At 33.0% G+C, this 144,179-nt stretch overlaps 1 protein-coding gene across 1 annotated transcript; it reads left to right on the top strand.

Moving 5' to 3' along the window:
* Positions 1–39,488: 39,488 nt before the first annotated feature.
* On the top strand, positions 39,489–126,478 carry LOC129227957 (glutamate receptor ionotropic, NMDA 2B-like). The gene is made up of 15 exons (XM_054862582.1): positions 39,489–39,959; positions 51,904–52,091; positions 58,990–59,240; positions 71,718–71,901; positions 75,123–75,246; positions 77,385–77,605; positions 79,938–80,085; positions 81,564–81,750; positions 86,143–86,268; positions 90,061–90,281; positions 91,526–91,686; positions 97,831–98,012; positions 120,580–120,815; positions 122,747–122,946; positions 126,301–126,478. The coding sequence occupies exons 1-15, from the start codon at positions 39,489–39,491 to the stop codon at positions 126,476–126,478; spliced, it is 3,078 nt and encodes a 1,025-aa protein (XP_054718557.1).
* The last annotated feature ends 17,701 nt before the right edge of the window (positions 126,479–144,179 follow it).

The raw sequence follows: 144,179 nt of genomic DNA, 5'->3' as shown, positions 1-144,179 counted from the left end.
CTCAACACAGCTCACAATGTACTAAGAACTTTCACTAAGACGACAAATTTCCATTGTGAATTATTTCCCTTCTGGTTCTTGTCGTCTCCTCACTAAAAACTTGATCCGAAGACAGATTCAGTATTTTCTTTGGGTCACGGAGTGTCAGTTATTATGGTCCAAGCTTCCCGGAACTGATGCTGAAGCAAAGTGATCATAATCAGTGGTAAATTGCGAGTTTTAGGTTTTGATGTGGAAAATGAACGTAGGCATAAATGTGTAGTTCTGCAACAAAATACAATTATTTTCACATCTACTTTCTACGTTTTAATACATTTAAAATGTTATTTTACTTTAATTTAACTGATTGTTTCTCAATTTAATATACACGTTATTTAGGCAATTTTTAATGATTTTTTGAGCTATCACAAATTGCTTATTTTTTTTCACTTGACCATTGAATAACGTCCGTATCCTTAGATTGTTAGACCTGGGTCCTCTGCGAGCACCATCGTCTCCAGGTACTTCTCCTCTGATCCTCGGCCTCCACCAGCAACACCATTCACTGGAATCTCCTCCTCTTGGGTGGTTGCGTCCATATTTTACACACATACACCCCTACACACACACCTCACATGTCTAACCGCACACGCACAATCAAGATTACAAAAAGCATAATTTGAATTCAAAATGTCAAAAATTCAAATTTCGTTTTTTGTATTCCTGTTTGGTTTAAAGTAACTTAAAACATTGGGGTGTATTAATTCCATTTCGGATAATAGAATATTATTTCGTTGAAAAGTATTTACTACATTGAGCTAATCGGACTACGTTAATGCAGAATCCCATACACATTAAATCTTCGCATTTGTATTTAAACGTTATTGTCGAGAATTCACATGAGATAATAGGATGCATTTTGCGATGGTCACAACATACACTTGTTTTTGATGTTAACAGTTTAGTATGGTTACCTATAAAACTTTGTGAAGTGTACTCCCGCAACTATTCTCGTTTGAAATTTAAGAGCCTTATAATATTTTTTTAATAAACATTTTTAAATTCAGAATAATACTGCGTTTTTTAAAACATCGTCTTTTTCATCATATTGCTACCAATTCAAAAGGGAAATTGGTGAAACAAACTATAATTTTTATCTTTCTCTTCCCATGTTTCTGTCAGAAATGATTAAAATACTTATATACACGACAGGCGTAAAGCATCAGCTTACACCGGGACACGAAATGAAATGAACCGTTACTTCGCAAAGAACGGAGCCATGCTTTAGTTAGGATAAATAAATACCTTTGTGCTGAACATTAAAGTAAGACAAAACAACGTAAGCAGAAGCACAAATTTGTAAATTACAGCAGACACGTGTTTCGGCGTTACAGGGAAAAAATAATGAGCTTATGGATGAAAAGACATCCGACAAAAGCTTTTGTCGGATGTCTTTTCATCCATAAGCTCATTATTTTTTGCATTGAAAAAGGCGTTCTTTTGTCGGACGTCTTTTCATCCATAAGCTCATTATTTTTTGCATTGAAAAAGGCGTTCCCTGTAACGCCGAAACACGTGTCTGCTGTAATTTACAAATTTGTGCTTCTGCTTACGTTGTTTTGTCTTACTTTAATGCTTTAGTTATTTAAGCAAAAGTTACCGAACAAAAAAACTGGTAGGAATGAATCAATGATTTAAAGGCGTAAACGGGATATCAGATAACGAAACATTTAAACTTTTGGGTCGGATATGCTAAATGATTTTACGAAATGATCGGTACATTGAAGTGATTCAACACTAAGGAAACAGGGATTACAAATTCATCTTCTTTTCTTTCTTCCTATTCATTAAATTAACTTCCAGTGCTAGTTCGTTTAACAAAGTCGGTTCTTTTTTAGAGAAAATACATAACTAACATTTGAAGTAAACTAATTTCAATTGAGCTAGTTTGTCAATAGTTGGCAATGTATGAAAATTGGAATGTATTTTTTGTTTTTAGCATTACGAGCAACAAATTTATTGTCAGAAAAAATACATAAAACATAGCCTAAAGGATAAATAGGATCAAGAGTTGCAGCATGACGAGCAGCTGTGGCCGCTTCCTAGGCGTTCTCAGTATGAATGGTTTTTCTACAATAATAGGAGTCGATTTGGAAGAGGGTAGAGGACACAGAAATGCAGTTGAAGTGATGGTTTGGATCTAGCTGCATCCCCGGGTAGTTCCAGTATTTTGCGCAGGGGCACCATGTACTTAAATTTTCGTAAGGTCAAAAATTCACTGTTTGCCGAAGGGGACTCAAATTTTTTTGGAACGATTGTGGTTTTACCGAATCGTCAGACAAAATTTGTCGAATAAGGATGTTTTTGGAGGCCTCCCGGCCTACGGAAACATTTATGTAGTTCTAAGAGAAATTCCTCTACCAATTTTACGTTTAAAGAATCAAAGAATCAAACTGTATAGTGGTCATCTACTGCACTGTAAAAAGGATTCAGCAACGTTCCTGGGAAATAATGGGCAGCTGATGTGCCCAATTTCTGCCAGTGACATATCTTGCAAAATACAGGAACCTTTTTCGCTGAAATTCAGTAACCTTCCTGACATTATCCTGGAAGCCTTCGGAAAAATTCAGAAATATTCCCGTTAAAAGCCAGTCCCGTCTCTGTAAAATTCAAGTTAACATAAGAAGGTACACTATAATAGCTCAGCATCTTCCTGATTAATCTAGGAAGTTCCAAGAGCATTATTGAAAACATGGCCAAAGCTAAGCCAAAATTGCTGGTAAGTAAAGAGAATCTTCCTCGCCTGCAATTCTTGCAAAGCAACGTAGTTCTTACTTATTCGCTCCCTTTGGAAGCTTAATTAGCTTGAACGGGTCGTAACTGATCTAAAGCCGATACACTTTATAAACACGCTCAGTAAATCTTTAAATGGGAGCTAAAAATATTTTTCGCAACAGTGAAAATCTGCAATCGTGCGACTTGTAGCAATTCAGGAATCTTTTTGACAATAATACTTGATTTTTCCAGGAAGTGGATAAAAAGCATTAAAATCCCGAAACGTAGCACAGAAATACCCAGTAACGTTTCGGAATTTTTTTACAGTGTAGCCAACTGCTAAATTTATTTCCATTCCATGTGTCACAATTAAGGATATTTTATCATTTGTATAAACTCAATAATTGTGAAAGTTTACATTCTTAAAATTTCCACGTCACTCAGGCTGTTGAATGGATTGGAACTACTCGGTAGATATACAGAAAATGTATTCGAAAATATAGCAAGAGATGGATTTATATATATCAATATATAAAAAAAACCCCTTTAAACTCATCAAAGCCAAAACTAAGAAATCTTTCAAACCTTACAACTCAAAAGTAAAAACTTGTTTAAAATTAAATTATACTTATGAATAATTATATTGTTGTAAATATGTAACTGTTATATATGTAAATGTGTAACATATGTTGTAAATATGTAACTATTTCAAATAAATGTGTATTACCTGGGGTTGGAGGATCGGAAGGGCAAGATGAAACATTAAGTAAAGCCAACTTCTCCTTTGGGGTTCACGGTCTATAAAAAACAATAAAACGTATTATTAGCAAAATGCTGCACAATGAACGCTTATTGCGGAAAATGTAAAACCGGACTATAAAAAATGTGCAAAAAAGCTAGAAAATTCAAATTCTGGTAAACTTCGCGAACCGTTACTGCTAATGGGCGATCTAACAGCCGTAAACGAATAAAAACCATGAAAACACTCTAGTATAAGTTTCCTTAAAATAGGACTGAGCAAAAATAAAAAAAAAAATAAATTAAATTTAAAAAAAACGAGTAAATTTATAAATTATAATAAATCAGAAGGAGCTGTCTATAAAGTACGATTTTGCAACGTATTTTGCTCAAGCTTTGTTATCATAAAGTGTCACATTTAACCTCACCCTATATATTCCTTTTAGGTACCTGTTTTCGTATGTTTGAGTAAGTTAATTTTATTTTCTGGAATGAAAATGGTAATCTGCATAATAAAGGGCAGTTATAGACTCTCTCTTTCCAAGATTACACTTTTAAAAACCCATTTCCTTTTTCTTAACTTTTAAACCCTTTATTATATTTAAAACTAATATTACATATTAACTGGATATTACAGATAATGAGTTTTATCTAGCCATTATGGAATAAATATCCCTTCACAAGATAAAAAGATTTTCCCTTTGCATCAGTTTCATAGCATTTATCTAGCAAATACATCATGGATAATGTAAAAATGCTAAAGAACACAAGTGATTGATGCGGTAAACATTCATCTTTGATAGTTTGTAACGTAGTATGTATAATAAAGATATAATCAATCTTTAATGCTTCTGTTTCAATGTTTTCTCAGATTAAGGATTAACGTAGGGAACTTTTCCCAGAAAATACTGAAAAGCAGAAGAATTTTAAGAAGATGACGTATTTGTTGGTGGTTTTTTATTATTTATATGTTATAAGATAAAAGATGGTGATTTATTATTATTGATGTATTATAAGTCTTAATTATATCATTTTGTAATGCATTATTTGCCTAAGAAAGATTTAAAAATCAACACTAATCTTTAGAATAGTTTACCTATAAAGTAGTTAACTTACGTTAGAAACAGAGATGAATTTTTGTCGTGAAAGATATTGTTAAAGTTTAAAGTTACTACAACTATCAAAGGGAGAGATGTGTATTTGCTTTAAGTTAAAATATTTAGTTAAGAGAATGTTCAAAGATAATATTGATATTATAATTGGTTTACGTCATTAATCCGAAATTAAAAAAAAAACAGTTCGCTTTATCAGTAGGTTCCTCTTTTTCTAATTTTACATTTTAGAGGAAATTTTTAACTTTATTAATAACTGAATATATATATTTCCTGATTATTTTACATTTTACTGACTCATTTAAAGTTAATTTATTCATTATAAGATTTTCAATAGCATCTTTCTGTTTTTATTTACCTGTTTTTTTTTCTTTGGTGTTCTTTTTTTAACTTTTATTACCATAATATAATTTATTGTTGAGATAATCGTTCACTTTAATGGAAATTTTAGTATTTTTAAGGCATGATTTGATTGAGTATAAATATATAAAAGACCCATTAAGGTATTGTGAGGTCAAAGTAGTTTCTAAACACCTTTAACTAAACATGGTGATGTAAAAGAAATAATGATAATCGCTAAGATTAAAAATGCAACGGCACACACCCACAGCACAAAGGGTAGAGATACGTCTTGATGTGTGCCCTTGAGTAGGTAAGTCAGCTATAGACAGCTCCAATTCTAATGAAAAATTGAATGACTATGTTTTAAGAAAGCAGAGAAATAAAACACGATTTTTAGAGCAAGGAAATTAATTTATGACTGAAAAATGAACCACATTTATCCCTAGTTTTCCAAAAGATGTATATGATTAAAAAAAAGTACAGTTCAAGGAAATTGAGTTCGAATAAACAAGGTTTCTTTTAAAAGAGCTTTGGATAATCGAGGTTTAACTGCAATTATTTTAGAAGAGGGCAGTTTCATGAGTTCAGAACATAACAATAATAATTTTTTAGAAAAAGGAAGAATGAAAAATGAAGAAACTGCTTACAAGTATAAAAAATATACAGGAAATTGAAGATGAAAGCCTTTATTTCTGAGCAAGAAGTACAAGAACATATTTCAGGAGGAAAATTCAAAAGGGGAAGAGAAACTCTTGTAAATCAAAACGAATTCTAAAGATTTCTTTCCCAGCACCTTTATTGCCTTTTCATTATAGAAGTAATTTTCTGTCTGACACGTCGCAACTATAAATTAGTCTACCTCCTTTTAAACCAGAGCATGCCTCACGTAAATTTATTAAGTGTAAAAAGGAAAGTTTTTTTTTTTTTTTTTTTTTTTTTTTTTTTTTGTCGCAAATAGTTACGGCTTCAGATTTTTCATTCGAGATGACCATAAAAGGATTTTCAAGAAATAATTTCTGAATCACTTCTTTTGAAAGAAGGGAATTTATAGGAAATGGAAGTTAAGGTTTTTTGAATTATACACTGTAAAAAATTGAAACGTCACTGGTAATTTCTGCGGAACGTTTCGCTATTTCAGAGGTTTTTATCGACTCCCCGTGAAATCCAGTATTTTTGTCTAAAGGCTCCCTGAGTTGCTACAAGGTTCACGAATGCAGATTATTCAAAGATTAGGGTATCGACACCAGTAACAGACAAGGGTCCAATAATAGACATTTGTAAGTAAATTTGAATTTAAATAATAATAATTTTAGGCATGTAAAACTGATGTTGCTGCTACCCATAAATACGGTGCAACTATCTAGTGTTATCGGAGTACTTTTTTGAGCCAGTTGGTGTTTAGAAAGCAGTGGTGGAAGCTGGAAGGTTAGGAACAGCCACCGCGAGGTCTGCGGTGTTTCGTGTTCATTTGAGTTTAATAAAGTTTTAGATCTAAAAATAAAGAACTTTTACACATTTTGAAGAGAAAAGTGGAATTCTGTCCATTACTTATCCTTCTATCTTCCTATATGTTACTGTTTCCCATCAGACGTGTCTGTGTCTGTTACTGGGGTCGGACCTTTTATCGAAATTGGTCAAATAAAAACGCAATTAACTATTTCAGAGGATCCAGAAGCAGCCAAACGTTAGATGTTATGTAGTTGCATGAGAGAAAAAGTTTTAAAAGTCAGAATACATTAAACTGCTCAGAAAATTGGGTTAACCTAAGAGCGATGTCGTGTTAAGCATGTCTGTTAATGTTGCGTTTCCCTATATTATTAAATGTACTTGCTTTCCAGATAGTCTACGCACCCGTTGGGAGCGAATCAGTTTCTGAATTCTGTGGGTTTGGCAGGAAGGCGATGTTCTTGATCATTCCTTGCAATTCCGCCCTGAAACTGACCAGGTTTACAATGCTGCTTTTAAAGCTTTCTTGTTAAATTAGAAAGGAGATAATCTATTGTATTAATACTTTCAAAACTCTTCTGACGGTTTTAGAGACATCCCTGGGGGCGAGGGTTGGAGATTTCGAAATTAAGCAGAAACTTTCCAAGATAGTATCAGGAAAGTTACTAAATTTTAACGGAAAATGTTGCTGTATTTTTTTTTTTTTTTTTTTTTTTGCTTTCCAAGATATGTTGCTGGCAGAAATCGAGCCCAATAGCTGCCCATTATTTTCCAGGAACGTTTCGGATGTTTTTTTTAGTGTATGCTTCTCTGATGTATTTTTTGAAATAGGACAAAAACAGCAAAAAATATGGAGTTTATGTTAAAAGAAGCTTATCTTATAATATTTTTTTTTAATTCTTTCGACTGTTTGAAGATTAAATTCTTTTACAAATGTTTCATAAGTGGACGACAGGTTGACACTACTTACATTATTATTTTTAATTTCAAATTTGTTATTTAGTAAGCGTTAATACAACTTGTATAGCCATTAAGTTATAAATGCGGGGAAGGTTTTATTGGTACAAGTAGAAAGTAGTAAAAATTAGTGCTAGTAGAAAGTTCAAAAGGTTGATTTGGAAGAGGAGGGGGGAGAACTGAAGTCAAATAAATGGGGCTGTAATTGGGGAAAGATTAATATTTTTAGTTATAGGTAGAATTGAGAGAATGGTTCATTAGGCCTTTATAAAGCTATCAATTAGTAACCAAAGAATTTCGCAGTAGTATTGCTTCCTAGAGCAAATGATGTTAATGCTCACGCACTAACCGATTTTCATTTGGTTCAGCATAACTATGCTTCACAGTATTGGCTACGTGTTCGGAATTTGACGTTTTTCCCCAACATGTTGTAAAAATGTTTAGCATAAATTCATGTCAACAAAAGATAAAAATTATCTATTTTATTCATTTTTTTAAATTTATTACAACGATGTAGATATGTAGACGATGTACATTCGTGAAACTTGTAGCAATTTAGGAATTTTTTTGGCAATTATACTTGATTTTTCCATTAAGTGGATAAAAGCCACTGATATCCCAAAACATTACTCGGAAATACTCAGTAACGTTTCGAATTTTTTTTACAGTGAAATCTAAAAATCAAATGAAAACAATGATAGATTATTTCTTGTGTGTTGTATTCGCGACTGGTTCAATGCAAATATTTCATTTACTCACACATTTAGCAACATTGCATGGTTTATATTTATCATTAGTAACGAAAACTAGAGCTAGCACGAAAATAACACACATAAATGTATGCAGAAGAGCCAGTTTCTCAAACCATTTCACGTATTTATTACTGATTACTGGTACACAGTACACGTAAATAACATGTCAGGTTTTTTAAGCAATCACGAATTGCTTATTGTTTTCACTTGACCTTTGAATGACGTCATTTCTCATTTGGACCGGTTTCTGCAGCTCCTCTGGTACTGGTTCTTCACCAGAAGCACTGTCCACCGGAATTTGATCCTCCTGGTTGGATGGGTCCACATCCCATATCTTTATGGATGAAAGCACATCCGACTTTTGTTGGATGTCTTTTCATTCATAAGCTCATTTCTTTCGCATTGAAAAATGCGTCCCTTGTAATGTCGAAACTCGTGTCTGCAGTAATCTAAAATTGGTGCTTTTTGACGTTGTTATTTCTTATTTTACTTTTTAGCTCAAAGGTATTTATTTATCTTAAGTCATCTTAGTTTGAACCCATCGCGTCAAATATCGCCATTTTTGTTGCGCTGTTTCTAAACTGTTCGATTAACTTTACAGACTATTGTTATTAATCTTACATAAGCCTATATTAGTTATTTATTATTTTCCTTTTTATAACAAAAATATTTATTTAACTTAATCTTAGCCGTTTGTTGAGATCAGTTTTTGTAAATGATTTACAGTCGCGTTTTATAAAATTCTACTCTATCTGATGCAAATGAGAATTATAATAGAAATGTAGTTTAAAAACATTGTCTTTAGTTGTGGAAATTTATTTTAGCGATAAGTAAGTTTGACACTTTGTGACACGGAAAGGGCGGGGATGAAAAGAAGTGTGAAGGACGCATTTTTTCAATAAAAATATACATATAAAATTTGTATGACGTGTGACAAAGGGAGGGCGGTGTTTAAAAATTGTGCGACGTCTCTACATAGTATGAAATGAAGTCTCCAAAAAGCGTCTGTGTGTTTAAACTCGCAGAACTCAAGAACTACCCGGCCGATTTTGCTGAAACTTTCAGTTTGTTCGTTTAAGTGCAGAAAAGGTTTGCAGACCAGTTCGAAAAAAATCGATGAATAGTTTTTTTTTTTTTTTATTCCAACTTAGGCCCAATTTTCACATAAATTCCTGAATATTAGGGGGGAAATTACTTGCATATATTAATATTAGGTATAGTTGGAAAAAGAAGAATTTTCTACGTTCTACTCAATTTGTTTCAATATCTACTTAGCTGAAGTTTAGACACTACTTTCTTCATAAAATCTATCAATAAAAAGTGAAGGAATTGTCCTACAGTTTTCTTTTGGACACCATTGGAAAAAGCGACATTTTTTAAACTTCAGATCTATGTCGACCTATGATCGAAAAACTAAGCTTCTATCTCCAAAGGACAAAAAATTTACAAGCGTTTTTAAATCTGAATAGAAAAATATCATCTTCATTCAATTTGTTAAACATTTTATTTTCGTGTTTCCATGGTTACGATTTTGAAATATATCTTTCTCATTTTAATCTCTAAACACTAGGACGCCGGAACGTTTTCTTCCCCTAGAACGCCTACTGGTATCATTTTGACACCGGTCAAAACTAAGTGAGATATTTGAACAAAATAAATGCAATTTTCGTTATAACATCTTTTTATGAATGAAAAAAAATAATGAAATGACATCAAGTTCCTTGATAGAGAATTATTACATCTATAGGGGGAAAAAATAAGTATCCAGAATATTTTCAGGAAAACTGACCTACATCATGTACACTAAGCACAGAGATAATTTATATGTTTTGTGCACTTTCTACATACTACTCTTTTACCTCTTTTACAGGAAAAACATATTTTGCTCGCTACATTTCCATTACATTTTTTTACCTGACATTTTTTGCGCTTTGGGGGGCTGTTTTCTTTTTTCCTGCGAATATATTGATATATTTCTGGGTTAAAAAGAAGTGTGACATCATGCATATTTTCATAAAAGTATACTTATAAAAAGGAGTGTTATGTGACAAGGGGAGGAGGGAAAGGTGAAGTTTGACACTTTGTGGAGAAGGGGATAGAAGTGGGGTATATTTATCGGAAAAAAAGTGCGACATCATTTAAGAGAAGCCTCGTTATAAATTAACTAACATAATCGAAATAATCTAAAAATGTTTAGTTCTCGAAATATCTGAAATATTATTGATAACGAGGATAAGAAAAAAAAAAAAAAAAACCAACACATAATAATGAGCTTTTTCTTTCGTCATTACGACACAACCTTTTCTTAAACTTGATTTGTCTTTTCCGTTGGGAATTGATTTTTAAAATTTTATTCTCACGCAAGTTTTCAGTTTTTACTTATTGTGATATTTATTTTGCATAAGTGTTTAATATAGCTTAAATTTATAAATGAGCAATAGAAAACTTAAAGTATTAGTAAAAGCTTCGTGTTATAAAAAGCCATATATTTTCTGTTTACAAAAACAACGTAATCGGATTATCAAAACTAATTTCCAATCCTAGTAAAGATAATAGACAGGTTTAATTATTAAAATAAATGCGAAAAAAGGCATCATCTGCGTAAAAATTATTTTTCTTAATATGTATCAGAAAATCTGTTTCACTATAGAAAATCGCGTATAGTTAATTTCATAATAAGTTCAAGAAAAAAAAAAGGTTCCAACTACCTAATATCGCCAGTGTAAAAAAAAAATATATAAATCATCTGCAATATTTTATAGTGGATATTCTCAATTGGCATACTAAATAACCAAGGCCTATGTATTTTTTTCTAGTGTATCGGGAATTGTTTAAGGTATCCGACTGTGTTAAAATCGGCAATTTCGATTAAATTTTCAAAATTTTGTTTTGATTTCGTTTTGTAGTCGGATTCATTCACTATCCAAAACTGTCTTAATTTTTACTTTACGTCTGTTACAACTGCACTGTAAAATAATTCCGAAACGTTACTGGTTATTTCCGTGTAACGTTTCGTTATTTCGGTGGTTTTTATCCACTTCCTGGAAAAATCAAGCATCTTCGTCAAAAAGTTTCCTGAATTGCTACAAGTTCGACTTCTCACTGTAGTGAAAAATATTTTTAGCTCCCAGTTTTAAGATTAACTGAGCATATTTATAATGTATATCGACTTCAGTGCAATTGCGGCCCGTCTAGGCTGATTAATCTCTCAAAGGATGAGAATCAGCCTATGGACTGCTTAGGAATTACAGGAGAGTAAAATTCTTGTTACTTTCCTGCAATTCTGCTTTGGCCATGTTTCCTATACTGATTATGGAAGCAATTCTGCTTTGGCCATGTTTCCTATACTGATAATGGAACTTTCTTGATAAATCAGGAAAGTTTCAATATATTATATTATACTTTCTTAAGTTTACTCTAAAGCTCCAGTGGCACGACTGGCTTTAAACGGGAAGATTTCTGATTTTTCAGGAACCTTCCAGGATAATTTCAGGGAAGTTACTGAATTTTAGCGGTAAATATTCCTGTCATTTCCAAGATATGTTACTGGTAGAAATTGGGCACATTAGCAGCCCATTATTTTCCAGGAACGTTTCTGAATCGTTTTTACAGTGTGGAGTTTCAAATGTATTATTACAGAGTCGGACACCCAACTCCAGATAGGATGTTGTATTTAAATGCGTTTTCTGAATAATGATATTTTTGAAGAAAGCTGTCAACTTCAACAATGATATCTGAAAATGTTATTCAAGTATTTTTCAAATAAAATTTTCCAAGCTAGTTTTTTGTTACATGATTACTGTTTTCCTCTAAAAACTAAGCTGAATTTTAGAACTTAAGAGCATTAAGTTTTAAGAAAAGAATTTGAAAAAATAAAACAACAGGAAATTTGTTTTATCTGTATTTCAAAACTGTTTTTAGAAACAAGAAATCTTGTAAAGTAAACACAAGTATATTGTATTCGAGGAAAACATGCATATGCTATCAGCGGGATATATATTTGTGCAAATAATAACCAAAAGTAAACTATTTTAATGTAAATAGCTAACATATCAGTAGTTTATTTTTTAAAAAATCAAGTTCCTAGGGCTCTCTCTTTAAAAGAAAAATAGCTGCCAATATTGTCAAAATTGCGTTTTTTTTTTTTTGCCTTATGGGTTGTCTTACAGCTTAAATCTTTCCAAGAAGGAGTGTGAAATCCAAATAATTTATTGTGTAATTATTTATAGGAAACATCAGTACACTACCAGAAAGTGTGCAAACCATTGGTTTTGTTTCCCCTTTTTTGGAATCAATGTCTCAATTTCAGCGTAGTCGGCAAAATAAAATTTTTATGGTGGTAAATTCTAAGAGTACTGTACCTTAACCGTTTTCATTTTAAACATTGTAATATTTTCTTCTCAATGCCTGGAGTGACTAGTTTTCATATATACCAAACATTTCTATATTGCATGAGTAGAATTTTAAGAAAAAAAAACCTAAATAACATCAATTTCTTGGCATTTTGAGCGGGTGGACAAACTTCAAGGACCCGTATCTCAAAAATCAGAGGAGCAGGAACCTGAAAATTTGGACTTTTTCATGCCTCTATATCATCAATCTGTGTACCAAATTTAAAGAAAATCCGAGTCGGTCATGCAACTCCCATTGGTTGAGTTGGTACGAAATCACTCTACTGCCAAATACAAAAGTCATATTATTATAGTTATCACAAGGCTGCCTTCTAAAGGGCACCCCCTACAATGAAATTTTTAGGGGGGAGGTTTAAGGATAACTTTTCTCTCTTTTGTGTCAGCCAAGATTTTTTGGTGGGAGGTGTTGTAGCATTAGGGGGGGGGGCGCCCTTGCTCTTGGTGGGATAGGCACCCCAGGTTTTCAAGCATGTTTCAAGCGCTATCTCTCAATACCAGCAGTACCAATACGACTTGCTTAAAGTTTTCTAAAATTAAATTATAATAAGGTATAAAAAAAAACAAATCGATCAGTCAATGAGGAAAGAAAATTGATGGATAAAGAGCTCAATTTTGTAACTTTTAAACAACTCATAATTTTCTCGTCAGTATACTTTTTCCTCTAACTCCTAGTCGTATGTATGAACTGAAATAAATAAAGCTTAAAAAGACTGATAGATTCACATCGGAATTCTATAGTCCTTAGTTCTGTGTGCACGATAGTCCTTGTACAGGGACGGAGACTGAAGAGCACTGTTTTTGATTGGTCACATGGAGCTTTTGACGATTCACGTACGTGCAAGTGAACGGTAAAACTTGACCATGGAAAGATGGTGGATAAACTTGAACTGGAATATCATTTGCATCATTCGTAATAGATAGAATCATGCAAAAGGTAATTAGTAGTAAGAGGTGCGACCTTGCTGATCCTAACTATTAGAATAAAAACAACCAACCTATCACAAATGATACAAATGTCATTTCCGCTTAAAGGTCATCCGCCATCTTTCCATGGTCAAGCTTTATCTATGAACATGAAGGTTGTTTATTTTCAGGGAGTTGCAATCCTCAATATGTTTACCTCTTAATTTCCGAAGCAGTGACGGGAGCGAGAAACATTAGTATGGCCGCAAAGCCCCGCTAATTTCTGTTGTTTTCTTGAATGGCAAAGTAAAGATGTTTAATTTAAACTAAAGAAGCTAATCATATAAGTAAATTGAAATGGCATTGAAGTAAATACATTGGTAGACACAATTAAGAGATGGAAGGCATTTTCACACATTTCTTGGGACATATTGCATAAAACCTGGACAGTTGGTTTTCCATATAATTACAATATGGCACTGCTGTCGCTAAGATGAGTTTATGTATTTTTGTGGGCAGCAGGAGGCATGAAATTCTGCAGTAAGTTGCTCAGCTCATTTCAGTCTACAGCACAGTAGCAATTTCTAGTGTGTTTCTTGAATAATATTTTTGTTTTTTGTTGATTTTTATATGAAACTAGCGAAAATACCCGGCGTTGCCTGGGTTAGCAATAATTATGAGAAACAATCGTTACTTGCATTTGTTTTCTGTTTTAAGTGAAAGAACTTAAAACACACCTTTTTGACGTGATTTAAAATCTAACTTCTTCCTTACTCATAAAACTAAAGTAGCAGTAAGTAAAAAGAGCAAAACAGTATTCATTTAGAAACGAAAACACGAAATTTAAGTGTATACAAATTTGAAGAATTTCCGAAATATGAAATTAAACTTCACATGCAAAAGTATTAACTAATAAAAAGATTTATTAGTTAATACTTTTTTTTTGCATGGAGTCTTACCTTCTCTGTATGTCTATTGAAGAACGAACTGTTTAAAAAAAATGTAGCCGCGCGCCCGTGATCCCCTTAAACTTAATTTCAATTATTGTGGGTTCTTGGTGCGATTTAAAATGTTACCGAATTTGCGGGAATCGTTTTGGGATACCTTGGATAATGCTCCCCCTCCTTACTTTGTAAAACGGTATGTTACTAATTTTTGTTAAAGAGATTTTGTCGCCATATGATAAGATACTTTTGGTCACCATAAAATGGCGCTTAACAATTTCATCGGAAATGTTTCCAAAATAAGTAGTAAAATTTCGCGATGGTTTAAATTTGTGCACAAAGTCACATTAATGAAAGTTTTTGCGCTGTTTATGGATTTGTCTAATTTAGTTGCTGAATTATTTTACAGTAAAAAAAGTTTTTAAAGAATCTTTGATTGACGATATTTTGTTTACATGGTGAAAGCTGACAAACATTATTACGTAGTCTTTGACTTCAAAAACCGCGACAGTTGAAAAAACTGTCAAATACATCCCCTACTGAAATTTTTCTGCATAAATTTTGGCGAGGTTTCTGCTGTTAGATTGGATAGTGATTAAAAAATCCATTCAGCACAAATAATAAAAAAACCGATTAATTACACTAAAGTTCCGTTTAAATGGAAAATAATCAACTAAATCTAGTTATTATTAGCCAATCTTGGGGAAAAAACATTACTTTGAGATTTGACTTGAGAAAAGCCTCAAACAGTCAAACGAAACACAAAAACATTCAACGATTCTAACTATGAACTGAGAGTTGAGATGATACACTAAATAATGAATTGGGTTGAAGAAAGCCTTCGAACATGGAACAAAAAAAGCTCATAACTCGTTTTTCATACAACTTAGAACTTTCTAACAGATGCCATATTCAGCAGAAAAATAAGCGCTTTCGATGGACACATAATTTTAATATGTACACGCATTTTTTACCGCCATATTGGGGCATTTATGCGAAATTTTGGACAAATTTTCGCATAAAAAAAGAACTATCAATCGGATTTTTTTCGAACTGGTCTACAAACCTTCCCAGTACCAAAAAGAACAAACCGTGAAAGTTTCAGCTAAATCTGCCGGGTAGTTTCTGAGATCTTAGGGAACAAATTTACTAAACTCCATTTTTATACATTAAGATGAGTGAACATCATCGTTTAGACTACGGGGTCTTCATCCAGTGGCCCGCCGAAGATATTCTAATGGCACGGGAAGCTTTTTTGACAAAATAGAAATAAAACTTCCAAAAAAGGGGAGGGGGACGAAGAAAAAAAAAAAAAGAAAACGGCTGAAATCAGCACAAAAAATCGTTTTAAGCAGATTAAAAAAAAAAAAAAAACCTTCATCGCTTGCATTAGGAGAAAGCAGAATGAGGGCGAAAATTTGCATCTTTTTTACAAAACGTAGAAAGAAAGGGAAATAAATGAGTCACACTGTAGTTTCCCACTCGGCAGTAGATTTCGGAAGCGCTTTTTCAGACTTCCGTGAAAATGAAATTCTCATGGAAATATTTCCATTCCTTTTCTCAGTGGATATGAATGGTTTTCCACTTGAACTTCAATTAATTTGTAGATATGCAGCGTGACTCAGTGCCAAAATGTAAGTTTTTTGAAATGCCTTCATTACTAGACTTTTATCGAACTACGTATCCGAAGACAAATATCGGAGAGAACAACATTCGTTGTTCACGTGTTCTAATATGGTTTGTAGTACTTACATATCTAAACAGTTGCTTAGTCAAACGAAGAATACGCAATCAAAAACAAGAACACGTTTAACTGATCAACGTTTGGAGGCTATATTAAAGGTCGCAACTACTCAGATTCGTCCGAATATTGCAAGTTTAACAAAGCAAAAGCAGTGTCAAGTTTCTCCTCACGAACGAAGAGGTTTAGGTCCCTCCAGTAATGGGAGTTTTTTTCTTTTTCAAGAAATAATTTTTATTATTGATGAGTTTAAAAGCATGGTTATGTATATCACCGTTATTCTGTTTCAATATTTTCAAATAATGTATAAAAGTATATTGGTTCCTACTCTACATGCTACTCGAAGTTATTTTTCTCTGAGCATAAAATAAAGGAAAATTTAAAAACTGTTAACCCTACGTTTCCCCTTGAAAGTACCTAAAAGTGTTGTAACATCTTTCCATTTTCAATTTTCTACCTACGTTACTAATTTGCCTGTTGTGTGGCTCGCGATCTTTATGTTTTTTTGAAAGTGGCCTTCAATGGTCAAAGGTTTTGGACCCCTTCACTCTAAAAACGATTCATAAACGTTCCTGGAAAATAATTGGCAGTTGATGAGACCAATTTTTACCAGTAAGATACCTTACCAAAAAGCCGCTAAAAGTTTTACAAGTTTTCCGCTACAATTCAGTAACTTTCCTCTAAGTTTCCTGGAAACTTCCTGAAAAAAAAAATCAGAAATAATTTCGTTTAAAGCCAGTCGTGTCTCTGGAAAATTAGCATTTACTTAAGAAGGGATAATATAGTAGCTTGACACCTTCCTGTTTTATTAAGGAAGTTCTAAAAGCGCTATTGCAGACAAGTCAAAGCCACGACATAATTTCGAATAAGAGTCAAGAATATTTCTCACCTGCAATTTCCGCTTGCAAAGTTACGTAAGTTCCAGGACTTGATTGCTCCTTTTGGGAGCTTAATCAACCTTGACAAGCCGTAAACACGACAAGTCCGATACAGTTTATAAACACGCTTCGTAAATTCTTTAAAATTGGCGCAAAAAATATTTTTCAAAAAGGTGAAAAGTCTGCATTTGTGCAACTTGTAGCAATTCAAGAAACATTTTGACAATTATACTTGATTTTTCAAAGCAGTGGATAAAAACCAGGCAAATCCTGAAACGTAACACGGAAACACTCAGTAACGTTTTGGAACTTTTGTACAGTATAGTTTAAAGGAAGGTATGGGGTGGAGAATTGTGAGTAAACTTGAGTCAGGACAGTTCGAAGCTCAGGTTGCCAGGAAATTGGGTGTAATGGGGACAGTGTCCAGAAGAGCAGGATAAGGTCGATTGAGAGCAACAACGCCTAATAAAGATCAGTATTTGTTACTTACAGCCAAGCTTCTGAGGACGTCTAAACTGTAAAAAATCTTCAGAAACGTTCCTGGAAAATATTGGGCAGTTGATGTGCTCCATTTCTGCCAGTAACACGTCTTGCAAAAACCGGGAACATTTCCTTATAAAAATCAGTAACCTTCCTGAAATTATGCTGGAAGACTTCTTAAAAAGTCAGAAATCTTACCGTTTAGAGTCAATCGTGCCTCTGGAAAATGAAAGTAAAAGGAGTAAATTTTGGGAGGTATTATATTATAGCTAAGCAGCTTCCTAAATTATCAAGGAAGTTTCAAAAGCAATATTGCAAACATGGTCAAAGCTAAGACAAAACTGCAATCAAGTATCAAGAATGTTTCTGGCCTGTAACTCTTCCAAAGCTAAGTTGTCCATAAACTTAATCGTACCCTTTGGAAGGTCTGGACAGAGCGTACTCGAATGGAGGCTGATACACTTTATAAATACGCTCAGTTAATCATTAAACAGGGAGTTAAAAATACTTTTCACTACATTGAAAAGTCTGCATTCCTGCATTTTGTAGCAGTTCAGGAAACGTTTTGACTCTGATACTTGATTTTTCCAGTAAGTGCATAAGAACCATTGGAATCCTGAAACGTAACACGGAAATACTCAGTAACGTCTCAGAGTTTTTTACAGCGTACAGCGACACAACTGTCTAGGAACCTCGCTGTTGCCTCATGAACATGGATTTCAAGAAACATAGTTGCCAGAAGGCTCGGTGAAAATGGGCTTGTATGCCAGGAAGCCCATCATTTGCATCCCACTCCCTCCCTCTCAAAAAAGAGAGCGTGTACAATGATGCAGACAACACCTACACTGGATATACGAAAGAAAAATTAAATGGATTGATGTTTTTATCTCTAATACAGACCTTTTGAAAAAAATGGAATTGGAACTACCTGCTTTTTGCAGCAAGCTCTGTTACCGTGCACGATTGTGTGTAGCATTCAGTTCTTTCTCAATGACACGCCGCTTCTATCGATCTATCACCAAAGCAGGGCAACAACAGCTGCTTGGTTTACACTGCATCTCCCCTATTCCTGCGTTCCTATAAGATAATATTAGCACTACAACACAAATTGGGGCCTCCTTCTGGTGCAGCACGGGCCACGCAAACTCGAAATGTACCTATTTCTGCGAAATATTGTCTAAATCTGTGTACGTAATTTAAAAAATTTTGCTGAACTATTTCATGTCCTTATTTGAAATATGTACCTTGTTTAAAGTTGTGGTGACTTGTTGTTATAGCGATAAGTAAGACAATAAAAACTAATCTCACAAACTGTTGCAAAAATATTCGTATCTGTAAACAGTTGGTTTGGTGTTTAAATATTCTTTTCTAACGATGAAGAAAACAATAATTTTGTTTTTAAAAAAAAAATCTATGAATGCATCTGAATTTGTATGATTTTCAAAAAATCTAATTTTGAATTAACTCGAAAAAAAAAAAGAAGAAACAATGCAAATAAAAATACATCATTCTTTCTTTACCAAGAACGCAATCTTTTATTACGCTTTTTTCCTCATTGAAAAGGGATTTTTTTCGAGTTGTCTTTATTATAAAAATTTTGATTCGCAGCCTTAAAAAAAAAGGCTAAAACAAAACTGTACAATTTTCGTTAAATTTTCTACAAGGGTTCTAAATAATAAAAATAATTTTTCTAGTGTATTAATTTAACTTTAGCATTAAGAGAGAAAGTAATTATAGATTAAAAGTCACAAGAAAAAACGCATTAGGCGAAGTGTAGGCAGAATTACGAAAAAATATAAAAACACTGATACGGCATCCGGAGATTAGTTTTATCTTTCACTAGTGGCACCCGTACGGCTCTGCCCGTAGTTGAAAATTAAAAGGTATTTTGGTTCGCCTGTATAGTTACAAATAATTTCTCGTCATGTTACCCTTCCACGTTATGATAACTTGATAATTTACTCGTACATCTTATTATAATTTTGCTCGAGAAAATTTGCTGATGATCCGTAAATTGTTAAAATAAAGTCTGAAAAGTTTTTTAAATTGATTTACCTATTCATGAACAACGAGTTTTAATCTTTTTAATTTGCATGCGTTTTTTTTTTCCCCGACTCTGGGACAAGTTTTGTTCAAACAGTTCTGATAATCTATTATTTTCAAATTTGGGTTGTAGTTGCTGGTGAATTAGATTCTTTAAACTTGCAGTTCTGTTTTAGCTTTTGTTATTCGTAAATCAGGAAGGTGCCTAACTATTAAACGAAACCTACCTACGTTATACTGAAGGTTCCGAACCTAACTTAAGGCCTAACTTAATTTTCTTTAAAAGTTCCAGAGACACAACTAGCTTTAACCGGGGATATTTCTCATTTCTTTACAAAGATTCACTGATAATTATAGGAAGACTACTAAATTTGAGCGGAAAACATTCATGTTTTTTTTTCTTCCAAGATATGTTACTTGTAGATACTGGACATATTAGTTTTCCATTTTTTTTCAGGATCCTTTCTGAGTCGTTTTGCCATTGAATAATAAGAATTAAGCAGCAATCTTTCAATGCGGTATGGAACTATTTTGTATTTGCTCCCCATTTGTTGACAGTATCAGTCTTTTATCCTCGCGCTGAATTCATTTTCATTAATTTTAACATTTAATTTGATAACTTATTTCATTTCAGGATCATTTAACTTTAAACATTTTTATTTAGAGGAAAGAAAAACAAGGGAACCTATAGGTATATTTTGGAGGTTCGCCTGTTCTAGCACTTTGGTTTTCCTGACGGTTTATAGGCTTTTACCAAGGTGCAGATCTAACTTCATCCGCTATAGGTAAAACCAGGCTCCGCCCTCCCCGATAATTTGTAATGTTTACCAAATCAACTTCAGTTCGTTTCTACATAATTAGAACTTCAACTACCAGTCAAATTCATAAAGAGTATGAAATATATTGTTTGAAAAAATCGCATGCTGTATTATTTTCCTAACGAAATTAGTTCATTCGTGAAAGTCCCGGTACAGGGACAAAATTGATGAAATCAATTTGTGAACTCTTTCTGTGGTCTTAGGGGGCTTGGCGCAAATAATGTCACTTTATTTTCACAACATTCATGGGCGCCTTACCATACCTTTGTCACTTGTCACGCTATTTACAATTCTTGACAATTGCTAAGGAACAATTACGTTTTTTAAAAAATAGTTAAGAATAGATAATGATTAAAGAAACAGAACGAAATATATAGTTAGTAGGGAGGATGTGCCTTTATTATAAGTACAAAATAATACAGATATTACTACATCAATGAAGTAAAAACTTGAACATAAAAAAATAATCCTACTTAGATGATTTTCATACAACCACAAAAATTGATCTAGGTCAGAATGATGGATACATGAGTACCCAAATATGATGTATGATTACTAGGTACCAGGGACACTGATGCACAATTTACATCTGTTTTTCATACTCCCCAATAATTACTGAGGAGTGCTTGAGGGATGTTTTCCCACTCCTCTCTCAATGCGGATTTGAGTTCTTGTACTATTCTGGGAGGGACGGTTCTTCGCGCAAAACTTCTGCCAAGAGCCTCCCAGGCAAGTTCAATTGGATTTAAGTCGGGAAAGTACGCAGGCCACTGCTTACGGAGTATGTTTTCACTTTGCAGTGTGTCTGACACTTCAATGCTCCAGTGTGGCCGTGTATCGTCGTCCGTAAAAAGAAAGTCCGCACCTACAGCCCCCCCCACCCCCTAAAAAGACGAACATGGTCCAGCATAACATCTCTGCAATACATTTGCGACGTATCGCTTTTTTATCCAAAAATGTGAAGCGGTTTTCTGCCATTGTGCATGATGCTTGCCCACACCTTGACGCCTGGGCCGTACCGATCACGTTCGCAAATTTTTTTTTGTGCATAACGTGTTTCACGCTCTCTCTACAGTAGTTGGTGACAATAATCACTTGACACACTGAAACGAGATTCGTCATAGAACATTACTCCAGACCAATTTTTGTGATCCCACCAACATGTTCCTTAAACCAGCGTAATCTCTCTCGACGATGGCGTTGTTGAACTTGGATGCAACGTACGGGCTTCTGTGGATACAAACCGGCATTATTTACTCGCTGTGAGATGGTTCTTGCAGAAACATGCTGACCGGTAGCGGTTGTTAGATTTGCAGCTATCTGTCCAAGAGTGAAGTTTCTGTTCCTTTTTGCCGCGAGGGCTACATAGCGATCCTCTAAAGGTGTAATGCTCCTACCACGGCCCCCGGCAAGCTTTTGCAAAACATTTCCACCTTCAGCGGCCGTCTTTAATTGGGAGATGGCACTTTTTGATACACCCATTGCAGCATCCCCAGTGATAGCACTTTGACCTGCTTCCAATCGTCCAACCGCTCGTCCGTGATCGTAGATACTCAAATGATGTCTTGCTGACATTTTACTCTTAAGTATTTCAAGAACCAAAAAGAATTTCAGAGAAAAACCTTTTTTTAACATCCAGCACTATTTTGGTTAAAAACGAAACAGCGTGAATTTTCGTGCGAATCTTGAGCGTGTATGCACTGTCTTTTATACAGATAACGAGCCTTGGTCTACCACGCCATCTGAACTTGAATTTATTTCCATTGGGCAGGTGGTCGAGGTACAAATTTGCATAAATCACTTGTTCCTTAGCAATTGTCAAGCAATGTAAATACACATTCTTTTAAAAATGCGTGTGTGTCAAACTTATTACTCCTAATCCTCCCATTGCCGCAACTGTTTCAATTTCAGGAACCAACTCTCCCACTCAAACAAGAAATCATTTGTAAATAGCCCTGTATACTAAAATACGTTTTTTTTTGTGCGGTATATGAAAATGTCAACCAAATTTGCACTCAATTGACTCACTAATCTATAAAACGAGCGCTCAATAGGGTAATTTTGAGCACATTTTTTATGCGTATTTTTTTATGCTTGAAAAGGACAGGCCGACGTATCTTACATTTTGGATCCGGAACTGCTTCGGATCCAAACTTATTTCTAGTATTTATAAATACGTCTTAATATTCGCTGGTTGCTATTGGTTGCTATGTTGCAAAAACAAATGTTAATTAGTGGAGTAAAATGTCCCTTAAGGTAAATCAAGAAAGTTAACTTAGTTTACAAATTCAACAAAAATATATCGTGAAATGTTTGCAGTAATGGGCCTCATTTTTACACCTTGTTTATTTTGAGTTATGTATTAATTAAATCTTCTTCATTTACAGAATAAAATAATCAAACATCAATCAGGCAACACATCTATAGCTTGGTCACCAGTTTTCTGCAATGAGGTTTATGTACACATACTATTTTTTTCGCCCAAGAATTCCGAAACCAAAATGTTGAACAAGTCTGTTCCCGGTTGTAACGTAGCTTGTTTAGCAGAGAGGAAGAACGTTGTTTTGGTTATGCTAGAGATTGGACGTTTGCTCTTTTAACACCAGAAATTTATTAGAAGGATTTTATTTGGAGTTCAATGCAGAGTAGGATTCTACACAAAATTTACTAATTTACGGAAATTTACAATTTTTAGACATACATCACTCTGGCTGTAAGGTGAAGATATTAACTATTGACCTTTTTTAAGGTGATGGAGAGTTTCAAAGTTAAAACGCATGAAGATTTGGAACACATTGGGAGACTCATGGAGGTATTCCCCCGTCCCGTCCAAAACAGTTAAAAATGCATTAAAAACTATTTTTTACTCTAGCCTTTGTTTTACAATTTTTCAGCTATATATTACACTGTAAAAATATTCCGAAACGTTACTGGTTATTTCCGTTTAACGTTTCGGGATTTCATGAGTTTTCTTCTATTTCCAGGTAAAATAAAGTATCTTTGTCAAAAAGTTTCCTGAATCGCTCCAAGTTACGCGAATGCAGACTTTTCACTTTTGCGAAAAATAATTTAGCTAGCTCAGTTTAAAGATTGAATAAGCATGTTTAGAGGTGCATCAGCTGGAATTATATTATGGCCTATCCAGATTGACAAAGCTCCCAGGGCGAGCGAACCAATCACTTGATAGCTGTAGCTAGAGCCACTTGAAAAGGACAGGATAACTTGTCTGACATTTTGGTTCCAAGATAAAATTGGATCCAACCTTGTTTATAGTATTTATAAATACGGTATAATATTTGTTGGTTGCTATGTCGTATAAAATTGATGTTAAGTTGAGTAAAATGTCACTTAAGGTGAACCTAGAAAGGTAACAAATTCAACAAAAATGTATCGGGAAATGTTTACTGCAATAAACCTCATTTTTACACCTTATTTGTTTTCTATTGTATTAATTAAATCTTCTACATCTACTGAATAAAATAATCAACCATCAATCAGGCAACACATCTATAGCTCTTACTTAACAAAGCTTTGACCATGGTTGATCTAATGCTTCAGGAGCTTTCTTGGTAAATATATGAAACTCCAAATACTTTTTCTTGAGCTGTCCCAAGACATGACTGGTTTTAACAGGAAAGTTTTCCCAATTCTTCTGAAATTTTCAAGGATAATTTCAGAAAGGTTACTGACTTTTAACGGAAAACGTTCCTGATTTTTGCAAAATAGAAAAGAAATAGGGCACATCAGCTGCCTATTATTTTCCAGGAACCAGTCTGAATTATGCTAACAGTTTAGCAAACTAACAGATCATGATAGGGTAATAGATAACAAAGTTTTACATTTGTACGTTTTAATACATCTGATGAGCGTCATTTTTCTGTAACAGATATTCACATGCAATTTCACATGCAGCAATTTGACCCTTCCATACAATGGTTTATCCATTTGTAATTATTAAAAAGTCGACTTTAAATTATCTTTTAGAGATTACTACCATTTTACCTTTTATCTCTAATAAATACAACCTCGATATCTTGAATCTCTTGAGGAGAAAAAACAATTCGAGCTATTAAACTTCTGAGGTATCAAGGTTTTGAAAAAAAAAACACGTAAGTATCTCTCACAAATGCACACACATAGGCTATGTATATTTATTTATGTACTATGTGTGCACATTGCAAAACGACAAGTTATGCAGTGAGAAGCAAAGGGATGCAAGTGGCAAAATTAAAAATTTGGAGATAACCTGTACAAATAGTACGGGATCCTCTCCTCTGTCTTGGAGCAATAAATATAATTAGTATCCCTGGTAGGTGCTGCTGTACAGCAAGATTTGTAAAAAAAAAATCAATGAAAACCTACCTAGGACGTTATCTTTAAACGCATTTTACTCAAAACTTGAAAATGTCTACTTACATCCCTTTGCTTCACACTGCCTCAAATGTAAGTTTGTCTTCAACATATTGCTCAATTTAAAATTCATTAAAATTCCTGGTCCGATGTAACAATATCTAGCATTAAATGTTATGACTGGGTACTACGTAGTTATTGATAAGCTAGTTTGTTAACTGCTTCTAAAAAGGCAGTTTTCCTAATTGTTGTTTTTAACAATTTCTTTTCTGATAGTTTTTCTCAATATCTTGATGGTTTTTTATTAGTGCGCAAAGTGTACTGGGAAATATATTTAAATATGTAGCGTCATTTTAACTTTCTTTTTTTTAATCTACAAACTTAAAAATTCCAATTTTATTAACCACCACTAGCATTATCAAAAGCTACTCGACAGCCATTTTGTAGGAGTTGTAAAAGCATACTGATGCGGAACGTGTCTTTCATTTGACAAAAATTCTGCCCCCCTCCTAAAAGTAGGAATTGAGCGCCGAAGAAAAACACAGAGGTTCAAAACTAAAGCTAAAGAACCTTCTGCTTGAGAAAGAATTTTGCGATTTAATCATGGGAAAATGATAGAAATCGAAATAGATAAAAAAAATTTTTATCAGTTGCCATCTTCTATTTGCTAATAAATACATTTTTACAAATTTAATAAACAAGATATTTGAAATAACCTTCGTTTTTTGCACTTTTTTTGCGTTTTGAGTAGACAAAAGAATGAATGAATAGATGATGAAAAAATAAACGAATTATTCAATAACTGAATAATTTAAAGAAATAGAAAATTAATGGGTGAGTAAAATAGTGAATGAATGAATAATCACTAAAAATGATTCAGAAACGTTCTTGGAAAATAATAGGCAGCTAATGTGCCCAATTTACACCAGTAACATATCTTACAAAAACCAGGAACGTTTTCCGATAAAAGTCAGTAACCTTCCTGAAATACTGGGAAATCTCCCCTGTTAAAACCAGTCGTGAACCTTCTAGAAAAATTGAATAGGTTTAATGTATTTCGTTGGAGCCTTCCTAGTGTACCAAGAAAGCTCCAGAAGCATTTGCGCAACCATGACCAAAGCTGCACGAATAATTGCAAGCAAGAACCAACTATATTCCTTGCCTGTAATTCCTGCTTAGCAAAGCTGCAGCTATCCAGTGACCTATTTGCTCCCATTGGGAGCTTAGTCAATTCAGACGGGCCGTGATTAAACTAAAGCTGATACACTTAATAAACACCCTCAGTCAACCTTTAAACTGGTAGCAAAAAACATTTTTCACACCACTGAAAAGTCTGCATTCGTGCATCTTTTAGCAATTCAGGAAACTTTTTTTCGAAGATACTTGGCTTTGCGGGGAAATAGGTGAAAACCTCTGAAATCCCGGAACGTTCCACTGAAATAACCAGTAACTTTTCGGAATTATTTACAGTGAATAAGTGAATTATTAAACAAAGGAAGGCAAATGAATTACTTAGTAATTAAATACGTAAGAGGTTTGATATAGTATTCAGTAAACGAAAAGAGCTGTTTCACCTTGTTCCAACTGATCTTGCGTAGAGTGTATACGACTAACTGTACAAAATATTTAAATTTAAAATGAGCTTAACATTAAATGAAAAAATACTGCATACCGAGCATTAGTTGGTCTCAAAAAATAATGTTAATAGTAATAGGTTTATCATCCTTACATATAACTTTATCATCCTTACTAGAAAGTCACCCACCAAGATACACTGCAAAAAAAATTCTGAAACGTTACTGATTATTTCCGTGAAACGTTTCGGGATTTTAATGGTTTTTATTTACTTTCTGGAAAAATCAATTATCATCGTATTGCTACAAGTTGCACGAATGCAGACTTCTCACTGTTGTGAAAAATATTTTTAGCTCCCAGTTTAAAGATTCACTTAGCATATTTATAACGAGCATCTTCAATTCGCATACGGCCCATCTAGGCTGTTTAATCTCTCAAAGGAAGTGATAAGTACCTGTACAACGTGGCTTTGCAAGATTTGCAGGAGAGTAAAATGTACCAACTTGAAATTATTTCCTAGCTTTGGTCATGCGTGCAATATTGCATTTGGAACTTTCTTGATAAAGAACGAAAGTGCCAAGCAATTATGCTAAATCTACATAAGTTTATTCTAAGATTCTAGAGACACGACTGGCTGTAAACGGGAAGATTTCTAAATATATCTATAAGTTTCAAGAATAATTTCAGAAAGGTTACAGACTTTTAGCGGAAAACTTTCCTGGTTTTTTCAATATGTTACTGGCAGAAGTTAAGCACTTCAGCTGCCTATTTTTTTTCAGGAACGTTTCTGAATTGTTTTTAGCGTGTATGACGGGTGAAAATTACTTCTCTTCTACATTTTAACGAAGCAATTGCCTGTTTGGTGATATTTTGAGAGTTGAAGTTTTAACCCTTACTCTATTGGATTAACCGTAAACTCCTGTATATAGCCTTCATTGCTAACCATTTTTTTCGTTCCATCATGCTCCTGAAATAACACAGTCTTACCAGTAAAACAGTTAAGTCACCGGATTGAGTTCAGCCATGGCACAATAAAGCCTTTCCTTGCATGTTAAACATTACCAAAACATACTATCAAATTATCATGGCGTGACGCGAGTTTCATTGTTGAAACAAGGGCGTTACTTGATCATCGGCTAATTTTATGAGGACAGTGAATGATCGCATAACGCTAACGTCATAAACAACGAAACTCGCGCCACGGCATGATAATTTCATAACATTTTTTGGTAATATTTGACATGCAGGGTAATGCTTAATTTTGACAAGGCTGAACTGGATCCGGTAACTTAATTTGTTTTACTTGTAAGACTTATTTTAGGAGAAGAAAGAAATGTAAAAATGGTCAACACTGAACACTATCTACTGGAGTTTAGGGTTAATCAACAGGAGTTTGGGTGAATATTACAACTATCAGAATGTCACCAAACAGGCAATTGCTTCGTTCAAATATCGAATCAATTTGCACCCGTCATACCTCGATGGGCGACTTTCTAGTTTTATATTAAAAAGATACTTTTTGACTTTGAAGAGAACATTAAAATTTGAGCATCACTTTTTAAAAATTGCTATGGACATTCAAATACTTTGATTTTTAGAGGTAAATTTCTCCTGACTTTATGAGACTGCATAAGTTACTACTATTTTCTCATAGGCGGCGTTAAAAAATAGTAAATCTATCACCGTTTCATTTTGCCCGCTGTTTCCTTTTGCCTCTAATTCCCTTTCGTACATTTTGTTTGAGTTAATTAATAAACAAAATGAAATAGCAAAATCTATATTTATACTAGCTGACCCAGCCACGCGTTGCTGTGGCGAAGTAGTTGGATTAAAATATTATTTTACTCAATATTTCGATAGAATCTAATTATTATTTTTGGTGAAGCTTAAAATAGTCTATCTAATTTTAAAACATATGTGATTGATAATGGGCGTGTTAGGCTTAACTAAGTACTTATTGAATTTAGTAAGTACTAACTAAATTTCAATTAAAAAAAAAACTATACTTACGCTTAGCAAATTTTGCAAGTATGACTTCGGCCATAAATCAAAGCAAAATTACTTGAAAGTGATATTAAATATCGAAACTGATGGCAAAATATCGGAACGTAGAAATTAAGCATAAACCAACACACACTTTTAGAATTTACACTACATTTCATTCATATCAGATCACTATAGTTTGTAATCAATAACGTCTTTACAAAATACATTAACTAAATTATAAACATATAAAAATTAAATTTATAAATGAGGTAGATGAAATTTACTTCGATCTATTGTGTTTCTATTATTTGAAAACTAAAAATTATCTAAGCACTAAGTGTGCACAGTATTCCTGTTTAACCTGTGTTTTGCTAATACGAATAGGTGTGATATCTTTCAAACTTGTGAGTAGGCGACAGATAATAGCCCATGAGAGAAACATGTATGTTTCAAGTCCAAACCGAAAGTAGACATTATTTGGTCTTGAGATCTATATATGGTCTTCTCAAAAGCTAAACAAATCGGAAATTGAAGCCTTCCAAATGTGTTTGAAAATTATGATGCTATAAATGGATTACGTGAACACAAAAAGTTCTCATTTAAACTTTTCCGTCGAAATTGTTGAAATTTTGATGAAGACACGGGTACCGTTTCATAATCTAGGTGGGGTTGTGAAAAAGAATAATTGGTGAACCAATTTTATACCGGAAGCCGTCTAGTGGCATTCCTGGTATATCCAGAGAATTTAAAAATTCAGTTGGAATGTTTACGGCTTTGTTTTTATCGACAACTGTATAGCCTTGTTCAGCATCAACGGTCAGCACAATCTGATTATGGTTTTTTTTTCAGTTGTCAGTAATGGCTCATTATTCAAAATAATTGTAGATAAGACAGTGTCATTGCACCGTTTTTTCTTGTTGTAAATGAGTGTTAACTAAGTCGGTGAAAAATTGATCAGGTGATATCACACCATAATGACTAAACAACAAATTTGAAATGGAAATGCATAAATCTTCAATCAACACTAAAGCTTCATTATACATCTTTGGTATAAAATCTTAAATTTGAACGTCGGTGTGTTTGTTTAATTCTATGGAGCACATTTTCAAACATAAAATTTTTATAGTTTCCCCACAGAAATGATGATTGTGTTGGATATTACGTCGTCAAAATTATCTTAAACAGTTGACGAATACTGTTTCTCGTCATGCAAAACCTGCATTAGAAAATGCAACTCTCAATGATTGTGTGCTACCAATAATTACAATTCGCGAAATGCATCGTGATATGTATTAAACACTCGACAATTAACGGCCCGCAAATATTACCGTCTTTTAGGGAATGTTTAACGAAAACAAATGCAAAAACAACGTTTACATTGTTTTGGATGCACAGTTTTGTTTTGGATGGAGTTTTGGTCCCAATGTATTGGCTTAAATTTTTATTTATGGCCGAGATTGGTGGATGTTGTGTTCTTTGTTTGCGTCGCTTCCATGATTTTTTGATTTTATTCAACACTGTAAAATAAATTAAGAATTGTCCTGAAAAATAATGGGCAGGGAATATGCTCAATTTCTGCCAGTAACGTATCTTGCAAAAAAATAGGAACGTATCTCACTAAAAGTGAGAAACCTTCCTAAAATTATCCCAAGTCTTTCTGAAGAATTCCGAAACCTCTAAGATTCGAGACAATCATTTCACTGAAATCTTTAGAGAGAATCGAAGTAATATTAAAAGTAATAGCTTGTCACATTTTTCGACTCACCAAGAAGGTACCAAATACGTTGTCGCTACCATAGCCACTGCTAAGTTGAACTTGCAAGCATGCGCAAAGTATTCCTTTTGCTTGTTACTCTTGGAAAGTTACGGAGTCCAGAGACTCACTTTCTCCCATTGTGAGTTACGTCAATCTGAATGGATCACGACGACGGTAGTGAAGTCAGTTCACTAAAATTCATTAACTTTCCTGAAATTATCCTGGAATCTTTTTCAAGGATTCAGTATTATCCTAGGCTTAAAGCCAGTTGTGTCGCTGGGCAGTCAGGAAAAACTTAGGTGGGTTGAGCACAAAGTTTGACACTACGCTACTTTCCCAAGAAAGCTCCAACAATAATGCTGCAAGCATGGCGAAAGGTAAGACCGACTTGCTAGCAAATGTCGTAAGTCTAAATCGCCTAGATTCCAGCAAAGCTACTTTATCCAAAGGGTCTCTCGCTCTCTCTGGGAGCTTTTAGGCAGTACAAACGGAACGTAATTGAGCTGAAGCCGATATACTTGATAAATACGCTCAGTTAATCTTTAAACTGGGAGCTAAAATATTTTTCGCAACAGTGAGAAGTGTGCATTCATGACGTTTGTAGCAATTCAGGAATCTTTTGGAAGCAGATAGTTGATTTCTAAATAAAATTGTTAATGACCTGTGAAATCCCAACATGTTTCACGGAAATTATCAGTGACATTTTGGATTTGTTTACAATGCATGTAAAACAGCGTGGAACATTAGTAAATAATTTTATCTCTGAGAATCGGGCCAAACACATTAGGTTTTGGACAATGTAAAAAAAAAAAAAAATCAGGGTTGTTTTTGGTGGTTCAAGTGCTCTTCGTAGAAAATATCTTCGGTAAAATATACTCGTTGACCGTTTTCAAGCTGTACTGCAAGATGCTGTACAGAAGGGTCTCTTTCACATACCGGGAAATTAAATTAAGCCAGATTGCTATCGTTGCTGCTCATGTATCCATCCAACGCATTATTTCGTCCATATCTCGTACCTCCAAGGCGTCCTAATAAGGATAGAGAATAACGTATTTGACAACGTATTTAGCGTATTGTACGGAACTGGAAAACTGGACATTTATATGAGCCTTATACGTTTTTAAAAGCAGTGGTGAGTATGGAACTACCCGCTGCTTACCAATTTCAACTTGATTTGTGGAATTTGACATGTAAATTGAAACGTGTGGCCTCAGTACTCCTCCTCTCTACGGCGATATTGTTGATAACCATCAATATCCGTAACATAGTATCATTTATAAATTTTAATAAACTTAAGAATAAAATTTTTGAGGATGAATCAACTTACAGCGCCATCTAGTAAGAATTTACAGAACCAAACAATCAATACACATTATTAATGTGTAATAAACATTTTATTCGCAATGAAAAATTATAAAAACCATCCTATCTTTTAAGTTGGACCAAATTACAGATACGTATGAAATTTGATAAAAATCGGTTCAGTACTTTCAGAGATTACCCCGAACAAACATCGTGACACGAGATTTTTATATATATAGACTAGCTGACCCAGCCACGCGTTGCTGTGGCAAAGAAGTTGGATTAAAATAAAATTTTACTCATTATTTTGATAGAATCAAATAAATATTTTTAATAGAGTTTAAAATAGTATAGCCGATTTTAAAACATATGAGATTGATAATGGGCGTGATTCAATGTATAGACGATTCATAAATGTTTCTGGAAAATTATGGGCAGCTGATGTGGCCAATTTTTGCCAGTAACATGTCATGCCAAAACCGAAAAGTTTTCCGATAAAAGTTAATGACCTTCCTGAAATTATCTCGGAAGCCTCTTGAAAAATTCGAAGATCTTCCCGTTTGAAGCTAGTCGTGTTTCTGGAACTTTAGTGTACACTTAGGAAGGGATAAAACAAAACTTAGCACTTTTCTGATTTATTATGGAACTTCTATAAGCAGTAATGCAAACATATCCAAAGCTTAGCCAGAACTGCAAGCAAGTACTAACTAAATTTTCTATGGAAAAAGCACTATACTTACGCTTAGTAAATTTTGTAAGTATGACTTCGGCCAAAAAAAAAAAGCAAAAATAACTTGAAAGTGATAGTAAATATCGAAACTGGTAATGGCTCATTATTCGCAATAATTGTACTAAGACAGCGTCATTGCACTGTTTTTTCTCGTTTCAAATCAGTGTTAACTAAGTCGGTGACCCAACGATCAAGTGACGGAACTAATGACACTAATGACTAAGTGGCAAATTTGAAATTGAAACGCAAAAACCTTCAGTTAAAACTAAAGCTTCAAATTCATCTCTGGTGTAAAATCTGGATTTGGACATTTGTGTGTTTGTTAAACTTTATGAAATAGGTCTTCAAACGTGAAAAATATATAGTTTCACCTTAAAAAATGATGATTGTGTTGGATAGTATGTCGTCAAAATTGTTTTAAACAGTTGACGAATACTGTTTCTCCTTATGTCAAACCTGCATTAGAAAGTGTCAACTCCCAATGACTTTGTGCGACCAATAAATACGATTTGCGACATGCATCGGGATATGTATTTGACAGTTGACAATTGACGGTCCACAAATATTCCTGTCTGTTCGGGAATGTTTACCGAAACAAAACTGCTACAAAACCAGCGCGATTATAGAGGCAAATATGATTTCAAAAAAATTAAATTTATCTGGGAATAGACTCTCAATTAGTTCACTTTTCGTCTCAACGGCAGTGTAGAAATTGTCCGGCTATTTGTTGTACTGTATATTTTGATACAGTTCAATTTCACCGTTTCCAATACCCAGCAATGGTTTAGAAAATACTTGTGCGATTAGATTATTTTGCGTTTATACTCGCATGTTCAAGGCCAATCGCATTATCTCGACATTACACTATAAAAACGATTGTTTTAAACATGCGTTGATTTCATCGGAATAACTGATAATGTCTGCCGGAAGTCCCCAGACAGTATTCAGTCAATTTCGCCTAAAAGTTTATCGTTGCCGTTCAAATCTTACACAATCCTATGATGTGCTTCGAATGAATGCTTTTACTCATGAGCCATAGTACACTTATCCCAAATTTTAATTTCACTCTCTTGCAGCACTACAACCATTCCAGGTTTTTTTTAAATTAACACGCTTTTATTAGCTTCACCTGTATGTATGTATGTATGTATGTATGTATCTTGTATCGGAATCTTTCAGCTCAAATTTCGCCCACTTCCTGCGATCAGATTCTTTTGAAATTTGGCACGCGACCTCAGACCCGATGACAATGCAATATTCTATAATCAAATTAATTAATTAACTCTTTTAATTGTTAGTTTCCTCCAATTTTAATCAATATTTTGGCATAAATCCAACAATGTAAAAAAGGAAAAATTTAAAAAAATACATTAAAAAATGCTCGCAAAAATTATTTTAAAATATCAACAAAAACCTTTAATTTTTCTGTATCAGACAAAATTTGTTCCAATGTTCCAAGGTAATTAGAACATGAAATATAATTGTTTTTAACTAATTTCATGCCAAAATTTAGGTGAGCCTTCAATTGGAAATTCATTGCTGATCAGACCATTGTTGAACAAAACTTTTATTCAAATGCATCTCAAATTTTCAAAGTAATATAAATATGATTTCCGCAAACATACATCGATGACTCACAGTAGCTTCCCATCGGGATGCCCTTGTCTTAACTAAGACTTTTACGAAAAGAAGTAATTGCAATTCTGCCTGATAATTCTGCAACATAAGAATAAAAAACAAAAATAAAATAATAGTTTAAAAAACTAAAAAAACACGCTTTCGTAGCAAAATGAACTAAAAAGTGAAAAATAATCTTTGGATGATAGTAGTTGATCCCAATCACTTAATTTTAATTTAATACAAAAAAGCGTGGGGGGCTTCTTATCAGTTGTCTTGAATTTCTTCCATTTGTTGTCCAAGCAAAAGTGCAAATAGACAACTCCCAACGCTTTTTTGTATCACATTAAAATTAAGTGATTGGAGTCAACTACTATCATCCAAAGATTATTTTTCACTTTTTAGTTCATTTTGCTACGAAAGCGTTTTTTTTTTAGTTTTTTAAACTATTATTTTATTTTTTTAATGTTACACATTGCGTTTTGTTTGTTATGAATATCTAATAGGCAACTTTAAAGCTGAATGTGCTGTTCGTCTACCATCTAAAAAAAGTAGCTGCAATACCTGACGATGCAACTGTCACTGCAATTTTCTGTTGCGAACGTATCTTTGCAAGAATTAATGATATTAAAAAGTTCTTGGGGAACGAAATAAAGAAAATAATTGTTTTCCGCTTAAATTCATTAACCTTCCTGAAATTAACAAGGAGTATTTTTGAAGAATTCAATAGTCTTCTTGGTTAAAGGCAGTTACGATTCTGGCACCTTCAGAGAAGCCTACCGCAGGTTTAAGATATTAGCCTGGAACCTTCCTGCTTTTCAAAGAAAGCTCTCAAAGCATTAATGCATGCATTGCCAACGCAAAGACAGCCTCCCTAGCAAGTAGATTGAATGTAACTCTTCGTGATCTAGATATCTTTTCGCACTCATTGGGTGTTGAGTCAATCTGGAAGAACCATAATCGCTACAGATACAGAGCGAGCATCGCGCCAGAACAATGGTTCTACTACGCTGGATGAAGGATGTGCATGTTCCGAAACCGATACACAAATTAAATACGTTTAGTTAATCCTGATACTGGTGGAGAAAAATATTTTTCACAACGGTGTGAAATCTGCAATTTGTAGCAATTCAAGGAAACGGTTTGAAAAATATAGTTGACTATCTCAGGAAGTGAATAATAACCTGTAATATCCCAAAACGTTATATGGAAATTCTAAGCAACATTTCTGAGTTTTTTTATCATGGTGTTTTTAGCAGTAAGTCGTACGATGTTAGAGTTATATCGATTAATTAACTTCTACCGCCATCTATTAAGAATTTTTAGAACGAAAAAATTAATTCACACTATTATTGCATAATTAATACGAAATTTGCAATAAAAAATTATAAAAACTATCCTATCTTTTAAGTTGGACCAAATGACACGTAGATATGAAATTTGAGAAAAATCGGTTGAGTAGTTTCGGAGTTTACCCCGAACAAACATCGTGACACGAGATTTTTATATATATAGACCAGCTGACCCAGCCACGCGTTGCTGTGGCGAAGGAGATGGATTAAAATATTCTTTTGCTCTATATTTTGATAGAATCTAATTAATATTTTTAGTAAAGCTTAAAATACTCTAGCAAATTTTAAAATATATGAGATTGATAACGGGCGTGTTAGACTGAATTAAGTACTTAATGATATTAGTAAGTACTAACTAAATTTTCAATGCTAAAAGCACTATACTTACAGTTAGTAAATTTTGCAAGTGCGACTTCGGCCAAAAATAAAAGCAGAATAACTTGAAAGTGAGAGTAAATATCGAAACTGATTGTTAAATATCGGAACGTAGAAATTAAGCATAAACCAACATACACTTTTAGAATGTACACTACACTTTATTCATCTCAGATTTCTCTATAGTTTGTAATCAATAACTTCTTTACAAAATACATTAACTAAATTAAAAACATATAAAAATTTAATTTTATAAATGAAGTAGATAACTTCGATCGATTGTTTCTATTATTTGAAAACTGAGAATTATCTAAGCACTTATTTTTTATTTTTTGTGCACGATATTCTTGCTTAACTTGTCTATTGCTAATACGAATAGGTATGATAACTTTCTCCCTTGTGAGTACGCGATAGATAGTTGCCCATTAGAGAAACATGTATGTTTCAAGTCCAACACTGTAAAAACGATTCAGAAACGTTCCTGGAAAATAATAGGCAGCTGATGTGCCCAATTTCAACCAGTAACATATCTTAAAAAAACCAGGAGCGTTTTAAGATAAAAGTCAGTAACCTTTCTGAATTATTGCGAAATCTCCCCTGATAAAGCCAGTTGTGAACATTCTAGATATATGAAAATGGCTTTATGCATTTGATCAGAGCCTTCCAAATTTCCCAAGAAAGCTCGAGAAGCATTCGAGCAATCCTCGCCGAAACTAAGCGAAAATCGCAAGCGAAAGACCAGGCATTCCTTGCCTGCAATTCCTGCCTCGCAAAACCGCAGCTATCCAGGGACTATTTTTTTTGCTCCCCCTGGGAGTTTTATGAACCTGGGCAGGCCGTGAACAAATTGAAGCCGATAAACTTAATAAACACCGTCAGTCAATCTTTAAACTGGTAGCCAGAAATATTTTTCGCAGCAGTGAAAAGTCTGCATTCGTGCATCTTTTAGCAATTCAGAAAACCTTTTTGCGAAGATACTTGATTTTGAGGGGAAATAGGTGAAAACCTCTGAAATCACGAAACGTTCCACGAAATTAACCAGTAACGTTTCGAAATTTTTTTACGGTGAAACCGAAAGTAGACATTGTTTGCTTTTAAGATCTATTTATGGTCTTTTCAAAATCTAAACAAATCGGAATTGAAGCCATCCAAATGTGTTTAAAAATTATGATGCTATTAATGGACTGCGTGGCAACACAAAAGTTCTCCTTTAAACCTTTCCGTCAAAATCGTTTAAATTTTGATGAAAAAACGTGTACCGTTGCATAATCTGTGTGGGTTTAAACTGTCAAAAAGAATAATTGGTGAAACAATTTTCAACCGGAAATCGTCAAGTGGCATTCCTTGTATATCCAGAGAATTTAAAAATTCAATTGGAATGTTAACGGCTTTGTTTTCATCGACAACTGTATAGCCTTGTTCAGGATCAATGTTCAGCACAATAAAATTTTGATTTTTTTCAGCTGTAAGTAATGGCTCCTTATTTACAATAATTGTAGCTAAGACAACGTCATTGCACTGTTTTTTCTCATTGTAAATCAGTGTTTACTAAGTCGGTGACCAATCGATCAGGAAATATCATACCATAATGACTAAGCAACAAAATTGAAATTGGAATGCATAAATCTTAAATCAACACTAAAGCTTTATTATATATATTTGGTGTAAAATCTAGATTTGTACATCGGTGTGTTTGTTTAACTCTATGGAGTACATCTTCAAGCATAAAGTTTATATAGTTTCCCCACAGAAATGATGATTGTGTTGGATATTATGTCATCAAAATTATCTTAAACAGTTGACGAATACTGCATTATAAAATGCAACTCCCAAAGATTGTCTGCTACCAATAATTACAGTTCGCGAAATGCATCGTGATATGTATTAAATCCTCGATTAGTAACGGTCCGCAAATATTCCCGTCTTTTCGGGAATGTTTAACGAAAACAAATGCAAAAACAACATTCACTTTGTTTTGGATGCACAGTTTTGTTTTGGATGGTCGGTCCAAATGACATGGCTTTAATTTTTAATTATGCCCGAGATTGATGAATGTTGCGTTCTTTGTTTGCGTGGCTTCCATAATACTTTTGATTTTATTCAACACTGTAAAAACAATTAAGAAACGTCCTGAAAAATAAAGGATAGCTAACAGGCCCAATATCTGCCGTAACATATCTTGCAAAAAAGTAGGAACGTATCCCACTTAAACTCAGAAACCTTCCTAAAATTATCCTGAAGTCTTTCTGAAGAATTCCGAAACCTTTCCGATTCGAAACAATCATTTTTCTGAAACCTTTAGAGAGAACCGAAGTAAGATTAAAAGTAATAGCTTGGCACATTTTTCGACTTACCAAGAAAGTACCAAAAGCATTATTGCAACCGCAACCACTGCTAAGAAAGACTTTCAAGCATGCACAAAGAATTCTACTTGCTCGTTAATCTTGGAAAGTTACGATATCCAGAGACTCACTTGCTCCCATTCGGAGTTACGTCAGGTCTAGACGGGCCACGACAAAGGTAGTTAAGTCAATTCATTCTCCTTCCTGAAATTGTCCTGGAATCCACTTGAAGGGTTCAGTAATATCCCTGGCTAAAAGCCAGTTGTTTCGCCTGCCCCCCCCCCCCCTTCAGAGAAAACTTAGGTAATTTAAATACAAAGCTTAACACCTTTCTACTTTCCCAAGAAAGCTCCAAAAGTATTACTGCAAGGATTGCGGAGGGTAAGACACTTGCAAGCAAGTACCGTGAGTCCAGCTCCCCTGCGACTTCTGCAAAGCAACGGAATCCAGAAACTCATTTACTCTCATCGCGAGCTTAGTCAATGTAGACGGAGCGTAATTCTCCTGATATTCACTCACTGCGTTATTTCCACAATTTTTTTTCCTATCATGCACATAAAATGCGACCAAATATGGACTTTTAATAACGGCTTTGACACAGTCGGTAACGGAACTTTAAACTCGACATTTATATGAGCCTCATACGTTTTAAAATGCAGTGGTGAATATGTAACTACCCGCTGCTTATCAATTTCAACTTGATTTGTAGAATTTGACCTTTACATTGAAAAGTGTGGCCTCTATACTCCTCCTTTTTCGGAGATATTGTTGTTAAATATTAATATCCGTAACATATCATCATTTGTAAATTTTAATTAACTTAAGAAAAATTTTTTTAAAGCTGAATTAACTTAAAGCGCCATCTATTAAAAAATTACAGAACCAAAAAATCGATACACACTATTAATGTATAATAAACATTTTATTTGCAATTAAAAATTATAAAAACTATCCTATCTTTTAAGTTGAACCAAATTACAGATACGTATGAAATTTGATAAAAATCGGTTCAGTAGTTTCGAAGTTTACCCCGAACAAACATCGTGACACGAGATTTTTATATATATATAGATTGTAATACTTATTTTGCACTGAGATATAATATCAGTACTTGTTTTTTCTTGCAGGTATTAATTTTCCGAAGGAACCAAAACACATCAAGATGCCTTCATTTGAACTTAGCAAAAGCGTTATTTATTACTATACTTGTCATTATTTTAAAGAAGTCTTTAAAGGTAACGTAAGAAGGAAAATTAAGAATTTTTCAAAGTAAATTTGGCCAAACATGCTTCGAAACATCATTCAAAAGATATTCAATAGTTGAAGATGTATGATATTAAGTTTAGTTAACATTTAGGTTAAGTGTTACTAAAATTGATCACACTGAATAAATTTTTAAAAAAATCATAAACCATCATTTCCATAAATTTTACAAATGCCCTTCCCTGAACTTATGATCAAGAAAACTGTTAAGATTATGGTTGGCTTTATAAATAATAAAAAAGGAGGTTTATCATTATATGTATTAATGCTATTTAGTTTGTCTAAATGAATAGCTATTATTTTATTCGTAGTTTAATCATCTATATCATTCATAAATAATTTATTTCCTTCAGTGCTTATAGCACTTGGACACAATAAATAAAAATTAGTTAATCATCTCTCTTCGTAAAACGTTAGTTAGTAAACTCTCAATTAAGGACACATAAGGTTTAGTTGAACAATATTGAGTCCCAACCAGTGCAATTTAACAAATATGTTTCCCTACTGGCTAGCCATCTCCATGACGCATTTCATATCATTTCTATCATTAACGTGTAGTTCAAGCTTTCGATCTAGGCAAAAAATCATCCAAACTGAATACGAAAACATTTATGGAAAGCCAGAAATTCTTCGCATCGGCGCCATTTTGCCGAGAATGGCTTTCTTCGGACGATCTTCAAGAGCTTATAGTAAGACACTAGATGAAGCGACTAAAAATGTTAATAGAAATAAAGTCATGAGTTTTAGTTTTACTGACACTTATCAGTTAGACACTCAGATGGTAACGATGGAACTATCCGCAAGTCCATTAGACGTGCTCAAGACGTTGTGCGAAAATATATTGCCTTATAACGTCACCGCCATTTTGTACATGACTAATGCTCCAGTGTATGGAATCAACATTGCGACTGCGCAGTACATGCTTCAGCTCACTGGATACCTTGGCATACCTGTAATAGCATGGAATGTGGATAATATTGGACTTGAACAGGTAACCTTTGTTGTGACATATTCCAGAAATGACTTGTAATAATTTTGTTTTATTGTTTAGAGCTAATGGGCCAGTTCGGGGGAGAACCATTTTTCCTGCGCGTAACAGCCAATATATTTCACTAAAATAATAGTTTTAAAGGGCAATGCAAAATACGTTTTGCTTATGAAATCAAGGTATAGGTTTGTGACGGTGGGAGTGCGTTTATTATTGTTGGAAAAAGTGGATTTATTATTGTTTTAAATTATAAGCTTAAATTAAATTTATTTGCTATCATGTGAGGGAGAAGATGGCCATTTTTTTCGTAGAAGGGCTCTTATATACCTTTTGAAACTATTTAAGAACTATTTTAGCATATATATGTCTCAAAATGTTTTCAATAAGGAAATCTATATGCATACATTTGTGATTTCTGAAACAAGATAAAAAAACAAATGTTTTTTTTTTCTTTTTTTAAATTTATGTAAATTTGTCATTTTTGCTAAATATATTATCTGTCATTTGCGGGACAAAATGGCGGTTTTTCCCTTGAAATGGCTGTAATGTACTTTTTTTACACCATTTAAGGATTATTATTGTACATATATGTCTCAAAATGTTTAAATTAAGAAATCAATATATACATTTGGGATTTCTCAAGCAATTTTTTTTTGGTAAATTTTTCGTTTTAGGTAAATATATAAGCCGTCATGTGCGGGACAAGATGGCGGGTTTTGAGTGAAATGGCTTTAATGTACTTAGTTTAGAGTATTATTGGACATATATGTCTCCTAGGTTTATTTTATTAATTGTAGAATGCAAATAATGTATGTTACATTTTATTCCTTGTACTGCGACATCAGGATATTTATAGTAGTTTAAAAGCTATTGTTTACAAACTGTGATGTAAGTTTTTTTAAGCACCGAAAACTTTGAAAAAAAAATTAAGATTTTTTTTTATTAAGATTTTTTTTTTGGATTTTTAAAAGGTTTAAGCACAAAATATATCTTTTTGTACAGTATAAGAGTAATGGAAATAAAAAATTTTGTTTAAGAGTTTTTAATTCTCTCTCTCTCTCCCCAATATCACATTTTCTATCATATTTCAAAATACGTTTTGGGTCATTTTTTAATAAAATTATGTGTCATTGGAAAATAATCTATCCGAATAACTCTACATTTGTTTTATAATATTAATGCTACGCATTACTAAGGTTAAGATTGTTAAACATAATATTGGTATTCAGTTGAGTTCAGTAAATTCTATTTTTTTTTTTTTTTACAAATTTTGATGATGGAATAATTTGAAAGGCAACGGATAAACAATATAGATTTACAATGTTGGATTTTAAAAAAATGTCAGAGTTGAGAACTAGCATTTCGAAATTTTTTAGCATAATTGCGAGAATTTTACTTTTAGGAGCAAGTAATTTTCCCTTTCTCATCTTTTTGAATTTGCTTAAATTTTTCAACGTCTTCTTATAACTGGCTCAATGAAAATATTAGCATAAGATGTCAATAACCACTATTAGCTGGTAGATACCACCCCAATAGCTAAGGTAGATAAAAACATTCATAAGAAAGACTTAACAGAATGATTAAAGCTTGTAAAGTTGCTAAAAAAAAAAAGGATAATTTTAGTGTCAAAACAAAATGAAAAAACTAAAATGCGCCTAATGCAAGCGATTTTTTATATTACTATTAAGTAAAATAGTTCTTGTCTCATTACAACTATGAAAATGAATGTCAAAGATCCCAAAATAAGCATATTTTGAAGTTATTTTACCTCGTTTTTCTCATAATCTCGAATATTTTCACTCATTTAAAACTAGAAGCTTTTCTAGTATTGAACGAAATAGTTGAAAATTGATTTTTTTTTACTCTCTCGTTATGAAACAAGTTTTCCCCCCCTCCTTTTCGACAAACTAAAATAAAGGTTACTCTGATATTTTATTTTGTACAGTATTTAATGAGAAGAGAAAATTCCTGTTTTAAATGCTGCATCAGCTTTATGTTCAATTTAATCGCAAAGTGCAGTTATAAAATACAGATTAAAACCAAAAGAAATTATTGCATTAGTCATACAAATACTTTGAAAAACTGGAATCCAAGCTCACATAGGGATAATGAAAAAAAAAATGCTGATAGTAGCTGGTGGGTTGAGGTTTTCTGGTAAATATATGTTTTGTCACATTTGGCCATGCAACCAGGAAACTATCAACACACATAATCTTTTTCTATAATAATAATTCTTTATATGTCTAATAATTTATACCGTTAAATTACTATATGAAGCAGGTCTTCAGAAAGGTATGGTAACATAAATAGATATTAAATAGGACTGCTAGTTTTTCCTTATTTGTAACATTTAATTATCTCTGTGTAACGTGTAACAGGCAAAGTTTTAGAAAATACGTCTTCAACAAGTCGTATTTTTCACAAACAGTACTTTTACGCTTGGAAATTAGATAAAGAACTCAAAATCAGATGTTCAGCTGTGAAGATTTTTTTTTTTTTTTTTGTGAAATGGGTATCACGTGGTAGCTCTAAATTCTCTAACTTCGGAAATCGATTAGGATTTTAATCACTTATAACCAAGACATTGCGACAAACACAGTTAAATTGCTGTTCACGTGCAAATTTCTGGCAGCAACAGCATAAGTCCTGCCATCGTTTTAGTTGTTGCACAATTGGGTCGCAATAATACATTTTATAAAATGTACATCGATATTTAATAATTTTAAAGTAATCGTTGGTTTGATAATTTTAGGAAAACTATAAAATAGTTTGGCCAATTGTTTGCACTTGAATGAGTAATAACAAGCATAAGGCAATAATATATATCTAATCGACAAACAGTTGTGGCTGAATGGCTGGTTATACGCAAAACGCTGATAGTAACAGTGCACGTCGTGGTATCGTAAAAAATGTTGCCCGATAATGTCTAGGAAATGTTTTGTTGGAAAAATGTGTATCAATATCAAAATTTTCAGCTTAGTTTAATAATTTTGTCATTGAGGTATAACGTGCAAACTGGGTATAATGTTCAAACTATAAATATTTCAATATGGGCAATATTTATAGTATGTTATGCTTATTAATACTGATATATATATTAATCAGTAATAAATAGCATAACAACGATATTATCCCTCCAACTGACAAACAATTGTGACAAACCCATCAGCTAAATTGTTGGTCATATGCAAACCGCTGAAAATAACAGCGCATGCCCTGCTATCATACAATGTTGTTGCACGAATATGTCGTAATTAAAATAAACAAATGCGCATTACTTTTGGTGGTGCTTCTTGTAATATGTATATTTGTGTTGCATTTTGGGGCATAACATTGTGTTGCGTGTAATTATTGTGCAATTTGTGTACGGCATTTCAGCTTCTTCTTTGACACAAGCAGATCAGTGTTCCTGCTTATGAAACGTAATGAACGAGCAGTGGAAAGACTTCAGTCAATGATTCAATAGTTTTATGAAAAACATTAAAGTAAATATAAGTCCATGTTACAAGGAAAATTTTTGTATTGATAATAGTGACGAATAAATTCCAACCTGAAGTAATTTACAAAACTGCTACCTTAAATTACTGCCATTACATACAATTCGTATTTAATCAACATTCTGAAACATAACCTCAAAGTTTTAAATCACTGTTAATGAAAGTTAATTACCCTACATACAAATTTTTAAGTAAAACAATGATCATAAACCTTTTGTAAAAAAATCATTATTCTCATGATATTTACGTAACTTTCATATTAACTTAATACTGCATGTACATGAATTTATTTACAAGGAAAATATTATCCAATAAAAGTTTTAGCTGTTTCTGAGCTGTTAAGCTTAGGCATCTACATTGCTATTTTGCAATTCTTCTGGGGTTAGTTTACCTGGTTTGATTCTTTATTTGCGTAAGAATCTCATTAATTTAGTGTGGAAATTAACAAAAAATCGACGCTTAATTTGCGGTAAAATTATTCTGTACATAATACAAATGTTGCCGTTTCAATAAATGACTGAACTAGCTGTAATAACTGTGTAACTGAATTAAACTACTTTCAACACACGCATACTACATACACAACGTTTTAGTCAATTCTTCGAACTACTACGTACATTAATTTACACCAATATGTAATTTTTTTCTCAATGGAAATGGAATTTAATAATTCATTACAGTCGCTTTTCAAGAAATGTATTGATTTTTGACATTTTTGCCGTGTTTAAATTTAATGATTATTTCCTCTGCCTAATATCCTATTTACTTTTGAGAGGTAATGAACAAACAAAAATTTGAATTTTTTGTAAAGCAGTTTTGCAAAAATAAAAGTTTTTCCACTTCTTAAAAATATTAAACAAGCAGTAAATTTAAAACTAAATAACGTAAACATTATATGGTAAATAAATATTTCAATTATTCAACGCGTAGTTACCAAAATAATTAAAAATATATTCTAATATATTTTTTAGAAAACCAGTTTCTATTACCTATTTTAAAATTAGCGCTTAAAGGCACAAGATAGAATTTTTTTTTAAACATTCGCACTTTTTGATGAATTAAATATTTCTTTGCATTTATCCAATATGGCCAATAACGTTTTAAAGAAATTTGTATTACACTTTTAACACTTAAGAAAGAAACACGTGATAAAAATATGTTTGCATTTATACAAATGTAGATAAAAACGCAAAATCGTATCAAAAGCTCTTTTTAAATTGCGTATTTTTCTAGCATGAAAAAAATATATATATAATATCTAAAAGTAATGAAAAATATGTAATAATTGTTTTTAAGATTGTTAAAGGAGCAAACGAAAAAAATACTCTTGAGCTAAGGAGTTTTTATTTTCTGTAATTATCAATTTTACTTTTAGTGTTTTTTTTTTTTTTCCTTTTTGCTAATTTTGAAATTCGAATCATCATTACTTTTTGTAATACTTTTAATTATCTTTGCATATATACATGCACATAAAAAATATTTTACGGTTTAGATGGAATAAGATTTCGTTAGTTTAAACTCAGTTCCGAGACACAATTTAGAAAAATATATTTAACGATATATATCTGTACCATATTTTCAGTTAAGCTTTTCCTGATATTAAATGTAAACTGCTATCATTTGCACTACCCATACCATTTAACTGTTGCTAGACAACTTAATTCGATTTGCCATTTTATACATTATGCTACTGTTTTAGTCATTTTCAGACTAGCAAAAGCGATAATTTAATTTTTTTTTTTTACATAGTTTGAATCGTCACTGTCGTACTATTTTGAAATAACTGCCTTTGTAAACTTTTATACACATATATTGCACACATACTTTCGACAAAGACAAAATCATTTCTACTAAAAGTAGTTGCTCAGAATCCTCATTTCGTAGGTTTTTGCGTTGCATCATGTAATTCTTACTTATTTTTCAGATTTTCAACAGTCTGGAAGAGTGGTTATCTGCATTTTTCTTTGCCTTGCATTTGTAATTTAGAAGCTTTAGAAAGGACTTATGTAAAAAGGCATTGAAATAGATTAAATTGACTCGCATGGCTTGAAGTAGAAAGATAAATATTTACGAGTTATAGATAAATCATTTCAAAATTTGATCATATGCTTATCGTTATTTTACCATGGGCGTCAGCTTTAATTTGTTTTTTACTACACATATTCCATACCTGAAGATGAACTGATTACTTTTTATTTGACTTAAAATTTGACGAGTTTTAAAATGATAGGTTTTTCCGATCTCAAAATATTTTTAAATGTTTCACGAACTGGTATCCCATATGTAAAACATTTCACTTTTATGACATGAAAAGCTAAAAGTCATAAAAATATAAATGGAGCACAACATAATATTTTTCAAAAAAACATTTATTTAATCACTTTTACTACCAGATACGCATTTTAAATTTAAAATTGCAACATTTTTTCTTTTTCAAAAAAAAAAAGGTATATTTTTTCCCGTAGTTGTTAAGATCGATCGATGCCTTCTTTAACAAATTAGAAGGTGGAAACTACTTTATTAGATTTATTATTGACATCACAGTTATTATTACTGACGGAACAATAAATGAAGATAGTAAATGCTCCGATTTTTAACGATTTACAAGCGAGTGACTAGTAGGATTGGAGATGAATAGTTTTTCTCTGTCCGTTTCCTGTATTTCTACAGGGTTTCGGCAAAGCTCAAGGTAGGTAAAAATCTCCGGCAGTTAAGGGAGAAAAGGACATTTAGCTGCTATAATTTTAATTATGTTTTTATGAGTTATAGTTTTATCAAAGTATACCAAATTTTTACAATTTTATACTATATGAAAGTTTTTTTTTTCTGAAAAAGTAAATGATTAAATCTTCAAATACGAACAAGTTATTCAGTCCGTTCGACCCCCCCCCCTCCAAAGGAAGGAATCAGTGTGACAGCTTTTTCTTCAATTATTATTTTATTTTTTAATTTAAAATTAAATAACTAAAAAGTATTAACATTTATATAGTTGTTCTTTTCCTTTAAAGAAATTGTAAGAGCGAAAAAAAAATAACATAAGTAAGAGCGTAAGTATTTTTTGTACCCTATACATTAGTCCTCCATTCTGTTACTCGATGATAGGTTTTTCTCTCTCTCTGTCTCTCCTTTTTCTTTTCTGTTCAGTTTTCTCTTTTAAAATACACTAGCACTAGAGTCGTGTTTTGTTTATTGTGTGAAACTCTAATAAGATCACGTATTCGCAGATACAGTGGCGCCCTACTCCGCTGATAATCGGAATAATTAGTTCCCCACTCCCTCCCTCGATGAAGCTTTTTTTTGTATTTAGAACAGTACTATGTTCTCTACCATGATCTACTTGCTTTAAAAAAATACGCTGTTTCTATTCGTTTTCCAAACATTGCTACTAAATTTACAGAAATTAAAATAGCAATTTTTTATATAAATAATTTTAAGTATTCAAGCAATCGTTGATTTTCAATGCGAATTTAAAAACCATTTTGAATAAATGCACTGCCCATTTTGAAACTATTTACTCTTCAACCCACAAACTAAAAAAACTAATTGAACACACGGCCGCATTATTTAAATTGTTGCCATATTGCATTTTTCCATAACCTTTTTTTTTTTTTTTTTTGAAGCCGGACGCCCATGATTAAGTTTAAAAAATCAATTAGTTCTGACTTAATTATTTCCTTTTTTGTGCTGCCTTTCTTCTAACACGGATGCAGACTCAGGTAGATAAGCTCAGCTTTGCACTTATGTTGGGATGAAACATTTTATCACATGTTGCTTTTTTATCCCATTTACCCCTTAAAAACCTCACATATAGAACTGATCCCCTTTTACATCACAAGATTTCGTCTAATACATATATGCATGCATGCATGTAAATACAACTGATTTAAAGAGTGGCCTTGACACTGTGCTTAATGGATTTTATATTTTCTTTGGAGAAAATACAATTGAGTTAAACGATTTGATCGCGAGTTGAAAGTTACGAATAAAAATGTTACTGAAAGTATAATTTCCGTTAATATGAATTGATTATTGCTTGGTTAACATATCTCAATACGGAGCATTTTTATTACGAGTTAATTTCCAGATGTCCTACTTCATAATAAGAAATTCTATATAGCATAATGCAATGTGTATATAATATTTAAATTCTGTGGGGAAAAAAAAACTTGATGCAATTTACCGATGCTATTAGTTGTAAATATTTTCGGATGAAAAAAATGTTTAGTCGTGATTCTCTCAAATATAAAAGCATATGAAAATTAATCTTGAAGAAAAGTTAGGAGAAAAGTTTCAAGCAATTTTGAAATGTTAGGTTTGAAAAATTAAACATAAAATCAAAATATCCAATTGGTAATGTTAACAATGAAAAGTTTCAAATTTGAACTGAACTAGAAGTGTGAGCACCTTTATATTTGCTGTTTGGAGCAATAAACCCAAAGCTCTGTGAGTTTTACTTTGCATTTCTAATAGATATTTAAAAATATGATCACACTATCTTTTAACATAGGTTTTTTGTATGCTGTATTAGCAGCATGTATTTAGAATCTCACATACAAATTGCAGCTTATTGAAAACGAAATTCTTCGTGTATTGCGGTGGCACTTTTAGAGTTACAAATAATAAAAAAATGAATATGTTATAAGTATTATTAACCTACCTTAAACTGCATGACAGCATGACGATTTGCATTTTTGAATACGCATGACAGTTATTTATTTATTTATTTATTTTTTTTTTTTTTTTTTTGCATTTTGAACGTAGTATTTGTTGTTTCCGCCCCTGAAGCAAGGAGCATGCATTCTACAACTTTTCTTCGATTCTTACACTCTACATGATACAACAATCGCCCCTTACCAATCCATGATGTAACCTTCCCTATTTTGTAAGTGTCGCCCAAAATGTCTCTCCGCATCTTACCCTCCAGAACAGTTATAACCTTTTTTTCTTCTTATTCGTAATCATAATCTGAAAATTACTTTTTACAGATGTGTTTGCTTTTTTTTCTTTCATATACAGGGTGATTCGGGAAAACGTATCAGAAATGTACATGGATGTCAAGTATATAATAATAAGTAAGAATCATACGCGAACATAGGGTCGCATGCGCAATCCAGACAAGTTACATGTGCTCAAAAACTAACACAGGTAAACGTAAAAACCGTTAGAGAGAATGAAATTTTAATACAAAAAGTGAAGTTCACATAACGTTGTACGTTTACAAGAACACTTAAAGTACCTACACTCAATTGACGCTTTCCGTCTCTTCAGCCTACCAGCAATCTTCCTGACATTCAGCGCCCTCTTGCGTGTCTGGATTGCTATTGCGACCATATGTTCCTGTATGATTCCGTTTTATTACTATATTCTTGACCTCCTCCATGAACATTTCTGACACGTTGTTCCGAATCACCCTGTATATTCTTGTATAAATGCGTTAGAGCTGTAAAGTAGACTCGTTTGTATTGACCGATTCGAACAACTTTGTTGATCTATGATTCTTGGCACACAAATTGCAACGTGTAACTGTCATAAACTTGAAACACAATGTTAAAGTAGATGTGTATTTATGTAACGTTATGGTTTAAAAGATAACGCGTCTACTGTATTTTGTTGGTACTAACGCAGAGAAATACGCTTTTACATTAGAGTTTCTGTTTTGCTGGATGGTCTGTATGTAACGAGTTTGCTGTCTAGAGCTGTAGAATATTGTTTGCTGTATATTGTTAAAATGTATGGTGATTTTACATTTCAATGGAGAATTTGTTAAAAGTAAGAATGTATAATTTTAAACAATTACAACTTTAAAAACCAGATGTCGCGTCCTCAGAATATGAAAAAAAAAAAAAAGAAACATAAGCAGCTAGCAGCACATGTATTCAAATAAAGTTAGATGTTTCTTTTATATTGAGTAGAAAACCGAATTGAAGTCTTTGAAAATTAAAAATTAAAGATACCGTTATGTATTTTTTTACAATGTTTTTGACGATGAAGAATCTGAAGGGACACTTTGCTAACTGAAGCCAAATTTACTACACTCGACCTACGTTTTTACAAGCATTTCACCCGATAATTTCATTAAAAACATTTTTCTAAGTTTTTTGCTTCCGAGATTTCTTTTCTTTAATTAGAAATTTTAGATAAGGAACAAACAGCGTAATAAATACCAATTGCATCAAATTTTTTTTAGTCATTCACGTTACCTAAAAAGGATTAAAATTTAGCCGTGTTAGATTTATTGTTTTCCCTTCTTAATCTCCTAGCTTACAATTATTTTATTTACTTTAAGTTGTATTGAAATAGGGACAAAAAATTAGCTTGTTTAATGAATATGCAAAAATATTTACATGTTGAGAGTATAAACTACATATTCTGTCACTGAAGTAGTAAACCATTGAAAAAATGTTAATATGGAATTGCATTTGAATAAAATAATTTTTATATTAATTTTTTCATGCATCATTATTGCAATAAAGTTTTCAAAAGCATATAGCGTAATGTGAAGCTATATTTTTTACAGTGATTCCTAAATGAAATTCAAAATGGTACAGTTGTTAAGAAAAAAAGTTCACTGAATCATTTATATTAAAAGTTTTGAGCTCTTTGAACCCAATTTTCCGGTAACGAAACACACAACTTTTTCGTGTCATCAATTAAATTATCCCGCTTAACTTACCCCGAAAACTTATACTTACTGAAGCGCACTGCTGATAAACGGATTAACATTTTTTTTTTTTGTGTACGAAGAATAAAGTTTTTTTTTATTCATATTTTTTTTTATAGTGTAGAAAGTGAAGTCTAGAAATTTAACGAAAGAATCGAACATACAAAATGTTTTATGCATGATTAATTTGGCCATTTTTAAATATATTTTATAGGGGGGGGGGCAAGGCCAAGGTAGAACTACACTACCGCTTATTAATTTCAATGAAGCACCTTTTAAAATGATATTGATTAAAAACACATACTGTGTACACACACTGTTGTACAAATGCTAGGTTTTGGCTACTAAGACATTATAGACAATATTTAAGAGCCAAACAAATAAAAGCAGCTAGAGTATAATTTTCGTCAAAGTGTTTACTATTTGTAACTTGTTAGGGGTCACATAAAGTATAAATAGCAGAGCCTTAAGACCAAGCTTGGAAAAAATATTGACAATTCCTGAGTTCTGATTTAATTAGGAGTTTTGTAGCATTTGTTTTGTTCTTGAATGATTGTAAAACAAGTTTTTTTTTCTCGGCCAAGAATCGACATGTTTATTTCCTCCTACGCCGTAAGGGTACTTAAATGTAATAATAGTGTCCCTTGTTTTTAAAGTTAAATCCATGCATTCCAGTATCAAACTTTGGTCTTAAAGATGGGTATAAAGAGATTTTCATCACATACTATTCTATTATTGTTACTGATTCATATTCTTTAAAATGAATAAACATCCAAAATCATTGCTATTCTTTAATACAATGTTTTCTATTAATTGTATGTCGAATATTGGACTTGAATTTCAATTCTTAGGCAAAAATTTTGAATTGGCCTCAACTGGAACATTAAGTAACCACAACTAGCCCATATATGGCCACAACTGGTGAAATCTACCTATTTACAGTTGAATTGACTTAAGTTATTTTTGCTTATTTAGTAGCTTAGGAGTTTAAATATATGTTAAAGAAGCTTAAATTCTGAGAACACTGACACATATTTTATTGTTATATTGCCAATACAAGAGGAACTCAATCCCTTAGAACTTTCTCAGGGCCTTAAAGTGGCCACAATTGGTGCACCTACCCTACTTAAATGTAATAATCGCGTCCCTTGTTTTTAAAGTTAAGTCCATACATTCCAGTGTCAAACTTTGGTCTTAAAGATGGGTATGAATAGATTTTTGTCACATTCCACAAAACAGAAAGTTTTAGGATACAGTGTATTGGCTTCGATCACCTAAACCTAACCTAGCAGCATTGTAAAGGCTACGCAGATCGTAATCGCATCATTACGACTGTCAGGTTAGGTTTGCCTCAATCATAGTTCAGCCTATGAACGATAACATAACATACTTGAAAAATTTCTATTCATTATGAAAACAAAATGCTAACTCGCATGTTTAGTTGCAAATCATTTTGATTTAAAGAAAACATTAATTTTTTTTAGTTTAAAATTTATATAATATACGTACTAACTGAAATGAAAACAATCTTCATCTTTGAACTATATTATTTTTGTATCAAATAGCTATAAAAAAAACAATGTGTACAGACATCAACCACATAACGTGTATCAAAAAATCTACAAAGTATATGTATATGTTCTAACTGCATGATTATTTTACGGTCACAAAGCAAAATCTGAAAGCAAATTTCAAGTTTATAATTTTAACAAATTCTCCATTTTTTTCTGTTACAAACCTAATGTTTGGTACATTTAAACCTTTGAATACCACTCTGTGTTCTTCGCAGCGTGTATCAGACTCAAGAATCCTTCAGTTAGCACCAACAGTTGAGCACCAAGCGCAAGTAATGCTAAGCATATTAAAGAGATATTCCTGGCATACCTTTTCCGTAGTGACGTCACGCATCGGCGGCCATGATGATTTCATTCGAGCAATCAGAGATCTTACGCAGCGGAATATTTTTCCTGACTTCAAGTAAAGTATACTTTTCTTTGATGTATCCGAAATTTCATCTCCTATGTATTCGTAGATATTACTTTTGGTTTTAGTTTATTATTTTTTTTCCTGTTTACATACCACGAAAAATTATTCAAAAAACTAAGGAAATGTTAAAAAACATATGTTTATTCCTTTTCACTATTACTCTGATGAATTCTTTTTTCAAATATTTTTTGAATCAGATATAGGTTGCAGTACAAAACTAAATAATACTTGGTACGGTATATCTTTTCGGATCATAAATTTAGACAACGTTTCTATCTTTTTGATTTTTTACTGAACACACATAAAAATTCAAAATGCACTTCAAGATAAAAAATGGTTTTACTCCATATGTTGGCTACTTTTCTCACTTCATCTGTAAATCTTGCTTTTAGAAAATTTATCTCGCTATTGTTTATTAAAATACTTAACGTATCTTTCATCTCATCAAAAACAACCCTGTTGTAAAAATTTCCCCGCCAAGAAAACCTTTAACTTTTCCGCACAAAAAAGAAAACCTGCATCCTAAACCCAAAAATAGACAGCCATAAAAAGTTATGATATCTAGTTTGCCTGCCAAGTATCTGCCAAACTATCATCCTCCCTCTTTTCTTTTTTTATCACAGCTACTTCCGTTAGAACCTACTCCCACCTTCAACTCCTAAGAAATATGGATAGATCTTTTAAATTGTTTATCTTGTTTGGCAGGAAGCGTTTTGCTCACAAAGCAACCACTTCACTTTGAAAAGCTTCCCGCCAAACAATTTAAAAGATCTCTCCATATTTCTGAGGAGTTGAAGGTGGGAGGAGGTTCTAAGGGAAGTAGTTGTGATGAAAAAGGAGAAGAGGGAGGATGATAGTTTGGCAGATACTTGTCGGGCAAACTAGACACCATAACTTTTTATGGCTGACTGTTTTTGGGTTTAGGATGCAGGTTTTCTTTTTTGTGCGGAAAAGTTAAAGGTTTTCTTGGCGGGGAAATTTTTACAACAGGGTTGTTTTTGATGAGATATCACATCTTTTTGCAATGATATTATTACTTTGTCTGTATTTTTAGAATTGAGAACTTCAAGTCAGAAACTTTTCAATTTAAACAACGCTGTTTTGTGTTTTTAAGGAACAATAATGGCTAGCCTAATTTTACGTCAAGTTATTTTCTGACTATTAAGATTCTATGTTCAATTTGCGAGAATCGGCGGTTTAAATTTTTATTGCAATCCTTGTATCCTCTCTGTTGCAAAGAAAACTTCTTTGATAATAAAATACTATGTTTTAAATTATATTGTTTTCGAGTATTTTACAACTTTGCAATAAATTCTATGACAGTTTTTTTATTTGACGGATTATTCAACATTTTCATGAAGGTTTCTTTAAATGTTTTACAGCTTGAGGGCTATTTTAATCTAGCTTTTCCCTTTTTGTTTAATTACATTTTTTCTTAAATCGTGGATTATTTTACGTTTTATGGGATAATTTCAATTGTTAGCTGATTTATCTTTTTCTTGATAGAAGTCTTTGTCTTGTTTAATACCTAGTTTTGTTTAAAAGTTCATTTAAAAACGAAATAACGCATGTTATCAGCAAGCAAAAAAAAAAAATAAAATAAGCCATTATATATTTTAAATTTGAATGTGTCAGAAGATCTATACAACTTTACTCGATGTCAAATCGCGGATATCCCAAATTTGCCATAGCGAATGCGCATGTGGCGCGCGGACTAAGCTCATTACTGTCTGGCCACGGATTGTATGGAAAGACAACATCCGTTTTACAGTCAGAAATGGACGAATCTATTATTTTTTAGCGATGCCAACTTTTGCAGAAGCAGAGTCTCGTTCAAATGAACGGAATACCGGCATCAAATTCCCCCCCCCCCCCCGGCATTCAGATAAATTCGTCTTATCTGGACGTTTGAAAATTCCATACAATCCGTGGTTGGACAGTAAAAGTCTTGCTTAAATTAATTGCAAAAATTTTTTCAGCTAACAAATTACTGCAAAGCACGGATATCCACACACGTATTTCATATATTTTCAGTTCATTATTTGTTGTTTATGAAAAATCCATTAATTTAGAAAATAAGCAAACCAATAAAAAAAGTGCTTTTTTTCGCTTTCAATTAATAAGTTATATGTGCCGTATTCATATGCGTACAGTTTCATATAATTTGTCACGTAAAATATTGTAATGGTTTAACCCCAGTTTCGCGCCGACATTTAAAATTTCCTCCCTCCATAAATATATCAAAACTGAAAAGCAGGGGGAATTAAATTTCGTATCGGCAAAACTTGGGGGGGGGGGAGGAAAACATTCTAATCTCATTCATTAATTTGTTTCTCTGCTTATAGACCAAGAGCTGACCTTCCAAAACGCGATTTATCTCTTTTATGGCTTGTGGCCGGTTAAAATAATAAAAAATGCAATGAAAAATCTTTCGCTCTAATCCCCCCCACTAATTTTGGGTCACATGGCTGCGTGGTGGATGAAAGGTCAAAAAAAAGAAAAATATTAAAGTGATGAGTTAAATGGCTAAAAATTATATAATAACATTGAATTAATAAGAAAAAACACGTAGCGAATTTCTCTCCCACTATGTTGGGGCGAACGTGGTGCCCCCCAGGGGTAAAGTATCGATTATTAAACTAAAAGAAAAAAGATCGCTTTCGTGGGGGGGGGGGAATTTTACAGGATATTAGTTTCATTATTTTGATTGCCAAAAAAAATTCCCCCCCCAGTAACTATGGGTCAATTTGTCAAAAAAAATTTTTTTTGTTCCTCTTTATTTGGTCCAAGTCGAGTATTATTCGAACTTACGCATGACTGTTTAAGTTGCAAAAAAAACCTAAAGTTTGAACGTTTATTCGTAAAAAAAAAAAAAAAACTCGTAGCAATTCCCCCCCCCCCACACCTATGGAGGGGGTTGCTACGCGGTGCGCGGTTTTACAACGTGGTGCCACCCCCCCAGGGGTGAATTATCGATTGATTAAATTAAAAATAAATGATCAGTTTCGTGGAGGGAATTTTACAGAGCATTTAATTGTTTACATTTAATTACATTTAATTGTTTTAATTGCAAAAAAAAAAAAATCTCCCCCTACCCCAGTAATTATGAGTTTATTTCACAAACAAAAGTGATTTTATGTTAAAATTGCAATAACGATTTTTTTTACTTGTAAATTTTAATGCGTTAATCCGATGCGTTAAATGAATTTTTAAAATAATTATTTGATAATTCATATAGATTTATTTACCTTCAGCATATTGATTGTGATAGTGTCTATCTAGTTTGATAAAAATGTTCCTACAATCTCGATGATCTGCCTCTGTTAAGAACTCGGAAAAATCTAAATCATGGAATCTCAGTTTTCTGTGTTTTCGAATCTTTGAAACTTTTATTCCTTCAAATAAAGTTTCTATCAAAACATTCAATCTTTTATCTAATGGCTGGCTACACTTAAAATTACCCTTTAAAACACTCATAATATAAAAACAACAAAATATATTATTGAAAAAAGGATTTTTTTTACGTTTTCAGTTTAAGGATGCGGTACAGCGTGCTCCGAAAAGAAAAACCAACAGCTATAACGACTTCACTGTGTTGGCTACAGTTGATCACTGACGAAACTGCCCTGCCCTCGAAACAGCAAGAAGAAACCATCACAGGCGTATACTTTCCCCTTCCTTCTTTTCATACTGAGCACACAATGGTAGAAGCAGATGTACGGACGCTGAATTGCTTCTTTTCATTTTGAAAAATATTTCAAAATTTCTAATTTAAATTTAATTTTTTTTTTTTTGGGGGGGGGGGGGGGTTTCTGCTACAATCAAATGTAAACTCTGAGAAAATCCCCCTCTCTACGAAAGTAATCTTTTTTTTTATTTAATCAATCGATAATTCACCCCTGGGGGGGCAACAAGTTCGCCCCAACATAACTGGGGGGGGGGAGGATTTTCCTCGTGGTTTTTTTTTTTTCTTTTTTTTTACCGAATAAATAATTGCAATTTTTTTACAATTTAAGAGGTCATGGGAAAGTTCGAATAGCTCTCGACTCGGACCAAATAAAGAGAAACAAAAAAATTTTTTTTTGACAAATTGACCCATAGTTAGTGGGGGGGAGAGATTTTTTGGCAATCAAAATAATGAAACAAATACCCTGTAAAGTTCCCCATCCCCAACTCCACGAAAGTGATCATTTTTTTTTTATTTTAACAATCGATATTCCCTTCTAAGGGCAGGAGGGCTCCCACATTCGCCCCAACATAGCTGGAGGGGGGGATTTGCTACGTGTTTTTTTATTAATATAATGTTATTATATAATTTTTAGCCATTTCACTTATCATGTTAATATTTTTCTTTTATTTTGACCTTTCATCCACCCACGCAGGTGTGACCCAAAAAGTGTGGGGGGGGGGGGGGATTAGAGCCAAAATTTTTAATTACATTTTTTTAGTTATTTTAACCGGCCACCCGCCATAAAACAGATAAACCGTGTTTTGGGGGACTCAGCTCTTGGTCTACAGGGACGACGGGTTCAAACTGAAAAATTCATATTGTGTTGAATAGTCCATTTATTGAGGAAGGCTATAGGCTATATAACATTGCGCTTTGACTAAAAGGAGTGGATCAGCAATAAGAAATGTAATGAAAATGGGAAAATTTATATAATTGTATAAAATGTTTGGAACGCCGAATACACGTACATTTTTGAGGTAGACCGTGCAACGACGGGCAATGCAGCTAGTAGACTCATAATTGCTGGGGAGGGGAGATTTTTTTTGCAATTAAAACAATTAAATGTATACTCTGTAAAATTCCCTCCACGAAAGTGATCATTTTTTATTTAATCAATCGATAATTCACCCCTGGGGGGCACCACATTGTAAAACCGCGCACCGCGTAGCAACCCCCTCCATAGGTGTGGGGGGGGGGTCGAATTGCTACGCGTTTTTTTTTTAACGAATAAACGTTCAAACTTTGGGGTTTTTTTTGCAACTTAAACAGTCATGCGTAAGTTCGAATAATACTCGACTTGGACCAAATAAAGAGGAACAAAAAAATTTTTTTTTTGACAAATTGACCCATAGTTACTGGGGGGGGGGATTTTTGTTGGCAATCAAAATAATGAAACTAATACCCTGTAAAATTCCCCCCATGAACGTTATCATTTTTTTTTAGTTTAATAATCGATACTTTACCCCTGGGGGGCACCACGTTCGCCCCAACATAGCTGGGGAGAAATTCGCTACGTGTTTTTTCTTATTAATTTAATGTTATTATATAATTTTTAGCCATTTAACTCATTACTTTAATATTTTTCTTTTTTTTTGACCTTTCATCCACCCACGCAGCCGTGTGACCCAAAATTAGTGGGGGGGGATTAGAGCCAAAGTTTTTTCATTGCATTTTTTATTATTTCAACCGGCCACAAGCCATAAAAGAGATAAATCGCGTTTTTGGGGGTCAGCTCTTGGTCTATTAAGTATAAACAAACAACATAGAATCTGAAAACAGAAAGCCCAATGAGCTAAGTCTGCGCGCATGCGCAGTTGCTGTGGCAAATTTGTGATATCCGCGATTTAACGTCTAGTTGCAACTGTTGGATATTTTTTAGTCTTGATTGAATTTCATTTCCTAAGACAACTGTGGAATAACTTAGATCTCTTCTAACCTTGCAATTGCAGTCCGAGATAAACAAACCCTATTAGCTGAGAGTAAGTACATAACAATTTAGGGAAAATTAGTGATTTTCAAACTTTAATTACTCCGGTCCATGATGTCCCTGGGGGTTGAATTTTTGTGTATGTACTCAATGGCCCCCCAAGAATATGTATACAAAAAATCATTACCGTAGCCCCCCGGGGGGCTGTGATAGAACCCCGGGAAGGTACAATTTGGGGAGGGGGGTAAAAACGAGGGGGGAAAGGGAGGGGGTCAAATGGCACAAAAGGCACATCAGTAGGGCACAAGGAATGTGTGTGCGAAATTTCAGCTTGATTCCTTTTTTCGTCTGGGCTGTAGCCCTGTCAAAGAAAGCGAAAACGTTTTTGAATAGCGATTTTATAATTTTAATACCTCCTCCCCCTGATGGTCCAGAGGATTGTATTTTGATTAACGGCGTCAGGGGCCACTAGAGATTGAGTGTTCCAAAAATCAACTCCGGGGGTCTTCATGGGGCTGAGATACAGAGGGATGAAAAACCTAAAAAACCCCAACTTGTTCTGTCATGTAATCTTGTTCTTGGTCGCTTTTATTTTCTTTCGTCTTTGGCGGTGAATTTGCTTCCGTTGGCTGCTGACGTTTGGTTTCCTTGGCGGGCCGGGACGCTCCCGCGTCCGGTGATATTATTAATTAATGAAAAATATATTTTTCTCAACCTTAAATATGCATAATATTTATTTAAAAGTCGCTATTAAACTCATAAACACTCTATAAAATAACAGTTGGTACTTTAATCACTAAAAAAATGTGTTTTAGGTTTGACATTCTCTACAGAATTATATGTAAACAGCTTTAGTTATATGAACTGTAAAAGCAATAGTAAATTCGGCAGTGTCTGAAAGAATACATGGATATTTAAGAGGAGGAACTGTTTTACGATTGATTATATCACGCGATTAGCGATGAACCTGTGAATTATATGCTGCGGTCATTGACTGTTTTTCTCAGAAGATTATTGAATATTTTAATTTTTCATAAAAAATACTTCATCACCTCAGAGCACCAATAAGACATCTAATCCCAGCAATAAAACAAAGTTATCCTAATGTTGCTCTGAGGCGACGACTTGTGCAGAAGTAAAATGAGATTTGTTTGAAAGTCGCTATTAAACTCATAAATTCTCTGAAAAATAACAGTTGGTGCTTTAGTCATTTTTAAAAAAATGTGTTTTAGGTTTGATATTCTTGACATAGTCACTCTAAAATCCTACGACATGCAAGATGTGCGCAATGAGCTGGAAGACATTGCGGACAGTGAGGCCAGGATATTCCTCCTCTTTGCGACACGAATGGAAGCAGCAGAAATCATGGCTGCGGCTACGGATCTTGGCATCACGGGGAAGAATTATGTTTGGATCGCATCCCAGTCAGTTGTAGGCCTTGGCTTAGAGGTTAAACCTGGACAATTTCCTGTTGGCATGCTAGGTAAGGCTTTCGGTAACACTGTGGTGGCAATTGTTTATATATACAGGGTGTCCTAAAAAGGACTGACTGTTTTTAAAAAATTCATAACAGGAAAACGGTAAATGATTAAAAAAAAAAAAATGCAGAAAATTCATGTGGTTGGCAGTAAACTTTTCCCCCCTGAGTTCCAAATTTTACTGGAAATTTTTTCCAATAGACGGCGCTGCAGATAGTAAGTCCATAAATAAAAAAATGTATTGAAAATTACACCATATTTTTTCGAAAATAATGAACAAAAGAATAAAACAATATTTTCAAACAATTGTCGGCTGTAATCCCCTGTTGCAATCGGAATAAAAATCGGTGAATTTCAATTCTTCTTTTTGGACTTACCGGCTTAATATGTGCAACGCGATCTGTTGAAATTTTTTCAAACTGAAATTCGGAGCTCTGAGAAAAAAAAAGTGTTGCCCACCACATGCATTTTCAGCAAGAATTTGTTTTTTATCATTAACCGTTCTCCTGTTATATTTTTTTTGAAAACATTCAGTCTTTTTCAGGACACTCTGTATCTGAGTTTAAAGTTTAAAATGCTGGTGTCAAGGTCGAACAGTTAGCATTTTGCACTTCGGGTAAATCATGTTGAAATGCATAAAAGTAGTTTAATGAAAAAAAAATCTTGATTTTACTTTACTTTTCTATCTAAGAGGATCCATTAAATCATTAAAGAATTATTTAAACGGCTTTAGTAATATAAACTGCAAAAGCAGTAGTAAATTCGGTATTTTTGAGAAGAATACATGGCAATTGAAGAGAAGAAACTGTTTTACAACATGCGATAACACGTGATTAGCAACAAAAGCGTTAATTCATGCTGCGGTCATTGGCTGTTATTCTAACTGAGACGATTTTTATATTTTTTTTATTTCCTAAAATAATACTTGTGTATAACTCAAATTTGCATACATTTTTCTCACAACTAAACAAAAAGGATTGCGTTATAACTTTTTTTTTTACTCATTCACTTGATGTTCCAATCAATGACTTTTTTTGCAAAGATTCCTTATATTCCTTATCCGCCATTTTAGTTCTAAAACTGTAGGGCGAAAAAAAACAATATTTGTACAAAAGCCCCATTGCAGAAAACTGGTGTCCAAACTTTAGATGTGTTGCCTGATTGATGTTTGATTATTTCATTCTGTAGATGAAGAATATTTAATTAATACAAATTACAAACAAATAAGGTGTAAAAATAAGTTTCATTACAGTAAACATTTCTCGATGCATTTTTGTTGAATTTATAAACTAAGTTATCTTTCTAGATTCACCTAAACAGACATTTTACTCAACTTATCATCAAATGTTTTATGACATAGTAACCAAAGAATATTATAACGTATTTATAACTACTAGAAACGAGGTTAGATCCAATTCTGTCTTGGAACCAAAATGTCGGAAAAGTCAGCCTGTCCTTTTCACCTTTTATGAGCTCTGCGAGATTAATACGAAGCTTTATTTCAAATAAATTTGCTTGACGTTTGATACTTATTGAAGATTTTAGTAAGTTCAAAAAGACAGCGAAGTTACAGCTCGTATGTTACTCCAAGTAGTTACATAGCTTGGAGTACATGGTATCCTTAAACTGGCTTCAAGATTCATTTTTATCCTTTCCGTTGTCATTTTTTAACCTTTTGCAATTCTCTGACTGGTACGTCTCAGTATCAGAACAACCTATTATGATTTCTAATTGTTTTCAGTATTTCTCGTTGCCATTATACAGAGTCATTTACAACATTTCGATTTGTATGTAGTAACACATTAATACAGTGTATAGCAGTTTGGAGTCTATAATGATAACCGTGTGTTAATTTCTGTGAACGTTTAAATGCTTATCTTACCACAAACGATTATTCAAATCAATCTTTTTATTAGCATATTACTCTACTTCATCACATAATTCTGCTTAAAATACTCAAAGGGTAAAATTCGGTGTTTAGATGACGTGCACAAGATATTGACCTAACACTGCGTAGCATATGCTAGTTGATGGACTATATCATAATACAAAGACTATGTTCCAACATTTTTTCTTTTAGAAAAAAAAGAAGCTATTGTGGAAATATATCCACACGTAAAAACATGGTTTTAATGTTTGGTGTATTAGTCTAATAAATCATGGAGGTCAATTAGCATGAAAACCCGCATGGACATCTTTGAATATATTTTACAATATATTTTAAATTTGTGCAATGCCTATATTATATGTGTTAATGCATGTCAAATCCGTGGAAGAAGCATCTACAGATAATATGTAATGACATACTGATGGATATGTCTTTGCCCTTAGCATATCCGATAAACCCTTAAAAGTTTAGCTCAAATTATCGATTTCAAATATTTGCCAAGAAGACGTAATATCATCATGCTTTACATATTCTATTAGATCCACTAGTGGCCAATTGCACTGACACCAAATCCGGAGATTTCCTTCCGCATCACGTTTTACGGTCTCATAAAGTGTTATGGCACCTTAGGCTATAGGAATTTGCGAGCTTTAATAAGAGCAGCATTATATTATATCAGAATGTAGAAATTACGTTAAATCCGTTAAATGAAATAGTACGCAGCAATTATAAAATATATTTAAACATATTGTTTTAGTGTTATTTTGACGCACATCAATCTTATATTCTTTTCTATATATGGTTATTTATGAAATGATCATAGGACTAATTGAACTGTTTTCAGGTTTTAAAGATATTTTTGCATATTAGAAGAAAAGCCTGTTTTGATTTATCATGAGCTGTACAAATTTTGTATGTCGCTAAGGCTTCTGGGACACGTTTTACTTGAAAATTTAAACTAATATTAAATTCATAGGGTCATATGTATTATATTTATATAGTTTAGGATTATTTTTTCAGCAATTTATTATTAAATGAAAATATATATGCCGTTAAATATTTTGCCTTGCTTTTATTATGACTCTCAAAAGCGTTATTACATTCAAACATAGCTAGCGGTTAGCGTAAATTAATGATTAAGATAATTTTCATATCTCATTTTTAAGTCTCAATAACGTCAATCAAATGTCCAATTTTGAAAATAAAGCGAGTAATTTACGTATTTAATGTAATTGTCATGATATTTTTGCTTTCATTTCATGAACTTGTTAACTGTTAAGGTTAATCATTTTTAGACGTATTTTAAGATAACCTTTATTAATGTTTGACAAATAAATAAGAAATGTAATAGCTTATGCAAAACTAAATGCAAAGCAAAAAAACATTCAAAACTGTACAAATTAATCATTTTTCCAAAATTATAACCATTGTTTCAAAACAATAAAAAAATTTTTACCCAAACATCACACTACATATAAAGCTCAAGCAATTTCAAAAAAAAAAAAAAAAAAAAGAAAGTGATTATTATAATTAATTAAAATTAAGCGAGAATGCATTATTAAAAAAAACTTGAAATATTAGAAAATATTAAATATTAGAGAACATTACGAGAAAGATGTGCGGTAGTTATATTTTTCTCAGAAACATTGTTATTGACAAAGCAGTGTAATTTCTCCAAGCATTGACTTATTGTCTCCGTTAAAGTGCATTTAAACCATGGTTGTTAGCTTTTAGAAAAGGGCAAAAAATAAATAAATAAATAAAAATAAAGATTGCTGAAATAACTTAACATTCACTGTAAAAATATTCCGAAACGTTACTGAGTATTTCCGTGTAACGATTTGGGATTTAAATGGCTTTTATCCACTTCTTGGAAAAAACAAGCTTCACCGTCAAAAAGTTTCCTGGCTTGCTACCATTTGCATGAATGCAGACTTCTCACTTTTGCGAAAATTAGTTTTATAACCCAGTTTAAAGATTAACTGAGCATATTTATAGAGTATATCGGCTTCAGTTCGGTTACGGGCCGTCCATGCTGATTAAGCTCCCAAAGGGAGAGCATAAGTATGGACTACGTTGTTGTACAATAATTGCAAGCGAGATATTTTCGATACTTGCTTGCGATTCTGGCTCAGTTTTGGCTATGTTTGTTTGCGTAACTGCTTATGGAACTTCCTTAATAAATCAGGAAGGTGCAGAGCTATTATGAGATACCTACCTAAGTTTATTCTAAAGTTCTTGAAACATGACTCGCCTCAAACGGGAATATTTCTGAAGTTTTCAGGAGTGTTACTGAATTTTAGTGGAAAACGTTCCTGGTTTTTTTCAAGATACTTTACTGGCAGAAATTGGGCGCATCAGCTGCCCATTATTTCCAGGAACCTTTGTGAATCGTTTTTACAGTGTTTAAAGTGCCAAAACCCTGATCAAATTGTCATAATTCATTTTACAATAAGTTCAAAGTATATTCTCCAAGTATTAACATTTTACAGCGACCCCTAGGTTATGTAAGGCCCGCGAGGATAATCAATGTAGCTAGTTCAATGTTACAAATCAAAAACAATCTTTTGTGACCCTCCAAACAACCGATTGTCTTCATTCGGTTATTGCAATTTTGAGGTTAAATACTTGGATATTCCAGTTCTAAAATCCGGTGGAAACTTCGTTTTAATAAAATAATCTTCTTGCGAAGATAAAATGTCTTGGTTCGAAACGTTCTTCTCTTTTTGACGTTTTCCGAAGCTATCTGGAAAAAAACTAAATACAGAGACTGGCCAAATTATTAGACTCAAACAAACTTCTTTTATTTTTTTATTGATTTTCATTGTTGTTACACAGCTTTGTTATTTGAACATATTTTAAAGTTTATTTAAAAGTCTAAAATTTAATCTGGACACTTTATACTTTTTTTTTTTAATTTTTATTTTTACTGTCACAAACATAGGTGTCCGTTAATATTTAAAGTTTCTTCTTGTGAGTGAGATTTTTCGAGAAAAATAACGAGTTTATGTATAATACTAGGACACTCAAGTAGAGCCCCTTGAAGAGGCCAGGCGGACTTATCCGACATTTTGGTTTCAAGGCGAAATTGGATCCAACTTTGTTTCTAGTATATATAAATATAATATTTGCTGGTTGCTATGTCGTAAAACATTTGATGATAAGTTGAGTAAAATGTCACTCAAGGTGAATCTAGAAAGATAACTTAGTTCACAAATTCAAGAAAAAAAAAATCGAGAAATGTTTAATGTAATAAACCTCATTTTTTCACCTTATTTGTTTTCAATTTGTATTAAAATAATCGTCTTCATCTACAGAATAAAATATTCAGGCAACACATCTAAAGCTTGGACACAAGTTTTCTGAAAAGAGACTTTTGTACACATATTTTATTATTATTTTTTTTTTTGCTCGACAATTTAGGAATTAAAATTTTGCATCAGTCAGCTTATATAGGAGCCTTAGACTCAAATAGCCATATCATGCATTTAAAACATGTCACGCCGCATCCAAGCCGTGATAGCAGCACAAGGCGGAGTTACTAAATATTAAGTGATTATTTTTTTCCATGTTCATAGTATCGATCAGAGGACACTTTACGTTTAATTATTTTAATTCATACCCTCATACATATAAGAGCCAGTGATCGAGTAACGCTCCTGACGTCACCAACAATGAAACTCGCACCCGGCATGATCATTTTATAATATTTTTGGTAATGTTTAACATGAAGAGAAATGCGTTCTTATGACAAGGCTGAACTGAATGCGGTAATTTAACTGTTTTGCTGTTAAGAATGTGTCATTTCAGGGAATGAAAAAACAAAAATGTGGTCAACAATGAACGCTATCTTCTGGAGATCAGAGTTCATCTACTGGACTTAGGTGGCAAATTTCAACTATCGAACAATCATCGAACAGGCAATTGCCTCGATCAAGCGTAGACGCAATTTTCACCCGTCATACCTTGACGGACGATTTTCTAGAGTTTAATAATTGGGAGTACACTGGTGTGCAAAAATTAAGGACGAGACGGCTTTTTCAATATAACTTTGTACAAAAGCTTTCCAAATCAACACATTTAATACCGTAAGATCCCCAATACGTAAGGACATGTGTAATGTAAGCAACACTTACTAAAAGAGAAATCAGAGGGATAAAAAGAAGCTTTATTGAAAAAGTAGCATGAAGCGCAATGCGACTGAAGGCCGAAACATCCCTGCGATGGGTGTCCAGCAAGAAACATCCGGTCTTTAGTAGGGGATATGATCTCCCCCGACTGCTAGGCAGGTTTCACAGCGTCTGCCCATGCTGAGAATGAGAGTGTCAATGAGCTGTTGAGGCATTGCTGCCCATTCATCTTGCAGCGCCAATCAAAGCTCCCGAATCGTTACTGGTGGTAAGGTACCAGCTGCCAAGCGTCTGCCTAGAAAATCCCATACATGCTCGATGGGATTGAGATCCGGAGAACGTGCCGGCCAATCCATACGTTCAATATTCTCACTCTCTAAGAGCTGTTCGGCAGCTACTGTGCGATGACATGGTGCATTGTCGTCCATGAAAAGGAACTGCAGACCCATATTGCCTCTAAAAAGACGCACATATGGAAGAAGAATCTCGTTACAATAACGGGTTCCGTTGACTGAATCTGCGTCGAAGATGTGAAGGTCTGTACGACTACCAAGCATGATGCCTCCCCAAACGAGATCACCGCGACCTCCATACCTGTCCCTTTCAATGATGTTCGAGGGATGATTGCGGCTTCCCCGCTCTCTCCAGATGATTATGCGATGAGAATCGCTACTCAGACTGAATCTGCTCTCATCTGTAAAGAGTATTCGTTCCCATTCATTGTCTCTCCAATTCCCGTGTTCCCGGCACCACAGAGAACGCCTTCTCACATGGGCAGGCGTTAGAGGTACACACCGTATAGGGCGTCGTGCAAACAGACCACCACCGTGCAGTCTTCTGGCCACGGTAAAACGCGATATCGGTCGTCCAGTCGCCTGTGTCGTGTGTTTAGCGATTTCTCCCGCTGTCTGCCGCCTGTTTCTTCTGGCCTGTAAGACAATATACCGGTCATCTGCGGGTGTGGTTCCTCGTGGACGACCACTACTGAACCCCCGGATAGCTGTTCCTGTAGTTTGAAATTGCCTCCAAAGTCGTGAAACGATGCTGTGAGCAATTCCGAACTCTGCAGCCACATGTGTCACACTGCGGCCTTCCTCCAACTTCCCAATGATTCGACCTCGGGTAAAAGCATCTAGATGTCGTCTAACAGATTGATTCTTCGCCATTTTTCGCTGAGGCAGAAACTCGGTGTGATTTTAACTGCTATACGGCGTGCAATCTATTTGCCAGGAATACTGATCTTACACCGACAACATACTTTATACTACTCAGACACTTCCCCATTACGTCTGCCTGCATATCTGCGCATGTGCTACCGTACATCACCTTACTTAATCTCCTGATTGGTCTTTCTGTCCGCTCTGCCTCTTCGTTCAGCTGATATGCTGATTTTTCGACTTCGTCCTTAATTTTTGCACACCAGTGTAGTCAGGAGATTGTTTGTTTTCACCAGAGCTGCCGAGTCGGAAGAAAAATGGCCGACTCGGACTTTGACTCTAATTCCGACTCCGCCTTTATTTATTTATTTATTTATTTATTTTTCGAATACCTGCCTCATGGGAAGGGGGAAAACCCCTAAACAGTGATTGGAATCTCTTAATTTTTATGAAATTTTCGCGTTATATTTTATTGTGAACCTAAGCTGTATAAAACGTTAGAAATTCAATTTGAAAATCGGGATTATCCAATAGTTGCGATTTTAAAAGTGAGATTTCTTAAAAATCTGACTTAAAAAATAATAATAAAGGATTAATTTGCTCCCCTCTTATGTTTTGCAAATAAATGTTCAAATCGTATGCTTTCAATTTTTTTTAAAGTTGAAACGTGAGATAAAAAAAACTTTTTTGCTAAATCAAAAAACTGCTATTGAGAGGGGGCGGTCCCCCCCCTCCCGGGTGACGCCCATCTGGTGGGTGATTTCTCAACCTAATTTCAGAGTTTATAAAAATATAAATACTCTAATTATGAAAAATTTCCGCAGTAAAATCATAAATTTCATCTTTAAAATTTGAACGAAAATATTGCACTTGCTGCGGGGAAAGGTGGGGTACATGTAAGTCTGGAACAAATTTTGCTCAAAATGCGGCGGTATACAGCTTTGAATGAATAGCCTTTACTATGCCTATATTTCTTCGCTCAATTTTTAATTTTAATTTTACTGGCAGCCTCAGAATTAAACTGAATTAACTGCAATATTTGAGTGTTGTAACCAATACATCATATACTGATTTTATTTTGTACTTTGTTGCGAGAACCAAACTTTTCATCAGGTCTTAAGATTAAAAAAATATTAATATTTTTTCGGATCTTTTGGATTTGCGCTTTCGTGCCAACTTTTATTTGAATTTATCAAGCACCCTCAGAAGTTTACAGACTTGCTCAAGCGATACACACATTCCTTTTACTATTTAATAACTGAGATGGAGGTAAAAAATATATCATTATTTTAATTTGAAAGTGATTACTTAGAAAATATAAGGCAACAAAACTGTTTTCTGACAGTTGCTATAAATAAAATAAAGTTAAAAAACACGCTAACTAGGTGACGGCGCGGCGTAGGTAGCTGTTAAAGAAAGTTTGATAAAGAATCAAGCCAGCTGGATGCTACAACGACAGTTATTTTCTTATTAGTAGGCTTTATACATGTAATCAAACTAATTGGTAGTCAGTTTTTTTTTTATTAAATGAAAGAAAAATAAGAAGCCCGCAGTCGGAGTCGCCATATTTTCGATCGACTCCTTTACTTCAAAATCAATCCAACTCCAATTCCACAGACCTTATTTTCACGCGCGGGGACGAATCTTCGAAATCTTTCCGCTGAGCATTTACGTCCCTTTTTAATGAGACGCATACTTGAATCGCAAAAAAGTTAAACCATTTGTTACACAGTTCGATTATTATTCTTTTATTTACTATTTTTAGTGTGGAAAAAACTGGTAGTTTAAAAATAAAAAAAATTCAGTATATAAAATTAGTTTAGTTCTTATTACATATCTTTGCTTTCATGATTCGCTGCTTTGTTCATCGACAATAGAGTAATGGTACAGTCATAGAAAAAAAAAAACGAAACACTCGTTCGTATTCAAAGACTATTGACATTAGAGACACGTGTAAGATGTTTCGTTATCAGAAATTATGTTTTCTACATAGTTATGTTAGTAAATTGTTTTTAAGGGGTCGTATTCATATTAAAACGAGCATCAACTTCACAATTTTCAGTAAGAACCTCCTTTTTTTATCACATATTTGTTTTCTAGTTTAAATAAACCTTAAAGTGTGTTAAAAAATAAAAGTATGCAACAAAAATAACAAACAAACAAAAAAAAATACAGAACATTCTATTTGAGTATATTCGTTTGGTCACATTCTGTATATTTAAGTTTTACATATGTTCTGGTCCGAGAGTGTCATCTTAAGAAAAGGTGTTGCAGTCTGAGAAAAAAAGGTTGTGCACCACTGCTTTACGGTGAATTTTTTCAAAGCAGCCATTTTGGCTGTGATTTTCTTTTTCTTTTTACATTCTGTGACATCTTGTTTGAACGTTCATTCGAAAATTGCTAAGCTAAAAAAAAGTGCATCCATTACCTGAGTGCACCTCAGTTACCCCAACATCTAATCTATGAGCTTAATGACAGCTTTTATGTTACCTCATATTTTTTTTTAAATGCTTTAAAGCGTAATTACCCCAAATATTGTTAATATATACTCTTAGTTATAAAAAATAAAACAATATAATAATCATGTCTTCTAAAAACATTTTCAAATGCACAAAGTTTCAAAACTAAATAATCATTGTATATACCGAGGGCACACACGTTATTTTCCTGTCCTCCAAAATAACATGCTTAGCATTGCTTATTCCAAGTTGGCAACTACATTATCATAACTTTAATGATACACTAAAATCAGTAGCCACACAAAGTAACAGCAAAGAAACATTATTTCTATCAATTCTTGAAGTTTATATAATACAGCAGTTCGAGGTTCATCGAAACTGCGAAAATAGTTTTCTTAGTAACACAATATACCTCAGTTTCTTAAAACTTATAAATCTTTAATCGTGTTTGAGCGGAGAGCAAAGAAAAGTTAAGCTGTAGTTTCCAATATCTAATCCCCAGAAACCACAAGTGACCAATTACACTGGCTAGAGGAGTTCATTACGTTCGTTTACGCAGCACGTTTTATGATCCCATCAAATCTTATGGTACTTCACACCGATAGCTAATGCTGTAATTATCCCAGCTGCTAGTGGACCTAAAACCCCTATATAAGGACAGGCCTACTCATCCGACATTTTGGTTCCGATACCGTTTTGGCTCCAACCCTGTTTCTAGTATTTATAAATACGTTGTAACATTTGCTGGTTGCTATGTCGTAAAACAATGTTCAGTTGAGTAAAATGTAACTAAAAGTTTATCTAGAAAGATAATTTAATTCACAAATTCAACAAAAATGTTTGCGGAAATGTTTACTGTAATGAACGTCATTTCCACATCTAATTCGTTTTCTAACTTGTATTAATTAGATCTTTTTTATTTACAGAATAAAATAATCAATCAGGCAACTCAGCTTAAGCTGGGGCATCAGTTTTCTGCAGCGAGGCTTTTTTTTTAAATTAATTTTGTGCCCTTGCATTATTAGAACCAAAATGTCGGAGAGTCAGTTCCCCTTATTCAGTGGCCTTAAGAGATCCAGCTGGTGTTTGATGCAGAGGTGAAATAAGTTTAAATTTTGTGTGTAAAATGCAGTATGCTCCGCAAACTCAAACACATTATTAATTTTTAAAATAGCGCTGCTGCTTTAATAATAAAGTCTTTTCACACCAACAGTAACGTTTCAATAAAGAAATTGTTTTTTAACCATACAGTGTTTATAAAAGCAAATGACATGGTAAGTAATGCTAAAAATACAAAGAAAAGTTAAATGACATTATTATTGAACACAGGAAACGTAGTTGTGTTAACAAATTAGTTATGAAATAGAAGGAATTTTGAAAACTGGCATCCAAAGTAAAAAAATGTTAATCAAGTGAAAAAAAACAGAACAATTGTACTTTTCTTTGGAAATGTTTAACATTCTAGTTCTTATACTTTCTGTTAGGTACTTGAATTTTGTTGATATTTCTACTGAAAGTAAAGCAGATGGAGATGGAAAGGACTTCATTGCACTGATAATTTAATGTCTTTAGTTCCAGCAGATCGCGTTTCTAAATTATCACGATAAAAATATCCAATTGAGGTGCATGAAAGGAATACTTTGGAATTTGAAGGATGGAATTTTGAAAAATGTTAATCAAGTGAAAAAATGCAGAACAATTGCACTTTTCTTTGGAAATATTTTATTCTAGTTGGTACATATACAAAGAATAAATAATAATAAAAAAAACATGAAAACATTACTTTTTAGTTTTTTAAGTACAAAGTTGCAATGACTAGCAATTACTGAAAGTGAATATAGCTTGCAAAAGAAATCTCCAAACATTGTCTTCTCACAAACTCCTTTTTAAACACATGACAATATTGACGTTAAAAATTAAACCATAGATTTGAAGCAGTAATTTACCGTCCCTAGCCGTGGACTTGCGGACGCTCGCTGGTGAGATGGATTCACTCTATCCACCAGTTTGTTGGCACTCTCAGCTTCATTCAGATGTCATCTGCCTCTGGCTACATAACGCGTTATGCAAGACTGAAATAAAACTCCTATAAGAAGACAGGTCGACAGCCGACATTTTGGTTTCAAGACAGCTTAGGATTCAACACTGTTTCTGGCATTTATAAATACGTTATAACATTTACTGGTTGCTATGTCGTAAAGGAATGATGCTCAGTTAAGTGAAATGTTACCTAAGGTCAAACTAGAAACAAAACTTAATTCACAGATTCAACAAAAATGGTTCAGGAAATGTTTATTAAGTAATGCACGTCATTTCTTCCCTAGTTTGTTCTTTAACTTGTATTAATTAAATCTTTCTCATTTACAGTGTAAAATAAACAAACATCAATCAGGCAACTCAGCGAAAGCGTGACCACCAGTTTTCTGCAACGAGGCTTTCTTTTATAAAAAGTCATTTTTTCCTCATGCAATTTTGGAACCAAAATGTCAGATAAGTCAGTTTCCTTGTATAGTGGCCTTGTACGGAACAGTTCTAAAAAGATCGAAACTGCAATCTCTTGCTGTGATAACCGAGCTGTCTGCTATATTGCATGTAGTTCTTCCTTAGATTTGCGTTTTAGTAGTACGAAAAAAACCTGTTTTAATGTTAGGCGTTACGTAATTTTGAAGCATACAAAGGAATGGCAACTGCGTTATCTCGAAGCACGCTGACTTAGTTTTTTTGCAGTATGTTCCTAATAAACTTGATCTCTTAAATTCGATCTCGTTCGAAGGTAAACGTTAAAAAGCTAAAGTTCCTAATTACAGTGCATATTTCAAAGAATATGAATCTAACTCTCATGTTTCAGGTATCTATATTAACGTAACAATGGAGAAGCTGTATGTTGAAATTGACAGAGCAGTGAACACATTTGCTCATGGTATTGAATCCTTCTACAACGACCCAAAAACGGGAAATATTAGCCTTATACCAAATCTAAGCTGTAACATATCTGGACAGTCAAGGTGGAACCGAGGGGACTTGGTTTTCAAGTAAGTAAAGTTTTATTTTTGCTATATGAACCTTTTTTTAAATTAATAATGTTAAAAAATTACAAAAATCATAACATTGTTCATCCTTGTGAAACCATCATTATTTTTAATTAAGCTGTTTGTAAAGTGAAAAAAGGAATTATAACGTTTAATTACATAAATTTAAATGTGTGCATATTAACTTCGCTATTTCTTATTCACTTTGAAGCACAAAGGAATTTCTTTAACACTCATGCATTTCAAATTATGCTAATTTTTACTAAGAATAAAATTTTATTATTCTAACCATTGTTAGCATTGCACTAAGGCTCCTAAAAATAGGAGCTGACGCACTGTTCATTTTGACGCTGTCCGTATTTGTATTAATGGTTTGTATTTATTACGACATGACCTGTTCTATTGCGCCTATTACCTTTTGTTTTAGAATAAAAGCAATAACTCTGCATTAATACAGCAGTTTTCTCGTATTTTCTAACTTCAAAATGCATACGATTCAGCCTGTGTTTCATAGTGGCTCTTGTTAATATAAGTTGAAATCGCAAAATAAGTTCAGAGCAATTTCTTTTGGGTACTTGTATTTTGGTGATAATTTCTGCTGAAAGAGTAAGCAGGTAGAGATCAATAGGACTTCGTTGCACTTATATCTACGTCTCGTAAGTCCCTGCAGATCATGTTTCTAAATAATCACGATAAAAATACCCAATTTAGGTGAAATTTGAAGAATGGATTTTCTCACTATTTAGTCTACGAAAGTTACAGATTTATGACCATAAAATTCGTGTCGGCAGTTGGAACGACAAATTCATTTGCAAAATAGGCATAATCACCATCCGTCTTGTCAATTCAGTATGGAATTCAAAACGGTTTGTTTCAATATTTCCTTAGATTCTCCTTAACAGCTTAATAATCTTAATTTTTACTATGATGATTAACAGTTTAGTGAAACTATATAAAAGTGTATGTATGTGTGTGTGGGGGTATGTTCCTAATACAAATTCTCAGTTTAAGTCAGATCTTTGCCAGATTTGGTACAGAGGACCTTTGATGCTGAAGTACTCCCATAGGATGGTTTTTGGAAATTTTAAAAAATTCAAAGTTCTAAATTTAAGTTCTGAGCCATGAAATTACTCTTTTCTACACATTGACGGTAAATTTTACACTACTTTTTTTTCTATTGTTTAAGCCTGATTGTTGAACGTTCGTCACTTGACGCAATTTTTGTTTCCGAGGAAGATCAAGATCATCTATCCATACAATGAAGATGAAGTTAAAATCTTTTACTGCAAAGGAAACATTTTTCATCATGTCTTTCTGCAACTTCTTGTTCATTACAATCTTTATTTTATCAACGATATTACTATTTTTCCTATACATGCATGATTTATTTCTGCTTAATGTACAGCCAAAATTAATTATGTACTGCCAGTTCTTATTGCAATAAATTCCTTTAAATCTCAAATGCTCTGATTTATTTTCTGAGATTATTCTCTAGAAATTTGAGAACTGGTTCGGATAGAGAAGTTTTAATATCATTAGTTAAAATAATACGTTGCACGTGTCAAAAGCAAAATTGACACCAGTTTTCCATTATCAGGAATACATTTGTCACAAAGATCACGTACGTCTCAAAAGTCCCGATTTGAAATTTTCGCACAATTAATACGTAACAAATATTCAAGTGAGCCTATACCAAATTAGAATGATTTTCGAAACGAAACTGGAATACGAAACTTACGAATAGAACATCAGAACTTTCTGTAGGCACGACAAATCTGCTCGCTTAATTTGCAATGGAACTATCCGGCATAGAATTTCAAAATTCATGCCGAAAATCAGTCCACGTCTGTTAATGAAGGATTTTTATCAAATATCTTTTGCAATTTGACTCCAGAAGTTTAAATATCTATTCCTATCTCAATAATATTTGTCGAAGTGAAGTTTAGACAAATGCACTGTGTTGATTAAAACTGAAAGTCTTGAACTTGAAGCGTTGGTGCTGATGAAATCGTGCATCGTTAGAATTTACAACTGCCCGGATTACCTTTCATTTTCGCGTAAGGATTTGGACATGATTCTACTGAACTTAAATTTTCCCTTTAAATGTTGTTTAGTTTTAATAAAGGAACAACTTTAATCTAAATCATACAAAAGTACAATTATTTCACCTAACTGAAAATTTTAAGTCTTTAAATGTTTGATTAAATGTTTTTCTATTACAAACTGTCTCTTCTATTTTACATGATTTTAAAATTTTACATCAATGAACAGAGTGCGTAAAATATTGTACTAACCAAGAAATGTTTTCCTTTAATTTCAATTTTTGTTTCAATTAGTTATGAATCACTTTTCTCAGGACATCACGTATCTGTGCTTGTGCAAACGGTACAGGCAAATAAAAAAATTATTTTGACCATCCTTAAGTGCCTTTTGAAAAACTCAATCTTGAGGTCTGTATGATATGAGCAAATATACACTAGGGTGAATCTTTTTTTTTTGAGATTTTATATCTTACCTAAGTGAAAAAAATGTTTTATTATCTGCAGATTCATGGAAAAATTAAAAAAAAAAGTTGAAAACTGCCACAAAAGTGATGACTTTTAGAAATGTGAGCCTTTTATGGCAAAAAGACATTTCATTGCAGCAGAATGAAAATTTTTAATCGTCATATAACTGACAATATGCTGGAAGTGTTCGCCTACATAATCACGTGTCTTTTGGGTTTCAATCAGCTGTTTTCTATGTGTTTTTTGTGATTGCAAAACGTAAAATGGCTAGCTGTAGAAAGAGGCTTTAAAAATGCCTTCCTAAAGCTATAACTAAATGTCTCACGAATTTAATATTATATAACAAGAGAAACACATGAAAAACTGCTGTCTTAAAACACCTTAGATTTAAATTATTTAGATAGTTAAAATGGCGTACCTGCGATTAATACGGAAATAAAAGAGAAATAAGAAATTTACTATAACATAAATCTATTAAAACGTAAAATACTCTGGATAATATAATTTGATGTACTTCTCTTGTACATCCTTTCAAAAAGATTGCGAAACTTAAACTTAAGAACTTATGAGGCTCTAGCAAATAATCAAATTTGTTGTTTAAAAACAATATTATGCAATATCTTTCGGTAGCTTTTGGATACTAATTTTATTTCTCATTTCAGAGTGTTTCGGAATTGAAAAGATTGAGTCACGTATGCAAAAACATTTCTATTTCAGGCACATGCGAGATGTGAGCATAAAGCACAAAACTTTAGGAAGACCGATTGAATTTAATTTAGACGGAACTTTGAAGGATGTCGAAATATACGTCATGAATCTCAATTATTTCAGTTGGGAGAGGGTGAGTTTTTATTTCTTCATAAAATAGCTTTTGTAAAGAACACGTAAACAAAATCTTTTTCCTTTTCGGAACGGCAGTGATGTCTTTTAAAGCAGAATAAAGTACGGGGTTTTTCTTAAATGAATATCATATTGCAATTTTTTATTGAAATTTTGTCGTTATTTTTTATAGAAAAAAATATAAGTTGCTAACATGAAACTAACAGAAAAAACACCTTTATGTTGTCTTTACATTCGAAAGACAAAGTAAAGATGCAAGATTCCGACTGTAATTCAATAGAAACACTTCAAAAATCGGGATAAAGTTTTTTTCCCTTTGGTACAAAAAAAATAAAAAATAAAAAAAAGAGGAAAACGTCCAAAAAGTGTTCCTAAAATTTATTTTTTACATATATGTCATTCCATAAAAAATAGCTTTTTTAACCTGACACTCATACTCATCTTTATAGATTTCAAAAAAAAAAAAAAAAAAATCTCTAATAGTTGAGAAATAACTTTGAAAAATTATAAGCAGTTTTAGAACCGATATTTCTTATTTTTTTGGGGCTTTTTTTTCTTAAAAAATAACTTGTTTTTTTATGTAGAAGTGTAATAGTCAATTATAGTTATAAAAGCGCAGCTTTAAGGCATTAAGAGTTGGTTCGAAACTAGCTTGACAGCATCCTGACTTTGGCGGAGATTCTAACCACACCATTATAACAATGCCATTTTAGGTTTGCCTCAGCTATGAATTTTAGAAAAACAACTTGAATAATTGTTTTTTTTTTATTTTAAAGGTTCACATTAACATTTGCACTATGTGTCTCACTTGTTCATAAAATTTTAAGTTGCAAAAACAGCTGACCAATACACATTTTTTTCTGAATTTGCAGCAACTTATCCAACTTGCTCATTAAAGTGATAACAATAAGGGAAAATAATTTCATTTATCAATCAATACACCAAAAACAATAGCAAGAACAGGAGTAGATGACTAACAAAGTTGTTTCTATAATTTATTTTATCTATAAAATAATCCCCTTGATTGCTAACTGACATAACTAAGTTTGTTAGATAAATAAAGTGACATTGTGTTTGTAGTCATGTGTGATTTTAAATATTTCATTTATTTCTATCACAAAAAAAAAAAAAAAAAAAAAAAAACTAATTCATTGAAATTCGTTTCTCAGCCATTGAATTTTGTGTAAGCTGAGAATATATTTGTATATTTTTTTTCCTTTCATTAAACGCGTCAGTGCGCCTTGAACCAAATTGTGGCCTAACTGGTTTCTTTCCCTGCTTTTTGATTCTTCGTCAGTTTTTTAAAGGTTTCAGGGAAGCACGTTATATATTAACAATTAAATTAATTACATGATATCTATATGCCAACATAAACAAATATTTATGAATTGATTTTATAATGGAGAGCAAATTGTTTAACTAAATACAAAATGCTTTAAATAAACAATCGAGAAGCTTTTAAAAAATAAATTAAAGCAAAAAAGTAAAACTATGAAGAAAAAAATAGTTTGAATTATTTATTCGAAAAAAAATTTAAAACGTTAAAAGTAAATAAATAAGCTTGATTTTATTTGATAATTTCGGTATTTTAATGTCATGTGAGTTTTATTTATTTGCTTTTCTTCTTTTTTTTATGGTTTTGCATAATGTAAATTGTTCTACTGATGACGTATCACAAAGTTGGAATTTTTTGGTAACATATCACGCTATCTCTCAGTTTTTATTGGATAGCTGGTAATATCACTTATAATTTATTTTCACAAAAAATAAAGATAGTAAACATTTTAGTAATATTAATAAACTTGGGTATAGTTCTGATTCAGAATTGCCCAGTACGTATTAATAACAAACACTACATCTCTTTCTTGCTTAGAAAAAACTATATTGATCATAGGTCATATACCAGCAATTTAAACCTTCTCTATTTAGTACTCGAATGTATTCATAAAGTGTCAGTAATCAACAATGCCTATTTAGTTTTATGTTCATGTGAACTTCCCGTACGTTTTTTTTTTTTTATTTTTTTATTTTATTATTATATTTGGTAATCCTAATCTACTAATTGAGGTTCTGAAAATACAAATGAGATTTAATTCTTTTGAAATTATGATGCGAATTCTTTTGTTACTTTTTGGATAGATTGGTTGGTGGGAAAACAACACTCTGGATATTAAAGACATTGTTTGGCCTGGAAACAGTCCTGTTCCACCACCAGGAGTGCCAGAAAAGTTCAACCTGAAGATAACTTTCCTAAAAGAGCCACCGTATGTGAACCTTCTACCTCCAGACAACGAGACAGGCGAATGCAAGACAAGTAGATCTATAAGGTGTAGAATTGCTCCAGAGCACAAACTAGTTGGGTAAGAGCATTTTATATTCGTTTTTTTTTTTTTTTTAACTTTAAATGATTTCTAAATGGCCTGAAACAGTCAATTATGGAAAGTCTGAGAAATTTCGGAAACATATTGTTACGAGTTCGGTGCAACTTCTAACATTATTTAATGACAGCACAGTTCTTGAGAAAAACGCAGAAGATTTATTTGCAGCTATGTACAAAAAATGTAGTAAACAACTGCTAAATTAACAATAGAATTAGGCAAATATCAATTAACACCGTAAACTCAACGGTAGCCACGTATTTACATCAAAATATGCAAAAACACTGCGCAAAGGCTTCACAAAACAAAACGAATACTCCCGCTAACCGCTATCCTTGAAAGGTTTCCACAATATTCCATGGATAAATTTCGATTACGTTCCACCAATTTCTCATATTTTCTTTTTATTCCATTCACAAATCTTATCAGGGGGCCATATACATCATTCCAATGTAAGGGGGTTGTATACTCGTTACAAGAAAGTATTTACAGGTTAAGGTACTGCGATAATTTTAGATGAAAATTCATGAAGGAAACGCCTAATTAAGCCAAATTACAACAAAATAACCATGAACATATTATTTTTTACAGAATTTGTAACATTATAAAATATTTTTTGATAGTTTAATTTGAAAAGATATTAGCAAAAAAAAAAGAAAAACCCGCTAACATAAATACCGCATATTTTGAATAAACCGCAGTAATTTAAGAATTTAAGATACACTGTAAAAACTACTCAGAAATGTTCCTGGAAATAATGGGCAGCTGATATAACCAATTTCTGCCACCTTTCATAAATCAATTCATATTAAAAACATGGCCCCATTCAAAATAATCTTCGATTCTTTCTGAAGAATTCAGAAATCGTTCCGTCAATTTTCTATTTACAAATCAGTATTCAGTGTAAATTATGAAAAAAAAAAAGCTTGGTATATTCCTAATTTACCAGGAAAGCTCCAAAAACATTTTTGCAACTATGGCTAAAGCTGAGACAAAAATTCAAGTAAGAGTCAAGCATTTTACTTGCCCGCAATTCTTACAAAGTTGCGGAATCTAGAGTCTTAGATTTCGCTCTCATCGGGAGCTTGTCAATCGGGCGAGCCGTAAGCTAACTGAAAACGATACAGTACATAAATCAACTTTAAACAGGTTGTTAAAAGTACAGTCGGACCTCCATATATCGAAGTAGCAAATTGCCGGAAAAAAATTCGATATATAGAAATTTCGATATATAGAAACGATCTTATTTTATCATAAAAAATCTCCTAAAACATTAAGATTAAAGCTAATTTTCGTGCATGAAACCCAATTTCTAATTTATACGAGCATCGGATTAAACGAAAGTTAATAACTGAAAAATTAACAGAAATTACATTTTTGTGCCTTCATACATCTTCATTCTTCCGCAGTTCAACTTGATTCGCAACATGAGGGGATTTTCGCTTTGACAGTGTAATTGAGAGAAAAGTAAAAAATCAATCTACTTACTTGAATGATTTTTACTGAAGCTAAAAAGACTAGGAATGATAATCAACAGACAAAAACGATAACGTGAAACTGATTTTACAGTGTTACTGGTTACTACTAAGATTTGAAATAAACCTGAGGGAATCTAAGAACTCCAGGACGGAACAACGACCTATCTACACACCCCCATCCAGATTTCTTATGAGTTTCTTAGCAACCTTTAGTAAACATAATTTTCTCCCCTAACCTTCATTTTTCATGAGACAAACAGTCTAAAGTGGAAAAAAAAATCTACGAATGTCTCAAAAAAACTTCGATATATATAGATTTTTTCGATATATAGAAACAATTTCTCTATGTAATGAACATTGAAATTTGCTGGGATTTTGATATATAGAAAATTTTGATATGTGGAAGTTCGATATATGGAGGCTCGACTGTATTTTCACCACAATAAGAAGTTTGCATTCGTGAAACTTGTAACAACTCCGGAAACGTTTTGACAAAGATGCATTATTTTCACCGGAAATTGATGAAACCTGCGAAAGCCTGGTTCGTTGCAACAAGAACAACGGACGAACATGTTTTGCTTTCTACCAATCAGCTATGCCATATGTATCTGTTAGAGAAGTTGCAGCTTAGTAGGGTACCGCTTAGTGCAGTGATTGGTTATTCCGAGTTTTATTTCTCAGTTATTGTCAATCCACTTGTGAAGACTAGTTGTTGTAAGGTTTTTGAGATTGACAAGTTAGCCACAATAAGACCTCGAATTTCTTGATATTAAGCTTCTTTCATATCAAATTAGAAGCAATTATAATTTATGACAATGTGCATATTTTGTTCGCAGGATTAACCATTCTGTCGCAGTAAGAAACCCCGAATACTACAAGTGCTGCTCAGGATTTTGCATTGACTTGTTGCAGAAATTCTCGCAGGATTTGAAATTTACATATGACTTGTATCAAGTGGAAGATGGTGCTTGGGGAGTAGTTAATGTAAGTGATGTATCAGTTGTTTTTCTTTGTCTTTCTTCTATTACGAATGGCATTTCGCCAAAATTTCATATTTTTAGCGGTTTTGCTCTTGAATATGTCATTACGTTTTCTTTTGTTACAATCCTTTAAAAATTACTTGACAAGGACTCAAATTATAATCCACCGTTTATTTACTTTTCTTTTTTATATTCTGAAACACTGACGATTTTATAGAAACTTAAAAATTTAATTTTCTCACTATGCTTAGGAAACTTAAAAAGCCACCTTTCAAATACAATACGGATAGTAAGAAAACATTTTAAACAAACATATTGACTATAATTCAAATATTTAAAAATATTTACTTCAGAAAGCATTCCAAACCAACCATGACTATACTTCATGCATCTAAAATTATTAATTTTCTAAGTATGAAACATTGTGTAACTTTAATTAGCATGTGATAAAACTTCTATTCTCTGAAATAACAATAACATGCTTTTGCAGAAGTAGGAAACTAGAACATACCGTAAGTAGATTACTGCATTCTCTGAAACATTTCTAATTTAGCAAGGTATGGATATGGGGTTCAAAAATGGCATTACATTTTCTTAGTGCGTAATCAATTTTCAAAAGTTGAACTCCGAAAAAAAATCCCCCTCCCCCCTATTCTGTACATATGATTCCACTTAAGCCAATTAACTAGGAATCAACAATTTTTTGATTGAAGCTTAGATCAAAATACGAAGTTCAAAAACAGAAGAAAAACCGTGGTCAATTTAAGTGTTTCTTTACTTTTTTGGTCAAAATTTAATTTGCTAAGGAAACCGAGGTAAAAAAAAAACTAGGAATTGTTACTTCAATTGACTAAATGCACTAAATTGACAATACGTCTGAATGGTGATTTAAAATTTATTTTCTAAACTGTATTCACTCTCTTTAGGCCACTTTGCGATAGCTTGTATAAAGGCAAAAATAAAATAACTTCCTTGTTTGTAAAAAAGTTAATGATTTTTACCTGTTTAAAATGTGAAAAAGATAAAGTTTTCTTGTTATTTTCTTTTGAAATCCTTTTCATGTATATTTTACTCAAAAATTGCCTCTTAAGAACTTATTTTTCCTTAATACACTTTTGTTTCAAGTTCTTTAAGACAATATATAACATTAAAAATAAATTTACATTCCTGAAAAAATACAACATAACAATACACACAACAAAATATTGCAAATAAACTTTCCTAAAATCTGAAATTTGCCTTATACGTAAGATCTGTTACAAAAGCGTCTGTCACAAAAAAAATTTATTGCATAGCTATTTTGATACCTATTCCATGAAAAATAGCAAGTAAAGTCGCCTACATATTGCATAAGAAAAAGTAACTCATTCCATACCAAATGTGAAACGAACCAGAAAGGTACAAAATCGAAAATAGAAATAGGAAATTTGAAATGACATGAGCTTTTCCATATAAATAAGATCAATGTCGTATTTTTCCCAGGCAAATGGAACGTGGAATGGTTTAGTAGCGGACTTGCTGAATCACAAAGCAGATATAGTCGTGACTTCGATCAAAATAAATTCCGACAGGCAACAGGCTGTCGACTTTACAGTTCCTTTTCTAGAAACCGGAATAGCCATTGTTGTTGCAAAAAGAACGGGTATTATTTCACCAAAAGCCTTTTTAGGTAAGTTTCACTTTTCAGATGTGTGTCAAATGCGTTAAGTTGTATTTCGGTTTGTTTACAAACAAAATGCTTCGTTTCAAACTTATTCGGTTCGATAAACTTTTTTCACCTGCCGTTTTTTTTCTCACTTTTGATACTTAAAATGACATAATTGAAAATACTGTTGAACCTCATTAAGCAGCACTAATATGGAATTTTATGCCGTTAGAATTAATGATAGCATCTGTTGAACAAAATAATCTAAACATTGAACCGAATTACATTAAAAAAAAAAAAAAAAAAACTTCTTAAAATTTTCTTATATCGGGCAGTCATAAACAACATAACGTAGGGGAAGGTGGGGCACATTGATACACTTTTTTTCAAAAGCCAGTAGTTTTTAGTCAGACATATATTTCCGGACTTCGTCGCTGCTAACCTCTTGAGTATGATCCGTAGTATCTTGGAAAAAATTGGAAAAAAAATAGCTGAAACCTAACAACCCCATCTTGAGGGTTTTTTGAAAAATGCCATTTGTATCAATGTGCCCCATGTACGGGGCACATTGATACGGACTGTGGATCAGTTTGATACAAGGTGCGATACATTGTTACAGTTATAAAAACAACACAAATAAGCGTAAAACAATTTTAGAAAACCTATTTATTAGTAACTTTTGTTATAGCTACTCGAAAAAAACATTGATTACACCTCTGAGGCTGCGTAGCATAATAAACTTTGCGTAAACAACTTTCTGAATAGGTAGGTATACATATTTCTTTGTTATATCACACATTTAACACAACTTGTGAACAAAAAATGACAAGAAAATACGCAAAGAGAGTGAACAAATGATAACAAACAAATAGTCAGAAAAATACCTCTTGAATAGTGGTGGTTGAGCAACATTAAATAATAACACTATGAATATTAATTTCTCCATCATGAGTAGTCATTGCACGTTATAAGGAGAGAAATCAACAGAAAATATCACAGTAGAAGATGTTCGCTTAGTTCTTCTAGCAATTAAGGGAGGTGGCAGTTTGCGTATGACATCTGATAAATGAACAGAAGCTTCATCTGGAATTAAAAGAAAAATAAAGGAAGATGAACTTGGTTTCCTTCTCAAATATGACACTTGATACTCATCTCGATCATATAAAAGCTGAACCTTACCAACGCGATGTATTACTCTTCTTTTTGAGGGATTGTATCAGAAAAAAGTCCCCAATATTAATCTCGCCTGCGCATGGCTGAACATCGTCAAGATCGCTAAAAGTCTTGACAGAGTCTGAAGATCCATATTCAATGTCATCTTTATCTGAACTGCTTGATATTAAATCAGTATAAATTTCGCTCCTTCTCATTTTCATGACTTTCGACTTTTTACTTGATGTTCCGTGTAAGTTGGCAGCGTGTTTTTCTTTATTAGAATGTTGCCTCTTTTGTGCTGCAAGAATTTTCTGCTATTTTGCCTCGTATATTTCTAGAATGCGTCTTTTTTCTGGTGACTCTGTGTAGATTCTAGATTTCCCTCGTTCCTTTCCCCTGCGTTTTGGTAATTTGGGAGTGTGGTTAGGATATGGTCTCACATCTTTTGGTGTCATTGCAGTTTCACTTGTTGATGGTACGGTATCAGGAACAGTTTGAGTTTGAAGGTTCGGAGTTTGGTCGGACGATAAATCAACAGGAGTTTGAGTGACGGCAGAGGAGGTTGTCAGAGCATCATTCGAGGGTGGAGTAGTGTTTATCTTGTACACTTCTAATGGTGCAAAATGAGAATCAGAAAAAGCCAGTTGGTTGAACGGGTGAATTCCTGGCGTTTCAAAACCTTTCATGATATTCTTTGGTGTGAATGCTTCAAAATAGGCTAATTTAGCAAGTTTTGGAATATCATAAATTGTCAAACCTCTTCCAGGGTGATTTAAATGCCAGTCATTGAACACTTTCTTCAATTTTCCCTTGAAAGGATCAAACACAGCCACATCAAGTGGCTGCAATTTGTGTGATGTGCGTGGAGGAAAGGATAAGTAAATAATCCCATTTTCTTTGCAATAATCAATTGCCGCAATTGAAACATGGGCTTCACAATTATCCCAGAGTAGTAAAATGGGATTTTCTGCCGAGCAGTTAGCGTGGTTTTTTATGTGCTCCAACACTTTTAAATGTAAATCTGCATTTATCCACCCACTTTTGGTTGCCAACCCCAAACTTCCTTCAGGAGCACCCTCCAAAAAATGATTCTTGACCCGAGGAAAAACAAAACTGGTGGGACTGCTGTCCCAGTGGCTGATACTATGCCAACAAATGTTACAAGATCCCCCTTTTCCGCTGAAACAATTTGTCCAACCTGTTTCTAAGCTTTATGAGCTAAGACCTTTGGTGCACTCAAAACCATGGTAATTGCAGTTTCATCAAAGTTGAAGATTCTGCTACCAGTGAACTGGTACCTAGCAAGGACTGATTCGTAGTTTTGATAAAACTCCAACACTGCAGTCTTGTTAAAACCTAACGAACGCGCAACACTGGTATTTTCAGGTTTGTGCAATGTTATGGGACTGTTTCTCTTTCTGAATCCAAGAACCCACTCTTTACCAGCTATTTTATTTTGTAACAAACCTTGCATATAAGAACAAAACATAATTAGTGAGTATGCAGACCAGTAGCACACCACAGAAAGACATGCACGCGTACAGATAAAGTCTATGTACCGTTCGAGAATTTTTTAAAATGTTGTACTAAAATATTTAATAATTACTTTTTAATTTTGAGTGAAAATATTTGAAATATTGTAATGCAACTGTACTGACGGCTGAATGTACAAAAAATAGTAATAATTTTGTACAAAAATATTTACTAATGTTCAAGAAAAAAAAAGGAGAATGATGCACTTGAGTGGGGCACATTTATACACTCGATAGTGGGGCACATTGATACGTATCAAAGTGCCCCACAAAAAGTGTTTCAATGTGCCCCATAAGGACATTTTGAAAACATATTACTTTTGTAAAAAAATCCAATACGTTAGGAGAAAAACGCAATGGGCAATTGATTCACTATAAAATTGTTCTTTCCTTTGGGTGTAGCTGTAGCTGATATTTGCTATTCCACAACTGCAATGAGTTGACAAACAGAACGGCGAGAAATTACTCAGCGATAGCAAAAACGCATGTCGTCCATTTGGTAACAAACTTTCAACTGATGGGTGATGAAACTTTGCTGTGCACAGAGTCACCACTAGCACCATCTCCACGTCATTCGGCGAATTTCTCACTCGTATAATTCTCAATATGCTGTCAGTGTATCTATGTGCCCCTTGTATCAATGTGCCCCACCTTCCCCTACAATAATAATTCGCTAAATACACCTGAAAGTGCCTTTAGCGAAAAATTCTATATGCATTTAAATATTTTAGCTGCATTGAACTGCTTGTGTATAAAATTAATTTTCTACTTGATCCAATTATCTGACTGCTAAGAATAAAGAATGTTTTTAATGAAGAAATCAAGAAACTTTTGTTACTTGATAAACCATAATTATTGCAAGTACTTTCCAACTTATTTATTGATAAATGCCTATGCTATCCTTGTTTCTTGGGATCTTATTACTGTTGTGTATGTTGTAGCTAGAGTGTCCCATTAGCATCAGTTAACCTGCTCCGGTAAACTACTTGTTTCGAGTGCAGGAAATATCCCTTAAGATCTCTTAAGTCGATGGTTTCCGAGAATTATGCGAGAGAGAGTGCAGTCATCCATTCCAAAGGACGCATTCATGACCCTATGTAAGCAAAGTGTGTCTGGAACATGTTCCAGATAAACTTACGCAAATAACGATGGTTTCGCTTTCATTAAAAGCTTTTTTTTTAATTATTGTTTATGACATGCCCTTTGCCAAAAGTGGATGGGTAAATAAACTGACTCATTGCCAGAACCAAAAAAAAAAAATAAATATATATATATATAAAGTTAACTAACAAAGAAACGGGTAGATACATTTATACAATGTTAATTTGAAGCCCAAATCTATTCAAGCATAGATTTGTAAATTTTGTTCTTTTAAAACTTTTTAAATTATTCGAGCCTATAGGAGATTTTTTAAAATTGTATTCATCTGCTTAAAAACACTTTAAAAGTTTTTTTTCTTTATTTTTCACCAAATACTTCTTTTCTAACTGCATACGAAGGCATGCTTTTCTCTCGTAATTATCACGTAAATTATTGTTCCTTAATAAGCAGTAATTTGGGAATTTTCAATGTACATCAAGCGAGGACTGAAACGGTGCAGAGATTTTCGATTGCTATTGGACACCCTTCATAGTCACTAGTTATTGTATATGGTCTTTAAATATTTTTTTTAATCAAGTGCATTAAAAGTAATGTAAACCAGTGTTTTACGATCTTTCGTTCTTCACAGAACCTTTTGATACGATATCCTGGCTGATGATCCTTCTTGTCAGTATTCAAGGTGCTGCTTTAGCAATTTTTCTCTTTGAATGGCTCAGTCCTTATGGCTATGATATGAAAGTTGTTCCTCCGAGAGGTACTGTTGTATTTTCTATTATCTTGATTGCATGGGGGCTATTACAACTATAGTTCTGTAAGCTGATAAAAATTAAGTGAACTGTTTCTCTAAGAAATGTTAAATTTAAATTAGTTTCATTAGCTATTATCACATTAGTGGTTTAAACTTAAGCCGAAATGTGAGCAAAAAAATTATTCGCTATTGCAATAATTCTTGTATTGTGTAAAAAAAAGTAAAAACCACCGATTTTCGGTCGAGAGAGCTTTTAAATGTGCTTTCAGGTTTCGATGTTTGCTGTATATATTTCATAAAACTCAATTATTTTAATTTCTTTGTTAAATGGTTTGCTAAGTTTTAATTTAAAAAAAATCATTTTTTTTCAGTAATTTTTGATTATCTCCATGAAACAAAGGATCACAGAAAAGTTTTTTTTTCGTGACTTAAAACGTATTGGATTCCTTAATACTTATTGCCAAATTTTGTTTGTAGCAGACAGATGATAAATAAAGATACATTTGTGTTTTTATTTTGAATTTTAATGAAGACTTATAATGTTATAATCAGTCTAATGGCGTTTTATTCATAAATTTAAAATTCCTCGAACAATAATTCACACAATCCTAATACTTTTAATACGAAAGTAAGAAAAACGCTAGGAATCCGACACATTTTGGTAGTTGAGAATGCATTACGCCCACTTAAAGTCCCTCTTAATTTCGGAACGTGGAGTTTAGATATAGTAAATTAGATTTGCGCTCCCGAATAAGACCGTTCACAACGCCATCGTTGGAAAACTGCGGAGTTAGCTTTCGTATCTCGAAAAGACTACGAGATATAGTGAAACAAGTGAGTTACAAATTTGTAGAACGTTATCGATTTAGTATCGAAAGACAACTTATTGACATGGGTGTGAAAATAGAACGGTTAAAATGAGCGTTTGAGTTTTCGTAATTCTCTACTTTGCGAAGATGACTAACGATGAAAGAAAGAAGAAAGCAATTATTTATAACAATACGCATACAGTATACCTTTATTTAAATTGTTCAATCTTCTCACCGGCGGATTCAATGCACATTTGGAACCGCATTTAAATTTCACTTTGTTCGCCTCGGAGTATAGAAGGCAATAACGAAAATACAAACACATCTTTTAACCGTTTAATTTTTTACATCCATGTCAATGAGGTTTCATTCTGTTCTAAATCGGTAACGCTCTGTAACTTTGTAGTTCACTTTTTTCCTCTACCTCGTTGCGTTTTCGAGGCACGAAAGCAAACTGCGCTCCGACCAGGGGCTCTGTGAGTGGTCTCATTCGGTAGCGAATCATCCGATTTACTATACCCAGATACCACGTTTATAAATTAGTATCAACCGTTCCGAAATTAAGAGGGTTACGAGGGACTTTAGTGGGCATACTGAATAACATCCGATCGTTTTTCAGTTGGTAACTCGCGAACTCCGATATAATCTGTCGTCGGTGGTTCGCGATTGCGAAAATAATTTTGCAATTACAGAATTCAAAGTATTTGTAAAAATTTACTTTAAAAATAGTTTAAAAAAAAAAGAGTTTATGACATTTTACACTGAGAAAAATGTAGTTGAAAAAGCTACTACCTTTAGATTTATATATAATTTCCCCTTTTCTTGATATTTTAATCCTTACCTTATTAAGATTTTGTTAATATTGGTGCAATATTTGCTAAAAGTATGTAGGCTATGAAAAATCAAAATGTTGTTTATGAAAGAAATGACTCCAAGGGGCACCGCGTGGGCCGTTTTGAGGGTCAACCCTCCAGAAACTTCGTTTTTTTAACCCACAATGCCCATTCTAATATAAATAATAAATAATTTATCTATCTATATAAGGAACGTTATGAGCGAGATCTCCCTCCCCCCCCCCCCATTGTAAATTCTGACTTTGCAACTGTATAGTGTCTAGCGGGAAGTTGAATATCATGTAAAAATTCTCCGAACTACAAAATGACACTACAAAATGACTACAGGCTTGATCTCAAAAATCGTATCAATTACAAAATAATATTTTAGCCTTGGATTAGGGGCGGTAACTTACTGCTACACAAGCAACATATTGCAAATTATACAAATGATGTTTTTGAATTCTAGGTCTTCCGCCTCTGTAGTCAAGCTTTATTCCTCAATTTTCGTTGTTACTGAAAAGTGATTAATTTCTACAAATATCTTTTGGTATTTACCATAGACGCTGATACACCGGAATAAATTACAGCATCTCCTTTTAATTTCACGCAATAATTAGCACATTATTTTGTAAAGACAAAAAAATCTTTTAAAATTGCAGAAGATAATTTGGAAGAAATTATCTTCTATTATTTCTTCCTAACTATGCTCAGCATTAAATATTTTTCCAATTTAATTCAGTATTTAAAATATTTTTTTATCCACTTCGCCCATCCAATTTATTCTTGCGCTATACGCTGCAGTTTTCTCAACACTTTTATCCCGAAAATTTTTTGACATCTTCTCTCCAACTTGCACATTCATTATTTCCAGCGAACCATTTATTCAGATTTTTTTCCATGCAACTGGAATTTTAAAGGGTTTATCATTTGATGCAAAAGAGAACTTGAAAATTTTTGGATCGAAGCTCGAATCTGTTTTCGATTTTGCTATGAAACTTGACAGAAAGTGATAAATGAATTTCTTCTACTTTATTTTACATGAAATATTCCCTACGCTGAAATTTTGAAATAGTTTTAAAACGTAATACTTAAAATAATGCTTGCTAAATGAAAGGAAAATAATGAAATTTTCTAAAATGTATTTGCACATTTTTTTTTCATTTTACTAAGTTATTTTACTCGTAGTAAATTATATTATATACTAAAGTAAAACTTACTTTACAATACTTAATTATTCAAAATCACGCACTGAAAACAACGGTTTTTTAGAAATTTCTTTTAATTACTTTTATTATTGTTGTTATTATTATTATTTGTGGATAATATGATCGTAAAATTTAATTGCATTGGCATTTTTTCAAGCGCTTCAACAATTCAGAAAACATTGTTACAATTTGGTTCAGTCAAGTGACAAATCGGTAATACAGATCAACAAACAGAAGACATATAGCATATCCGGTTCAGTACGAACATATATGTGTCAATTTTTAATTAATATATGTATAGCAATATATTTTTTTAATAAGTAAAAGAGTAAAAATAATAAACTTTTCTCTTATACGTTTTGAGCAATAAGATCTGACATATAATGTTTAGAGTTTTTACCAATATCAGATACAAAATGAATGCAGTTTAGACTTACAAAACTTTTATTTTTTTTACCGAGGTAAAATTTTCCTCGTTTCACTGTAAAAAAATTCAGAAACGTTACTGGGTAATAAACGTGTTACATTTCGGGTTTCTAATGGTTTTTATCCATTTCCTGGAAAAATCAAGTATCATTGTCAAAAAGGAAGATGCCAAGCTACTATATTATACCTTTTTATGTTTACTCTAAATTTTCAGAAACACGACTGGCTTTAAACGGAAAGATTTCTGAATTTTCAGGAGGCTTCCAGGGTAATTTCAGGAAGGTTACTGAATTTTAGCGGAAAATGTTCCTGGTTTTTGCAGGATATGCTACTGGTAGAAATTGGGCACATCAGCTGCCCATTATTTTCCAGGAACGTTTCTGAATCGTTTTTACAGTGCATATAGAGTTGTTGGTACACATAATCAGGTATGTCATACCGGTATCAGCTTTAAGCTAATATTAGATACAAAGTAAGCAAAATTTGCAATTAAAAAAAGCTTTTATTTTTTTCTTTTCACAGAGCATAAATTTTCCTTATTTCGTACCTATTGGCTGGTGTGGGCTGTATTATTTGGAGCTGCAGTAAACGTAGATTGTCCCCGAGGATACACTGCCCGCTTTATGTCTAGTGTTTGGGCAATGTTTGCTGTTGTGTTTCTCGCCATCTACACTGCCAATTTGGCGGCCTTTATGATAACTAGAGAAGAATACTACGACTTGACGGGCATTGATGACAAAAGGGTAAGTACTTCATCTCTATTAGCTGACTTTTCCCTTTACCTTGCTCCTTTTCCATTATATTTATCTTCAAAATTCTGACAGTTTACAACTATGGGTGACAATTGTTCCTCTTCTAAAAGGATCGAAAAAAAAACTGTAAAACAAAAATCACGAATCTAAATTGCAGGAGTATTAAAAGATCTCGAAACATTATTTTATTTTCATAGTTATATCTAACTTTACGTTTAAACTGCTTCCAGGCAAATGGAATTCTGTCAGTGCATTAACTAAGATATTAAACATACGTTAAAATATTGCTCAGGGGAAGATCGTCTGAATCGATTAAGATACATTACCATGAAACTAACTGAGAAGTACATAACATATTACTATGAAATACCTATAATGGGTATTGTATCTTTCTATGAATGGACCGCACTGCAGATAAACTGATTCCATTAATTATTATTTTTGTTTATTATCTTAATTAACGTGAGAGGTGTTTTGTAATTAATTTTCCAGTTTGAAAAGGGGATGCGTTGCCTTGAACAAACGCATAACATGTTTTAATATTGTTGACATACTAAATGAACTTAGTAAACAACGTTTAAGTACTTTATGTTTGATGATTAAAACCATTTTCTTAACAAAAAATAAAAATAAAAAAATTAATCAATTTGAATTTTGAAATTTTGAATTTAAATTATGCGTTTTGCGTTCACGAGTTGCGACAGTACCCTACTCATTGAGGTTATTGTTTCTAGAAACGGCTCCTGTCCCCCCAAACCTGCCCCTTCTCCTGGGCGGTTACATCTGTATAGTCGTGTGCGTGTGTGTGTAGGCTTGTGTGTATTCACGTAGGTATGAGTGCGTGTATGTGTGTGAGTGTGCGTGTGTAGGACAGGGACGCCACCGCCGGATCCCGGAGAGGAGCCGCGCCGGTGGGCGGTGGTGCTGCAGAGGCCCTTGGTCCGAGCTGAAAAAGGAACCAAACGTCAAAGATGGTGAAGTGAGAACAATAAGCAATCGTAATTGCTCAAAAAATTGACACATTAGTGACGTCAATGTAAGTTTTTAATGTACTACGATGAAACTTCATTAAACAACAGTTGCACTAAACAGAAATCCAATAAAACAGATATTTTTAACTGTTTAATTTGTTCTACGTTTGTAATCAAAAGTTGAGATCTGTTTGTATTACTGCGAAGTAAATTTGTTAGTGGCTCACAAATGTATATGCACTAAATTCTATTTATGTCTGTTAGCTTCAAAACCCCCATATTGTTGAACCACCATTTCGGTATGGAACCATCCCTGATGGTAATACGCAGGCGATTTTGAAGAAAAATAAACCACATCTCTATTCGTGGATGAGGAAGTACAACAGATCAACTGTTCTGGAAGGAATAGCGGCAGTAAAGAAAGGGTAAGTTGCCCTTCATTTATGTATGATTGCCCTTTTTTTTTACTTGGAGAAAATAATGTGTATACTGCTTTAATAACCAATTTTTTTTTTTAAACCGAAGGAACAATAATTTGAATGTTTTTCTGCTAGTGACGAATTTAACTAGGGTTAACGGAGAATCCGAATTTAGCAGACATGTATTGAACTTAGAATATAAAGAGAAACATGGTACGTATAAGGCATTCCTCCGCTCTCTAAAAAATGTTGAGTTCCTTTTGGGCAGCTCCACTTTAACGAATTCATTATCTGCATCAATAAAAACATACAAAGTCATCAAATATCTTATATTCTTGTATCATTGCATGTTATGAAGAACATGCAGTAACTGCCTTTTTGTGACGCATTTCAGCTACAAAAGGTGGAAACACTCTACATATAAATAAATTTCTGGTTTAAAGATCATATATTTGTAGCTTTGAATGAATCAATTTACTTCTAATTCATTTTATTTACACTTGTTTCATTCGTGATGACTTAATTCTCAATAAAAAAGTAATTAATAAAGAAATAAAGGAGAACGAAAAGAAATGAGGAAATATGTAATGACACCTCTTAAAAATCAGCTTTTTTAAGTATATGTGCAATAACATAACTAAAGCTGACTTTCTACGAATTTCCTTAAGAGAAATCGTTTGGTCACTAAAGATTGCCAATCATTTAATGCACTTTTCTTTATGCGAACCATATTCCTTCCGACCGTTGCTAAGGACTAAAAATAAAATAAAACCAGTCTAAAATAAATAAAATCATTAAGAAAATATCTAAACATTAAAATCATAAATTAGAGTTTTGACTTGGGGGGAAAAGTGTGTCTGTCTGCCCTCCCCCAATAACGTTTGAGTAAATAGTTCGATGCTAAATAACTTTTTTTTTTTTTTGTTCGAATGATCTCGACGAGGACTTCCCATTCTCGTATTTCACTTTTTGATTTTAACAAATTATAATGTGTTCAAGTTTTTTAACTGTTCAATTTTAAACCGTTAAAAATAACTTAACATTAGCAACTACCGGTAATTTTAAAGCCAATAGAGTTGCGAAACAGGAAGACCAATTTGCTTCAAAAAAACTTTGTCGGAAAATGCTTTTGATGAAGGAACGATGCAAAGCTCATTTTAGTTGATTTAAGAGTAGTTTTTGAACATTTCAGAATTTTTAACACTAATGACAACACGTAAAAGTATTTTTTTTTCCGCCAAAAAATGGGCAGATCCTGAATGTAATCTCTATTTTTGGCTTTCAGAAATATAAAAAAATAAAAAGTTGTTAATAAAAATCTAAACATACCTTATTTTGTAGATTTAAAATTGACTTAGCATTGACGCAAGTCAGAGATAAATATGACTCAATCAAAAGGAGATGAATTCAAAGCGCATTTTTTTTTTTTTTTTTTTTTTTGACTGAGCTGCGAAGTCGGGGGGAAAAGGGTCGAGTCCTGATTTCAAATCCTATATTCTCCGTGCCTTTTACTCCGACTCCTGTAACTTTAAATCAGTCGGACACTAAATCCGCTGGCTTAATAGAAATTGAGACTTGAAGAGAAAATGACCGACAATGACTCTTAGAATCTTTAAGCCTTCCACTCGCAATTTCGATTCCGACTCCTGTCCAAAATATCCATCATTTTCCGACTGTACGACTACAACTCTGACTCCGCAGCCTTGGTATTTGCTCTGAAACAGCAATTGTGCAGGGTTATTCTTGACGACGGGAACGAAAGGAGGAGTAATTAATTTTTTTATCAGAAAGAAACAGGTGTGCAGACGATTTTCAAGTTATTTTCTTTAAGACAACTCTATGTGTTCATTTATTTTCTAAAATATACCCATTATTTAATTATAGATTTATTATTTTCCCCCTACAATTTACCTATTGGAACACAATAACAGCATATTATTTTAGCAATACGTCTAATTTAGAACCTCTTAGTAAGTTTTACCTCTTTATAAGGTTTACCTCTTAATAACCTAATTAAGTTTTAATTAATTAAACTTTTCAGAGTAAAAGTGCAGAATCTTTTCGTAAGCATTAAAAATATCCCTTATTTAGTAAAACTGAATTAAAATTGATTTCGTTTTTGTACAGAGAATAACTTTTTCTGTTGTTTGTTTAAAGTCAAACTTAGAATACATGTTGTGAAAATTTTTTGACGTCAAGTCCTTAAGCACATTTAATAACTTGTTGCGTTTAGTCCTTTGTCCTGCTAGAAAGCGTAATTACTTTTAGGATAATTGATCGACATTAAAATGAAATTCTTCGCCAGATGTTTCTTCGGAAGAAGTATTGATCTATGTAAGTGTTCTTTAAGATATTTTAAAACATTTTAGATTTTTTTTGTTCGATCAGAGAATGGATTTAAGTAGGAGATAACACCTCTCACAGAAATAGCAAAGAATTAAAGTAATTTATGTACAGAACAAAATGCACCGTTTGAAAAACAAATCATTTTTTATTTATACTTCCGTTCGAATAATTGTGGGGAAAAAATATACTTTTTGCATTCTTTGACTTCTGTGGATCCGAGAAAATTGGAAAAGTGTTTGTAACTAAATCTTATGTTCTTAAACTTACCTTGTAATTTGAATTTCATTTTGCACTTTTGTGTGGTCCTATAAGTAAGAGGTTGGTCCTGCAGCTTTATATTCGGTGGGTATACACATATGAACTCTTTCACTTAAGAGTTCTATTTGCCAAACTTGACGAACCGCTTGAGTAATTCTAATGGCAATAATCTTGGTGACGATTTGATATGTAAACATTTCAAAACGAAGACGTACCTTTGAACTTTGTAAAGTTTAAGTGTTTTCGAAAGAATGACCATCAATTTATATAGAGCCTGCTCTGCAATCAAAAGTTAATCAATCCATTTCCACGAATATGAATGAGAACATACATCTGCGGAAACAGGAAACATATAGCTAATTACTAATTAGCTAAATCCGAAGACGTAATGAAATCGCATTAGCTATATCCATCTAGTATAATGGCGGCAAAATTCATGTTGTTTTCTTTAGTTTATGTTGTTGTTTTTGGATGTCTGACGGAGTCAGACTAGATCCAACAAGTCGTTGACCCTTATAAAATCATGGAAAACAAGGGGGAGGCATATAAATCTTCACTGGTAAGACCCGAGCAGTCCAGGATGTGTTCGGCTGATGTCTGCTGAACCATCTACTTGTAGCAGACCGCAAAAGTTTTTCTGCCCTCAAAGAATGAGTGACTCTTCGTATATCCACTTGCCAATCTAGGCATTGCCAATCCAGACGCTCTTTCGCAGTTGAGATCAAATTAGTTGATGTGAAAAATGAAATTAACACAAAATAAATTATAAATAACTGGGATAACAACCCCAGTAATTGGTACTTTAGGAGTATGTCCTTAAACTTACATCTGTTTTCATTTCTTAGAAAAGAAACATTTACTTGTAAATATTTTTGTAACAAAGGATGCACATCTGTGCATATGTTCAGTTCACTAAAAGCAAAAATATTTGAATGGATATTTTTATAAAACTATATGTGTAAAAAGTTACCAAAATCACCAGTAATTATCACCTGATATTCCAGTGACAGTCCTGATATTCATATATTCCATTATTTTTGCTGAAAAGTCACAAATATGACACCTTGTGATCCAGTGATTGGCACGTGTTAACAAAACAGGAAAATCACTTTATTTTTCACTTTTTGATTACAGACAAATTTCATCATCATAAGAAACATAGTTAATGTTATTTTAAAGTAGGTAATTTTATATAAACTAATGTTAAATCATACATCTTGACGTTAAAAACATATTTTAGAGAACTAAAAATTTAAAATGTTACATCATATATTCCATTATTTTTGCTGAAAAGTCACAAATATAAGTGTGGTTTCTTAAGAAAAATATCGGGTCATTGCCTCATTAACATTATTACGTTTTAATGTAATATATGAACCGTGACGTATGGAAAAAGTAGCTATTTGTTTCTGGACTGACCCTACACATTTTTCTTTTTTTTTCCAACGACTAAAATTATTATTTCGCAGAAAATGATATAGGATTTCTGTTCATTAGAACCTTAGTTTTCAAAACTTACAACTTGTTTTGTTATTACTAAGTGAATAGACCATGCATATTAACTTTTTCATACAGTAAGCTGCAAGAAAATGACTTTGGATGTCCCGTACGTGACACGTGCAAAGAAATTAAATTTTAAGCAACAAATTTATTAATTAAAAAAATGTGTCAGGAGTATCTTTTTACTAAATGTAAAGATTTAAAAAAATGTTCTTACTCCTGTTTAAATAAAATATTGAGATCTATAATAAAAAAATATTTGGAAAACTATAGAGTCTTATTGTTCGGCATATGACGGTGAAATGTCACTATTGGTGTTTTCTAGTTTACGTGTTGAGCAACTCCTTTCTCACCAAGGAAGAAAAATGCACTAAACATTCTAACATACTCGTACAGAACTCCATTAATGTCTCAAATACTTCTCTTTCGAAAAATTGAAGGATCAACTATTTTAGCTATGAATCCTTTTTTCCCTTCGCTCTACATCTTTTTTTCTTCTTCTTTTTTGGACGAAGAAATATAACTTCGAGGAAAAAACATTTTAACTTCACTTTTCTTCTCAATTCAGAAAAATAAATATAGCCCGATACATTTTTTTCTCTCTAAAATTTGGAAAAACTGCTGAGAAGATCGAATGCAAAGAAAAAAATGATTCTGTCTCCTGAATCTTAAATAAACCTCTGGAGTGGCCTTTCTTCAGATAGGAATACATACTTTAAAAGCGATAGCATATCATATTCTCCTCACACGTCAATTTTTCTCTTAAAAAAACAAAGATAAAAGCATCACATATCCTGAAAAGCATCGAAAACAGGTCAAAAACCGTTATGAAATATTGACAAGAAGAAGCTTTTTGTAGCATAGATACGAAAACAGTTGCTAGTACTTTTTGCGTGAAGCATATACTGGAATGTTTAACGGATATGCTGTTGCGTATGTTACCAGTTTATGCTGAAGAGATGCAAAGTGTCTAAAATGTTTTGAATTCACATTTAGGGATTTTATTGGGCATTTTAAACGTTGGCAGTAGTAGTTATACAATCAGTAGTAGTTATACAGGCAATAGTAGTTATTAATACTGCTCAGCGAAGTATCATTTTAACATTGCTTGCTTGGTTAGTATTCCTGCATATTGTACAGAGAGTACTGTGCATTATGCCAAACTCCCCCCTGATCATTAATTTCATAAATATACAATACTGTACTGTCAAACCATAACGAGAAAAGCCACCGCCGAAATGTCTGCGCTTGTCTACTGCTATAGCAACGAGACGCGTCTTATTTTTCCAAGGAAAGCGTAGTGCTGGAAAAACTCGTACGACTGCGAACAGACAAATGTTCGAAATGGCTCCAAAATGCCCTCCTGCCCTTGCAGAAAATTAACGTTCGTTTCTATGGCAGTGGATGGGCTCAGACTTGACGGCAGGAGCTTTTCTCGTGAAAGCCAGACAATGCAGTATTTTGTTAAACCATAATACTTTTTTATCGTACTATTTTTTCATTACTTTCTGGGAGAAATGAAAATAATATTTAACCAATGGTTTAAAACAGTTAAGTAGTGCATAAATATAGAAACAATTGTTTGTGCATTTCAAAACGCGAAATCTTCACTCACCTGAGGGGTTGTGGAACATAAAAAGTACAAAAATTTGCACTTATCAGTCAATTTAATCCATTTGGCACACGTTTCATAAACGTTCTAAAATGGTTCGGTAGGTAAAGTGGTGCTGATAAACTGAAAACGATTACGAAAGGTTTAAACGATACGTGTGCTACCAGAGTACAAACCAGTTTGGAAATTGAGTAACATCGGTAAAAACTTACTCATCAACGATTGTTTATAAGAGCAAAGAAGGAAAATAACAAAAACTATTATGTATATATTTCCAACCAAAAGCAAGGTGTGCTGCATTTGTACCAGGCGGACCAAAATATTTCGGATTGTAAGTATTGACACGAAAGTTGCAAATGGACAGAAGTTTTAATAAAACCAATAATTTTCTTGTTCATCTATTCATTTACTTATTTATTTATGATTATTTGCAGAGAGCTCGATGCTTTCATCTACGACGCCACAGTGTTAGAGTACCTAGCTGGACAAGACAACGAATGTCGATTATTAACGGTGGGCAGTTGGTATGCAATGACTGGATATGGATTCGCTTTGCCTAAAAAGTCCAAGTATCTCAGCATGTTTAACAGACAAATGATACAGTATAGAGAGAATGGTAAGGACTAATAAAATGTATGAAAATATCATGTGTATTACACAACCTACACTTGTCAGGGGATTTAGGGTTGTTTTTTCCCCCGGAAAGGTAAATCCGTGATTGATGTTATTATTGATGATTTTATGTATGCACTACATTTGTGCTGTACTGTTATCACATACTATATTTTTAAGTATGAATAATATGAGCTAGATAAATATTTTAGTGAGTACAAATTTTTACAGATACTATTATATTATGTGGTGTGAACTGCACATTTTTGCTTGATTTGCTATTTGCTTGATTTTTAGCCTAGTTTCCTAGTAAAAGTCAGAGAAAGAAGAAAAAAGCATTAAAGAAGGCTTAATGCGTCTTGAAAATATTACAAAAAACAAAAAAAAAATGTCAGAAAAAAAAGTAATTACATAAATATCGAAAAATTAAAAATTGGAAAGTAGGGTATTGAGATGGGGAAAAATGTCTGTCGGTCTGTCTGCCCCCCCCCCCCAATAACTTTTGAGTGAATAGTCCGATTCAAACATTTTTTTTTGTTCGAAAGATCTCAGCGAGGACACCTCATTCCTATATTTCACTTTTTGATTTGAGCTGTGTTTTATTTAATTTTGAACAGTTCAAAAAAAAAAAAAACTTAACATTAGCTCCTACGGGGAAATTCAAGGCAATTCCGAACTTAAAGGCGAGTTAGCTTCAAACAAACTTTGTAGGAAAAACGTTTTTGATGAAAAACTTGTATATGAAATATCTTATTGATTTGAACAATTTTCCGTTCAATTTTGAACAGTTCGAATCCCTTATTATTAGCGCCTACGGGGAAACTGAAAGTCAATGTAAATTTCGTACTTGAAGCCGAATTTACTTTAAACAAATTTTGTTGGGCATAGCTCTTGAGAAAAAACTCCAGACTCCGATTCCGAGAATGTAGAGGCACCTGACTCCGGACTCCTGTGTCCGACAATTAGTCGGACTCCGACTCCCCGACTTCGACTCTGACTTCGTAGCTTTGGCAAAAGTTTATACCCAGAGGAAAAATGACTGACTCTGACTCTTTGATATTCGACTCCGACTAATTTATCCCAAAATGAGATTGACTCCGACTCCGACTCCACTGCCTCCATTGTGAAATAATTACTGTTAATATGACTTGTTTTTATTTTCACTCTAAAGTTTTAATTTAGGTATTCAGTTGTCGGCGGATAAACTCGACGTCATTTATGTTTCTACATTAAGATATGCGCTGACTTTTTTTTTTTTGACAATGAAAATTATTTCTTTAAGTTGACATTTTATTGTTTTTATTTATTTTGGTAAGTGCATTAAAAAAATTATTTTTGGCAACAGGAGAGAAATAAACATTTTTTTTTGACATGCTGTATTTATTTTAAAAAGCTTATTAATTTAATTATTATTTTTTGTTAAGAAAGTGGTTAAAGATTTTTTTAATGGAAAAAAGTGTACTAGCTGCTTTATTTAAAAGGTGCTGCTATTTTATTTGTTCGTTTATTCAGTTATTTATTTTTTTTTTTACGCATCTAACTTTTTAGGTGAGTGAGGCCCATTTCATTCCTAGAAATAAGGTTAAAATATTTAAAAAATTATGTTTGAAACAATTTGCGATTTTAGCTATTTTTGAGAATATTGATCAGGTACTAGAAAGTAGATATGGGTATACGGAAAAGTAGGCTCGTTTAGTTCTAGACGGAGCTTCTTGTTAAAATTCTAGCCCATAAAGGAGGAACAAAGTATTTTACAATAAATCTTGCATTGAAATATTATTTTTTTTTATATTTCTGGCTCTAAACTTTTACCTTCGAAAACAAAAAGCAGGAACTTTTTTTTTTATCATTTCCTGTGAGGCAACGTGAAACACTAAATGTTTTTCCAATAAAATATTTCTTATTTTATTGTAGAACAGATTTTTTTTAACGAACAATTGAATAAATAACCGAATGAAATATGAAACAATAAATGAATAAAAATGAAACAGTAAATGAATAAATAAACTAAATAATTAATGTATGAGAAAACTATGTGAGTGAATAAAAAATGAATAAATAAGAAAATAAGTGATTGAATGCCTAGAAAAGTGATTTAATGAATGAATAAATGTAAATGAATGAATACGTCAGTGATTTAATGAATAAATTAATGTTTTTTATTTTGCTCCAATATATTTCATTTATCTCTACTATCTTTTTTCACTTGGCAAACTGTATTAGACGTTCAAAATCCAAACATGCCTAATTTTCTCTAAATAAGTGTACGGCACTATACATCCGTAGATCTCAATTGGTACTTAAAATGTTAGTTACAATAAATTTATAGTTTTGTAATAACAAAACTTACTTTTGATTAACCACAGAATGTTACAAAATGGGTGTAAATTTCAGAGAATGACTTATGTTATTATTTTCCTTGGTCTTGTATTCAGAACTTTTTTCTTTTTTTCTTTCTTTTTTCTTTTCTTTTTCTTTTTTTTGGACTGGAATGAGCTATATGTTTACGAAGAAAGTATTATAAGATATGTGGTGCGGCCAAACTCTTAAGTATTTTACCATTTCACGTCGCTCTTTCACTTTACTTTTCTCAACATTTCACTACATTGCCTTGTAGGTATGTTCTTTAACTAGTCATAATAATGGCCAATAATATTTAAAAATAATAGCAAAAAAGTTTTTGACATGCATTTTTTCCTTGCGTTTTAACCTAGAGCCAATAATTACTGAATTAGAGAAGAAATATTTTACAATCAAGCCGTTTCTGGTGTGTGTCTGTGTGATTATGCCTGTGTGGCTGTTACCCTATCTCTACCGGACTGTCCACATCTATTGGGTCAATACTGGTACAGTCATAGAAAAAAAAACGAAACACTCGATCGTATTCAAAGACTATTGACACTAGAGACACGTGTAAGGTGTCATTGTTTCAGGAATAAAAAGTTCTACATAATTACGGTAAAAAATTGTTGTTAAGGGGTCGTCTTCATATTAAAACGAGCATCAACTTTAAATTTTTCAATGAGAATCCCCTTTTTTTATCACATACTTGTGATCAGCATTCTTTTTTAACTTTGTATACAAAGTTTTGTTTAATTCGATCCAGCCGTTACTTCAGAATCAAGTTTTGAAAAATTCCTCTCGTAATGTTAAAACGTATTTTAATATTTTTACTCATAACACAAAAATTACATTAGGCACGGCAAAGATTGTTTTTTTATATCAAAATATGAATCGACCCAATAATAAAAAAATAATTTACAACACCTAAAATGAAATTTTAGTTTTTTTATGAATTATTTTAATATTTTTTGAAAAAAATATGATCTGAAACCATATTAAATTTTAACAGAAAAACAATCTAGAAGAGCTTTTATGTGGGAATCCAAAATTTGAGCTCCAAATATTCAGTAGTTTTTGCGCTATGCAAAAAAATTCATTTTTTCCTACTTTAGGGGACCGTATACTTTTTTAAAACAGAAATTATGAAAGTTGGTTTCTTCGTAAAAAAAGAAAAAAATTGTTCAACAAAATAAGCAAACCAATTATAACGTGAATTTTCGACAGTTCGTCTATGAATTTTTTAAATGCATAAATTTATTCGCTGTCTCTGCAGAAGAACAACACAATATTGCAACCGTCAGTTTTTTGTAGATATCGTTCAGACGTCAATGTGTAAATAATGCGAAACACTACTTCATCGTCTAATAAAAGAATATTTTATAGAACTTTTTAAATTAAAAGCTACACTTAAAATACTTCTGTTTTTTTTTTTTTTTTTTTTTTTTTTTTTTTTTTTTTTTTTTTTTGCGGTAGCCATTGCTTTTTTTAAAACAATAACTCAAAAAATAAATAAATAAACATGCACAACTTTTTTACAGAAACATACAACAAAACCTCATTGTCTTGCTAGTCAAGTTGCAATAGACAGTGTAGAATTATTTGCTCTTTCCGGTGATAATTTACTAAAAGGAAAAATTATTGCCTTGCCTAAATCGGGAAAAAGTACTCGAAAAATAGCCGACAGTGTGGAAGTTTCTCCTTTAACAGTATCCAGATGGGTGAAAAAGTAATATTTGCTCTTAAATAAGTTTACTGGTTTTCAGGATTTTATTTATTTATTTATTTTTTTTTTTTTTTGTATAGTGTTTGAATAATTTTCAATGTGTTAATAAGATGTAGGAAAGGAAATGTCGGTCGCAGTAGTGGGCCGCATGTTTTGAGCCCGAATTCTGCATGCAAAGTAATTGTTGTGGCTAATTGTGAACTTTTTTTTTTTTTGACTGCGTCAAAGATTTAACAAAACATTAATTTGGGTGTTAGATTAAGTTGAGTTTTTGTCTATTCTTAATTATAATTTAAATACTATTTTTCTATTTACTTTCTCAGTCATTGTCCGTGCATTTCACATTAAAATCATTCCCGCCAGACAAAGATAAAATTTCAAATTATTTTCTTCTTTTTTGAATAACATGGAAAAATAACGACAAAGAAAGAAAGTTATAATAAATTATTGTTATCAATTATAGATGCCTATCTTATTATATGCATGTTTTTCAGAATCCAATATCTGAATATTCGGCTCCAACGTTGTGCCACTGGAACTATTTTTACTTTCTGATCTTACTCTTTAAGCAAACAAGGGGCCCCACGGACCGGCTTCGCGGACTGAATGCGTCCCGCATCTTAACTGCGATGCAATTACGATTTGGTAATCCCATTCGATGGTTGCTGTGGGTCTTAATAATGAGCCCAACAGCCCTGAAGTAGTTTTAACCGAACAATGAAGCAGGTGTCATGTCATTGAAGCGAAGAGTGCCTAAAAACTGGTGGATGAAGAAAATTTATATGACCAGTGAGATGCCGTAAACATACAGCAGATAAATTTACTTTACCTACCAGTTTATTCAAAATCTCAGCTTCAGTAAGGTGACTTCTGCATCCCACACAATTAGTTCCGATTCTAGTCTGAGAAATCTATCATGAGGACGAAATTGTAGCCTCTGGATAGATCAACCCGCCTGTCGGATATGCCGCGTATAGTATTGCTATAGGTGCGCCAGCCTGATACCAGAGAAAATATTAGTTTGCAGGTATATAGATCGTAGAACAAAATCAAATAATGCGAAGTTTTGTTAGCAATCTTACAAAATCGGAGAAATGACAAGAAGTCAGATTTCGGTTCACCTTGGTTTGAGCTAAAATTACTTTTGCCTTTTTTAAATTACGGGTTGGACCATCTCGAATCTCGTTGCTAGAAACAGCATTGGGAAATTACTTTCCTAAATTGCTTTTATGAGCCATTACATGTTTAACTAAAACCGCCGATTGTGTTATGCTTTTTAAATAATACCACGCATTATGATCTTTCACATCAAATTTGGATTTAAAACAAATTCTCTTTTTTTGATTACAAAAAAGCCGCTAGAACAATTACTGTGTTTGTCCACTGTGTTAATTCAAACAACCAAATTTTTCCCAAATAAAGTTCGAGTATGAACGGTTTGCTCATTAACGGGTATTTATATTCTCCTGTTTCTGTTTTATTTTTTAGATTGATACTTCTTTCATTTTATGTATTTGGAGCAAATTTTCACGGAATAAATTGACCTTGCTTCGTTAAACTCACCAATCTATTTAATGCTGCGTCTTCCCACGTAGTGCGGTATTTTTTTTATATTTTTGTGTGCGATGACCCTAACTTCTGCCGATGTTCTGCGAAATTAGAAACGCGCAATTCCATTTTACACCAAAAGACTTTCTATTCATTCCAAAATAAACCTGCAACATAGACGCAATACATTTATCAAACATATTCACATCATCTTTCTAGGTATAAGGTTGGATATTTAAATTTCTATGAGACTAATTTGCTGAATGTTCATATAAGCAATCCAATAGGTTCATATTAGAAAAGGCAAAAAGTTCCATTACTTTTAATTTTTCATTATTCGATTTACTAAACAACGATCGATACGATAGACGAGCCAAACCCCATACATCTTTCTTATGTTAATCCAGATAAACAAAAATCAGTAAATATTTTATCTTTTTTTTTTCAAAAAAAAAAAAAAAAAAGACCGCAAATCACTTTTGCCGCAACATAATCGGCTAAAAAGTATCGAAGAGAACTTCAAAAAATCATGAATTGAGCTGCATAATCTCGATTTTTTCTTTGTTTACATTCCATTTAAGCCGTGACCTTGAAAGAAGCGTTTTCGATGTGGAGACGGTCCCTAAAACGTTTTTTGTTAATAACTCCTGTTCTACTGCACGGAATACAGTGAAATTTCGTATAATGGCTGTATTATGCGGTCTAAACATAATTATGTAACAAAAATTATGGGTTCCCATTTGAAAATCAAGAGTTGGTGCTCATTTTGATTTGTATATGGTCCTTTATCAAAATTTTACCTACGTAGTTTTAAAAAAGACTTTAAACCAAGTCGGATGACACCTTTCTTTCCTTTCTAGCATGTATAATGGCCGAATAATTAAAAGTGTTTCGTTTTTTTTTTTCTATGACTGTACCATTGGACACAAGGCATCCAGGAAAACCGATTTCTGCCTTTTTCCCTCTTTTAAACCTTAAAGGGCAACGGTCCCTCCAGATTTAGAAGATTGAGATAGAGAGTGCAGGATGTCCTGCACTGTAAAAAAATTCCGAAACGTTACTGGTTATTTTCGTGGAACGTCTCGGGATTTCACACGTTTTCACCTATTTCCCCGTAAAAACAAGTATCATCGCAAAAAACTTTCCTGAATCGCTACAAGTTGCACGCGTGCAGACTTTTCACTGTTGTGGAAAATGTTTTTAGCAACCAGTTTAAAAATTGAATGACCGTGTTTATTAAGTGTATCGACCTATGGTTGCTTAAGGCCTGCCCAGATTGAATAAGCTCTTAATGATGAGCGAAAAAGTCAATGGATGTCTACAGCTTTGCAAGACATATGGCTGGTTCCTTCTTGCATAGCTGTGGCCGTGGTAGCTCTGATTTCTGTGGAACCTTCTTGGTAAATCTGGAAGGTTCTAATCAAGAACACTAAACCTACTTAATTTTGCGATAAGGTTCTAGAGACATGACTGGCTTTAACAGGGGATATTTCGCATTTATTCAGAAAGTTTTAAGGTTAATTTCAGAAAGGTTACTGACTTTTAGCGGAAAACGTTCCTTATTTTTCCAAGATATGTTACTGGAAAAAATTGGGCACATCAGCTGCCTATTATTTTCCAGGAACGTTTCTGAATCGTTTTTACAGTGTGAGGACATCCAAGAGTAAGAGCACTGAAGTCTTCAATTAAGAAATCGTGGGTATAGATAGGGGATTGGCGAGTAGAAGACGAAGCCTCCTAGCTTAATATAATATATGTTTTTCTTTTCTCCTTTAACATCCTAAAAACTGTTATTTAAGAATAAACATAGTATGTATTGCAAATGAGAACTTTTCCTAACTGTTTATTTCCCGGTTCGTACAGAAATCAACTGAAATTGATCCATACAATTTAAAACTTCGTAGTTAATTTTTTTAGTCATTAACTTGTTTAGACTTTATTTTAGTGTAAGCGACGTAATTAAATTCAACTTTACAAAAATTACTGAAACGCGAGCCATATTTCTTTCTACTGTAATAAGGGTTAATGGTGCAAAAATTAATTAAGCCTAAAAGTTTGAAAACAGCAATATCATAATTAGAATCATCGTTTTCTGTTTTTATTGCTAAATAAAAGCTTAGAGCTATTTAATTTATTCGTTTATCTCCTTTATTTATACCGATGTCAAGGCTAAAGCGTTAATTTTGATATTTACGATTCATTAGTGTTAATTAAGTCCATCTGAAATATGCTTAATTAATCAAAGTTAATTCAATTTTGATTATCTTCCTGACAACGTTGTAAGGATTATTTCATGATTATTACTGGAATCTTAAATTTAATTCTTCTAAGTGCATAAACAAGATTAATATTCTTCTTGGTCACAATTTTTTTGAAAGTTGTTAATTAAAACATTAAATGCTTCTTTTTACGGTTAAGATTTTTTCCGTGTTATAAAATTAATACAACACACAGAGCTAAAAAATAAATCCAGCAGCGATAAGAATATTTTTTACTACTTTCTGCGTAATATTTGTACTCTATATGCCTGTACGCGAGCTATTAGGCTGATATAACGTGTAAGATTCATTAGGGAGAAAAACAGAACATTCAATAGTTCTTAAAATACATTTTTTTTATTCGTTCATTTATTGTTTGTTTTTACCCATATGCATGAAAGCATCATGTGCAGCATATTAACCTCTGACTTGTTAGAGGTTGCTGCATGAGTGTTGTTGAGTAGAAGGTGGTTTAAATATTATGGATACATACACTGTAAAAACGATTCAGGAACGTTCCTGGGAAATAATGGGCAGCTGATGTGCCCAATTTCTGCCAGTAACATATCTTGCAAAATCCAGGAACGTTTTTCGCTGAAAGTAAATAACCTTCCTGATATGAACCAGGAAGCCTCCTGAAAAATTCAGAAACATTCCCGTTAAGAGCCAGTCGTGTCTCTGGAAAACTCGAGTAAACATAAGAAGGTATAATATAATATCTCGGAAGGTATATATAAGCTCGGCATCTTCCTTATTAATCAAGGAAGTTCCAAGAGCATGGCCAAAGCTAAGCCAAAATTGCTGGTAAGTAACGAGAATTTTACTCGCCTGCATTTGTTGCAAAGCAACGTAGTCCATTCTTATTTGCTCCCTTTGGGAGCTTAATTAGCATGGACAGACCGTAAGTGAACTCAAGCCGATACACTTTATAAACACACTCAATTAATCTTTAAACTGGGAGCTAAAAATGTTTTTCAAAACAGTGAAAAGTCTGCTTTTGTGTAACTTGTAGTAATTTAGGAAACTTTTTGACAGTAAAACTTGATTTTTCCAGGAAGTGGATAAAAAGCATTAAAATCCCGAAACGTAGCACGGAAATACCCAGGAACGTGTCGGAATTTTTTTACAGTGTAGCATTATACGTGCCCTTTTCAGTGATAGGAATGGCACATCGAGGTTAGGATCACCATATCGCGCCCGGCTACGAAAGTGACGCTACTCAAAAGTTTGGAAAACCGAACTATTAATTTGATGTCTAAAGTTAACGCTCTTTCCTGACACGAACCTCACACAAAGTTAACTTACAGAACTTGTGCTAAATGGCGCAAAAACATAAAATCAATAGTCAATAGTGACACATCATTAACATCATAATTTCGAAGAAGAAGTTTGGAACTTTAACTTGTTCTATCGATTTAGACAACGAAAACTAAACAGCAAACATCACTTCATGATTGTTTTGAGCGTATTGTGATATTTGAGACTACAGTGCTGGTAAAAAAAAATTGCATCGCCCTCGCATTTTCACAATAAGGGGATTATGTGAGAAGTTTCGGTCGGCCGATTAACGAGGAATGTATGTGAAATTCTGCAAAGGATTCTGCAGTAGGAATCCGATAATTGTTTACGTAGATCGCGGCTGTTTCCGGGCCAAGGCAAACTGCTGACCCCATGCTCATTTTTTCATTTCTGAACCTGCGTGTGAGTTTAGAGAAAAAAAAACTTAACCCCATGTCAATTTAAGTCTAATGGCAGGATAAAGGTTTTTAAATTGTTACTTAGCAGTTTTGCCCTATGGCACGGAGTACAATCATCCTGGAAAATGACGTTTGGAACTGAAGTAAAGTGATCCCGGATAGTAGGAAGCAATTTCTCCTCTAAACTGCCAATATACACCTGAGCGTTTACTGTTCCTTGCACAAAGTGAAGCCCACCATCCCCTTGATCAGAAATATATCCCCAAATCATCTGGGATACGGGATGCTTGACTGTGTGTTGAATGCAGTCGGAATGGTACTAATCTCCTTTGCGGCGCCGGGTGATGCAATTTTTTTTACATCTACTGTAACTCACTCAAAACTACTATTTTGTAAACACTTGATTGTCTCCAATGCTGTTTTTTTATTTTTTTTTTTAAATTTTATTTGTGTTACATTCATTGTTGTGGAGGAGTTCATTCGTAAAATGACGGTTCTTGGAATACTACTCAGCAAGCTTAATTGGTTCGAAATTGGCCGACATGACCTTTTTTGGCGAGAAACACTATTTACGTTCTAAAGATTATTGTGCATGATTTGTCTCATATTCCTATCCGAAAATCACTGGGAAGCAGCATGATTATGGCTTAAATGCTTTGGGGATTACTGTATGAACACTTTTTCTACATTACATTCCTTAAGTGTTTTAACGATCTGAGGTTGGCCAGCACACAGAGATATATTTTTTTAATTTCTTGGGGGAATTCTCTGCGAAATTAGAACTGTACGCGAAGTTCTTGCTAAGTCTCTTTTTTGTGAAAATACTCCTCCGAAACACATGACGATGTTCATCACGCCGTGCTATCGCTAAAGCTGGACCACAGAGAGATGGCGGATGAGCTTGAAGCAGAATTATCACTCGTATCCTTTGTAATAGATTGTTTGTTATTGTTTTGTACACTGTGAAGAAATTCCGAAACGTTACTGGGTAATTCCGTTTTACGTTTCGGGATTCTTATGGTTTTTATACACTTCCTGGCAAAACCAAGTATCATTGTCAGAAAGGTTCCTGTAATTGCTACAAATAGCTCGAATGCAGACTTTTCACTGCTGTGAAAAATATTTTTAGCTCCCAGTTTTAAAATTAACTGAGCGTATTTATAAAGTTTATCGGCTTTAGTTCAGTTACGGCCCGTCTATGCTAATTAAGCTCTCAAAGGGAGTGAATCAGTACGAACTACGTTGCTTTGCAAGAATTGCAGGCGAATAAATTTCTCGTGACGTAATTGCAATTCTGGTTAAGCTAGAGCCCCTTGAAAAAGACAGGCTGACTTATCCGACATTTTGGTTCCAAGACAGAATTGGATCCAACCTCGTTTCTAGTATTTATAAATACGTCATAATATTCGCTGGTTGCTAAGTCGTAAAATAATTGATGATAAGTTGAGTAAAATGTCACTTTAGGTAAATTTTGAAAGATAACTTCGTTTACAAATTCAGCTAAAATGTATCGGGAAATGTTTACGGTAATAAACCTCATTTTCATACCTTATTTGTTTTTAATTTGTATTAATTAAATTGTATTCATCCACAGAATAAAATAATCAAACATCAATCGGGCAACACACCTAAAGTTTGGACACCAGTTTTCTGCAATGAGGCGTTTGTACAAATGTTTATTTTTTTCGCCCGATAATTTTGGAACCAAATTGTCGGATAAGTCAGCTCCCTTTATATAGGAGCCTTAGGTTAAGCTTTGGCCATGCTTCCGATAATGCTCTTGGAACTTCCTTGATAAAAGGAAGATGCCGAGCTACTATATTCTACTTCTTATGTTTGCTCTAAATTTTCAGAAACACGACTGGCTTTAAACGGAAAGATTTCTGGATTTTTCAGGAGGCTTCCAGGATAATTTCAGGAAGGTTACTGAACTTTAGCGGAACGTTTTCCTGGTTTTCGGCACTTTCTGGATGATTCTACGTGTTACAAATCATAGAAATGATTTCCCGCTTCAAGGTTATCCGCCATTTCTCCGCGTTCAAGCTTTAATACTGTGCATAGCATGTAATTGCTGTCATTGATACACTTCCACGACACTGTAAAAACGATTCAGAAACGTTCCTGGAAGATAATAGGCAGCTGATGTGCCCAATTGCAGCCAGTACCATATCTCGCATAAACCAGGAATGTTTTCCGCTAAAATTTAGTAACTTTCTTGAACTTATCCTGAAAAATCCAGAAATCTTCCCGTTTAAAGCCAGTTGCGTCTATAGACTTTCAGAGAAATCAGGATAATATAATAGCTTCATAAGGAGTATTACAATCATGACCGAAAGCTATGGCAGTTTGGCAAGTAAGTGTCAAGCATCTTGCTTGACAATTGGCAATTCTTGCAAAGCTACGTAATCCAAAGACTTATTTACTCTATTTGGAAACTTTAGCAGTCAGGACGAGCCGTAATTGAATCAAAGTCGACACACTTCATAAATACTAGGGCTCGACCGATGGCATTTTTTGGCCGATGGGCCGATGCCGATTGTTGGCCGATTGTTCAAAGATGGCCGATTGTTTCCCTCAAATGGCCGATTACCGATGGCCGATGGCCGATGCCGTTGGCCGATGGCAAAAAAAAAAAGTTAAAAAAAAATAATTTGAATTCTGATATTTTTAATTATGTTTTTCGCAATCACCAGTTGCGACAGGACCCTACTCATTGGAGTTATTGTTTCTAGAAACTGCTCCTGTCCCCCAAACCTGCCATTCTCCTGGGCGGTTACGTGTGTATAGTGGTGTGTGTGTGTGTGTAGGCGCGCATGTATTTTAAGGCTTATGTGTGCGTTGACCTGTGCATGCACGTAGGCGTGTGTGTTTCTCTGCGTGTGTAAGTTCTTGTGCATGTGTAGACTTGTGTGTGCATAGACTTGTGTATGCACATAAGCGTGTGTGTGTGTGTGTGTGTGTGTGTGTGTATGAGCGTGTGTAGGACATGGACGCCACCGACCAGGAGAAGCGGATTTCGGGGGACATTGCTCAGGATCGGAGGAGTCGCGCCTGCGGAGGACGGTGGGTGGGAGTGCTGCAGAGTCGGGGGGAGGGAATAAAATCAGCGTAACGTCAAGGACAGTCAAATGAGAACAATAAGCAATCGTGATTGCTCAAAAAAAAATCTAACAGAAATAAATTTATAAGTTTGTCAGGGATTTAAAGGATCATTGTGTCAGGCTAGGACTAGGTCGGCACGACATACGTGACCTAGAAGGTGCGTAAGTGACAGGGCGAAGGGGCTACGAGACCCAAAAACTGCATACGTGCGTCCCCTAGCCCTCCGTGTTGACCGAAGGTCAGGCACCCCCTATAAATAGAACCCACCGGAGAGAAGGGGGAGAAGACCGAAGAGAGAACGACACAGTTGCGGTCGCGGAGGCTGCCGGTTTTTCTACGGGACCAAGCGAGGTCCGAACTGAACTTTAGGAGCGGGAGAGTTGGGCCCGTGATCCTGAAAGAGAACTGTAGAGACGGGAGAGATTGTGCCCGTCGTAAAGGTGGACTGTTACGAACGGGAGAGTAGTGCCCGATCCCCAAGGTGGATTTACAAAAACCGTGAAAGACTGAGCACCGTATATGGTATCAACGTGTACATATGTGAATAGTTGTTGTGTACATAGATATAACTAAATAAATCGATATTTAACCCAGAATCTGTGTGCCGTGGAACCTAACTCATTGATTCAATTCACTTTACTTCCTTTCTACGAATAATGAATTGTAATCACACAAAAAAAATCAGATTTCGACCTAAATTTCTATTTTATGAGTACATTCATATGTACCTAAAAAATATTACCCTGAATTATTCACATTACCGAAGTAGATCTACAGTGGCTCCCAAAAGTGTTCGTACACCTACGACTTTCAATGAAATAGGCCATTATCCATTGGTTAGAATTAATATTTCGGAATAGGTATTTTATTATAAGATCTATGGTCTATATTTAACAAAACTACAAGAAAATTTTTAATAAAACATTAAAACATAATTTTTAAAAAATCAAAAACCAAAAATTGCCGGAAATTTTATCTCACAAAAGTCTTCGTACACTTTGAAAAAATGTCAAAAAATTAGAAAATAATCTAACTTTTTACAAAGTTATTATTTAGTAGAACATCATGCAGTATCAACAAGAGCTTTTAAACGTCTGGGAATAGATTTCATTGTTTTTAATTTTCTTTTTTTGCGTAATTTCTGAGTAAGTGTTCAACCAAAGTTTGAGTCTTACTGTTTCTAACTCTATTTTCGTTTCAAAGCCGCATTTTCGTAATCTAGCCCCCTGGTATCTCTAAATATGTTACATTAAGTTCAAATCTGGAGATTGAGGGGGTATTTCTAAGCTTAAGGACAATTTTTGAGGCACCAAACGCAAACGTGTGCTTCTTATCATTATCTCGATAAAAAACAAAGTTGTTTCCGATTACCAAATTTTGGGCTAATAGTTTAAAATTGTTTTTTAAAATATTTAAATGAACAGCATGATTCATTATTTAATCAAAAAATTCCAAATTTCCAAGTCCTGATGCTGTAATGCACCCTCACACTCAAACAACTTCACCGTCCTGATTAACTGATGCAACTAAGTTCTTCAGATTAAGTTCCTAATTTTTTTCTTCTATTTACAATTATACAACAATTTAACCCAAAATGTTGAATTTATTTTCATCTATAAGTAAGACGTTGTTCCAAAACGTTTTGAGCTTATTTATCATTGATTTTGCGACAGAAAGCGTAAGCTTACTGTTATTCGCACGAACAAAAAAATTTCTGCAGGAAGAGGTCCCATTTAATCCAGCTAATCAGAGAACTTGGCGAACAATTTTAGGTGAAAATTAAACGTAAAATATTTCGTTCAATTCTGCAGAAATTTTTTCAGCACTCAAATGTGTATTTTTCATAATTTTTTCCGATCACGCATTGTTTACTTTGCCGGTTGACCTTTTCTTACCGTGTTTTCGATCCAGTTCTTGTCTTTAAAGCATTTTATCAAGCACTTCACTATAAAATAACATAAATTACCTAATTTCGAGACATTTCAAACCAATTTACCGCTACTGTGAGGAAACAATTCAAATTTCAAATGGTGTTTGTGGTGTTTTTCAAATACCAGTCATTTTAAAGTAATAAGCACAATATTAAGGAATAAATAAACAAAAAATTAAAGCCAAATGACTTTAAAGGGTCAACATAATGCAAAAATAATAAAAAAATGACATATGATAGTTTTAATCATGAATTTATTCGAAAAAATGTGAGTGTACGATGACTTTTGTGACGCATTATTTCTCCGTCTCTTAATTATTTGACAAATTTCAAAAATAAAATCTGGCAATATTTTGAAAAAAACTACTGGGTTTTATTTAGAATGGCATAGGAATGATGTGAAAAAAAATTGAACTTCATATTCAAATTCAGTTTTGCGTTATTTTGGTTTTACTACAAAATTTCAAGGTGTACGAACACTTTTGGGAGACACTGTATCTACAAAATGGTCATCTTAAATGACTATGTTCTTCTGCCAACGTTCGTATAACTTTTAGAAGGACTCCTGGAAGAAATTTATCGCAACCTCCTGTAAGGCCTCTAGCCCTGCTGCTTTAATTTCATCGTGGGGAAGAAGGCGACTTTCATGTTGAGGATGCACGGTTCGATTGGTCAATACTCTGATATGACAAACAAATAACATAACGTTTCGTCAAACTTAGCTCCGTGTGACTTTTACCTGTTCCCAGCAAAAAAAATCAATGACGCCGCTTTCTTCTGCATCACAGAACTTAGCAAAAATGGCTTCCAGGAGTGTTTCCAAAAGTTATATGAACACTGACAGGAGAAGTACATAGTCCCTCAAGGTGACCTTTTGAAGGTGAATGTGCTTCGGTAATGTGAACTATTCTGGGTAAGATATTATACAGCTTGTCCCCCGAACTTTTGGATCGTAATACGTACAATCTGTATAGGGTGTAATTATGCTTCTCCTTTTTTGATTGCTGTACGATGGAAAACAAAGAACAAGAGAGAAAAAAAAAAGAAGAAAAACAAAGAGACTGTTTGATAACCAATTGATTTGTTTTTGTTTTTTTTTAAATTGAACATATATATTGAACACTAAGATTTCACTAATATTGTAATAATGTATGGATTTAAGTACATTAAACATAGTTAAAAAACATTAAATTATGTTGTTTAATCATTCAAAAAAAATAAGAATAAAACTATGAAACCGTCAACAAATTACACAATTAAAGTGGAAAGATTGCACGTAGACTTTTTTTAGTCATCAAATTAAACAAAAAAGGTAACAGATAAATTACAATGTTAAATCATAATAGGAATATTTTTATACTTATTTAAAATTTATGAATAGAAAAGTTTGCATTTTTTATAAAAGCAAAACAGTGACATAAATTATGCGGAAAAAAGAAATAGTCATGAAAAGAGCGAGGTTCTTAAAACGCAGCTACAATAAACAATCTCAATATTTACACCAAGTTAATAACTGAATACATATACTACTTGATCTGATGTTTGCACACGTAATATTGAACAAATTGATTGTTTAATCTTTCATGAAGCACTACAAACAAGTTCAAATTAAACTTTTCAAAGTAACAATAATTTTCTGAAATTTAAAAAATTGCATAATTGAAAATCTATGAAACTTTTCTATAACATATTATTAAAAATATGATGAAAACGAAAATAACTCATTCATTGATTTTATATAAATACATAAAAATAATTACTTACAACAGAAAAAAAATCGATCGCTATTATTGATGCAAAGAAGATGGCGCATTACGAAATATAGGTAAAACAAGTATAAGAAATACGCAAAATGACATTTCTCGACCAAAATAAATAATCGCTAATTATTTAAGAAATACTTGAAACGATGAGGGTGGGTTAGGAGGGTCACCCTCTGATTTTGGAGTAACTCACAACATTAAACTTCGGTCACAAGTTCGGCCTCATTTTTTTAGTACAGAAACGCTACCACCAACGCTTCGAGAGATTCTGAATCTACTTCAGCACTATCGAAGAAAAAATTCAAAACTCCCTTTGACTTCCGAATTACGTCACCATTCAAAGCGTCTTTAATCAATTTCTTACATTAATGCTCTAAATTCTTCCTAAACAATAGATAAAGCTTGAAAAAAATATCTCTAATTTTATGAATAGTGTTAGTTTTAAGCAACTAAGAAGTACAACTAGAGTTTAATTTCAGAAATTGAGGGAGCGGGATGAGGGGCACGCAAGCGTTCTCGGAAATACAAAAAATAGTCGTAAAAAATAGAGTTCAAAACAATCATAAACATTGAGCTGAAAAACCCTTTTAAAACTTGCACCCGAGTTTGTTTTGACGTGCAGTGGCGAATTTTAAACATGTCAAATGTTGCAATTGCGCGAGAAGCCCCGTAACCATAGCAGCACCGTAAGAGTTACAAAAACGCTTATGATAAATGTTTCACAACTTCTTTGATAGAGAAATAGGGCCTCAAAATGCATTTCGACGGGCCCCAAACTTTTAATTCAGCCGAAGCGATACAGAAAAGAATGCATTACTGTGATTCATATTACAAATATCGAAAAATTAAAAATTACCGTCGGTTCAACGGGAATCTAACAAAATGAAACAGAACCGGTTTCGCCATCTCAATTTTTTTTCCATAATCTCCAATTCGGCAATATATCACCAAATGATCGTCAGTCTGAGACGCTATATTAGTTTTCCATTGAAATAAGTAATAAATAGCCACAAAAGATGAGTAAATAGGCTTTTTAGAACACCCGATCGAAAACAAAAAAGGGAAGTGCACAACTGGAACGTACGCACACCCCACATGCAAAATTTTAGCCTTCTACAGCTTACCATTTTCGGGTTAAGACTTATGAGAGATACACACGTACATCCAGCCGCAAAAAACAACGCAATAATTAACTTGTTTGGTACAGTCATAGAAAAAAAAAAACGAAACACTCGATCGTATTCAAAGACTATTGACACTAGAGACACGTGTAAGGTGTTATTGCTTCTGGAATAAAAAGTTCTACCTAATTATGTTAAAAAATTGTTGTTAAGGGGTCGTCTTCATATTAAAACGAGCATCAACTTCAATTTTTTCAATGAGAACCCCCCTTTTTTATCACATATTTGTGATCAGCATCCTTTTTTAACTTTGTATACAAAATTTTGTTGAATTCGATCCAGCCGTTACTTCAGAATCGAGTTTTGAAAAATTCCTCTCGTAATGTTAAAACGTATTTTGATATTTTTGCTCATAACAAAAAAACTAGATTAGACACAGCAAAGATTTCTTTTTTATATCAAAATATGAATCGACCCAATTATAAAAACATCATTTACAACACCAAAAATGTAAATTTAATTTTTTTATAAATTATTGTAATATTTTTTGAAAAAAATATGATCTGAAACCATATTAAATTTTAACAGAGAAACAATGTAGAAGAGCTCTTATGAGGGAATCCAAAATTTGAGCTAAAAATATTCAGTAGTTTTTGCGCTATGCTTAAAAATTCATTTTTTCCCTTTTTAGGGGACCGTATACTTTTTTAAAACATAAATTATGAAAGTTAGTTTCTTCGTAAAAAAAGAAAAATAAATGTTTAACAAATTAAGCAAACCAATTAAAACGTGGTTTTTTTTACATTAGAGCTACGTCTATGAATTTTTAAATGTATAAATGTATTCGCTGTCTTTGCAGAAGAACAACACAATATTGCGACCGTCAATTTTTTGTGGATATCGTTCAAACGTCAATGTGTAGACAATGCGAAACACTATTTATTTGTCTAATAAAAGAATATTTTATAGAACTTTTAAAATTAAAATCTACACTAAAAAATACTTATGTTTTTTTTTTTCTGCGTTTAGCCATTGCCTTTTGTAAAACAATAACTCAGAAAATAAAGTTAACATGCACAACTTTTTCATAGAAACATACAATAAAACCTCATTGTCTTGCTAGTCATGTTGCAATAGGCAGTGTAGAATTAATGGCTCTTCCCCTGAGATAATTTACTAAAAGGAAAAACTATTGCCTTGTCCAAATCGGAAAAAAGCACTCGAAAAATAGCTGACAGCGTGAAATTTCCTCTTTAACAGTATCCAGATGGGTCAATAGGTAATATTTGCTCTTAGATAAGTTTGCTGGTTTTTAGGAATCATTATTATTATTATTATTATTTTTTTTTTTTTTTGTAAAGTGTTTGAATAATTTTCAATGTGTTAAGATCTAGGAGGGGAAATGACATTCGCAGTAGTAGACCGCGTGCTTTGAGCCCGTATTCTTCACAAAAGTAATAGTTTTGGATAATTGTGAACTTTTTTTTTTTTACTTCGTCAAAGATTTAACAAAACATTAATTTGGGTGTTAGATTAAGTTGAGTTTTTGTCTATTCTTAATTATAATTTAAATTCTATTTTTCTACTTACTTTCTGTGTCATTGTCCGTAATTTGACATTAAAATTAATCTCGCAAGACAAAGATAAAATTTCAAATTATTTTCTTCTTTTTCGAATAACATAGAAAAATATCGAAAAAGAGAGTTATAATAAATTATTGTTATCAACTACTGAATGCCTGTCTTATGTGAAATGCATGTTTTTCAGAATCCAATATCTGAATATTTGCTCCAACTTTATGACACTGGAATTCTAATTCTGCTTTCTGATCTTATACTTCAAGCAAGCAACGTGCCATTTAGAGTAGCTTCGAATGTGGCCCGCGTCTTCACTGCGATAAAATTGAGGTTTGGTTATCCCATTCGAAGATGGCTCTTTGGTCCCAATAAAGGTCATAACAGCCCTGAACTAGGTTTAACCGTGCAACGAAGCAGATGTCATGTCATTGAAGCTGAGAGTGCCTACGAACTGGTGGATGAAGAAAATTTATCTCACCAGTAAGACGCCGTAAATATACAGCAGATAAATTTACTTTACCTACCAGTTTGTTCGTGCTCTCAGCTTCAATGACCTGACTTCTGCATCCAGCACGAGTTGGTTCCGATTTCAGTCTGCCAAAGCTACAGCAAATACGGAATTGTAGCCTAAGGCTCGATAAAATCGCCTGACGGTTTGCGGCACCGTAGAAAATGTTCGTTTGCAAGTATGTGGTTCGCAATACAAAATCTTATAATGCTAAACTTTGTTTGCTACTGCAAAGTTACAAAACCAGAGAAATGACAAGACGTATGACTTTGGTTCATCTTGGTGTAAGCTAAAATAACTTTGGCTCTTTAAATTACGGGTTGGACCATCTCGAATATCGTTGCTAGAAGCAGCATTGGGAAATTCTTTTCCTAAATTGCTTTTAAGACCCCTGACATGTTTAACTAAAATCGCCAATTGTGTTATGTTTTTTTAATAATACCACGCATTATGATCTTCCGCATCAAATTTGGATTTGAAACAAAGTCTCGTTTTTTGATTACAAAAAAGCCGCTAGAACAATGACTGTGTTTGTCCACTGTGTAAAGTCAAATAACCAAATTTTTCCCAAATGAAGTTCGAGGATGAACGGTTTGCTCACTAACGGGTATTTATATTCTCCTGTTTTTATTTTTTGGATTATTACTTCGGTTCATTTTATGTATTTAAAGCAAATTTTCACGGAATAAATGAACCTTGCTTCGCTCGAGTCTCCAATCATTTAATGCTGCGTCTTCCCACGTTGTGCGGTATATTTTTTATATTTTTGTATGCGATGACTCAAACTTCTTTCAATGTTTTGCGAAATTAAAAACGTGCAATTCCATTTTACATCAAAGACTTTCTATTCATTCGAAAATAAACCTGTAACATAGGTGCAATACATTTATTAAATATATTCACATCATGATTCTAGTTATAAGTTGGATATTTTCATTTTTATGAGGTTAATTTGCTGAATGATTATATAAGCAATCCAATAGGTTCATATTAGAAAAAGGAAAAGTTCCATTACTTTCAATTTGTCATTACTTGATTTATTAAGCAACGATATATACGATGGACCAGAAAAAAACCCCATCCGTCTTTCTTAGGTTATTCCAGATAGACAAAAATCAGTAAATATTTTAACCTTTTTTCAAAAAAAAAAAAAATTGCGACCGTAAATAGCTTTGTGGCGCAACATTATCGGCCAAAAATATCGAATTACGGAAAAAAGAGAACTTTAATAAATCATGAATTGAGCTGGATAATCTCGATTTTTTTTTTTTTTTGAGCAATCACGATTGCTTATTGCTTTTATTTGACTGTTTTTGGCGTCCTATCATTTTATTTTCCCACCGCCAACCTCCATACCATCACCGTCGACCAACTCCTCACGATGCTGTTCCTATAGCATCCCTTTCCTACACACACGCGCATACATACACAACTACACACACATACACACACACAAACACATACACACAACTACCCACACATTCATACCTGCACACAGACACAAACACATATGCCTACACACACATACACATACCCCCTGCACACAAACACACATACCCCCCACACACAAACACACACGCCTACATACACACACTCGTGATTGCGAAAAACATAATTCGAATTCAAGATGTCAAAATTCAAATCAAATGAAAGTTTTTTTTTTTTTTGTTTACATTCCGTTACTTGATAAGCCGTGACCTTGAAAGAAGCGTTTTCAATGTGGTGACGGTCCCTAAAACGTTTTTTGTTAATAACTCCTGTTCTACTGCACGGAATGCAGTGAAATTTCGTACCCTGGCTGTATTTTGCTGTCTAAACATAATTATGTAGCAAAAAATGGGGGTTCCTATTTGAAAATCAAGAGTTGGTGTTCATTTTGCTTTGTATATGGTCCCTTATCAAAATTTAACCTACGTAGTTTTGAAGAAGACTTTAAAACAAGTTGGATGACACCTTTCTTTTCTTTCTAGCATGTATAATGGCTGAATAATTAAAAGTGTTTCGTTTTTTTTTCTATGACTGTACCTGAATGCAGTATTAAAAACTCTTTCAGGTGTGACTGAATAAGAAATTCATATTGAAATTTAAGTAAACAACTTTATATGAAAACAATAACTCCCTTTACTTTGTATTAAAAAGTAAAACAACAAAGGTCCTTTTTTTTTCAAAAACATCGGCCAATTCCATCGGCTTTTCGATGTATTTTAAGGCCGATGGGCCGATGTTTCCTGCAAGTTAGCATCGGCGGCCGATGCCGATGGCAAAATTGTTGAACCATCGGCGCCGCCGATGCATCGGTCGAGTCCTAATAAATACTCTTATTTAATCTTCAAACTGGGAGCTATAAATATTTTTTACTGCAGAGATAAGTCTGCATTCCTGAAACGTGTAGCAATGCAGGAAACCTTTTGGACAATGATACTTGATATTTTCAGGAAGTAGATAAAAAACCATTGAAATCCCGAAACGTTACACGGAAATACTCAGTAACGTTTCGGAAACTTTTTACAGTGCACCATATCCCCACCTCAACTCACATAGTGCCCTCTCCAAACATGGGAGATTAAGATGCCACTTCCTGTAGTAGCGAAAAATATTAAGCTAACAATTTTAGAGCTGACTCGGCTAAATATTTTTAATAAGGTTTCATAAAAATCGGTCTAAATGAACTCTGGAAAATGCTGGTAGCACAAATTCTCACTGCATTTCAGCAGTAAATAACATTAAGAATAAAAATCTAAGCATGTTATTAAATATGCCAAAACCTACTTGATTTCTTTAAGCCAGAGCACTGTGCGTGAGGATTTGAAACTCAACTAGTTTGCACAAAATCTGTAAACACAACACATAGTTTTGAAAAAAAAATTGTAGTCAAGAAAACAGAATCATAATAAATGTTGAACGATGATTTCTATCTTAAGGGATAGCTCATCAGCATAAGAACAGCCATTTAAACGAAATTAAGAGTTTTGTTATAAACATGTAAACTTGTTTATTCCAGGTGACTTAGAAAGACTGCAGAGATTTTGGCTTCAAGGTGCTTGCAAACCGAAAGCGAAGAAGCGAAACGTCAGTAAGCCATTAGACGTGAATCAATTTATGAGTGCATTTTTGCTGCTGGGTTGCGGAGTTCTGTTCACAATATTTGTTCTGTTAGCAGAGCATATCTATTTCAAATTCATTAAAAAACATTTAGAAAAAACAGAGAAAGGAGGATATCTTACACTTATAAGTTTGGTAAGTACCGTATAGCTTTTGCAGAACAATTAATTTGTACAGCACAATTCTTTAAAAATATTGAATTTTTTAATTGCAGATATATAAAAAAATCTTGCTTTTGTATTGTACATTTCATCATGTAACGTCAATGCACATAACATGTCAAAAACATAATTCCACAATGATGTATTATTACTTTTCGTCAGACAACAACATCAATGCACATACAATTTCTGAAACATGAATCAACTATGATGTATTATTTATTTTCTGCCAACGGTGCCAACGCACATAAAATTTCTAAAACATAAAGCAGCTATTATTCTTAATTTTCATCGGACAATCATGTCAATGCACGTAAAATTTCTAAAACATTAATCAACTATAATGTATTACAGTGAAACCTGTGTAAGTTGACCACTCGCGGTGCACTACTTTAGTGGTCAACTTAAACAGGTGGTCAACTTATAGAGTTTGATTTATATGACAAGGGCTAATTCCATGCCTGAAAAAAGCGGTCAACTTAGACAGGTGGTCAACTTTCCAGGTTTACTGTATTGCATTTCATCAGACAACATCAATGCACATAAAATTTTTAAACCATAAATCCACTATGATTGTATTATTACTTTTCGACGGACAACAATACCAATGCCCACAAAATTTCTAAAACGTAACATAACTATGATTTCGTATACCTGTACCTTACAAAGAGTCTTCAATTCTTGATACCACAAAATTGCCAGGCTTGATATCAAAAGTACTAGTTGACTGGTATAAGGTCCAATACATGATGTCCGATCTCAACCAGGTTCATATCTTGTTATTGGAGAACTGAAAGGGCATTAAATATTCTCTGTATCTTATTTATTGGGGTGATGGGGGATTTCAATTTTTTTTAAGTAATTTTCAATAAGTTTCTTTGAAATTTTCAGCATAGTTACATGATGCTAATACCAACTCAAATATAAAATTTCATTGAATTATTTCAAAATTTAACTTTTTCTTAATTTAAATTTTGATTTTATAACGTTTTTGTCATATTACTCCATGCAAATGAAATTTCATCAAACTTATAAAATGCTAGCTAAATATGATACGTAAAACAACGCAAATAGAATGCTGGAATTACCTTTTCAAAATAGTGTCGTAAAGATAAGTAATGGAAAAAAAATCCAAAATCTAGATGTTTTCGGTAAAATATGTTCATATTTCAAAGAAATATAGCAAATATACTCCACAAAACTAACCAAACAGAAAAATCTTCAAAACAAAATGTTAACAAAGCACTTAAATACTCGGAAAAAAATTTTCAGCAAATTTAAATAACAGTTCGGTTTTAAGGAACAATTTGAGTTTTGTAGTTATGTAGAAAATAAGGTCTTGAGAAAATCAACATTTTCTGTTTTACTGTTACAAACTTCATTATTGAATAAACAATTTAATTTTTAATACAAATTCACCACAAATAAGGTCTTATGATTCATTTTAACTGGTATTAGCATTAAAAATTAAAACATAATATGCATTTTTACTCATGCATTTTATATGCGTTTTATATGAATTTTTTATATAAATTTTTATATGCATTTTTTAGTAAAAAAAGGGGCATCGCTCCCACAAAAATTGTCATAACTTCGCCAGTTTTCCACCGATTTAATTATTTTTTTTTTAACGGTTCAGCTAAAGGTGTAGTTTTTAGAAATATAATGAATGAAAAACCGTTTGTTTGAGCAATTTTTACTTATCTGAAAGCCCCTTATCGCCTTATAGATTGACTTGCTTTTACAGCAAGCGTTGATGTCAGAAATCTTGGCTGCTCGAACATCATGTCTAAAAGATTGACATGATATTGAAAGCTTTAAAAATTTCAAGAAAATTTTACCATAAAATATAAGTTTGAAATATTTAAATCATCAAATGAAGAACTTATTTAATTTTTATTGCAGAGTATGGGTAAATCATTAAACTTTCGAGGCACTGCAATGGAAGCCATGGACGTGTTCACTCATCCTAAGTGCAAGGACCCAGTATGCGAGAACACTTTGCGGCAAACACGCTTGGACCTTATTCGAGCAAATGAAAAGATCAAAGAGCTAACAGCGAGGAACATCATGACTAGTGTGTCAATCATATCCGCAAAGCAAGAGTAAGTCTTAATTTTGCAAGTTTTGTAAATTATCTATTTTGGACGTATTAAGAAAATCAGTAAAAAAAAAAAAAATAGCTGAAAAGTAAAAGATAAAAATACAACGTTAAAGTGCACACATGTCTATTTACTTGTAAGCTCTCTTCTCTTGCAGTGAAAAGGGGATTCCTTGAAACCTCTAAGCAAGTGTGTGGGGTTTCTTGCAAATTTTTATTTTTTAGCTAGTTATTATTTTAGCTAAACTTATATATTTAGTTTTATGTTATTTATTATCTTTTTCTTAATTATTAAAGCCAAAATGACCAGATAGTTTAGCTGAGGTTGCATGTGCTATAACTACATGATTTATGACTTCCGTTTCCTTGATCACTACATGGGTGGAAGTACGATTCCCCAGCAGGCAACTCATGATAGACGGCAAATCGAATAAGCAATTCGGAAATGTTCATGTCTTGAAGAGGGGAGATTAAACCGTGAACCCAGGATCCGGTATTAAACGAATCTACCCCCATTCGACCGTGATTCTGGTGCCTTATTGATCGGTGCCTTCACCAGCAATAGGGAAGAAAACGGAGTAGATGCGATCATTTTGGATTTTACTAAGAAACATTAAAGCAAAACATCCTAAAACTTCTCAAATGCTTATCGTATCTTCACTGTAAAAATGATTCAGAAACCTTCCTGGAAAATAATAGGCAGCTGATGTGCCCAATTTCAACAAGTAACATATCTTACAAAAACCAGGAACGTTCTCCGATAAAAGTCAGTAACCTTCCTGAAATACTGGGAAATCTTCCCTGTTAAAACTAGTCGTGAAACTTCTACAAAAATTGAATAGGTTCTATGTATTTGGTTAGAACCTTCGTGGTTAACCAAGATAGCTCCAGGAGCATTAGCACAACCATGACCAAAGCAAAGCGAACAATTGCAGCCTCGCAAAGCTATCCAGTGACTTATTTGCTCCCATAGGGAGCTTAGTCAAATCCAGACGAGCCGTAATTAAACTAAAATCGATACACTTAATAAACACGCTCAGTCAACCTTTAAACTGGTAGCAAAAAACATTTTACACAGGTGAAAAGTCTGCATTCGTGCAACTTTTAGCGATTCAGGAAACTTTTTTGCGAAGATACTTTATTTTGCGGGGAAATAGGTGAAAACCTCTGAAATCCCTAAACGTTCCACGGAAATAACCAGTAACGTTCGGAATTTTTTTACAGTGTTATTCCTTTGCAAAACGTTTGGAGCAATGGGCATGATGTGATTTTGTAGCGGCAACTTCCTTGTTTTAGCAAGTGTTGTATATTATTTCATAATTTTTCTTTACGGAAAAACGCATTCTAAGCTAATTAATAAGCATAATTTAGTTATTAAAAATATTTGTGTGAACATTTCCGGTGAAAATTTATGACATGGTTTAAAAATTCTATTCAATATATTCTTTGGCATCTAGTACTAACCCGTTATGTTCCGGAGCGTTGCATGGGAAAAAATCTTTGACTTTTCGGAGTTTTCTTAATGTGGCAGATTTGATATCAGCCAAATTTTTAAGTGTGTTGCCGCTTAGTGATCGGAATAAAGGGAAGTGGTGTAAGGTCGTGAGAGCATATTACATCAATTGTAGAAAGGAAGGCTTGATTTGGAAAAAGGATTAAGCAAGACATCTCGTCTGTTTTAAATTAAACTTTAGAAACAAATAATGAACTGCGGTGGGCTCTCCCCTCTGCCTAATAATCACAGATTGCATCATCAGATTTTGTTTTATTATGATAGCTAAGTGACAAGCAACTAAAAACATGATTGATATCTAAAATTGTATTGCCAGAATATTTTGTTAGAAAAGCAAGACGTTTTAACCTATTCAGAAATGAAAATTCGCACCCTAAATGACGAAAGGTTGTTGATAACGAGGGTTTATTACAATGTTCGTTAAAAATAAAAACTTAATAGAAATGTATTTTTCTCAAACTGACAAAAAAAAAAAAAAAAAAAAAAAAAAACAGAACTTTGTTGTTACCGTATGATTTTGATCCGGTAAAGTGGGGCTACTCGGATCCGAAATTTTACACTTTTTGCGACTTTTACACTGAATGCTTTTTTAAACCCATAATGTGAACTGATAGCCTTGTTTTTACCACTTTTCAGACGTTCTGCTACCACCTAAAGTCTTTTTTAAACAACAAATTTAACTCTTCATATTTTTGTTATATTTTTTAAAATAGAGTCCCACTCCGAAAATCCAATAGAATAAACTGTAACACAGGTGGTGATATCAAGAAGGACCAATTATTTTGAGAAAAAAACTCAAAACGTACATTCTAGCAAGTGAACTACTTATATAAATTGCAAATTATTTATTTAAATTAACATGAAATCAACGCATACATAAAAACGTATTTTTTATTCAAACATAATTTCACAAATGGAAACATGATTTAACTACAGCTAAAACGAATTGAAATACTCATTATTTAAACATTTGAAAGAATGAAAACCACTCAATTTAATGGCTTGGATGGATTTTTGTTCATCTGATATTATTTAATACCTGCTCATTTATAAGATGCCCATGTTTGTTTTGTGAATGACCTTTTAATTTCTTTTTTAGAGTTGATATACTTAAGTCAAAATAGGCTGATGCCATTCCCTACGACATTTCTCCGGGAATTAGTTGAATCTGGACATAACTGTTTTTTCCTCTTAATAATCCGCATTATTTCCTAATTCAAGGGGTTCTGTTTTGCTTTCGTACCTTTTTTATACTCAGATCTGCGAAAAACTGGTATAAATAGTAACTAACCCCTTTACTTCAAAAGATTACAAACCTTACTTAACATAATTTAGTGATGAAATGTGATATGGGGCTATTTGAAAACTGGGTTCGAGAAGCCCCATTTTAAGGCAACCAGTGCACTTTTACTAACTTATATTAGCTAATGTGTTAATTATATAGCTATAACCTTAAAACACTGTTATTTTATTAAGAAATAGAGTGAAAACATAAAACTATCTTGACTTTGATGATATCAGATGTTTCCACGAACTTACATGTGAAAGTTTGCAGACACAAAAAACAACTATTTAGACAACTTGCAATCATAACCTCAATTAGAAAAGGATAGGAATAGCAGAAACTTTTTTTCATTCTCCAGACTCTACCTAGTATTGCTACCTGTCATGGAGAAAGTTTTTAAGTCTATACATTGAGTTGTATAGGACCAGGACGGATTTCAAACAGTTTTATCTCATGGGTTCAAGTAGACTCACTTTACGGTAGCAAGATGTTTATTTTAAAAGAGGAAACTTTCAAAAAAGAAAATATTTTTTTATATTGACTGTTTAATTTTTTTATAGGCTGTCCCTGAACACAACAGAGCCTTTACAAACCAGAGACCTAACGAAGAACTACATCATTTCCAATGAAACTGGACCACCAGGCTACAAGACTCATCCTTTACACTCATACGGTCCCCATTTCATCAAGACCACCACAACTAAAGGCGACGTCGCAGAAATTGAAACAGTCTTATGATAAAGCAAAGACTTGGTCATATCTTAATTAGCAAATGGAAAACTATTTCCTTTGACAGATCTTCCTTCTAAACGGCAGCTAAAACTAAAAGAGTAGATATGCATTTATCAGAAAGTTAATCTCAAAGTAAATTTAAAGGTGTCTTCAGTTGTAAAGAACTGCTCACGTCTGGAACTATTCCAAAAACCGGTGCTTGCGATTCATGCATTCTACTCTTTGCTACAAAGAAAACAGGTAGATTTTTTCCATTTCAAAAACTTAAACAACATTGAACGATTTTTTCTGTCAACCCACCTCGTATTTTTTTTCCCGATTAGCTCCATAGATCATGTATCACAGGCATTTTCAGAAAATTGTGTGTAACAAAACATACACCAAGACGCATGTAGATATTAGACATAACTTTAACTTTCAAACAAGGAATTTAAAGAAAAAATGGCAAAGCTACAACTGCTTTTTAGGTGTACCAGTTATAGTGCCATGGATTGAATAGGTTAGTTGTCTTGCTTTACGAAAGGCATGTAAAGCAAATGCCTTTGTATTTTGCGGGTCAATGTGCTGTATAATGATGTGCCAAATCAATTTTATTATCAGTATGCTTTTACCAAATGTGCGCAAGGTTCATGCATGGCAAGCAGTAACTAGTATGCATGTGCAGCTTATGGCCGTGAAATGTCGTCTTCAACGCCAACGATGTTATTACATTCAGCTGGCGCAAGTGATTATCTTAGCATAACTGTTGATTGTTTTATAGTGTAGCGTTGTTATCTTTATGGTGTGACGTCTTTTTATGCTTTTTTATGAGGGGGCATCCACAAATGAAGTCACGTGTTCAGACAAGGATGAGGACGAGTTTCGACAAGAAGTGGGGCTCAAAATTTTGGTTTACGAGGGGGAATGACAAGGGGGGGGGGGGTGATGGGGATAGGTAAATTGTGACACTTAGTGACAGCAAGGCAGAGTTTATAGGGTTTAATTAAGTTGAAAAAGTTGTGACGTTATTTTTGGAGAACCCCATGTTGTAATTTTTAAATCTAATTTTTTTCTGGTATGTACTTTTTTGTACATCGTTTCTAAAATTTTATTTAATAACATAGATAACGTTTAACGGGCAAACAAAATATTTACGTTTTTTAAAATGTTGCCTCTTTTTTTAACGTCCTAAAAATAACGGTATGAAAAATTTGATTGTAAACACAACAAAATAAAGCTGATTTTGAAGTATGTGAAACAAATACCGTATTACCCCGCATTATCTGGCATGCTGGAAAAAAGCGAGGTTGACCAGCATCCCAGGAAATTTGAATTTTCGGCATGCCGAATATTTCGAGGTTTCTTTTTAGAACAAAACAAAAGCAAATTTACCCATTCAGTTCCAATCAGAAAGCAAACAACTGTTAGCGAAAAAGGAAAAAATAAATAAATTAATTAATTAACTTTCTGTTTAAAAAAAATGTGTATTGCATATGTTTTGTGCTTGTTATTTATGGTGAGTCATTGTTTATGGATTTAATTATATGCCAATAAAGTAATCAATTCAAAAGCAATCATCGTTACTGCGACTTGTTGATATTTTTTTCAAATAAATTAATTTATGTTGCTTTTAGAGGAGTTAAGTTTAATTTTTATTCATTGAATAGCTATGGTACATTCTTTAGCACTGGTTTAGGGGCGGTAACTTACTGCTTTAATGTTTGCTTACTTAGTTTTAATTTATTTTTTATAAATTTGTTCGTTATTAAACAATAATTTTATCTTGTTGAAATAACGAATGACATTGTTAACAAATATTTTTTACAAAATTTAACTCTTTCTAAATACTAATAAGATATGCATAGAACTGATATTTAGTTTTAGGCTTAACATATATTTTTAATAGTATTACTTCTTTTTTTCCTAACCACGATATTTTCGGCATGCCGGAAAGGACCAGGCAAGTGTTATTGAAAATCCGGTGACCCTCGAAATTTGCTGCATGCCGGGGTATTAAGGTACAATGCGGGGTAATGCGGTATACAATGGCGTTTTTATGAAATTTCAAATATGGCGAGTTTTAAACTAAGTGCCAATGAGACAATTGAGGGACACATGGGAAAAACACCGTAACACGAAATTAAAAAAATATATATGTATGTACTAATTTAGAGTAAAACGCATTTGAATGTTTGACTGACCCCCCCCCCCTTCCCCGTACCACCAAATTTCGAACTGATAATTCAGCAAACTTACAGGGTTTTGAGCAAGATATAACAGGCTCTTCTACAAGTATGCTTCAGCAACATCTAGATATTCTCACACAATATTCCGCTTTCCTTCCCTGAACTCTTCAAATGTATCAGCAATCACGCTGCTTGGTTTTGAAAAAAAAATGTTATTTTTTTGCAATCGTATTCAGATTAAATATTTCATTTCAGTTTCATGGGACTGAACCTCAAAATACAATATGTCTTGGAGTGAAAGGAGCTTCTGTTTTACGTAGAAGGATTTCAGTTAAAGTATCATTCTCAATGAAATTTTAAAACTATTATCATCCTTTCACTATTGCTGTTGTATTTTGTAGAACAAAGTAAGAGCATTTGAGATCACCTGAATTAAATTTTCAAAGAAAAATATCAATATCTACTCTAAAATATTTTTTCTTTTTTGCAGTTCTTGATTTTTAGTCGTGCATAGAAACAAAATGAGAATAAAATATTTTGCTTATCAAATTGATTTTTTTTAATAGTGATAATGAAGCATGATAAAAATTATAGATAAAAAAAATCCTTTAAAAATAATAATATCAGTTATCTTTACAACTAACATATCCGACTAATACATTTTTGAGCGTCAAGATAATTTGTTTTCTTCTTTTCAAAATTTAAACAAATCGCTTCTACTTTTTGTTTAGATAGTAGAAAGCAGCTTTTTCTTGCTTTTTTAACCATAAAGTATAAGAAAAATCACGTCACTAATTGACATAAAGCTTTAAAACTGTAATAATGGAAAAAATTCAACAAATCACGAATCATTTCACAGTCGGATGTTTAAAATGTACAAATATTGAACGAATACATTATTTTAAAAATGACATGCAGTTTTATAAGATAATACTACAATGAAATACCTTGATAATATTTAACCATCAACAAGTTCGTTAGTCCTTATATATTTTTTTTCTTTCGATTGTCATCGTAAAGGAGTTAGACTACCTATTGCTTAACAAGAAACTTCGAGACTGAAAAATCCATTTACAAGAGTTCATGTGCAAACATGCACCATTTGTTTTTGGCTCCCCGAGGTACTAAAATGGTTTTACAAGCGTCAGTTTGCTTTGCTCATTTATTCCACAGCTCACTGAAAAAATACTGTGAGTTCATCGATGAAATGTAAATTTGCAAAAGTTAATGTAGGTTAGGATTATGCTTGTGTATTCTACTTGGGAATCATTTGAGATTAAGATTAATTCGACGATATAGTTGAAGAAGTTCCTTTTTTTAAGAAGTTTCAGAATCAAAGGAATGATTCATTTCATTGAAAGAGATGTGCTTTGGAGAATAAAAAAAAATATTGTCTGTGTGAATAAATTTCTTTCAATTTCTCGGAAAACCCCTAAATCTCTAAACTCGGTACTCTAAAGTAAAGAAATAGGGTCTAGCTTTTTTTGAACTATATTCGATTTCTTAAGAAAGCATGAACTAGATATGGCAGCAAACAGACTTATTTCCCAGGTGTGTCTATATGTTGTCTGTTCTGTATAAGCAATTTTAAATTATAATTTAAACAAAACTTTGAAGACATTAGTTTGTTTGGCACTCTTGACTTCCTTAAGATGTTTCCCACCTAAAGCTCAGTCACTTCCTATGCCGGGCTGATGAGTGCTTAGAAGCACTAAACTACAGCCCTCGGCTGGAATGACTGAGCTGGCGGTGTATTTTAGGCATAATTTGTTGAATAGGTAAAGAATCTTCAATAGATCCCATAAAGCTAATTCAAACAATCGTATCTTTAAACCGAGAATTATATACGTACCACATTGTTTTTTACTTTGTAGTTTATGTTAATATTTGCAGCTAACGTATAAATAAGGCGAAAATAAATTTTTTTGAAGCAGATATGCGGTGCTCAAATAATAAAAAACTCTTTGTCAGGATATTTCAAAATTGTGAACTTGGCTAATTTGTAGACACCTTGTATAAGTCTGTGTTTTTAACCGTAATGTTGAAAGAAATATTTAAATTGTAATTGTTATGCTACATGATGCTTTTTAACGGACTTCAAATAAAAAAAAAGGAGGTCAAACTATCGAAAGTTGAAAATAAGCGAGAGTTTAATGCATGCATGTTATTGTTATTGTATTATTACGTTGTGTATTTTCTAACTGTACATATCCTCAAGGCCTAATACTAAAGCCTGACTAAGTGGCAGCTTTCTGTATATAAAAAGCAAGTTTTTAACTCTCAGTATCTGTACATTTTCTTGTTACTATTCAGTTGTTGTAAAAAATTTATTTACAGTTCAGTCCATGACATAATGTGTACACAAATTGTATCAAAGTCGCTATTTTAGAATAAAATTGCTTCAATGCATACGTGTGCTACTTTTAATCATCTCGGTTTGAATTTTATTTTTAACCTTACAAACCAATGATTAAACGAAACATCTAACTTACAAATTTTCAGCTAGACAAAGTACGCTTTTACTGGAATCCTAAGCGCCAAGACAGTATTCTGGAAATAAACAAAACTTGAAGCACAAGTTTCTCAAAAAAAGGGGGAGGGGCTTAAATGCTGAAGTCTAACCAATAATGTTTAAAACGTACAAATTATAGAAACAAAAGAACTTATAAAAGCTTGCTTTGGGGGTAGAAGAACATTATTTTCAAACGAAACATTTGCACGCTTGTGGATGCAAATATACAGGGGAATGTGGGGCAAAGTAAAATAACGGGCAAAATGAAATGGTGAATTGCAGGGTGATTCAAAAATCCGGACCAATTGAAAAAGAAATAATTCAAAAACGAACAAAGATAAAAAAGATGCGGTTTGAACTGAACGATTAAAAAAGAAGCCATCGATGTCACTATAGCTTTTATTTCTCCATAATTCTTATAATACTGTTAGCTAAGAGGGCTTTCTCAACTATGGACAGCATTTTGATTTGCATATAAGCTTTGACTACCATTACCTGCTGTCGTTGCTCCTTTTTATATCATTTATTGTCATGCATGATCCTGTATTAGAAATCGACAGCGCCATCTGTTGGTCTCCAACAGAACTATTTTCGTTTCGTTGTCAGACGAAACCCGCTTTTTTAACTTTCTTGAACTGTTAAAACCACAATAAAAGAAGGCGTAGGAAGAAATTTAGGACTTAAAAAGTCAATGCCTTTGAGAAATTATATGTATTTACTTGCTTTTTGATTTATTTTCTATGAAAAGAATATAAAACTATTTTGTAAACGATTACTCATATAAAAATTGTTTTGTTTACGAAAAGTCGAAGTCCTATTGTCTTTTTCTGATTCCTGAACTTTCACATTTATGGCGTTTTAATGTTTATTTTTAGATATATCAAAGACAAATGCGTTTTAAAGTATCTCTAAAAGAATTATATATGCAGTACTTTTACATAAAACTTTGTGATGTGAGCCAGAAAGTTAAACTCAGCAATTAGAGAGCGTTTAAGTTAATGAGAAATGAAAGGACTTCGGGCTTGGAACGCAACTGAAAATGCCAAACTTGAACAATTCTAAAAACAATAAGCTTTAACGCCTGCGGGAGAATTTCAAGCCATATGTTGTCTTAAAAAACAAAAACATTACAATTAGTGTAAACAAAATGAGAAAATAGTGAAGATTCTAAATATATGCTCAAATTTTGGTTACAAGAAATAGAAAAAAGTTATTAATGAAAATCGAAAGAGCAGTTCTTTTACACATAAAATTCATCAAACTGAATCAAAATTATGTAAACTTAGAACGGAAATGATTTCATAGTAAAAGTCAAAGACAGGCGACATTTTTATTTTTTAGTTTCGAAGTTTAAGCAGCTATTTTTCTTTTGGCAACGAAAACAAAAATAAAGTCGAAGTGCTGCGCTTTCTACCTGAAAGAAAGAGATGCAAACAATTAGATTTTTGATGATAATTATTTATTCAGGTAGACTTTGTCCTAAAGTTTTTTTTCTTTTAATTTTGTATACGAGAGAAAAAGGAAGTGCCAGCGGTGGCGCTCTTCACTCCTGAACGTAGCCAAAAATCACTAAAAAACGCATACTAAATTTTAAACACAAAGTTATTACGCTAAACAAGTTATGGAAAAATTTCGTTAAAAATAGTGCCAATGTAAAAAATCACCCCCAAATACCTGGAAAGGTAAGATTCAGGTATTCAAACGTGAGATACTCTCTATTTATGTTTTTTCAAGGATTCTGCAGCATTGCGAAATGCTTGCGTCTAAGTTAATTAGAAATTTAAGGCAACTTATACATACACCTAAATGCATAACAATAAATCATTTTGTCTGATAACATTAGTTGTCATTGTTTTACCTAAAATATCAGTTAATATTACTTTCAGCCCCCTCCCATCTTTTTTACATTAAAAGTATTTCTTTGCTTAATTAATTTAAATTATTTTATTAATATTGTTCTCTTTTCTTTTTTTAAAGTTTTATTTAGATACAGGAAATTATCTCGTTGCTATATAAACATATTTTACTTTTAAAGATTATTAATATTTTTTAGTTCATTTTGGTATAAAATTGCGTTTTTTTAGTTGTTAAAAATTATTTTTTTTTTCTTTTTTCAGTCTTGTTTTACGGAAAAAAGATATTGTAATACAATTCTCTCTTTGAAGACTTTTAAATTTCATAAAATTCCTCTCCCCTTAGTATTGATGAGGCTTTATCTATTTTAAATTCCATTGATCTTAATATTGAATTCTCTTGAGAAAAAGAATATAACAGTTGTCTTCCATTTCTGGATGTTCCCGTTTCTCGAACTGAGTCCTGTTTTGAAACTACGGTTAATCGCACAAACCGTTTGCTATTTCTTCTCCCCCCCCCCATAAATTATCGTCTCACATCCGTAATCAATAATGTGCGGCTTTCAACATGTTTTTTTTTTTTTTTTTTTTTTTTTTTTTTTTTTTTTTATCGCGCAATGAATATTTGTTCCTCACCTGAGCTTCTTAATGCGGAACTTAACTATTTAAGAACTTAGGCTGTTGATAGAGTCTATCTAGTACCCACCCCCACCTTACTTGATTCCATTTATACAAAACTTTGTAAAAAATCTCAAAAATATTGTTCTTAATGGGACTTTAATTACTAAGAATTTTGCTGTGTTGCTTTTCCTGGTATTAGTTTTCAGGTTGAAAAGATTCTGAAGCAAATTTGTTTCCAAGAGGTGTTTTCTCCCATTAATACTATTTCGTTCTCTCCTCTTAAAGATTCTATTCACCCTCTTAATTATTGTAGGATGCGGACTCGGATGCATCGGACAGACCTTTCGCTCCTTGAAGTTTCGCTTAAGAGAACATCAAAGCTATGTAAAAAAGCAACAGCAAAATAAATCCGGTATTTTTCAACGGTGTTGAGATTTGAATTACTCTTTTGATTTCAACTCTTATCATATTATCCAAAAATGCGTCAATTTATCGGATCTTTATTTTTGGCTATCATTCCACGTCCTGTAGAACCAATCTAATTTAGTTAACGTCCTAACTGCAGTTCCGTTTCTTACTTCTGCGAGGATTTAATTTTGTAACAGGTTTTTTTTTCCATTTTTTTAAGTAAACTGCCCCCCCCCCCTCCCCACTCTAAACTTCTTGTCTGTACAGTTCTTTTATTATTTATTATTATTTTTTTTTTTTTTTGCTTTGTTAATTTCCCTCTGTTTTTCTGCATTTCACTATTTGTTAAATTTTTTTCGGCATATAGTTTTTCCTGTAAGTAAATTGGTTATTTATTTGGAGTGGTTTAATTTATTTTACACTGCAAGGTTTGTGGTATTTCTTGGATATTTATTTCCCAGCGTTTTTTTTTTTTTTTCCTGATTTAATTATGTAATAAATTTTGGCTCCAGTTGTCATTTTGTCTTATTTGTTTTTAATTTCCATTTCATGCTATTTATACTGTATTCTGTTCCACCGTGTTGCTTTCCTCGGATGACTTCTCATCCAAAAGTTTATACTTTGCATTGCAGAAGATGATCCTTGTAATACACACGTGTCTAAACACGTGTAACAAACACGTTACTACATTAATTTGCAATTTTCGTTTCTCAAAACGTTGGTAATTTATTCATTCAATACATACTATATAAACAAAAAGTAAACATCTGTATAGCTATATTATTTAGGTTTTCTAAGACAGGGCAAAAATTGGCCTCCTCTGTCCGTCCCCTGTAGTAGACCTGATAAGTTGAGTTTTAAAAAAAGCATAGATCATTACTCCTTACTTTCTATAGTAAATAGTATGTGTATGGAAATCATACTCATATTTATCTAGAAATTTGAGATACATTTTTATAAAAATCTGTTTCTGAATAATCGTAACCAATAATTAATTTCCAATTAAAGATTAACCTACATTTCAACATGAAGAAGTTTAAAACTGTTATAACTCCCTTTCCTTATCTTGGAACATAAGGGCAATTTTTATCTGATGCAGAAAAACCAGGGGTTTCGATTGATATTGAAGGCTAATTTATGCAAGCATTTGCTCGCCCTATTTTTAAAGGATTTATGCAAAAATGTTGCTTAAATTTGACAAAACTAATAATAATATATTAATTAATTAGATTGTTAATCGACTATTGCAGCTTCGTTGGGATCAAAGTCGCGTACCAGATTTCAAAAGAATCCGATCGGAGGAAATGGTGAAATTTCAGTCGCGAGATTCCGTTACATAGATACAGGCGAAGCTAATAAAAGCCGTGTTAAAAAAAAAATCTCGTAACACATTTTTGTTTTAAGTAAAGCATACTAAATCTACGTTTCAGTTAACCCTTACAGGCGCGGGTCATTAAAATTTTAGAAATATAATTAAAAAACACAATGGATGGGATAAATTGGTTATCTGGACATAGATTTTTACAGTCAAAATTTTTTTAAATTCACCCCCTCCAGCTGGAGGTGGTGTCCCCTTTTGTGACCACCGCCCTCCTAGAGCAGAAATTGTTTTCTGAAGTGGTTAAGTTTACCTCGTATGACAATTGGAGTAATTTCAAATATTTTAAGCTCTTAAGCATTTTTACTAATTATTTCAATAATTTATGCCATTAAAAATATTTAGAACACAAAATTCAATATTTTTACTATAAAAATTCCAAGATAAAGATGAAGTAAAATTCAAGAAAGTTCATATAGATTATATAAAATTATCTAAATAAGCAACTTAAAATGTTAAAAATATTTTTGGCACATTGTTCTTGCTTTATGTGCATTCCTTTTGTGCTATAAAATATTAAATGAAAAAATACGACTGTATAATACCATTTACAGAAAAAATAATATCAAAGCTGATAATAAAAAAAGTATACAACTGTCTGGTAGGAAAAGCAGATCTCAAATGTGTGCAGTCATGGACCTTCAAATTCACCTGTTCTGGGTCAAGAACCCAAAATAAATATACAAAAGCCCATTGTAAACTATTCGTTTGGTCCTCCTTTTCTGAAATGTATCAAATTACATCTTTCACCCACGACAGTGAGATCAATGCTCTAGACGGGCGGTGTCCACATTTGGGGACACCTGGAAAGAACTTTTGTTTATGCATTCAAAAATGAACTCGAATCTTTTGCAAAATTATGATTGATTAGCTCAGGATTCCTGAGGGAAAATGGTTGACTAATTTAGTTTATGGTGTAAATTTTAAAATCTTGAAAAAAATATTGTATTTGAGCTTGAAAATCGAGGTATTTTAAATAAGAAATTAAGCCAACAAAAAGAGTCATATTTAATAGTGCTGCCATCTGTGTGCATTAAAGAAAAATAGAAGCAACTAATGCAGCGATTTTAGGAGTTTTAAAGAAAAAACTTTTTTTTAAAGAAATTTTTAAAATTGGTGTCCTTTTTTGTGATCACCGCGCCGGAAAGTGTTAAAGATACCATTACAGTTGCTATTCTTTTATCTTTTGCCGTTGAGCGACAGCATCCCGTCATAGCTATCAGCTTAAAATAGCTTCAGCTGCTTCAATCCATACCTCCCCTTCTAAGTTACTCATCCGTTTCTATACCTCTTGGCTACTTCAAGAGATAAATGCGTGAATTCCTTGCTTTTTTATCTTGACTACACCTTTACATGATTTTAAAACTTAACTATATACAAGAGATGATGTACACCAAACTGGTGGTTAAGTTAAATTACAAAGAAAAAATTTAAAAACGTTTAGGAGTCGATCAACTAGAAATCACCCAGACCATGTTGCTCTACATTTTTGAAGTGATAACTTGTTATGGGAGGATAACCCGATTTGTGATATAACGCGTAACGGCGCAACTCTCGTCCGGCATTCCTTTCGTTCGCGCATACGACAGAAGCGCGCATGCTCGGGGAAATTCTGTTTCTTTACTCTTTGGGTCAGCTTTAGGCGCTAAGTGATAGTAGGAAAAGTAATGAAACTAACAGAAGATGGATGATCGTCGCGACACAACGCAATCTCCTAACGAAAGGTGAGTTTAATAATACAATAAAATACCAATAACATTGTAAACAATATAAATTCAAAACAGCATTCAATTTATTTATAAACAGGTTTTAAATTTTGCACAAGAAGGTTTTAAGTTAATGAAGGTTATTATACAATTCCTTTAATTCTAATCGCAGATTTCAACGTTAATTTTGTTTCTGATCGAGCTAAAACTTTACTATCGTTTCTACAATCGAAATTACAATTACAAATGATTAATAAGCCAGGAGAAGCCTCTACAAGTCACAGGACTGTACTGTACAGATGCAGTCTTTCCAAGATTTTAAGATAACAAACAATGCAAAAATGTCGTTGCTTATTATGGCTACCACTAGCTGCGTGCCCGGCGTTGCACGGGCTACTTAAAAAATGAAAGAGATGTCCAATTGATGTTTTTGTAGTACTCTGACATCAGTTTCAAAAGCGCTAAGGAGTAAATAAATACGCGTAATGCAAGGTTTGCAAAACACCAGTAGAGCATATTTTTGGCAAAAATCTCTTTAAAGTTAATCATAGTTATCAATAATGCAAGTTATGAGTATTTTCCGTTAGCACAAAAGATGAAAATATATGCATTATCAATTATAATCTGTGCTCACTTTAAACTGAATGAAATCTGTTAGACTATACCTGAAACATTTATATGTACAATTAAGATCAGCTTTTTACATAAAATGACACATACTTTTTGGTTGCTTACGTGAAACCAAAGCACCAAGACTTTATAAATACCAATCAGCATTAATTTAATACCAAGTCATCAGATTCGAATTAAACTTTAGTTAAAATCCTTAAAAACAATATTTTTGTTCAACTCTGTTTCACTTAAAGAAATCCAAACAATCTTAATTTAACATGTTCTTTTAGCGATACAAACTGTATTTCAAAAATAGAAACAGGAAGGAAAAAGAGAGTTATTACGATTCGAAAACTCACCCATGTGACAGGAAAAGGTCCAACAAAATAAACATAATTAGTCACATCTCCTAAATGTACCAAAATATGAAGCCGGCGAATGATAAACTTACACTACAATCAATAAAGATAGCTAAAGAAACAACTTTCTTATGCTGAAAAAAGTTAAGAACGTTGAATGTGAAAATTAAAAAAAAGACAGACGATAAAATAAAGGTTATGTCCGAATAGGGCAACCAATTTTAAACTAATTTAAAATAAAAATTCTAGATGGAAACGTTGTTTTAAGATTTGGACAGCAGCCAAAAAATCTCTTTTGACACAATTATTAGAATTTTATTTGCTCACCCATATGCAAAATGGCAACAGGAAAGAAATAAAAATTCCTGAACAACGTTATGATAATTAACGTTTTAATTAATATCTCCGCTAATTAAAGTCGCACAATTACGAGATTGGTCCTATTGTTTTCTTTGGAAAATTTCGAATTGATCGGTATCTCATTTGACTCTCGATTCGCAGCGGTTCTCGAGAAGATAGATCTTTAGACAGACAGACGCGAACAGATTTTAATATTATAGTGGATGGATAAGCTAATTGTTACTTTTGTAGGATTAAAAAATGATAATAATTTAATCCTATGCAAGTTATCACTTCTGCCGAGCGTCCAATGACACACATTTTTTTTCTTCTTTTTTTAACTTTAACAAAGATTTAACAAAACATTAATTTTGATATAAGATGAAGTTGAGTTCTTGTCTCTTTTTAATTATAATTTAAATTCTATCTTTTACTTACTTTCTCTGTCATTGTCTGCATTTCACATTTAAATCGTTCTTCGCAATCGGCCAAGTTAAGACGATTCCATCTGAATGAATCTAGCAGGGGAGAAGGAAAAATAGCGATGGGATTTTCATGCCCGCGTTTCATAATTTTAGTACAGCATTATTTATTGTCTTCATAAAATTGAAAATGAGTGGAAGCAAGATGAGTTTCTATGGAAACAACAAAAGAAAATGAAATGTTTTCATTTTATTCGGAAATTTAAAAGCAGAATCGTAAGCTCAAAACTATGTTCTAAACAAAATAAATCAGTTAATGTTTGAAGGATAATATGGATGGAATATAGTTTTGGTTTGAGATTTAGTGCGGTGAATAAATTGTCATTAAAAAAAAAAAAAACTGAGTCGAAGTAATTTAGAGGCAAACGCGCACATCGTATCAGAAAAACTATCATCCCTGAAAGGGAATAGACGCTTCCATTTCCGCCAGTAAACCGGATATTAGCCTTTTCATGCAATCGATGGTCAGAAAGTAGTATGCTATTCAATGAAAAAGACAGATCAAATAAAAATCACAACTCATTTAAGGAAAATAGAGTGCAGTTTAGATAACTTAAGAACTCATAACTCTTCTAAATAGTGCCTAATTAGTGCTTTAGAAGACAGTAACAGCGAGAGAAAACCGAGATAGTGTATCCAATTATCGAGTTTTATGAGCGCCGTTTGTGTAACACAGCTATCTGGTAGCAACCTAGTACCTATTTAGACGTATTATTAATTATTGGTGGTGTAAGAAGTAAGTACCTGAAGTAATTTGTTGCTAACGTAGTTATTAAGCTATCCGGGTAACTTTTAATTTAGATCTCACAAACTTAAGTGCAGTAAATGTATAAAAATAAAACAAAAGGACTAATTTAATAAGAGTAGCACAATAAAAGGGATTTTTGGTTTGAATACGTTTATAGTTTTGAATTTCATTTTAATAGCGACATATATCTTTTTTTTTTTCAAAAATCAAACCATGATTAAAGTGTCCAAGACTTTACATTCTGGTATTTTCGTCTTTAATCGTACTTCCAAGATCGTCTTTATAATTAAATCTTAGTTCAGTAAGGTTATTTAAGTTACTTAAATTTTGATAAAGCCAAGAAATAAACTGATTCTATAGCACCCAAGGGAACTGTAGATTGAAACACAAAAATTTTTGAAAGTTGAATTCATAATTTTTAAAGCGGCAAATAAGAAAGAAAAAAAATCAGTTTAATTAATGTAAGTTAAAATTTGAATTTTTTTCATAATAAAACAAATCGCCCAAGTAACGTACATGTTTTTTAATTGAGTAGCAAAAGAATGAAAGAGCCAAAATTAGAAAAATTTGGTGAAAACTAATGCAAATCGAAAGTGAAGCCCTCCTCTGTTTTTGGGAAAGAGATAGTACTAGCAGCCCTGGTAGTTGCTGATATACAGCACAATTTAGAAAAAAAACCCAATGAAAGTATACCGTGGACCTCATCTTTAAACGCTTTTAACTTAAAACTTGAAAATGTCCATTTGTATCGCTTTGCTTTTCAGTGCCTCAACAAAATTTTTTAGAGGGGGTCGATAACAGAATTAGAACACTTTTCAGATTTTAGAGTTAAAAACAAAAGTACATAACACATATATTTAATGTACAGTCATAGAAAAAAAAACGAAACACTCGATCGTATTCAAAGACTATTGACACTACAGACACGTGAGAGATGTCATTGTTTCAGGAAGAAAAAGTTCTACAAAATTATGTTAAAAAATTGTTGTTAAGGGGTCGTCTTCATATTAAAACGAGCATCAACTTCAAATTTTTCAATGAGAACCCCCCTTTTTTTAGCACATATTTGTGATCAGCATCCTTTTTTTAACTTTGTATGCAACGTTTTGTTTAATTCGATCCAGCCGTTACTTCAGAATCGAGTTTTGAAAAATTCCTCTCGTAATTTTAAAACGTATTTTGATATTTTTGATCATAACACAAAAACTAGATTAGGCACGGCAAAGATTGCTTTTTTATATCACAATATGAATCGACCGAATAATAAAAACATCATTTACAACACCAAAAATGTAAATTTATTTTTTTTATGAATTATTTTTAAACTTTTTGAAAAAAATATGATCTGAAACCATATTAAATTTTAACAGATAAACAATCTAGAAGAGCTTTTGTGCGGGAATCCAAAATTTGAGCTCAAAATATTCAGTAGTTTTTGCACAATGCTTAAAACTTCATTTTTTCTCACTTTAGGGGGCCGTATACTTTTTTAGAACAGAAATTATGAAAGTTGGTTTCTTCGTAAAAAAAGAAAAAAAAGTTCAACAAAATAAGCAAACCAATTATAACGTGGTTTTTCTACATTAGAGTTACGTCTATGAATTTTTTAAATGCATAAATTCATTCGTTGTCTCAGCAGAAAAACAACACAATATTGCAACCGTCAGTTTTTTGTGGATATCATTCAAACGTCAATGTGTAAATAATGCGAAACACTACTTCATTGTTTAATAAAAGAATATTTTATAGAAATTTTTTAATTAAAAGAGACACTTAAAATACTTCTGTTTTTTTTCTTGCAAAAGACAGTGTAGAATTAATGGCTCTTCCCGGTAATAATTTGCTAAAAGGAAAAATTATTGCCTTGTCTAAATCGGGAAAAAGCACTCGAAAAATAGCCGACAGTGTGAAGTTTCGCCTTTAACAGTATCCAGATGGGTCAATAGGTAATATTTGCTCTTAGATAAGTTTACTGGTTTTTAAGAATTATTATTATTTTTTTTGTAAAGTATTTGAATAATTTTCAATGTGGTAGGAGAGGAAATTTTAGTAGCAGTAGAGGACCGCGTGCTTTGAGCCTCATTCTATACGAAAATAGTAGTTGTAGCTAATTGTGAACTTTTTTTAACAAAACATTAATTTGCGTGTTAGATTAAGTTGAGTTTTTGTCTATTCTTAATTATAATTTAAATACTTTTTTTTCTATTTATTTTCTCGGTCATTGTCCGTGCAGTTCACTTCAAAACTATTGTCGCAAGACAAAAATAAAATTTCAATTTTTTTTTTTAATAACGTGGAAAAATATCGACCAAAAAAAAAGAGTTGTAAAACATTATTGTTATCAACTACTAGATGCCTATCGTATTAAATGCATGTTTTTCTGAATACAATATCTGAAAATTCGGCTCCACTTTTATGACACTGGCACTCTAATTCAACTTTCTGGTCCTATTCTTTAAGCAAACAACGGGCCACATGGACCATCTGCAAGGGCTGAATGTGGCCCGTGTCTCCCCTGTGGTCCGATTATCCCATTCGATGGCTGCAGAGGGTCCTAATAATGAGCACAACAGCCCCGCACCGAGCATCTGGATTAACCGAACGATGAAGCAGGTGTCATGCCATTGAAGCCGAGAGTGCCTAAAAACTGGTGGATGAAGAAAATTTATCTCACCAGTGAGATGCCGCAAACATACAGCAAATAAATTTACTTTACCTACCAGTTTATTCGCACTCTTAGCTTCAATGAGGTGACTTCTGCATCCCACACTATTAGTTTCGATTCCAGTCTGCGAAATCCGTAGCTAGGACGAAATTGTAGTCTCTGGATAGATTAAACTGGTCTGTCCCGGGTATGCTTCATGTAGTATTGCTATAGCTGCGCCAGCCTATAGCCTCGCACTGTAGGAGATGTTCATTTGCAAGTATATAGTACGCGATACAAAATCAAATAATACTAAGCTTTGTTTGCATCTGCTGAGTTACAAAATCGGAGAAATGACAAGAAGTCTGATTTCGGTTCACCTTGGTTTAAGCTAAATTAACTTTTGTCTTTTTAAATCTTGGGTTGGACCATGTCAAAATTTGTTGCTAGAAAGAGCATTGGGAAATTACTTTCCTAAATTGTTTTTGAGAGTCATTACATGTTTAACTTAAAACGCCAATTGTGTTATGCTTTTTTAATATTACCACGCATTATGATCTTCCGCATCAAATTTAGATTTGAAACAAATTCTCTTTTTTTTATTACAAAAAAGCCGCTAAAACAATTACCGTGTTCGTCCACTGTGTTAATTTATATAATCAAATTTTTACCAAATAAAAATCGAGTATGAACAGTTTGCTCATTAACGGGTATTTACATTCTTCTGTTTCTGTTTTATTTTTCAGATTGATGCTTCGTTCATTTTATGTATATAGAGCAAATGTTCACGGAATAAATAAACCTTGCTTCTCTCGTGTCTCCAATCTATTTAATGCAGCAACTTCCCACGTTGTGCGGTACATTTTTTATATTTTTGTGTGCGATAGCCCAAACTTCTGCCGATGTTCTGCGAAATTTAGAAACGCGCAATTCCATTTTACATCAAAAGACTTTCTATTCATTCCAAAATAAACCTGCAGCATAGACGCAATACATTTATCAAACATATTCACATCATCTTTCTAGGTATAAGGTTGGATATTTACATTTCTATGAGGCTAATTTGCTTAATATAAGCAATCCAATAGGTTCATATTACAAAAGGCAAAAAGTTCCATTACTTTTAATTTTTCATTATTCGATTTACTAAACAACGATCTATACGATGGACGAGCCAAACCCCATACATCTTTTTTGGGTTAATCCAGGTAAACAAAAATCAGTAAATATTTTAACTTTTTTTTTCAAAAAAAAAAAAGACCTTAAATCGCTTTTTTCCGCAACATAATCGGCTAAAAAGTATCAAAGAGAACTTCAAAAAATCATGAATTGAGCTGGATAATCTCGATTTTTTCTTCGTTTACATTCCATTTAAGCCGTGACCTTGAAAGAAGCGTTTTCAATGTGGAGACGGTCCCTAAAACGTTTTTTGTTAATAACTCCTATTCTACTGCACGGAATACAGTGAAATTTCGTATACTGGCTGTATTCTGCGGTCTAAACAAAATTATGTAGCAAAAATTAGGGGTTCCCTTTTGAAAATCAAGAGTTGGTGCTCATTTTGCTTTGTATATGCTCCCTTATCAAAATTTTACCTATGTAGTTTTAAAGAAGACTTTAAACCAAGTCGGATGACACCTTTCTTTCCCTTCTAGCATGTATAATGGCCGAATAATTAAAAGTGTTTCGTTTTTTTTTTCTAAGACTGGTACTAAAACTTTCTTTTGTCAAGTGTTTTCGTGCAACAGGATGACAGCACGTGAAAGTTTACCGGGACCACACGCAGCCAATACAAAAAAAAGAATTTTTACGGAAATTTAAGTGGGAAATCTCGAACTACCCCCCTTAAAGTGCAGACCTATCCCCATATCATCCTACAT

The sequence above is a fragment of the Uloborus diversus genome, chromosome 8 (assembly GCF_026930045.1).
Source record: "Uloborus diversus isolate 005 chromosome 8, Udiv.v.3.1, whole genome shotgun sequence".
NCBI lineage: Eukaryota > Metazoa > Arthropoda > Arachnida > Araneae > Uloboridae > Uloborus > Uloborus diversus.
Note: the sequence above shows the minus strand (reverse complement) of the source record. Positions and strands in the feature narration are given on the sequence as shown.

Bases quoted from the DNA above. Each gene is read 5' to 3' on its own strand.
- LOC129227957 (XM_054862582.1), top strand. From the start codon at position 39,489: ATGACGCATTTCATATCATTTCTATCATTAACGTGTAGTTCAAGCTTT. The intron at 52,092-58,989 runs GTAAAGTATACT...AATGTGTTTTAG, and splicing joins AATATTTTTCCTGACTTCAA to GTTTGATATTCTTGACATAG. The intron at 98,013-120,579 runs GTAAGGACTAAT...TGTTTATTCCAG, and splicing joins GATACAGTATAGAGAGAATG to GTGACTTAGAAAGACTGCAG.